Below are 124,506 nucleotides of genomic sequence, written 5' to 3' on the forward strand. Positions count from 1 at the left end.
AACTCTCAGCGTAATGTATTCATATTCAATAAAGGGTAAATCAACACTGCTTTAGTGGTCCATATCGTTTTGCTTGACTCGATCTATTTGCCAGAGGTGTGATTTTTTTAAATATTTACAACTAAGCTTGGTAATACAGAGAGATACATACAGAAAGAGAGAGAGAGAGAGAGAGAGAGAGAGAGAGAGAGGGCGAGAGAGAGATAGCTAGAGAGAGAGAGAGAGAGAGAGAGGGAGCGAGAGAGAGAGAGAGAGGAGAGAGAGAGAGAGAGAGAGAGAGAGAGAGAGAGAGAAGGAGAGAGATATGGAGAGAGAGAGAGAGAGAGAGAGAGAGAGAGAGAGAGAGAGAGAGAGAGAGAGAGAGAGAGAGAGAGAGAGAGATTGAAATTATCACTGGCGGTCGGTCAATAGAGCGAAGTTGTTTTGTGCCGCCCTATATTTTCCGTAGATTAGCATGTCAACCAAACAAAAAACTTCAATTTTAAAATGTTGATAAAATTAAAAATTTAGCACATACTGCTTTTTGTTTTGAATTTAATATTTGATTACTCGTGCGTCGCTCCGCGAAGGTGGCGTCAAATCGACACGTTTCATCTTTCCCCCGTTGCCTGCGCGGGGTGACAATGAGCGGAGCGTGTTGTGTGGTAGGGACGTTTTTTTTTGTTTGTTTATATGAGCCCGTCTTCGTTTGGCCGTCCTTTCCTTATCCTATACTCTGTTGTACTTTGAAGAAAGTTAGTGTTACCACTCCCAAATCTCCCTCCCAACTATTGTCTTTCACTGCTAAAATAATTAGGCCAAGACGGCCAATCTAGCGATGCACGCCCTGAGGACCTACTTGGGATAAATTAAAACCATATCAGTTTGATCACTGAAAGAAGAGGCTTTGCTTCACTATGATATACGGATGAAGAGAATGGCAATAAATATATATTTTATCATTGTTGGTTTTGCTTAAATATATATTAAATATCAAAAAGAACAGTAAACAAAGTATGCATCGAGAAGAGCCCCATGGTACTATAAATAAAAATCCCTGACCCCACGGAGTCCTTCATCCCGCACACTCCCAACGATCCCTACTCAACTTGTATTGTGTGCATTGTCTAATAATAGTATAATTATAAAGATGTCGCTGATTGTGTGTGAAGTTAACAAGTGCTTTGCGTTTGGAATTTAATGTGGATTTTTAAATTCAATTATTCTAAAGTTGTGTGTCATACGTTAGTATTCAGAGAAAATGTCTTATCGCTGTTGTCATTGTTTATGAAACCTACCTGTTTTTATCTTTGGAAAGATTTCTTGAATCATTTTATTTTTAAAAGTTATTTCTGTAATTTGTAACCAATCATGAATCATTTTGATTTTTTAAATTATTCCGACACTTATCCCCTCAAGAGAAAATAGTGGTAGAAGATTTAGGTCCGCACAAACCAGTGAATTTTAATTTAGTTTCTAACACACCGAGGAGACAGCGCCGATTTAATAATGATTATTTTAAAACTGTTGAATGGCTTACTGCCGTAAAACGCTTCATTGTTTTTATTGCTTGATTTTTTGGTGATGTATGCTGTACGGACAACAGGAGCATTCAGTGATATTGCGCACATCTCTCAGGCACTGAAGAAACCTTCTGAATCAAATAGCCATGTCACAGATGCTGTTAAATATAAACTTTTCGACGTTGTAGATATAGGAAATCAGTTGGAAACAGGACATGCTGCGTCTGTTAGTCGTTATAATGAACAGGTGAAAGTTAACAGACAAGTTTTGTCCAAGATAATTGATGCTCTTTTGTGAGTACGTCTCGTTAATATTCTAACACACACACACACACACACATACACGCACACACAAATACACGCACATATGCAAACATATGCACACATAAAGACAAACAATTGCAATACCCCCCTCCACACACACACACACACACACACACACACACACTCATACAAAGTAGGTCAAATTTAGTTAGATTAACTAGACCAATAAAATTTGATTCTGTAGTTCGGATTTGTGCCGCCTTAAATACAATGTGACCAACCGCCCCTGGAAATTATGTGTGTGCTGTGTTTGTGTTCCTTTTTTTTTTCTTTCCTTTTTTATGAGCTGTAACCTAATAATATTGCCTCCAGGAAAAATTATTATTATTATTATTATTATTATATTATTATTATTATTATTATTATTATTATTATTATTATTATTATTATTATTATTATTATTATTATTATTATTATTATTATTATTAATATTATTGTTGTTGTTATTATTATTATTATTATTATTATTATTATTATTATTATTATTATTATTATCATCATCATCATCATCATTACCGTTATTATTAGCATTATTACTATTATTATTATTGTTATTATTAGTATTATTATTATTATTATTATTATTATTATTATTACTATTATTATTATTATTATTATTATTATTATTATTATTATTATTATTATTATTATTATCATCATCATCATCATTATTATTAGCATTTATACTACTATTATTGTTATTATTATTATTATTATTATTATTATTATTATTATTATTATTAATATTATTGTTATTATATTATTATTATTATTATTATTATTATTATTATTATTATTATTATTATTATTATTATTATTATTATTATTATTATTATTATTATTATTATCATTAACAATTGAACAATTGAAATTGTAACGAAATGCTTCCGTGTAGGCGTCAGTTTACGACAGGATGTACGTCGTCGTAGTATTAGTTGTTGTTGTTATTGTAATCCCTCCGGAACAACCCTTCTTTTGTTGATACAGGTCGTATCAGATCATGCACCTATGGCCCGGAAGTTTGAATTAAACTACGTAGTGTGGGTGTTATTGTGAGAAAGGCATCAATCTTGTTTTCTCCGTAAACTTATAAGCAAAGTAGGATCCCTGTATTCTACGGGAGTGACTTTGTTATGGTATGGCTTGATTGATATCTCGTAACTATGGGGCTGACGAATTTATTTATCCTTGATATGAGGATGTCCGGTATCAGGATGGGTTGTTGTTGTCCATGATTATGGAATCTGGGGGAGTTTTAAGGAATTTCAGATGTTTACGGATATGACTAACATCCGTTTGTGTGGGTAGAATTTTGCTTCGTTTGCTTGATTTTTGCCTATAAATGCCAGAGTTTTGAGCAGTTTCTTCAGACCACTCAGCGGAGTCTTTTAGGCTCATTGTCTCAAAAGAGACCAGACAGCGGAGTCTTTTAGGCTCATAGTCTCTAAGCGATAACCACAGCGGAGTCTTTTAGGCTCATTTGTTTAACTCTTGTGTAGAGTTGGATTAAAGTCTTGTGTAGACTTTGTAGTGCTCAAAGTTCGAGCTGAAACACGTTTTGTGTTAACTCTTGTGTAGAGTGTGATTTAAGTCTTGTGTAGACTTTGTGGTGCTCAAAGTTTGAGCTGAATCAAGTTGTGTTATAACTCTTGTGTAGAGTTTGATTAAAGTCTTGTGTAGACTTAATTTGTGATTTCAATAATCTGTTCGGCTCTGGTGAGATTTTGAATAATATGTTGTGATTACAATTATGATTGTGTTTTGATATCAATATCATAATATCACTTTAAATTTTGATTCTCAATTAATTAATCAGATAATGAAATTAATTGTGTAATATATTCTTGTTGTAAAGAAAATAAGCGTTTCTTGCTATAAAGCAATATTATTTCATATCTACAAAGTAAAGCAATATTAATCAACATTAATAAATTGATTTGTTAAAGTAAAATAATATTTACTCATTTAAAGTAAACATATTGAGTGAGTTCGAATATAGATAGAGTTATATTCGTATGATTATCATATTATAACAAAATCATTTTCTTTCTTTAAAGTGAATGAGCCGTTGGAGGCTGGGCTTTAACAAGCCAACTTTAGGCTATGCACTCATAGCTTGACACTAATAGAAACTGAACATTTGCCTGTATTATAAGTTACCTGTGAAGAACCATTTGCTTATTTTAATATCAGAACATTGAGAAACAATTGATCTGTTTATGAATACTGTGAAACCAGAACAATTTCAAGAAGAGACTAATTAACAATATTAGAACAACCTTACGGTTTTTGTTGAATATCAAGAACACTCTTTTGACTTTCTTCCACACGTCTGGATTGTGTTTAGTTAGCTAGTTAATTATTAGTTGCCTGTATGACTGTGATGGTTGCAACCTATCTGTGAGATTGTCTGATGTGGTAGCGGTTTGGTAAAGTATTGATAATTAATTGATTTAATTATATATTTTCATATCGCTTTCATATCATATTCATCATTACACATCTCCATCAATTTGTCATCCATCTATTTGATTTCATACTTATTACATCTATCATTTCATCTTCATATCTCATAATATCTTTGTTATATTGTAATAAAATATATCTTCATTTAGCTTCAAAACCTTTATCAACGTATTGTGTTTGGTTATTGATCGGTGTCGTAGCTTGAATATAGCACACATAAACAAGGTTGCAAACTGCGCTACATAAGCATACGGTTTACGTGCGCACTTTGTGACAGAAATGAGTTTGAGTTTGTTATTACGCCGAAAAGATCAAAGAAATTCGGCAATATGAGAGAACTGGTATGTCTGTCACTATCAATTCGTAACGTCAATTAAAATATGTTAAGTCCACATGAAGTTATTATAATCAACTACTCTTCGTCAAATTATATCGTGAATAAAACATGCACACACTAACACACAGAGACAGATACACACACACACACACACACACACACACACACACACAAATACACATCGTGGGTTGATTTGATTATGTGTGCAATATCCTTCTACACCAACGTGATTCCCGTGTGTTTTTCAACAATAGGTGATGTCCTTTCAAACGGGAAAAGAATCGTTCAAAGATAGTGAATCGAACTATGTATGTAAAAGTTATTATTAATTGGGTGATTTAAAAATTAATGAGGTGGGTGGGGTTGACATCATTTATGTGTGACAGTATTATGTGCACTTTTGCCCGGACGGAAAGTTATCACACGAGTCAATGGACCGTACTTCGCATGGGACAAAGTCAAAAAGATAAAAAGAAAGGAGAAAATCCAAGAAATTTATGAAAGTCAGCCCTTACTTGGCCGGTGTTAGGAGCTGATTGTCATTAGAGCAGGTCCAACTATTACAATAGTAAAGAAGCACATAGCTAAATATTTTCAAAAATGATCGTTCAGAACCATGAGGTTTACAAATCATCGGCTTACCCCTTTTTCTATAGCGTCATACGGGCAGGATCAATTTATGTCTACCTGTTTCACAGTCTATTGCAATATATTTTCGACCAGGTCTAATAAAGTCAGCTGCCCAATCACAGACAGTATGTCAAAAAGAATTCGAAATGTTATAACAGTGGAGCTATTATGACCTCCACATATTATCATCCTCCTAAGTTATTACAAGAGCAATGTTACTAAAAAAACTTCACCACATGTCAAAATGCTAATGTTTAGTTGGTACTCATTACATATTTTCGTATTCTTTTCACTTGTCTACGAAATGGAAATGAAAGTACGATAAAAGAGCAATACCATGTCTATGTCCAGCATAAATGATGAGGATCCAATTTCGTTTATTGAATTGGATTTCATGAGCTTAGCTGAGTTGGCACATCACGTGCGTGCGTCACTTGAATTCTCGAATTTCAATGAATATTTATACGTTTCCTGTCAGTGAATTTCAACACCAAATCGACACGAGCTATAGGCCTGTCATGATCAAATAATATAGCCATATCGCGTATCAATCGTTCTTGAATGTTTGCAAGTGTGCCTGGACGGAGGTCAATATAGTGCTTGTTTTATAATAATCTCACAATTATTATTTTGTTTATTCTGTATCTGTATCTGTATGGTTGGCGCTGAAGAAACCAATGGTCTGGTTGTATTTCAGCGGCGTCCTCGTTGGGCGCGGGCCCATGTCAGTCGGGCCTTGAAATCGTTTAGGTGTGGTGCTATGATGACCAGTTCATCCAGCCCATTCCACTCCGAGATAGTTCTAATGAAGAAAGAATTTCTGTAGTTTTGTGTTCTTGTCTGTGGGATTTTGAAGCAGTTCGAATTGTTTGTGGCATATCTCTCAATGGGGGTTTCGGTTGTATGGTTGGCAAAAGTGAGTGCTCGGATTTTTCTTTTGTTTGGTCGTGGCGTGAAAAAGGAGTCTGCCTTTATTGATGGTATTTGATCTGTTATAATCTTGAACATGAATTACAGACGGGTTACTTTTCTTCTTTGTTGGGGGCTGATGAGGATTCTTTCTTCTAACATTTGTGTCATGCATCCTGGGGTCCTGCTCTTATAGTTCCCAGTTATGAACCGGGCGCCTTGTCTCTGGACTCTCTCAAGTTTTTGAATATCATCTTTCATGTAGGGGTCCCAAGCAACTGCTCCGTATTCCAATTGTGATCTCACAAGTGCGAGGGAGGCGTTTTGTTTGCATGACGTTGGGGCGTGGCTAAGATTTCGGCGGAGAAAGGCGAGGGTGGAGCTTGCCTTTTGGGTTATTTTGTTAATGTGTTTCACCCATTTCAAGTCCTTTGAGAAGGTGATGCCAAGGTATGGGTTATCGTCGACTTGTTTCAGGACGTTGTTGTTTAACGTGTAGGTCTCATTGTACTTTTTAGCTGTGTGATGTGTTGTAATGATTTTTTTTTTTTTTGGTAGTTTTGTATTTGGTTGAAGCGTTCATTATTTAAAGACAATTGTTTCATGATGGGACTTTGAAATACATGTTACCCTTTCCAAAGATGCAGTTTAGGATTTAGCACTGGGCAAAAATATAGGAGATAAATAAATAGATGAATAAATAGATAAATAGATAAATAAATGAAATTATGATTAGTAGGTGAAATCACCTGAATTAACCTTGCTGTTTTACTACGATGTTGAGTGAATAGTTGTTTGTGCGTGTTGAGGGGAGAGGGGCGTATATGTATGTGCGCGCATGTGTGTATGTATGTATGTATGTATGTATGTTTGTATGTATTTATGTAGAGACTGCCTATAAAGAAAAATGTCAACGAAACAATATAAACATTAGTGACACACCCTGGTCCGATGATGTCACTATCCCCCCTCCCGCATGGACACCATCAACAAGTGAGTTTACCATCGACGAACTCACAAGCTGTGTTAAAACATTACCTAATGAAAAGTCACCCGGGGCAGACGGTGTCACCTATAAATATATAAAACAAAATATAAACAAACTGGCACCATCACCGCCATGGCCACCACTGTTGTTGTCAGCATCGTCGACATCATCATCATCATTGTCATCATCATCATCGTCATCATCATCATCATCATCATCATCATCATCATCGTCATCATCATCATTATCATCGTCATCAACACTAATATCATTATTACCTCTGAGACATTCTGTGGCAGAGTCTGAAACTTCACTGTTCAAATTAATACTCCAGCTCTATACATTGTACATTATTTTAGGAAATGGTATTATGTCAATGAATATGTTACCCTTGTTACATTATCATGTATATTTCCTGAAATAAACAATTTTGATATGTATGTATGTATGGATGGATGGATGTATATGTATGTATGTGTGTGTGCGCGCGGGTGTGTGTGTGTGTGTGTGTGTGTGTGTGTGTGTGTGATTCTCTCCATGTCCTGTCCCAAATCTGTAACATATAGAATTTAGAGAAACCTACCGCACCTATTGGGACGGGACAAAACAGTCCCGTTGTGAAAAGCTACAAAATCAACGGGACAGGACTGTCCCAGTCCCGTGTTCATATCGTTCGTGATAGTAGAAAAATATAGTTATATTTATAGTTAGACGCTGAAGCGGCCCGAACGAACAACTGAACGGACACGTGATCAATTTTTTCTCGCGTCCTCTCGTATAATCTCTTCACTCCGAAATAGAAAGAGGAGGCGGAGCTTATATGATATAACGCAATGAAAGTTTTGTCCGATGACGGGTGGGGGGATATCACATCTCCAAAGCTTACCTTATTATGCGAGATCTTTAGATTCTTATCCAATCATCGATTGCTCGTTTGACAGTTCGCTTGTGAACAGTTAGGAGATCATCTCTTGATTTATGGGCAGGCGACTTTGCGTAAAGGCGGTGAGTGTTGTATACATCAAAGAGTACCGCTGACCGATGGGTAAATAGTGGTTGTGTAACCCAAAAGCCCTGCCGACTCGACTGCAAGGTCTTGTATGTAATAATTGCGTCACCACCTCAACGCTCAGGAATTAATTAGTGAGACAGGACTCTCAGTATATATATATATTTTTTAAAAAACAACGCAATTAGTGTTTTAAACGTTTTTGAATCACACGAGATACATCAGTGTGCTCGTCGCATTGAGAATTGAAAAATGAGATATAAATCAAGAAAATCGACCGGAAAATAAAGAAAGTATCATTAAATTAAAAAAATTGAGCAGTATTTTTTTCAAAATCAATCTATTAGAAAAAAAAATTATTTCTAAACCTATTTTTGTGAATCAAAGATAAATGTTCTCCTTTTTGCAAGGTGATTCAAATAATGTGGTTTTCAAATTTATCGTATACGTAATCATTTGGAAGCTACAGAGAAAGGTGTTTTTGTGTAATCCCTTTCACACACACGCGCGCGCACACACACACGCACACACACAAACATATACAAACAATACACATCCCTGGTCATCTATTGCCTATATTATTAATGTTAATGTATACATCCCATGCTGATTGTCACTACCCCCTACTCCCAACCATTTCCACCATCCAAGTACCAGCGGCCTTTTCTCTTTGATTTCGTATCATGGTCTGCCCGGAGCCCAACACCTCGGTCGTTTGTGGGTCAACCCCCCCCCCCCCCCCACCTTCCCCCGTAATCAATTTATAATTTTCTCTCCGTATCTAGGCTAGAGCGCCACAAACACAATTATATACTATTGAATGACACTGACCTTGCCCTCCCCTAACACATGGTAGGGGGAGGCCTAAGGTAGTTTCCATTATTTCCTTCTTCACTATCCAGATCTCGTTCATGGTCACGTGAGAAGGCTATATCCGTTCGAGTTCGGCGTTCGGCGTCTCGTTCGGCCCGATTTCGTTAAAAGCCTAAAAGGCTCCATACACGCCCGGTTTTGATCCTGGTTCGTACCCCGATCAGGCAAACCAGGGTGAAAACGCAATGTGTGTGGCCAAATACCTGGCCGATAAACAGAGGTACGGTCGATCGCTCGCAAAGCCCGCCTTGCTTAATATTTTTCGAGGCGATCGGCGATCGGGGGCGTGGCAGTATAAAAAATTGGACAATTTTTTTCGGATTTTCGCTGTTTTGACGTCAGATTCGTGATCAGCGTCGAATTTACAATAGGTTTGATACCAAGAACTATGTTTTTACTCCAAAAATTGATGAAATTAGAAATAAAATTTAATTAATGTTGAGGCTATGTGGCCGACAGAACAGTGCCCCTCCCTGTTTTGTGGTATGACTCTCGCTTCCAGATCGGAAGGTTCAGGTTTCGAGACCCGCTCTGCGTGGTGCAGAGTTGAGTCCTTGGAAAATGCTCTTTACTCACATTTTCTCACCGTACTCAGGTGTAAAATGGGTACATGGCCGTTCGTTGTCTTTGTTGGGAAAAAATATCATATCGCCTGACAGGCGTCATGTCTCGTCTTTCAAGTTTAATATTGCTGTTGCCTTGGGACCCCTTGTAAAGCGCTTTGAGCACGTGGATATTGCGCTAAATAAATGCTGTGTTATTATTTTTTTTTAAATAATATTTTTATAAATGTTGCGCCAGGAAAAGGTAGATGGCAAAAGTTTCATTCTTGATCATCGTAAAATTTATAAAGGATTTCATACAAAATAAAAAATAGTTTCCATAATTTTCAATGTAATGATATAATAATATGCCAGTTCTCTTTTTTTTTCCTCCTCACCCGTTGACGCGACATGACGGTCGACCTTGACACAGACATTTGGGATTGGCAGATGCCAAAAAGCCTTGACTACGTATAATTGTCCTTGATATATATATATATATATATATATATATATATATATATATATATATATATATATATATATATATATATATATATATATATATATATATATATATATATATATTTATAGGATTGCCAATTGATGAGCAAACTCGGGACCTATTTTCAAGGTCAAGTTGAGTTCGATGCGAGCCCTGTACACTTCCTAAAATAAATAAGTAATGAGATAAATAAGAAATGCGATCGCAGCACGGGCTGAAATTATTGTGATAGCAGGGATTATGGTTCTAAAATAGTCATAATAAATATAATAATAATAATGATAATAATAATAATAATAATAATAATAATAACAATAATAATAATAATAATAATAATAATAATAATAATTTAAAAAAAACAAAACAAAAAAAAAAAACAAAAAAAAAAAAAAACAAAGGTCGTTGATTCCGATTCCGCCTGTCGATTGTGCATATAGATAAGTGTATCTAGTTGTGCATTCACATGTATTTGTGATGTCTTTCCTTTTTTTTTTTTTTTTCTTTTTTTTTTTTTTCTTTTTTATTATTATTATTATTATAAAAGCGGATGCCAACAAATTGAACGACATTGTAATATCAGATATAACGTCTCCATGTTCATCACAGGGTTTTTTATTTTTTTAAATTTTTTGGGTTTTTTTTTTTTTGTTTTGTTTTTTTGTTTTTAATAAGATAAGATTGGTTTATTGCTTTAACGTAACTGATAGCTTTTTCATAACTATGTGTGTATACAAATTGTATAATCAATATACCCACCTTCAGAAACACAGGTCCAAGTAATTAATTATAGTAATAATAATAACAATAATAGCAACAGTAACAACAATAACACTAATAACAACAAAACCAGCAACAATAATAATAATAATAACAACAACAACAATAGAAATAATAATAATGATAGAGCATATAAACTTAGTGATAAAACTACTAAAAAGTATTATAACAGCCACGTTAGCAAAAACAGGAACCATTATATCTACAACTACGATAATAACAACTACAAAAACAGTAATAATATTTTATTTTATTTTATTTTATTTTATTTTATTTTATTTTATTTTATTTTATTTTATTTTATTTTCTGATCCTCATATCGGTCCTTAATATCGCTAATGGATATTTTTTTGGTCCATATTTGATTTTCGAGATAACCATTATTCCAACGAGAATCAAATGATTTATCCACATACGATCCGATTAATTGATTCCGGGATAATCAATCAATCCCACCATTACTTTTTGCAAATCTATATGTATTTGTTTCCCTATCTTACTGTTAATTATGCTTTCTATCTCCCGCCATACAGATTTTACTGATTTACAATAAAAAAAGAAATGCTCCGAATAGTCTATTTCATCACAATATTGACATTTATTTGAACTTGCAACTTTCATTTTATAAAGCAATATATTGGTAGAGTAAATATTATGCATAATCTTCCATTGTAAAATCCTTAATCTTGATTCTTTTGTACAAACATAAGGTAAAATCCAATGTTTTGCTTGTAACTCTACGCTTTTTTCCCCCCAAAAGCCCTTAACATGTTCTATTGATCCTTCTCCTCTAACATTTTGGTACAAATCTTTTCTGGAAATATTTTGAATAATATTCTTTTTTTGAAATTTTATTAAATCTTTTGATTTCGAAACTTTTAGGCGTGACAAAGCGCTTTTGACTACACTATAATCAAGATCTATTCCATTATAATTCCCATATATCTTTGAATTCCCCAATTGACATGATACGTCTTGAATTGATGTAGATTTGCTTAACGTAAAACACTTTTTTGCGATTAGATTAGTTGAAAACAGTACTTTACCTTTGAATTTAATTTTATTATTGTTAAAAATTGGTTCATCTGGATGAATTTCCATATTTTGATCTTCATTAGGAAAGTTAAGATACTCTATTAAAACATTTTTCCAAAATATGTTTTTCACCAATTTTAACCCTTTGAATTGCTCACTGTTTATATTTGCTTCCAATGCTTCCCCCCCCCCCCCTCCCCAATGCGTCTAAAAAAGTAATTAGATACTACTTTCCAATCGCAACTTTCATCTGAATAAAACTTTTTTTCCCCAATTAATCAGAAATGATTTTTGTAAAGAAATTATGTCAATCATGTTCAGGCCTCCATTACTTCTATCGTTACACATGGTCTTTCTTTTTACTTTCTCAAAAGCTCTCCTTTGATGTTTTCTTTTGCCACAAAAATTTAAAGAACAGTCTATTTATTTCCTCTAATACAGTCAACGGGATTGAAATACTCTGCATAATATAAATTAACATAGAAATACCAAAGGTTTTGATTATGTTTATTTTTCCTATCAAAGAAAGGTCCCTTTTTTTCCCATAACTTTAGCATTTTCTTTATGCTTTCAATTTTATGTATCCAATTATTTTTATTTTCCGTAGCTGTCATTTTGATACTGAATATTACTCCTAAATTTTTTAGATCATCAACAATTGGAATGTTGAACAATGAATCTTTCCCAAGGATTTGATTTTTTTTCAGTTGCATAATTTTAGATTTACTCTTATTCAAAGTAAGTCCAGAGAATATCGAAAACTCATTAATTTTCTGTAACACATGTTTTAAGTCTTTTTGATCTTTTAGAAAAAAAGTTGTATCGTCAGCATATTGTTTAATAATAAACCTTGTGTTATCTATTATTATTCCTTGAATGTTTTTCTCCTGTCTTACTTTAGATGCCATTATTTCTACTCCTAGAATAAAAATTAAAGGAGATATTGGACAACCTTGTATAACGCCTCTTTGCATATCAAAATCCCCCAATATATGTCCCCCATTTTTGACACAAACCCTCCTATTATTGAGAATGGTGATAATACAACCTTTGAAATAATTTCCGAAACCAAAGTAATCAAAAGTTTTTAATAGAAATGTTGTTGATATAGTGTCGAAAGCCTTTTTATAATCAATTGATAACATTAACGAGGATAAGTTTATTTCTTTTTCATATTCTATTAAATCATCAATTTCCCTCAAAATTTCTGCAATGTTTCTCCCACGAATAAATCTTTTTTGGTCCTTACTAATTATATTACTTATAACTGTTTTAAGTCTGGTTGCCAAGGTTTTTGCCAGTATTTTATAATCAGCATTTGTTAATGTTATAGGCCTCCAATTCCCTAAATCTTCCCTATCGATAAATTGATTTTTTTGGTATTAACGCTATTACCCCCCTCCTTTGACTGTAACTAAGCATATTTTAAAAAATACTAAACTCAAAACAGTTGAACATCGCCGTTTTGATCTCATCCCAAAAAACTTTGTAAAATTCTACTGGAATTCCATCTGGCCCTGGGGAGGATCCATTTTTCATTTTTTCCATAGCACTCCTAATTTCATCTAACGTAATAAATCTGTCACAGAATTCTTTCTCTTCGTTTTTTATTTTAGGTATAGTGATATTTTTCTACATATTCATCACTCAACATTTCTATTGTTTCGTCTTCTTTCAATTCGGTGTAAAGTTCTGAATAATATTTACTAATAGTTTCTAGAATTTCCAATTCATTAGTAACATAATTATTTTCAACACTTTTCAATTTATAAATTGTATGGTTTACAGCCCTGGTCTTTTCTAATGATAGAAAGAATCGTTTACATTTCTCTCCCTCTTCTATCCACTTGATGCCTGCTCTTACTCTGGCCCCCATTGTTTCTTCTATTTGTTTTATTTCAATTCTTTTCCGCAATTCCAATATTCGTGATAAAATATCTTTGTCGTTAGGGTAATATACTAATTGTTTTTCTAATTCATTAAGGGCTCTTATTTCTTCATTATAAGTATCTGATTTCTTACGACATTTATATTTGCAGTAGTCTTGTGTAAATTCCTTGATGTCTATTTTAACACATTCCCACCTAAGGTGAGGATCCAACCTTTTGTTTTCTTCTAAGCAACTTTGGATTTTTTCTTTCATTAATGTTATATATTTTAAGTCACTAAATATTGATACATTCATTTTAAATAAGGAGGGTCCTTTTTTTAAGGGGATGTGAAATTAAATTTTGATATAACTGCTCTATGATCAGTAAAGGCAATGCCTTTAATTTCTGCTTCTTGTAAAAAAGGTATAAGCATGTTATTTATAAAGATATAATCTAGACGTCTAGCTATCAAAGGAGTTCCTCTACTCCATGTAAAACTTTTTTCTTTTTTATGTTTTATTCTCCATGTATCTGTAAAGGCTAATCTATTGATAAAATCATTAAAATTTTCAACATTTTCTTTATCATGTGGATTGCCAGATATTATGTCCAACTCATTATTTACCACAGTGTTAAAGTCCCCTAAACAAATCATTGGTAAATCTAGATTTAACTCCGATTTTGATATTAAAATCTTTCCTAAATGAGAAAAGAAATAATTTTTCTCCTGTGTAATACATGGAGCGTAAATATTAGCTATTAAAATACCTCTATCTTTGTTATTGTATGTATTTAATTTTATCAATAATATTCTGGAGTCTTTGTACAATGTATTAATTTCTACTTTATCGTTTAATTGTTTGGAAATAAGAAATAATTGTCCTTTACTTTTGGATGTCCCCGGAGATAAGATAATTTTCCCACCCCATTCTTTTTCAACTAAATTTAAATCCTCTTCCAATAAATGTGTTTCCTGTAATCCTACTATGTCTATTTTATTTTGCTTGATATTTTAAAAAATTGCATTCCTTTTTTTCCTGTTTCTTAATCCACAAACATTTAGTGAAAGGAAACTTAAATTCTAAACCCCCCTCTGAGAAAACCGTGCTAAAATTGTTTGGATTCATCTTAATTGAAGCATTTTGAAATTAATAATATTTTATGTTTTAGCATTATTACTTTTACTACAATCTCTTTTTAACACCATTTTTACTCAGATAGTTTTGGGCGACCTCTTTTTCCCTCCTCTTCTGGTGACCCTACTCTCTTTCTACCAGAAGATCTTGTCATAACATAATCCTCCATTGTTTTAAACTTTTTTTTTGCCTCCCTAACAACTTGTCATGAATACTGACAAATGCAAAACAGATGCCATCATAAAAATCAATGGAGAAGAAATAGAAAGAGTAAAGAATTTTGAATATCTTGGAGCCAGGATTGAGTACAACGGGAAATCGGCCCCAGAGATCAGGAGGAGACTAGCAATGGCAAGATCAAAGCTAGAAAAGATGAATAATATCTGGAAAGGGCAGTGCATTCAAACAAAAATCAAAATCCTCAAAAGTGTTGTTTTCCCAACTGCAACATATGGATGCGAAGCATGGACTATCAGCAAAGCAGAGAGCACAAAGATCACAGCTTTTGAAATGGCATGCTACAGAAAAATACTCAGAATATCATGGACTGAAAAACAAACAAACAAAGAAGTCCTGAGAAGGATCGGAATAAAATCACCAATTCTTCTTCAAACTGTAAAGAAATTGAAACTAAACTATTTTGGCCACACGACTCGCCACGAATCATTAGAAAAGCACATTCTGCAGACAAGGGTAGACGGCAAGAGAGGAAGAGGTAGACCAACAAGAAGCTGGGAACAAGATATATGTGAATGGCTGGGAATGACAGCAACTCAAGCAAGTAGACTGGCGGAAAACCGTAATCTGTTTCGCAAGAAAGTTCGGGAAGCAACGTCCTACGCAGGATCAGCTGACTAGATGATGATGAACAACTTGTCTCCCCCTCTCTCTTTTTTCTTCTCTTTCTCTTTCTGTCTCTATCTTTTCTTTTTCTTTCCGACATTTCCTTTCTTTTTCCTTATCCTCTTCCATGAATTCATTTGATATTCCTTTTCCACCAATCTCACCTTCTCGCATCTCTCTTACCTGTTCATCGTTACCTCGCTTCTTCTTTCCATTTCCTTCTTTTACCATTTCCATATCTTTTCTTACTTCCTCTCCTCCCCGTCTATTAATTCTATGATGTGGGTTTGTTTTTTGTTTTTTGTCCTTATCTCCCACCTCCCGATTCTCTCCACTTTTCATCTCCTTTCTTCTCTCTCCCTTTCTCTCCTCTACTTCTTCCTCATCCTCCACCTCCTTCTCTCCCTCCTCCTCCGTCTCCTCTCTCTCCCCCTCCATTTCTTCTTCCGACTCCTTTTCCGACTCCGACTCCCTCTCAAAGTTTTCAACTCTATCCTCCTCTGTGTCCACTTCTTTTTCTTCCAGATGCATTGGACAATCGACTTCCCTATGTCCCCCCTGTTTTGCTTCTCCTGCAGACGACTTATTTTCTACATGCTGTGGCACTATGGCCTTGCTCCATGCAATTCCTGCATCTATTGTCATGCATTTCCTTGTAGTAAAGGAACCCTTTAAATATGCCTACGTCTATTATTCTTGGTGTTGGGGCAGTAAGGATACAAATCCAAACCATTCTTCTTCCAGTCAACCAAGTCATCATCTTGCCCTGCGGGTCCCTTACCCGCTCCATGACCATTCTACTCGTCGTTTTAAGTCCAAGCATCTTGACCTTTTTTTCGATCTCTTCATTTGAGAATGATATTGGGATGCCACCGATAAACAATTTAGTGACCGCTATCACTTTCCCCTCTTCATCCACGAGAATAAATGGGTTTCTCCCATTCAGATCAAGTTTTCTCCCTCTAAGGACGATCCCTCTGGCCAGCATTCTTACCCTGGCCTCGTTATTGGAGGGATAAATCCTCCACAGCCGCCCTATTCTTTGGGCCCCTATGAGGGATCCATCCCCTCCCGCCTTTTCCGCCGCAAAACATATCTCGTATGTAGTGAAGCGGCTGTCCTCCTCTACCTTTAAAAATAGGCGAATAAACAAAAGTTTAAAAAATATCAATAGACAGAAGGAATTTTTAAAATATTGGGGAAAAAAAAAATAGTTATCCCTGCCGGGATTTGAACTCTCGAACCTTAAGCTCAGAGTCAAACAGCTTATATCCACCAAGCCATGGTGTCACTGAACTTTTAGTGACATTTAATCATGTCTATTTAGACATTTAAAAATGTATTTGAATGCCACTCTTACTTTGATATTTTGAACTATGTTTATTGCACAATAGCAGAAATTTAAAAATTAAGATCAAAATATTTTTACAACTTTGAATCGGGCTGTCAGTTACTGCACGTGTTCAATCTGGAAGTAGGTCAGCAGTTTATTTACATTCAACCGAGATTGTCGCACTTTTCACTCTCTCTTTAAAAAAGAGTTCCTTGTGGATACTGTGGAAAAGCACTATTCAGTATCTGATACTGAATAACCACTTCGTTAAAAATACAGGCAAGACTGCAGACATATTCATTAATTATATATAAATTAAATTACTCAATATCCACTAATGTGAGACTTTTTGCAAATGATTGTGTATATAGGTGTGTACGTGTGTGTGTGTGTACGTGTGTATGTGTGTGTGCTTAAAAAAACAAAGACAGAGAGGGGGGGGGGGATAGAGAGAGAGAGAGAGAGAGAGAGAGAGAGAGAGAGATAAAGAGAAAGAAAAAGGGAGATAGAAAGTGTGTATGTGTGTGTGTGTGTGTTCGTGTGTAATTGTTTCGGCCTGTATACGTCAACATAACTTTATTATTACCTTATTTATTTTAATACAACTCACTAACAACAACAACAAAAAAAAAAAAAACAAAAAAAAAAAGGGAGAGAGGCAGAGAGGAGAGTGGGGGGGGGGGGGGTTTCCGAACCCTCCCAGCGTTAAGAGAAACGACTCAAATATAAAGAAATGCAGCGCTTGGAGCCCCCGGAAGGTCTCCCAAAGAATGTAGGAGAAGATAAGGGAAAATGGAGAGCAATTTATCCCCTAATAATATTCTACTTTAACCCACTACACATTATATATCCTTACCAAAACAAATCAAAAATAGTAGTAATAATAATAATAATAATATATAATATGTGAGGGAAGAGAGTCAAATAGCTAAGAAGAAAACAATAGTGAAACTATCCCCTATCGAAGATAGGGAAAGTTGTAACTGAGAGAAGGAAAGCCACCCAACTATGTAGGCTTACCGCAATTTAATCTAACTTACTTAACACCAATTATAATGATAACGTTAACCGAAACTAATGGATACAGCATTATTACTTTTACTACAATCTCTTTTTAACACCATTTTTACTCAGATAGTTTTGGGCGACCTCTTTTTCCTTCCTCTTCTGGTGACCCTACTCTCTTTCTACTAAAAGATCTTGTCATAACATAATCCTCCATTGTTTTAAACTTTTTTTTGCCTCCCTCACAACTTGTCTCCCCCTCTCTCTTTTTTCTTCTCTTTCTCTTTCTGTCTCTATCTTTTCTTTTTCTTTCCGACCTTTCCTTTCTTTTTCCTTATCCTCTTCCATGAATTCATTTCATTTTCCTTTTCCACCAATCTCACCTTCTCGCATCTCTCTTACCTGTTCATCGTTACCTCGCTTCTTCTTTCCATTTCCTTCTTTTACCATTTCCATATCTTTTCTTACTTCCTCTCCTCCCCGTCTATTAATTCTATGATGTGGGTTTGTTTTTTTTTGTCCTTATCTCCCACCTCCCGATTCTCTCCACTTTTCATCTCCTTTCTTCTCTCTCCCTTTCTCTCCTCTACTTCTTCCTCATCCTCCATCTCCTTCTCTCCCTCCTCCTCCGTCTCCTCTCTCTCCCCTCCATTTCTTCTTCCGACTCCTTTTCCGACTCCTCCTCTTTCTCCTCCTCCCCCTCAAAGTTTTCAACTCTATCCTCCTCTATGTCCACTTCTTTTTCCTCCAGATGCATTGGACAATCGACTTCCCTATGTCCCCCTGTTTTGCATCTCCTGCAGACGACTTGTTTTCTACATGCTGTGGCACTATGGCCTTGCTCCATGCAATTCCTGCATCTATTGTCATGCATTTCCTTTTAGTAAAGGAACCCTTTAAAGATGCCTACGTCTATTATTCTTGGTGTTGGGGCAGTAGGGATACAAATCCAAACCATCCTTCTTCCAGTCGACCAAGTCATCATCTTGCCCTGCGGGTCCCTTACCCGCTCCATGACCATTCTACTCGTCGTTTTAAGTCCAAGCATCTTGACCTTTTTTTCGATCTCTTCATTGGAGAATGATATTGGGATGCCACCGATAAACAATTTTGTGACCGCTATCTCCTTCCCCTCTTCATCCACGAGAATAAATGGGTTTCTCCCATTCAGATCAAGTTTTCTCCCTCTAAGGACGATCCCTCTGGCCAGCATTCTTACCCTGGCCTCGTTATTGGAGGGATAAATCCTCCACAGCCGCCCTATTCTTTGGGCCCCTATGAGGGATCCATCCCCTCCCGACTTTTCCGCCGCAAAACATATCTCGTATGTAGTGAAGCGGCTGTCCTCCTCCACCTTTAAAAATACAGGCAAGACTGCAGACATATTCATTAATTATATATAAATTAAATTACCCAATATCCACTAATGTGAGACTGTTTGCAAAATGATTGTGTATAATATAGGTGTGTACGTGTGTGTGTGTGTGTGTGTGTGTGTTCGTGTGTATGTGTGTGTGCTAAAAAAAAACCAAAAAAAAAATCAGAGAAAGACAGAGAGGGGGGGGGGGATAGAGAGAGAGAGAGATAGATAGATAGATAGATAGAGAGATAAAGAAAAAGAAAAAGGGAGATAGAAGTATGTATGTGTGTGTGTGTGTGTGTGTGTGTGTGTTCGTGTGTAATTGTTTCGGCCTGTATACGTGAATATAACTTTATTATTACCTTATTTATTTCAATACAACTCACTAAAAAAAAAAAAAAAAAAAGGGAGAGAGACAGAGAGGAAGGGGGGGGGGGGGGGAGAAGGGGGAGGTTTTCCGAACCCTCCCAGCGTTAAGAGAAACGACTCAGATATAAAGAAATGCAGCGCTTGGAGCCCCCGGAGCAATTTATCCCCTAATAATATTCTACTTTAAATTCTACTTTAACCCACTACACATTATATATCCTGACCAAAACAAATCAAAAATAGTAGTAATAATAATAATAATAATAATAATAATAATAATAATAATAATAATAATAATAATAATAATAATAATAATAATAATAATAATAATAATGCTGAAAACTTATATAGCGCTATAACTCCGAGACACCAGACTCTAAGCGCTTAAATTACAAATTACTTTGGCTGAAACATACTCATTCACACACACAAGCACACACACACACACACATACACACACACAACACAACACACAACACAAACCAAACCTATCTTGCTTCTCATACCATCTACTAAAATCGAAACAAATATGTTTTAAGCGAACGTTTAAAAATAGACAAAGATTCTTTTTCACGAATGCTCTGCGGTAAGGCGTTCCAAATAGAGGGTCCGAAATGAGAAAAGGATCTCATTCCAGCATTTTTCCGAATTCGGGGGACAACTAGTTTTGTGGAATCACTGGCCGAACGTAAGGGGCGGGGTTTTGAATATCTTTCAATTAGTTCTGAAAGGTAGGAAGGGGCAGTACCTTCAAGACAACGATACACTAAAACACAAGCTTTGAATTTAATTCTTTTCTCAACAGGCAGCCAATGCAGGTCATGAAGTAGAGGTCCGGCAGAGTCGCACCTACGCTTCATAAATACTAGTCTGGCAGCGCTGTTTTGGACAATCTGAAGACGTTTCAGATTGTATTGCGAAACGCCAAACAACAGAGCATTACAATAATCCAATTTCGATAGTACGAGGGACACAACCAGGTGCTTGGTCACATCCTCAGATATGAACCGTCTAATGGAAGCAATCTTTTTTAGTTGGAAAAAGAGAGATCTAACCAAATTATTAACCTGATGCTCCATCGACAGTCCAGAGTCTAAGAATGTGCCAAGGTTTTTCACTTTGTCAACAATTTGAATAGAGGCATCCCCCAACTTCAAATCTGTTTCACTTTTCCACTTCCTGTTCCCCACATACAGCACCTCCGTCTTATCATCATTCAGTTTCAGTCTGTTCTCATTCATCCATTTCTTAACACTTTGGATACAATTTTTACTATTGGCTGATACTTCTGGTAAATTTCTCATATTGGAAACGCAGTATAATTGCGTATCATCAGCGTATTGATGGTAAGACAGACCAAAACTTCTGATGATTTTAGACAGAGGGCCAACGTACAAAACAAAAAGAACGGGTCCAAGTACTGAACCCTGGGGAACCCCACAATCAAGAAAGATTTCCTCCGATCTATATTCATCCACCGTAATAATCTGTTTACGATTAAACAAATATGACCTAAACCAATCAAGCGCTGCACCAGACACGCCATAAGTAATTTCAAGACGTTTGAGAAGAAGATTGTGATCAATAGTATCAAAAGCAGACGATAGGTCAAGCAAATTCAGCAAAGAACATGAACCATTGTCTATAACAGAGAGGAGATCATTAACAACCCTAACAAGTGCGGTTTCCGTCGAATGATGTTGCTTATAAGCAGACTGAAATTTTTCTTCAAGACAATTATTTTTAAGATGAGACAGTAATTGTTTCAAAACAAGCTTTTCTAAGATCTTAGAGAGAAAAGGAAGATTAGAGACAGGGCGATAGTTTTTTAAGTTCTCTTTATCGAGATCAGGTTTTTTCAAAAGGGGTTTGACATGAGCAACTTTGTAAATGTCTGGTACAGCACCTGACTGCAACGAATTATTAACAATACATGTAAATGGTGTTAAAATTACATCAATGCATTTTTTTAAAATGGCAGTATTTAAGGGGTCTAAATCACAACTTTTAGTTGGAGACGACATAATGCAATCACGTAAGTCAGCTTCAGTAATCTTTGAAAAATGTGTTAACGAATCACCATGAAACTTGTCAAATGTTGTAGGGATCGATTCAGACGAGAGTTCCTTCCTGATGGTATCCGTTTTTTCTTTAAAATATTGTCCAAAGCGAGTTGGTAGATCTGCACGATCGATTAAAGATGGGAGAGCTGGTTGCGTCTGTTGTCCCAGCAGTTCCTTGGTCAAGGCAAATAATTGTCTCGAACGTCCCACGTTTTTGAGGCTTTCTTCATAGAATTACTTTTTGGCCCTGAAATTGACGGCTTTTGCATCATTTCTAGCCGCGATGTATCGCTTCTTATCGACAGCATCTCTGGACTTGAGCCATTTTCTTTCTGCCCGCCTCCTGGCTAATCCATTCAATTTTATTTCGGTATTATACCAGGGTGCTTGACGTCTCACTTTTACTGCTCTAGTTGTTAAGGGAGCATGCTTGTCCACCGTACCAACAATTGACTCGTGGAGACCATTCGCATCATGTTTATTTTTAACGTTATGGTCAAGGTCTTGTTTAAAAATGTTCATGTTTATATTCTTCAAATTACGAGATGTTATCATCTTTTTTACTTCGTGCTTCATTGGAAATAAAACGCAAAACACAATTAAATGATGGTCAGAGATTAATTTATCAATATTTGAGACAGGTGAAGAGAGAGAATGTTCAATGTCTGTAATGACCTGATCTATTGTGTGGCCATGGTTGTTTGTAGGACCGCTTACAAGTTGAATATAGTTGTTTGTGTCAATAATCTCCCGAAATACTTTCGATTCATTTTTGTTTCCGAAATAATCAATGTTAAAATCACCCATAAAAATATTATGCTTTTTGTTAATGGATTGCATAGACATAAATTCTCCGAACTCAGATAAAAAATCAATTGTTGATATTTTGTTTTGTTGGCTTGGTGGTGGGCGGTAGACACAGTGAAACGACTTTTTAAAATTATTTTCATGAATGGCAAATCCAGCGTATTCAAAACTTCTAAAATTATCATGGTGAAATGATATCTTGTCAAAGAGTGACAAGTTGTAAATAATTGCAATACCACCTCCTTTCCTCCCAATGCGTGGAAATGATTTAATACAAAAGCCTTCGGGTGTAATTGCTTTCATAATTGGATCATCATATGAATGATTAAACCATATATTATAATAATAATAATATATAATATGTGAGGGAAGAGAGTCAAATAGCTAAGAAGAAAACAAGAAAACAATAGTGAAACTATCCCCTATCGAAGATAGGGAAGGTTGTAACTGAGAGAAGGAAAGCCACTCCCTAAACTTACCGCAATTTAATCTAACTTTTACTTAACACCAATTATAATAATAACGTTAACCGAAACTAATAAGAAAGGATACACTAAAAATTATGAAAGTCACATAAAGAAAACAAAAATAACAAAATTAGTTGCCTACCTTTCTTCTTTATCTAACATTTATATCTAAAAAAATAAAAAAATAAAAAATAAAAAAAAAAAAAAAAATAACATTTATATCTATTTTTAATGTTTCCTAGTCCGTTAGAATTTTTATGATTATCAAAACCGATGAGTTTTCCAAGGAGATCAGAGTTTTAGTATTGTTTGCCCAAGTAAGGTTCTATTTGGTCACTTTTCACATCGATCACTGGCCTCGAGCACGCCTGTGTACTCCCTTGGCAAAAAATTCTTAATTTTCAAGTTCAACACGTTGACGCCATTCCTGGTGACTCGAGAAGTTTGATCGAGAAGTTTGATCGACCTTTATTTTTATTTTTTTTAATTATTTACTTTTACTCACTTTTAAGATTTTTAATTTTAATTTAGAACACAATGAGACGTCAAAATGTATTGCCTTGTGTATTTATTGTACGTAGCAATATGAATCAGGAGAAAAACGAAACAAAAGTGAACAAACAAAACACAACCAACCAAAATAAATTTGTAAAAAAATAAAAGAAAAAGAGAGAACAACTTTATAGTAATAGGGTCTTGGATGGAGCTTTTTTATTTTTTTATTTTTTAATTTATTTATTATTTATTACAACAAATGAAATGAAACTGAAGTAAGAAACAAGGATAATTAACTACAATGAAAAAAAAAAAATAATAAATAAAATAAAAGTACCTGAGATTCCTTTAAAAGATAAGAACTAATATAATATAGTCTTAATCTGTTGATTCCAACAGTGGGGGGGGGGAGCTTTTTAATTTTTTAATTTTTTAATTTATTAACTATTTATTACAACAAATGAAATGAAACTGAAGTAAGAAACAAGGATAATTAACTACAATGAAAAAAAAACAAATAATAAAAGTACCTGAGATTCCTTTAAAGATAAGAACTAATATAATATAGTCTTAATCTGTTGATTCCAACAGTGGGGGGGGGGAGCTTTTTAATTTTTTAATTTTTTAATTTATTAACTATTTATTACAACAAATGAAACAAAACTAAAGTAAGAAACAAGGATAATTAACAACAATGAAAAACAAAACAAAAACAAAAATAAATAAATAAATAAAATAAAAATATCCGAGATTCCTTTAAAAGATAAGAACTAATATAATAGTCTTAATCTGTTGATTTCAAAATTTAATCAAATGTGTGTTAACCAAGGACACCTACAGGTGTCTTTGGTGTTAACAAATAAAAAAATCAATGTAATTGAAAAATAAAATCTTTTGAAAAAATGTCATGTAAATGTAAATGTGTAAATAAAATTGTATTATTTCCAATTTCCAATTTTTGTTCAAAAATATTAAAACCGCCAAAAATTATCACCTCAGTTCAGTTTCCATTTGTTGAAGCGGGTACCCGTTACCCGCCCCTTTTACCCGAGTACCCGGTTTAACTTTATTACCCGTGGGTACCCGCCAGGCCCTATTGAGGTTATTTTAGGGCTAGTAGAAAGGAAAAAATGGGATACCAGTAAAAAAAAAAAAAGTTTTACAAGACATGATAGACGATGAACAATAGACCAGCCCTACAATTCAAAAGACAAGGAATGATTTTGAAAGAAAAGGATCTTGGAAGCATACCATACAAGCTGAATCTTACGAATTTTTCGTAATTTTACGAATGTTAGACAAATTTCATGGCCAAATACGAAATTTTATGGAAAACTAGTAAAAAGCCCGCAATTTCGTGGGGAAAGAACTATTTTCATTCGATACTGTACTCACCATCATTTAATGAGGGCAGATTGGTAAACAACGTTGTCTGTGTAATTTGGTATATCTTCGGTTGATTTTTCTGTGTGGCCCAACATGAAGTGTAAGCCACTATAGCCTCTGACCCGTGGCACAGCAACATACAGTTGTCCGTGTGTGAATACCGGTTGTGGTAAGAAAATCCCCACCTTGCTTAATGTCTGCCCCTGAGACTTGTTAATTGTCATTGTATATGACAATTTTACCGGAAACTGTCTTCTATTTAGAATAAATGGTAAGCCTGAATCCTTTGTTGTCGTCAGATTGATTCTAGGGATAAACACTATGTCGCCAGCTCTACTACCGGTAATTATCTTGGCTTCTAATACTTTTGAACCTAATTTAATTATTAACAAACGGGTGCCATTTAGGAGGCCTGATTTAGGATTTATATTTCTAAGCAGCATAACTGACGTGTTGGTTTTCAAATGTAATGCATGTGGAGGAAGTCCGGGAGGTGTAAGTTCGTTCAAGAATTCAATCGGGTATAAGTTGATGTCAGAGTCACTTTGAATGGAATCAGCACTGCGGTAAATTTGTTCAGTTGATGAGGTCAACCTAGACAGAACGGCTGCATTTATTTTGTCAACATTTTCATGGGTTGTAGTCAAAATTGCTCTCTCTCTCTCTCTCTGATAGATAACGTTCATCCGCAAAGTTCAGATTCAAATCATTGTATACAGCATTTATCAAGCATTCTGGGTCATTTTCAGGAAGGCATAGCGCTGTAGGTAATTTAACAGAATACTTTCCTATTTCGCTGAAAACCGGCTCTGTACCATTTCCGATGCGGAGAAGCCAATTTGCAAAACAGTTATTGTCATCAGTAACCCTCATGTTCTTGTTCAGGTGAAAAATGGTGACAAAATTCCAAATAATTGACTTGTTAAGTGTGACACTTAATATATCGGCTTCACTTCCTTTGTTAACAACAGGTAGAATTTGCCGAAAATCCCCTCCAAGTACAACCACTTTGCCCCCAAAAGGTTTTGAACTGCCTGTTATGTCACAAAATGTCCTGCTCACACATTCAAACACACGCCTGTCCATCATAGGTGCTTCATCCCAAATTATGAGAGAACTACTCTTCAGTAACTTAGCTGTGTCTGATTGGCGACTGATGCTACAGGTGCTGTTATCCGTTATTGGAATTGGAATTTTGAACGTGGAATGTGCTGTTCTACCACCGTGCAATAATTCTGCAGCAATTCCAGATGATGCAACAGGTGTAGCTGAAAGTCCTCGACCTCTGATTTCTGCAAGCAGCGTGTTATATACATAGGTTTTGCCAGTTCCACCAGGGCCATCGATGAAGAAGACATTATTCACCCGGTCTTGTTCAAGTACGTCAATTGCTTCCAAAATGGCAGTAAATGCTAACTGTTGGTCATGATTCATCTTCATTTTTCGACTGTGAGCAATTTGTCGTTGCTCATTTGGATCCCATACTTGACAGGCAGTTGCGTATGATTCTGTAGGCTCAGGCAGTTGATAATCTTTTAATGATCTATTGTGAATCATAAGAAGCCTGTTAACGTCTTCAAGTGTCTTACTAACGCAAGCTTCAGCAGTCATACTTTCAACATGAGAATAATCTTCAGCTAGCTGGTCTTGAAAAGTATTCCATAAGGAAAAAGGATCTGTGGGGTTGCAAAAGATCAAAATCGTGACAAAAAGCTGTCGGAGTTGACTTGCTGAGGCAACAAATGCTGATTCTGCCATGCAGTTTATCCACTCATCATCGTCCTCCAATAAACCCATAGCAGACGCGGCCTGTCGAAAAGTATGGTGTGATGTTCCTACTTCTGATCTCTTTAGGTCTTCAAATGATTTTGCTCCCCTTACATGCTGCAGCAATAATCTAAGAAAGAAGCGCCCCCCTTCTGCTGGATGGGCGCTGTACATTTTACCGATTGCCAGGCGGTTTCTCTGTCTCTTCTTCCAAATGCACGTTCTACTATCCCACGTGTAATGTTCCGGCATATCAGTATACAGTAGAGTATTAGTCTCACGGTTTATTGCATTCTCCTTAAACCATGCTGCTAGTGTGGTGTCTTTCAGTCTCCTTACAGCTTTTTTCCGCATGCCCTTCTCTGTAAGTTACAGACTGCTGGTTTTCCAAGTGCAAAGCTAAACGTTGGACTGCCGGGTATCGGTGTTGCATGTCAAATTGGAATAATCTCCAGCAAGATTCACTTGCTGAAACATAACGTGCATCAACAAATCTCCTAATTTCATCATCTTGTTCCCCTTGGAATTCTACCATGACTCTATCATGTCCTTTGTACACATACTCATACATGTATTTCACCGCTTTTATGCTGTTGCACACCTCAAGATTGATATGTGCCATATATCTGCTGAGGAGATACGGGTTATATGGGACAACCCATCTATTTTCAAGGGCAATTCCTCTTTTGAAGATTGATTTTCCATCATTACGTCTCTGATACAGGGGATAAGTGGAGTCTCACTGAATGATTTTGGAAATCTCTTTGAACACTTGCCATCTTTCATGCATGGACTGTTGGGATTGGCCAGGCCACAGGGACCATGCATCATGTGTTTTGAAACTAAATTTTGTAATGTTTTGTTTTGTGGAATTTCTGCACACACCAACCTATCAATATCTTGAGTAGTTATGGGTTTGGCACTGCGATCAAGGATAATCAGGATGTGAGAATGTGGCAGGCCTCTCTTTTGAAATTCAATGACCTTCCCATATGCTAAGACTTTGCCAAAAGTTCTTTTTAATTATCTCTTCCATCAATGCCCCTAATTTCATTTTAAAGACCCTTGCGACTAAATCTGGTCGGTCTGCAGCTGTTTGTTGTGAATGCAGTTCATTTGTTATCTCTGGCCAACATGGATTACAGGTCACAGTAAGGAATAAGTCTGGTTTACCATATCTGCGAACAATTGACATTGCATCTTGGTATAATTGGAGCATGTTTCTTGGACCCCCTGTGAATGAAGATGGTAAAACAATTTTGGTCCCTACTGTAGCTCCATGTGCGTCACCTCGATACACTGCATCCACCAGTCCTTGATACAATTCTGCTCGTAATGACTGTTGATTAAATCGAATGTATTGCAGGCGTTGCTCTTCAACTTTAGCATACTGATCAACACAATATTGTTGCAGGAGACGACCTCCGTACAAGATTACATTAAAACTATCTCTCTCCATAAGTCGATAAGCATAAAATAATGATGGACTGACCTGACCGGTTCGCTTTCTGTTGAATTTAATGTTGGGCACCCAACCTTCTTCTCCTTTTGGAAAGAAGAGCACATAATGCAACGGATCAAAGTGAGGATGTGTTTCACTGATACGCATAATTGACTGTTGGTTTGGATGGTCATCTGATTTGCGGTATAATACAATATCCCTCCGGTTACAACAGTTGATAGGGTTATATTTGGGAGTAAAACAGCAACTTCTGAAGCAGTCGGTAAATTATATCTACGGGGATCTTTTGATGAATCTGCTCGCAGCACCATTCTAATATCCTTCCCTTGATCTCCAGCATCTTCAATAGCTGCAGCGGCATGCTTATATAATTCAACAAAGAGACTAACAGTAGCCATGATGGTAGCTATAGTTGTCAAAATATCAGTATTACGACTTCTATGCCAAAAAAGCCTATTTTGAATTTCGTGTTCAGTGTTATAAATGTAAAGTTGGGCAAATTTTGGTCTATCATTATCACTGTTGGGTTGAATATGACCTATTCTATGGTAGACGGTACCACTAACTCGGAAACAATATATCCCAGGAGGCAAGAAATCTTCGTGTACATCCAAGGAGGCGAATGCAAACATAGAATTGTAAGCACGGATGTGTTCTCGAAACTGCCTAGAATTTGTGTCGTTACCCGTGTAAAGACTCTTTATATTATCCGGAAGGGGTTGTAAGGGTGCCAGTGATACTTCCCCGTTGGCACAGCATAGCGAGGTTGATTCACCGTGCCATAGTTTTGCTGAACAAAAACGACAAACTTTGTTCATGCGTCCTGTGTTGTGTGGTGAAATAAGAGGTATTGTAGTTGTATCCTGTTCTTGATCTGCAGCTGATGTAATTTCCACTGTTTGAGCTACATTTTGTTGAGGAGCAGTTTCTGTATTATTAGTATTAGTAGTAGAAATAGCGGAAGTAGTAGTCGTAGTAGTATTAGTAGATCTAGTTCTGGTTCGAGTTTGAAGTGGAGATAAGACATGAGTTTCTTCCTCTTGACCTGGAATGTGAACTACTTCTACGTCAATGCTGTGTGGTTCTTCAGCTTGGCGTACACATCGGCCTGAATCATTTTCTTGATTAGCTTGATTACGATTAGATGCATATTTTAATATACGTGCTTGTCGTCGCTGCCATGCTTTATTCGGCATGATTTTGGTTTATCAGTCAGTAGATATCTATATCAATACGTCCCAAGTCTTTACCACGCTTTACTTGGGAGGCCTTCCGAAAGCCCCTACAAAGGGAAACAACTTTAATAATATATTCCCTCAACTAACCCAAAGAAAAAATTCAACCTAGTACCTTTAATTAACCCCAATAGGAAAAACAAACACCCTAGTACTTTAATAAGACTTATGACTAACCCTTATATGAAAAAAAGATCCTCCGATCTCGAGCTAACCCTTATAGAAAAAATGATGACAAATTGAATAAATAAACGCCTGACAAAAGATCAAAGGTGAAAATACAAATTTAAAGAATACTGGGGATGTAGGAGCTTTCGGAATGTCTCCCCTTTACTTAACTTATGGAAAAACAAACACCCTAGCACCTTTAATAACACTTATGACTAACCTCTCGAGCTAACCCTAATAGAAAAAAACAACTCTCGGACTGCTTTGCACCACCTTTCAATACTTAACAAATCACAATGGCGGCCGAAAATCAAAACAATGGTCAAATTAGGAAATTTTAAACTTTCACAAATCTATCAAGGTTTGTTCTAGAGTTTTTAAAATGCCTGACAAAATATCAACAGTGAAAATACAAATTTAAAGAATACTGGGGATGTAGGAGCTTTCGGAATGTCTCCCCTTTACTTAACTTATGAAAAAAAAAACCACCCTAGCACCTTTAATAACACTTATGACTAACCTCTCGAGCTAACCCTAATAGTAAAAAAAAAAAGAATCAAAATGGCGACTGAAATACCTTCATGTGATCAAGTGAATAATATCACTATGAATGCCACGGTTTGCTGAAAAATGCCAACACACACACACACACACACACACAAGTATACACCACACACAACACACACACAAACATACACACATACACACACAAACATACACGCAATTAGAACAAAACTGATCACCGCTAAATCAACAACACAACGGAAGTAATAATAATACTTGATGTCATAAATAGATGACGCAAACTGACAACTTTTTACAGTGACGAAATTGGTTGATTTTGGGACTGTTTAGTGTCGTCGGTACGTATTTTATGATATCTTGTGACTCAGCGAACATTCAAACTGACTTTAAATTATAAAAGGAAATCAAGTTATCTGTTTATCTATCTGTAAAAAATACATTTCTAATTTTCAAATCTTTCAGTAGAGTTGTGCACCTTATCAATTTTTTTATTGACTCAAATAAGCACAATGTTCTCCACAATGCTAATTTTTTAAAAGAAAGGATTACGAAATTGTAATTCTTATTAATACTTAAATGATGATGATGATGATGATGATGATGATGATGATGATGATGATGATGATGATGATGATGATGATGATGATATATAATAATAATAATAATAATAAGAAGAAGAAGAAGAAGAAAGAAAGAAGAAGAAGAAGAAAGAAAAAACAACAACAACAACAACTACTACTACTACTACTACTACTACTACTACTACTACTACGACTACGACTACTACTATAATAATAATAATAATAATAATAATAATAATAATAATAATAATAATAATAATAATAATAATAATAATAATGATAAGAAGAAGAAGAAGAAGAAGAAGAAGAAGAAGAAGAAGAAGAAGAAGAAGAAGAAGAAGAAAGAAGAAGAAGAAGAAGAAGAAGAAAGAAGAAAAACAACAACAACAACACTACTACTACTACTATACTACTACTACTACTACTACTAACTACTACTACTACTACTACTACTACTACCACTACTACGACTACGACTACTACTATATATAATAATAATAAAATAATAATAATAATAATAATAATAATAATAATAATAAATAATAATATAATAATAATAATAATAATAATAATATTGTGGTTGTTTATACACAATTAAACTTACTTAATTTGAAGTTTTCAATTTGGCAAGTCTGTGGAAGAAGACAAAGTTAAGACTGCCCGGGGTGGAAAGGGGGGGGGGGGGGGGGGGGGGGGGGAGGCCTCGTCGAAGCACAGCCGTACTCGAGGCCAGTGATCGATGTGAAAAGTGACAAAATAGAACCTCACTTGGGCAAGCAATACTAAAACTCTGATCTCCTTGGAAAATTCATCGGTTTTGATAATCACAAAAAATTCTAAAGGACAAGGAAAAATTAAAAATAGATATAAATGTTAATTTTAAATTAATTGTAGAAACATTATTCTCGGTGTGGCCAATTTTGACCAAATTGGCCAGGCCAATGGCTATTTCACAGCCACGGTAAGAATCTCGTCAATGTTTGATAAATCGGTTTCGAGAATTGAGATCTATTTCAGGCACCCGGTTTCGAACAACTCTCAATCAAGATTTTCCGACAGTAAGTAAAACACTGTAAATGATATTATTAAGCCGTTGAATTGCTATAAATTTTATGCCTGCCCATTTCTGATGATGCCGATAATAGGCTCGGTATCGAAGTCGTCACTATCGATTAAGGTAAGTATAGATAGAATGCGCTTGGCCAAGGAGTTCACAACATTGCCATCCGGAAGTATAACGGACCAACACACAAACTCTGTGTAACCATGAACTTTTATAGTCTGGTTAATACAGTTTAGTGAGAATAACTCACAAACGCGGATGGCAAAAACCATAACAAAGGCCTGAGTGACGTCATCTGCATACTATCTATAGACGATAATTGGTCCTTTTAAAATATTTTTATTTCCGGTGGACTGAATACACAGTTCCTTATCCTTTACCTCGAAAGAATATTGCGAAAACATTTTTCACGAGGATTCATGAGGGGAAGTAACTAGTCTCTCCAAAACAAATGTCAAATGAGTAACAACCAACAACATGGACATGATGTAAACACACTGACACAAGATAAACAACGCCGAAAGGGATTTTTTTATATTGCTATTTGGACTGTCAAAGTCAAACAAATTAAACAGTAGGTGTTAACTTTCCTCACCTTTTTGTATATATAAAACGTAAGATCCCGGAAAATGCTTTCATTTTGATAAGAGGAAGCCGCTATTTTCACCGTACGGTGAAAATAGGGAGTTAAATAGAAATTCTAAATGTACCTCACACACTTGAAACCAATGTCATATGAAAGAGCCGGCAATACAGATTACAAAACAGTTTGAATTTTGTTTCTATCTTGATTAGAAATGTAGTTACGGCAGTTCAAAGTCTGAAATTCCAGACCGATTTTTACCCCAAAATTACCATTGCAAAGTTGTGACCGAAATCGCGTGATGTTAATAAAAAATGGTTAAAACAGTCAATATGGAGTTCTTATCATATATTGTATACCAAAATGTTCGTCTTATCGAAGACAATGCATTTACATTAATAAAGAGGAAGATAAACATTTCAAATTAACACCTACATACTATGACGCAAATGTTACACAATTAAAAACTCGGCTAGACGTGAGAAACAATTTGCTATATCACTTCTGGATTTATCTCCAATATCTCACTGAAACAATTGCAAATAATTACCCTCTTTTAATTAATACATAGAGAATAAAAAAGGGTTTGAGAGTATTTAAATGAAAAGATATAAACATGTTGTGTAATGACATAATGAGTTTTTTTTTTACCTATGACTATGGCAATTTAATTGCATATAAATAAAATGGTAGATTGAAAAAGTTCAAATAAATTGAAACAGATTCCCTATTATAATTAGAAGGAAAGTTCTGGCTTTTAATACTTTAAAAAATTCTGCTAAACACTTTGGGTTTATTGCTATTACATCATTTGAACTGACAATTAATATAATTTTATCCCCCCCCCCCTTCTCTCTCAATGTATAGGGGTGTCAAAACTAATAGAACTTCTTACCATAATAATGATTAAGGCTAAGGCCTTTAGAATATGGATACAAATGATAAACATATCTAAACATATGGGAAAGAAACTTGATGTCTTGATGGCAAAGTAAAATTAAATTAAATTAATGCAATTGGTATTTTTAAAATATCGATATTTTTAATATCGGATTTCACAAAGAGAAGAAATATACAAACTTTTAAAACAAAAACTATAAAATGCCTATAAATAAAGTTGGAAAGTATGTATTCAAAATAAAAATATAGTAAATAATAGTACTGAAAATATTATGGACTAAATTAAAAATAATAAATAGCTAAATTTAAAATATCGATATGAATATCGATATCGCCCGGCAGCCATGATGAGAAGATAATGTAAACAAGGCATTTCGGCGCAGAGTTAAAAGGTGTCTGCCCATCGATATAGAGCCCTGAAATTTGGCATGAATAAAGTTTAGATGTTATTCTAATAACAAGCGTTTAAATTTTAAAAACACACGCGGTAAATAAAAAAATAAAAGCTAGCGATGCCTAAATGAGCCAATAAAATGGAGATAAAAAATATAAAGTGAGTAGATGTGACTCATATATAAGGGAACAACACAAAACAAACAACGTTTCGGCCCTTGGCCTTCGTCAGGAGACAGTAAACAAAAAACACAAACAAATATGTAAATTTACAAAATATCACATTTTGTCAAATGTGGAAATAAAGTTAATGTGAGGAAAGGGCGTCGAGTGTTGATGCAAGAAGTGGCGCGAGATAAGGAGAGAAAGGGGGGGGGGGAAGAGAGAGAAAGAATGAGAGAGAGAGAATGGAGAGGATGTGTATGTGTATATGTTTGTGTATGTGTGTCCGTGTGCGTATGTCTGTGTATGTGTATATATAGTAAAAGTAACTGCAAAAAGGTCTTTAAAATGGGGATGGGGGTGAGAGAGCGATTGATTGGGTAGTTAGTATATTATGCCAAATATATATCAATGAACAAAATGAGAGGAGGAGAGATAGGTAGATAGAAGGAGATAGAGAGAGAGAGATATGGATAGATAGAGAGAAAGGGAGAGAGGATGTAAGTTTCCGTGAGTGGTCGATCTAAGACTGGTAGAAGGAGTTAGTGTGTAGGTAGATATGTATTAAGGTAGAAATGAAGGCGGAGGAAAAGGTAAGAAAGAATAGTTGTAATTTTAACGTAATTTGGAGAGACTTAATATCGGGGGGAAAAAAAAAAAAAATTTTTTATTTATTTTTTTTTTTGGGGGGGGGGAGGGGGGGGGGTCTTTTTATTAGAAGAAAATGAAAGAGGTGAGAAAGGGAAAAGAAGTAAATTTGAAAATGAAACTTATTGAATGGATGATGATGGAATCGTTGATCCGCAGGATTGGAGAAAGAAATAAACACAAATAGAATGGGCTTATGCAACCCGAATGAAGAAATTAAAACTGGTAGAGTTGGAGATGGTCAAGTGGGGATGGGACGGTGAGAGGGAGAGGGCACTGAGTGCGAAGGACGAGTGAGCAAGTAAAATGGGCGTCCAGGCGAGTCCTAGATTCTAGTGGTGGATGGAGAGATGGATAGAAGGATGGGGATGGGGGAATGGAGGAAGGAAGAGTGAATGAGTGAAAGGAGGGATATGAAGAGAGGAGGAGTAAGGTGGAGGATTTTAAGAGTGTATAGGAGAGGGTGACTCAGACTAGCAGTGGTTGACTATAGATTAAAATAAATACATAAATAAATAAATAGATAAATGAATAATGATAGTACTGATGGTGATAATGAAAAACCGGTAATAATAAATTATATAGATTAAAAGGTCATTATTGCTGTGACCACCTTGAACAATACTCTTTATTGATAATGATCCTAATATTAGTAATAATAATAATAATAATAACAATAATAATAATAATAATAATAATAATAATAATAGAATAATAATAAAACTAATAATAGTAATAGAAATAATAATAGGAATAATAATAGAATAATAATAAAACTAATAATAGTAATAGAAATAATAATAGCAATAATAATAATGATGAATATGATAATAATAATGATAACGATCATAATAATAATAATAATGATAATAATAATAATAATAATAATAATAATAATAATAATATAATGAGAATAATAATGCATATATATATATAAAATAGTATTGATAATAATAACGATAATAATGCTAATAATAATCATAACAATAATAATAATAATAATAATAATAATGACAATAACAAAAATAATAATAATAATGATAATAATAATAATAATCATAATAATAATACTAATAATAATACTTGTAACGAAACTAAATAGAAACTGGAATGATTTTTCAATATGTTACGTTTATGAGTGACCACTGAGCTGTAAGAATTATTCAAGTGAAGGAGGCAGTAGCAGGAAGGCGAGGCATTGGGAGAGAGAGAGAGATTTTTTTTTTTTTTTAAAGGGGGGGAGGGGGCGTCGGGTTGTGGAGTTTGAGAGAGAGGGAGAGAGTGAGATAAATTAGATATAGTGTGGGGCTAGATTGTTTGTATATTATGATAAATTATGGTGGAATGCCGCACTGGACTGCACCCGAGTCCAGATGGAAAGGAGCAGAGGAAGTGGCAGAGGTGAATAAGGGCAGTATTTGTACCAAACACTCTATGTGAATTGCTTGGTTGTATAAGACCGGGGATGGGCGGATCGAGGGCGGAAGTAGATGAGATGTTGGCATCATAGGGTCATAAGTCAACTTCATAATTTGATTGAGGAAAGATGTTTATGGATGCTGGGATATTGAAATATGGGTCAAGAGTCGTGAGCATGTGTCCGTTCATGTTTGGAGGACCTTGAAACCGGAAGAAACTGACAGGAAAAGTGGGGAGTAGGAGAGGGATAGGGAGGGCATACGCATATGCACACGCAAATACACACACACAGACACACACACACACACACGCAAATACACACACACAAAGAAGCAGAGAGAGAGAGAGGGGGGGGGGGAGAGAGAGAGAGAGAGAGAGATTGAATTAGAGGGAGAGAAATGAATAGGCAGATAGCTATGTGGATAGATAGATAGTAATAATGGTATTTGGATAGATGGATGGATAGATAGTTATATAGCTAAATAGATAGATAGATAGGTAGACAGATAGATAGATAGGTAGATAGATAGATAGATCGATAGATATGTGGATAGATGCATGGATAGATAGATAGAAAGATAGATAGAGAGAGAGAGAGAGGTAGATAGATGGAGGTGAGTGGTTCAATGGAAGGTGGGTGGGGGTACTGATAAAGGGTATCGGCGGGGAGGATGGGGAAGGGGTCCAGAGTTAGATCCTAAATGTGGAGGCTAATGTTGATCCCCCGTGGTTTTAGAGTGCCCAAGTCAACGATGAGTTTCCTCTCCATAATATTGCGAGTATGAGTATCTGAGCAGTGTCGGAGTGCAAAGACTGACATGTCAGATTGACTGTGCCCAGTAGAGTTGAAATGGTCAGAAACAGGTACGTGTTTCTGTTGAGATGTATCTCTCAGATGTTCCCTAAATCTATCAGCCAAGCGTCTACCCGTTTGGCCAATATAGAACATATTACAGTTCCTACAGTGTATGGCATAGATGATGTTCCTAGAGATGCAGGTGAAGGAGCCGCGACTGGTCCATTCACGTAAGTGGAAATGGAAATTTGTTGTTCTAGTAATATAGGGGCAAGTTAGGCAATTCCTACTACAGGGAGACGTGCCCAAGGAGGTTGGGGGGGACTGTCTAAAGCGGCTGTGTATTAGTCGGTCTCTAATGTTACGATCTCGGCGATAGACAATAAGGGGAGGGTGAGGGAAAGCGTGTCTTGTAAGTGGGTCCTGTTGTAGAATATTGAATTGGGCTTTTATGCTATTGGCTAGTTGTTGGTTATGGGGATGGTAGGTAAGGATGAGTTTGGGACGATCTGTGGTTTTGTCTTTGTTATTTCTTGTGGTGGGATTAAGGGCCCGGGATCTGGAGATGGTGTTGACTTTGTTGAGCGCTGTGCGAAGGATATGATCGGGGTAGTTCCGGGCTCTGAAAAAATCAATGAGTTCTGTCGCTTTTACTTTGAATGTTTAGTCCTGGGTGCACAGGCGTCTGAGTCGGAGGAGTTGCGAAAAAGGAATAGAGTTTTTACAGGGTATGGGGTGAGAACTTGAATAGCGCAGGTAACAGTGGCTGTCAGTGTCCTTGTAGTGGACAGAAGTACTGAGGCAAAAGGGGGTTGCATATATATGAATGTCTAAAAAGGTGACACAGTGCTGGTGAATTTAATTTGGGGATGAAAGTTGTTGGAAAAATCAAAGAAGTTGGTTAGTTCTGATTCTGACAACACAGTGATGCCAACAATGTCGTCGATGTACCTCAAAAACACCTCAGGTTTGGGACCAGGGAACGAATCCATAATTTGTTTTTCCAAATACCCCATGAATAGGCAAGCATAACTAGGTCCCATTTTTGTGCCCATGGCCACGCCGCTTACTTGTTGGTAAAACTTGCCATTAAATTCAAAACTGTTGAGGTTCAGGACAAGAGATGTTAACCTAAGTACTGTGTCAACCTCAATATCTGTAGGAGGATTTTTGTCGAGGAAAAATTTGACTGCTTTAAGGCCATCAGAGTGGGGAATAGAAGTATATAGGGATGAGACGTCCATAGTGAACAAGAGGCGGGGCTGGGAGTCCGAAATGGTATACTCTTTAAAAATATTGAGGGCATGGTTGGTGTCCTTGACATAAGTGGGAAGTTTTTGCACTAATGGTTGGAATATCAAGTCAAGTAGATCAGAAATTCTTTCTGTAGGACATGAGCATGCAGAAACAATGGGCCTACCAGGAGGAATGTCTGTTGGGGTTGTCATTTTATGTATTTTGGGTAACAAGTAAAAAGTGGGGGCACCAAGATCGCTGGTAGGGATGACAAGATTATGCACTTTGGGTGGTAGGAGTCGAGTGTTTATTAAATCTTTGATAGTCTTTTGGACATTGTATTTCACTGTACGATTAATATCAAAATTCGGAGGCGGCGATGTTTTTCTTGTCTCACTTTCTTACTTTTGCTCCTTCTTTGAGTGTACTAGGGTCATATATCTTTTGCATTATTATTCTTATTGATTACTTTTTTTATATTTACCCAATATGCGATTGTAGCACTGTGAAACATTTGCGGTGATGGGTCTTATGGCGATTATAATTTTTACTATTCAATCACATATCCTTGCCTCTTCATTTATTTACTCTTATTCTTATCTATTCGTATTTATTTATTTATTTCCTTTATCTATTGCCCATTTATTTATTCTTTTATTTATTATATATTATTATCATTATCATTATTATCATGATTATATGATTATTATTAATATCATCATTATTATCATTATTTTTATTTTTATTATTATTGTCATTATCATACATATATATATATATATATATATATATATATATATATATATATATATATATATATATATATATATATATATATATATATATATATATATATATTAAATTATTATTATTATTATTATTATTATTATTATTATTATTATTATTATTATTATTATTATTATTATTATTATTATTATTATTATTATATTATTATTATTATTATTATTATTATATTATTATTATTATTACTAATATTAGGATCATTATCAAAAAAGAGTATTGTTCAAGGTGGTCACAGCAATAATGACCTTTTAATCTATATAATTTATTATTACCGGTTTTTCATTATCACCATCAGTATGATCATTATTCATTTATCTATTTATTTATTTATGTATTTATTTTAATCTATAGTCAACCACTGCTAGTCTGGGTCACCCTCTCCTATACACTCTTAAAATCCTCCACCTTACTCCTCCTCTCTTCATATCCCTCCTTTCACTCATTCACTCTTCCTTCCTCCATTCCCCCATCCCCATCCTTCTATCCATCTCTCCATCCACCACTAGAATCTAGGACTCGCCTGGACGCCCATTTTACTTGCTCATTCGTCCTTCGCACTCAGTGCCCTCTCCCTCTCACCGTCCCATCCCCACTTGACCATCTCCAACTCTACCAGTTTTAATTTCTTCATTCGGGTTGCATAAGCCCATTCTATTTGTGTTTATTTCTTTCTCCAATCCTGCGGATCAACGATTCCATCATCATCCATTCGATAGGTTTCATTTTCATATTTACTTCTTTTCCCTTTCTCACCTCTTTCATTTTCTTCTAATAAAAAGACCCCCCCCCCCCCCCCCCAAAAAAAAAAAAAAAAAAAATCCCCCCCCCCCCCCCCGATATTAAGTCTCTCCAAATTACGTTAAAATTACAACTATTCTTTCTTACCTTTTCCTCCGCCATCATCTCTACCTTAATACATATCTACCTACACACTAACTCCTTCTACCATCTTAGACCGACCACTCACGGAAACTTACATCCTCTCTCCCTTTCTCTCTATCTATCTATCTATCTATCTATCTATCTTATCTATCTATCCTATCTATCTATCTATCTATCTATCTATCATCTATCTATCTCTCATCTCTCTCTCTCTCTCTCTCTCTCTCTCTCTCTCTCTCTTTTCTTCTCTATCTTCTTATCTTCTATCATCATCTTTCTATCTCCTTCTATCTACCTATCTCTCCTCCTCTCATTTTGTTCATTGATATATATTTGGCATAATATACTAACTACCCAATCAATCGCTCTCTCATCCCCATCCCCATAAAGACCTTTTTGCAGTTACTTTTACTATATATACACATACACAGACATACGCACACGGACACACATACACAAACATATACACATACACATCCTCTCCATTCTCTCTCTCCTCTCTCCTCTCTCCTCTCTCTCTCTCTCTCTCTCTCTTCTCTCTCTCTCTCTCCTCTCTCTCTCCCTCCCTCATTCTTTCTCTCTCTTCCCCCCCCCCCCTCTCTCTCTCTCTCCTTATCTCGCGCCACTTCTTGCATCAACACTCGACGCCCTTTCCTTACATTAACTTTATTTCCACATTTGACAAAATGTGATATTTTGTAAATTTACATATTTGTTTGTGTTTTTGTTTACTGTCTCCTGACGAAGGCCAAGGGCCGAAACGTTGTTTGTTTTGTGTTGTTCCCTTATATATGAGTCACATCTACTCACTTTATATTTTTTATCTCCAAATAAAAAAATAAATGCATTTGAAAATTGCCAAATTTTAACTTCATATAACTTTTGGAATTATTAATGGATTTTTCCTTAATTGGCACCATTTAAAAGGAAATTGAAAGACGAAAATAATGATACCAAAATGTCTGCGATTTTCCCCCAAAACGCGAACGGCAATTTCCAGTCACAACTTTCCTATGGGCGAGTTGGGTCAAAATTTGACTGCCACTGCTGCTGCTCACTAAACTGCCTAGTGAAAATAGTCTGTCATGCTATTTTCACCGTACGGTGATAATAGCCTGACCGTGTGTAGGAGGCTATTTTCACCGTACGGTAATATCTTGGTGAACGATTGATGATGATAGTGTGGGAGACTTTTTTCACCGTCCCGTAATATTATGGTGGACGATTTTCAGTGTACGGTGATAATAGAATGGGAGACTTTGTTCATCGCACCGTAATATCTTGGTGGCCGATTTTCACCGTACGGTGATAATAGTGTGGGAGACTTTTTTCACCGTCCCGTAATATTTTGGTGGACGATTTTCACTGTACGGTGATAATAATGTGGGAGACTTTTTTCACCGTACTTGACTTACTTGACTTAGATGCCTTTCGCGTCTCGACCGAAAGATCGGGTCGCCTTGGCTGTTTCCAGTATTTCCTGTGTGAGGTGTCTCCAATATTGCCGGTCCTCTGCTAGGGTTCTCAGATTTTCAAGGTCCCCTGCCGTTATGAGACTAATGCTTTGTCCAAGTGTTGTGAGGTTTTTGTTTAGGATCACAGGGAGTGTTGTGATCGGTCTTCCTCTGAAAAGGTTCCCGTGTTTTTGGAAGTATCCCGACATGGCTTGGTTTGCTGGTATGTTTTTGTCCCTGCGTAGTATGTGACCGAAAAGTTGCCATCGTTGTTGTAAAATGTCAAGGGAGATTGGTCTTTCTTTTGTGATCTTATAGAGTGATTCATTTGAGATCTTTTTGGGGTATTTGATGTCCAGTACCCTTCTTAGCTGTGTGCGATGGAAGGCATCCAGATGTTCTTCTTCGGATTTTGTCAACGCCCAAGTGCCGCAGTTATACAGAAGTACCGGTTTTACAAGAGCATGGTACAGTTTCAGTTTGGTTTTTCTCTTTATTTTGTCACCTCTAATCCATACATTGGTGAGTTTACTGAGTGCGGTGTTTGATAGCTGTTTTCTTCTTTGTACATCCTCGGTGTCTCCAATTAGTGAGCCGACTTTCTTTGTTCTTTTCCATTCCTCTTTGTTCCTCGATATTGTTGTAAATTTGGTTTTATTGGCATTGACTTGGAGGTTATATTTCATGAGGGTATTTTGTATGATGTCTATATTTGCTGGTGTTGATCCAATAAAATCGACATCATCTGCATAGGCGATTTCTCTAGGGATTGCATTCTCAATATGAGTCGTTGGTTTTGGAATGACTTTTCGAACTTCTTTCAGAGCGTGTTCTAAGTATATTGTGAACAGAATCGGGCTCAGACTATCTCCTTGGGGGGTCCCGATGTTACTTTCGAACTGCGTCTGTTTTGTGGCCCCGTATATCCTTGGTTGTATCTTTGTGTTGCTGAGGAGAAATCGGATTATTCGGAGCTCGTCTTCGTCTACTATTTCTGTTAATATCTCCAAAAGTTTTCCTCTGTCGATCGTATCAAAGGCTGCGGACATATCGATTCCTGTTATTGTTATGGATATGTTTTCTTTGAGTGCCTTTGCTGCCAACCATTTATGTGTCCATACAACGTCCGATGTGCTTCGGTCTTGGCGAAACCCGCTTTGGCTATGTGATAGATATTTTTCTATTTTCGGTCTAATTCTGTTGAGGACAATAGTTGACAGTGTTTTTCTTATGGTATTCAGTAATGTTATTGGGCGCAGGTTGTTTACGGGTCCTTTCGTTTTTCCTGGTTTTTGTATTGTAATTAGGACACCGCTGTTTATGTCCCAGTCTTTGTGTGTTGAGAATGTTTTGTTCATTATGTTTGCAATGCTCAGATCCAGGGAGAGGGTACCGCATTTCAGCAATTCAGCGGGAATTTCATCTTCGCCTGGGGATCTGTTATTGTTTAGGCACTTTATGCTATTTCTAACTTCAGTTGTTGTGATGCGGTTGTTTAGGTCTCTAGGGTTTCCTGAGAAGGGCGATATTTGTGAGACTTGTTTGTGAAATTTCTGCTGGAAGTGGTCAGTTATAATGTCAAGGATATCGTTGGGATTTGTTGTCTGTTTGCCAAATTTATCCTGTAGTTTTGGGTTCTCGAATGGTTTTCGGTTCAGAGATTTCGTCGCTTTGAACATAGACGATGCGTTATTTTTGGACTTTTCTATGTCTTCCACTTTTTTGTCTAATTCCTCGTTTCTGTGTTTTATTGTAAGTGATCGAATTGAATGCAGTATTTTGTTTCGTTCCGTTTTCAGGTTTATTATTTCTTCCGAGTCTTTCGTGTTTTGTATCCTGATCCTAAGTTCTTTTTGTTGCCGCGATAGATCGTTAATAGCGATGTTAGGCGTTCGATTTGGTTTGTTCTTAGTTGTATTAATAGAGCCTGCACTTTCTTCCCCCGCATATTTCATTGCCGCTTGCGTCTCTTTCCATTCATTGTTTGGATTGCTGTTTTGCTTTATTTTAAATAGACTTGAGTTAAGTTCATATTGGTAATGAATGCGACATTCTCGCTCATTTACTATTTTTGCCGTGTTTATTTTGACTGCCGTTTTACCTTTCTGTCTTCGTTGTCTGTACACATTTATGTTGAAATTCGTTTTTACAAGTTTGTGATCGGATGTTAGCAGTGTACCACCGTATGATCGCGAGTTGGTTGAGTAGTGTTTATGGCGGTCACGACATATGATATAGTCTATTTGGTTGTGTATTGTTATCATTTTGTCTTGGGTTTGGTCTTTCCTTTGTCCTACCCATGTTGTTTGGTGTCTTGATGGGTGGTTGAAAGCACTGTTTGTTATGAAAAGTTTTCTCTGTTCACAGAACTGGACTAATTTTTCTCCGTTATCGTTACGTTTTCCTTTTGAGTATGATCCTAAACATAGTGTGTCACTGTCGAGACGTTTTCCTACTTTGGCATTAAAATCTCCAGCAATTATTAATATTGATTTGTTTCCTATTTTGTTCAGTGTATCGTCTAGGTCTTTGTAAAATTTATCAGTTTCCTCTGGGTATTGTTTTGCGCGTTGACTTGTTGGTGCGTAAACATTTACGATTGAGATAGTGAACGTCTTCTTATCATGATCGTCTTTATTATCGTTATTCTGGTTCCTTGAATTGATCTTACACTTAAGCTCAAGAACACATATTCTGTCCGAAACATTCCATTCGTCACTAGTCAAATCCCTGCAGTTTTTATTTATGAGAAATCCACATCCATAGTGAGGTGAACTGGAAGCAAAGCACAGCAGTCTGTGACCATTTATTGTTTGGTCGACGCCATCTTGGATCTTCGTCTCTTGTAAAACAACACATCGATTTTATAACTTTCTAAATCTTGACACAGTTGTTCCTTTCGAATGTTACTTTTAATAGATCTTAAGTTAAAAGTTCCAATATTAAGATTAGTCCACATCAGGTAAAAATTAAAGATTCCACACAGTGAATAAATGGAAACATAAGACTATCCACTGAGCCGAAGCTCAATGTCAACAGGTGTCAGCCATGTTTCCGGTATTTCACCGTACGAATAATAAATATCTTTGTGAACGATTTTCACCGTACGGTGATAATAGTGTGGTAGTGGTAGACTTTTCACCGTCCCGTAATATTTTGGTGGACGATTTTCAGCGTACGGTGATAATAGTGTGGGAGACTTTTATCACCGTATGGTACTAATATTTTGGTGGACCTTTTTCACCGTACGGTGATAATAGTGCAGGAGACTTTTTTCACAGTACGGTGATAATAGTGCGAGAGACTACATATGTGACCCTTCGCCTCAAAACGGTATAAGTCGGGTTGGTTAAGATGTTGAAAATTGAATTTATGACCAGAAATATCAGACTTGTGTTGAGTTTATACGATTTATTGAGGAGAATGGATACTATATTTTGGGGTTATAATGCCAACAGTTTATATTTTTGACCAGTTTAACATTTAATTCGGTTTTTAAGCATCTGGTTTGTTCCGACATAATACCGTTTTGAGACGATGGGTCACATATATTCATTATAATGGTGTGGAAAGCTATATTCATCATACAGTGATAATAGTGTGGGAGACGATTTTCATCTTACGGTGAAAATAGCCTGACACACTATTTTCACCGTACGGTGATAATGGTGTGGAAGGCTATATTCAGTGTACGGTGATAAAATAGTGTGGGAGACGATTTTCATATTACGGTGAAAATAGCCTGTCACACTATTCACCGTATGGTGATAATGGTGTGGAAGGCTATATTCAGTGAACGGTGATAATAGTGTGGGAGACTATATTCACTATAACGGTGTGGCAGGCTATATTCACTGTACGGTGTTAATAGTGTGGGAGACTATTTTCACCGTACGGTAATATCTTGGTGGACAATTTTCACCGTACAGTGATAATGGTGTGGAATGCTATATTCAGTGTACGATGATAATAGTGCGGGAGACTACATATATTCATTATAATGGTGTGGAAAGCTATATTCATCGTACGGTGATAATAGTGTGGGAGACGATTTTCATCTTGCGGTGAAAATCGCCTGACACACTATTTTCACCGTACGGTAATAATGGTGTGGAAGGCTATATTATTCACTGTACGGTGATAATAGTGGGGCCGACTATTTTCACCGTACGGTAATATCTTGGTGATAATAGTGTGGGAGACTATTTTCACCGTACGGTCATATCTTGGTGGACGATTTTCACCGTACGGTGATATATGTGGGAGACTTTTTTTCACCATCCCGTAATATTTTGGTGGACGATTTTCACCGTACGGACGGTGATAATAGTGTGGGAGACCTTTTTCACCATCCCGTAATAATTTGGTGGACGATTATCAGCATACGGTGATAATAGTGTGGGTGACTTTTATCACCGTATGGTAATATTTGGTGGACGATTTTTACCGTACGGTGATAATAGTGTAGGAGGCTTTTTTCACCGTACGGTAATATCTTGGTGGACGATTTTCACCGTACGGTAGCAGCTTCTTATGGTTCACACTATTATGTTATGACGATCGACCCAATCAGCAAAGTCCGGTCCGCATTCGTGCACCGTCGCGAACCCGCCTGGTAGCATCGTCACAACACACCTTTCGACTAGATGCTCTGACGTTTCGGGTTCTTGCCCACAGCGTGGACACATTGGACAGGAAGTTAGACCCCACTGATGTAACGTACCGGCCGTTAGGCAGCTCCTCGACTGAAGCCGATTCGCAGCTACCCAGTGTCTCCTCTTACTGGTATCAAAGCCTGGCAACTTCTCACCAAGCTTAGAGGAGTGTAGGTCCCCGCCCCCACGAGGGATTGAATTTGTCCAAACCGACTTCCATCTCGTATGTGCAGCTCTGTCCGTAGTCAGGGATTCTGCGTACAAGGGTTGCCGGGACTTAATTCGGCTCGAAACGGGGGCACCGTTCATTATGCGCATGAGAGGGGTATCCCATTCCCTCTCTCTTTGATCTTACTTTGCCAGTTTCCCGTAATGGTCTCCCTCCGGACATCGGGGGGCTGGATCGCCGCCATTATCGGGCCCCATTCTCTAGGGGTTGTTGCTAGCGTTCCCGACACTATGTGCATCGACTTGCGAAGTTTTACATCCACCTTCTCAACGTTTCGGCTTCTACCCCACACTGGAGCGCAATACTCCGCGGTGGAATAGCATAGTGCCAGGGCGGATGTTCTCAGGAGCGCTTGGCTAGCGCCCCAAGTCGATCCCGCCAGCTTCCTCAGAAGACTATTCCGCTTCTCTATCTTCCGGGCAACCCCTTCGAGATGAACCCGATAGGTAAGACTGCGATCCAACGTCACCCCTAAATATTTTGGACGCGGCTCATATGGGAGTGGCTGGTCCCCGACTAGGACATTCAGTTTACGGGTGTGCCAACCACTGCATAAGTGAAATGCAGTGGCCACGGTTTTTGAAGTGTTCATCTTCAGGTACCACTTGTCAAAGTAGGATTTGAGTCTGGTGACGTCCTCGCTGAGTACGCTCTCGAGACGGGTCCACACTTTACTCTGAGTAACGATTGCCCAGTCGTCTGCGTATCCCAGCCTCAGGGAGGAAGTGTTCGGCATATCGCTAATGTAAACGTTAATCAACATTGGCGCAAGTACCGACCCCTGAGGGACCCCATTCTTCAATTTCCTTACTTTGCTCGTGACGTCTCCCAGCGCGACGTGGAATTGCCTTTCCCCTAAGATCGAAGAGAACAACTTCAAGGTCTTTTTGCACCTTATGATTTTTGCAAGTTTGAGCATTAACCCATCGCACCAGACCGTATCGTACGCCGCTGATAGGTCTATAAACACAGCACCTGTTTGCTGTTTTCTCTCGAACCCGTGCTCAATATGCTCTGTAAGGGCAATGACCTGCTCCGTGGTGCACCTCCCTTCCCTGAAGCCTGCCTGCTCGGGTGGCAGGGCAGCGTCTAGGACCGGCCCCCATCGGTTTAATAGAACACGCTCCAACAATTTGTAAAGACAGCTCAGCAGCAATATGGGTCTGTAACTGTCTGCCTCCTTCGCCGGCTTCCCTGGCTTCAGGATGGCAACTATCTTCGCATGCTTCCACACTTGTGGAAGCTTTCCTTTTGCAAGGATGTCAGACATTGCCTCTGCTAGCCAGGCCCGTGCCCTGGGGCCCAGATGCGTCACCATATCGGGATATACACCATCTATCCCTGCTGCTTTGCCGTTCTTCACTTCGCTAATGGCTGCACCCACTTCTCGGGGACTGAACGGGGCCGTCCAGTCCGACTCCTCCGCAGGTAGCGAGTCCAAAATCGTACGGTACGCCTTGCGGACACCGCGCTCAAAAGCCTGATTAGGGACCCGCTTACTACGGTTCTTAATGTTCTTGGCAATTGTGTCTGCCTCGCATTCCGGTGCAGCCTTCGCGAAATTCCGATCTGGGTCCAATTTCTTTATCAAACGCCAAGCGTGGCGGCTGGAGTGTGTAAAGTCGAGACTTTCCACGGTCTCCTGCCACCGTTGCTTCCTTCCCTCTGCCAGAGACTGAAGTAGTCTATCGGCTGCGTCCTGGGACTGGGTCTGCTGGTACTCTCGGTACAGCTCTTCCGACTCTGCTGTCCAGCAAGGGGTGTAGAATTTCCGTTTGCCCCGTGGAATAGAGCGTTGAGCGCTTTTAACCAGTAGCCTACTGTATCTGGTTATATTCTTGGACTTGGGAGGAATGGCAGGGCAGACCTGCTCGATATAGGAACTGAATTCCTCCCAGTCAGCCTTCCTGAAATTCCATCTGCAAAGTGGGAGAGACTGCACCCTCGGTATTGTCACCCCAGCTGTGACAAGAACCGGCCTGTGCTGGCTATGCGGAAAGTCCCCGAGGACTGTCCGTTTCACCTGCAGCGGTTCAGCGTTCGCGCCTTTCGTTACGAGGGTGAGGTCTGGAGTATACTCCTTCTTATGGCGGGTACCCCGGAAGGTACCCTTGGCTGTAGGATCGTACACTAGGTGTAGATCATTACAGTCCATCCATGAGCGGAGTTGTCTTCCTGCCTCGTTGCAGTCTCGGTAGCCCCATTCGTGATGGTGGCTATTAAAGTCTCCCAGACAGATGGAAGGATGGCTGACCACCGGAACCGGTGGTGTAGTCCAAGTCGCTCTAGGTGGTTTGTAAATATTATGCAAACACAGTCCACCTACTTTCACGGAAATTCGGTTCACCCCATTGCTGTCCGTTACGCTCTCAATGACCCTTACCTTCGATGGCTCTTTAGCGTAAACGCTAACCCCTCCTTTGAGCCTCGAAGTGTCCTCGCGTTGGACCACCGTATAGCCTGGGATCTGGAATCGGGAAGATTGTGCGCCTGAATAAAGGTGGGTCTCCTGTAACAGGAGGATATCTACGCAATGAACGGCCAATAGCTTTGATAAAAGCTCATTTTTTGCCATACTCTGGCTCTCGACGTTCAGGGACAATATACGCATCAGTTCGCCATCCCCGCCGTCGCATTTTCCGATCGGCAGGCCGCGAATCGATTGATGCATGGGACGTTTGCTTTTTTCTCGGACGTGCCGACGACCCTGGCGACATGAACGCGGTATTATTTGGCTAGGCGGCAGACCGCTTCGCCATTGACGGGACTGATTGGGACTCGACATAAGGATAATAGTGTGGCGCCCGGGATAGTGGGCTGCTATTCGGGCACCGGGTTTGGATCAAATTTAGTCACACACCGGGGCGAGCAGCTCATGTGGCTCGTTGGCTCGATACCCGGGATGGTCTCGTGACGGTCGACGGGGATTTACACCTTTGCCCTCCCGTGTGCCTCAAGCCCCCTCACCAACTGCAAGGTAAAGATCCACGAGGGGGACCGTACGGTGAAAATAGCCTGACACACTATTTTCACCGTACGGTGATAATGGTGTGGAAGGCTATATATTCAGTGTGTGGTGATAATTGTGTGGGAGACGATTTTCATCTTACGGTGAAAATAGCCTGACACACTATTTACCATATGGTGATAATAGTGTGGGAGACTATATTCACTATAACAGTGTGGCAGGCTATATTCACTGTACGGTGATAATAGTGTAGGAGACAAATTTTTACCGTAAGGTAATATCTTGGTGGACGATTTTCACGGTATGGTGAAAATAGCCTAACATTTTCACCGTACGGTGATAATGGTATCTTGGTAGTTAACAAACTTCGCGGCGTTTGTCTGTGTTGAACCCATGACTTCAAGAAGTCGGGGGTAGCGGCTCAAGATAGACATAGAGATTGAAATCACTATTTCTCGAGTTGTGAATAGCTCATACTCATACAGTAGAGCCACACCCTCCCCGGCCAGGGGTTGTTGTTGTACCAGAAAGGTCGCGGTTTCGAGACCCCATCGCCGCCACGAAATTGGAAAGCTTCATCGGTAACTGTAACCAATTCTGAATCCGCCATCCCGCCTGTATTATTATAGCTTTGGGAGGCCTTCCAAAAGCTCATCATGCCGAATATTCGCTCCTAAGAAAAAATACAACCTAGTACCTTTAACTACCCCTAATAGAAAAAAAAAAAAACAAAAAAAAACAACCCTAGGACTGCTTTGCACTGCCTTTCAATACCTCACAAATCAGAATGGCGGCCGAGAATCAAAACAATGGTCAAATTAGGAAATTTAAACTTTCACAAATCTATCAAGGTTTGTTCTATATGATGACAAATTGAATAAATAAACGTCTGACAAAAGGTCCAAAGTGAAAATACAAATTGAAAAAAATGCTATAACGAGGAGCTTTCGGGAGGCCTCCCTTGTTCTCAGCAATCTTTTTCTTTTCTTTTTTTAACTGGTCTGCACGCAAGAAGAAATGATGTCGGGTCGAATTCTAATGGTCTGGATGCAGAGGCACATACGTCACAGTTAGTATCCTGGCTTCTGATTGGCTAATACATACGGTGAAATTAGTCTGTCATGCTATTATCACCGTACGGTGAAAATAGCCTAAAACACTATTTTCACCGTACGGTGAAAATAGTCAGTCCGTTTTGATAATTGTGACTGTGATGTGATTGACCGACGTGCACCGAAAAAAAAAAACAACGTTTCCACCATAACAGCAGTAAGAATATTGATAAAAGCTCTTTGAGCACGTTGGGTAGATATTGCGCTATATAAAAGTTCAGGTTTTAAAATTGTATTACTGTTGTTTGTCTTTTGACTTTTGATGAAAACGGTACCGGTAAGATTTATTTTAATTTTATTTTAGGTCCAAGTCCAAGTAAGATTGAAATTCGCCTTTGAAATTGAAAGGTTAGATTAGTTTTTTAAAAAAAATTTTTACATTTTTTTTTCAAATGTGGCTACGCTGTTTCTTTCCTTTTTTTCTAACTGGCAAGCTATGGGAAGCTCTCCGAAAGCTCCTACTCCTACATCCCCAGTTTTCTTTGTTTTTTATAATATTCTAGTAGGGGATTTGGGAGGGGGAGAACTTTTATATATAGAGAGCCTCGCCTTTGGCTTACCAACCTCCGTTGAATGTCCAATTCGCCTTGAGCACGCATTCACGTAAAAGAAATACATTTTTTTTAAACCTACCTCTGTTTCAAAAACTAGCATCTTTCAACTTTCTAAGAAACCCTTTGATTTTTCAGAACTTTAGTTCGTTAAAAAAATACCGGCCAATCTGACCCGCTGAGTCGAATGAAAACGAAATTTTGTTGTTTACACGGTTTAAAGGAAATGCCGTAAATAAGCTTTCATTGACTTCCTGTGTTGTTTTTACTGTGTCACATGACCATTTTGAGAAATTTGTCGTCTGCTACAAAGAATTAGACCGGTGGGGAGTAGATATTTTCGTTGGAGCAGAAAAAAAAGTATTATTTCTTGTACTTTTATAGAGGACTAGGGTCCACAACGGCAGTCAAGTTGATTGAATGAAAGGAAAAGGGCCTTTTTTATCCGCCGCCACCACCACCACCACCGTGAGAGTGGGGGGGGGGGGGGGGGGGGAGGAGGGCATGAAGACTAAAGGGAGACGTGTCGCTTGGTGACGTAGCCGTAGAGCATGTCAAGAAAGCTCGCTGGTGTTCTTAACCCCTTAACGGCGAAGCTAATTTTTTGCTTTCAGATAATAGTTTGCTTTTATCTTTATTGTTGTTAACGGAGAATACAGCGTTTCCACTAAGAGTATCGCAACTCGGACTTCAATTATCTATAATCATTTTGCCGTTACTTGTCTTTTGATGAAAGAAGATGTGGTGTTAGGTCAAAGATCGAATTTCGCCCCTAAAAGGTTGCATTGCTACTGGGTTTGCTCTCTCCCTCTGCCTCCCCACCCCCCCCCCTTTTTTGTTTTTTTTTTTTCTTCTTGTTTTTCCAACTTAGTATCGTTGATTGCTATTTCTTTTTTTATGATTAGCAAGTGCGGTAGTAACCTCACAGGATGCTGGAGTACTGCAATTAACCCTTTGCAAGTGACACTGATTTTATGTTTTCAAATAATAGTCTCATGTATATTATTTTTTAACTCAGAGAAAAAAAAACGTTTCCACCATAAGAGCAGTAAGAATATTGATAAAAAGCGCTTTGAGCATGTTGGGTGGATATTGCCCCTATATAAAAGCTCACGTTTTAAAATTGTATTTCTGTTTTTTGTCTTTTGATGAAAACGGTAAGATTTTATTTTTGGCCCAAGTAAGATTGAAATTCGCCTTTAAAAGGTTAAGTTGTTTTTGTTTTTTTTCAGGTTTTTTTTCTTTTCAAATGGCGATACGCTGCTTCTTCCATTTTTTCCCCCAACTGGCAAGCTATCGCTGTACTTACCCGCATGTGCACACACAAAGGATACATCTAGGTCACAAAACGATACATCCAGGTCACAAAATGAGACAACTAGGTCACAAATCAAGACATCTCTGTTTCGTTTGTGCCAAGATAGCAAAACAAACCGGGCGTCTTGGAGTTCGAAAAACCTTTCTATAAAAGATTTGGTATTTGCAAGACCCTCAGAAACCAATTCCCGATACAGCTCTTGTGCACGGTAACTTATGACCTTGATTTCTTTTGTTCCCACCCCCACAATCCCACTTATTGTGTGTTATAGACAGAACATAAATAGCTGGGCTGCCACATGCGTGACTAAATTGGCCAAAGAGAGAATCCATAGTTTGGCATTAGACACCCATTACCCGAAGTCTTGGTTTTTAATCCTAGCCTTGTGAGAGAGAGAAACAAATCAATTATACATGTATTTGCAAACAGCAGAACATTTTCATATTACAATGAGATGGGACGGGGAAGGGATAACACTATGACAAGAGAGAGAGAGAGATGGGGGGGGGGGGGATGAGAGGATGGTAAGGGGGAGTGGGAAAAGATGAAAGAAACAATGGGTTGCCTGATGATGTAGATCAAAGGAGTGTTACAGTTACAGAGGTGCTTCACGGTGCGTACTTTGTGAAATTTTAACCTCTTACAGTGACACTGATTTTTTTCCCCTCCAGATTGCTTATGCAGAATAAATCGTTTCCACAAATAGAACAGTACAAGCATAGAGACTCACTCTCTCTCTCTCACACACACACATGAGCGCGCGCGGCCAAGACAGCGAGGACCATCCATTGCTTGTTTTGCAACGGTAAACCAGTGTACGTAGAGATCCTGAGGCTAGATGCCCCGTTACCGTGTACGTAGGCACTCCCCAGAAAAAAAAGAGAGAGACACACACACACACACACACACACACACACACACACACACAGAGTCTCGCATCCGCTACAAACTAATTTTGAGCACCAATTTTTACTGCACTTATGCACCAAATTGCATACCTATCTAGGGACACTTTTTTCCGTATCTTTTTCTCAATAAACTTTTTTTTAAACCTTTGTTTTGTTTTTGTTTTTTTTGCGACGGCACCTTGTAAACAGATGTAAGCCTCCACGATTTCGCGAGGAATGAATCATGAAAAAAATTTACGATATAATTTCAAACACAACTTTTGAAATTCATCAAGGATTGTCTAGTATTGAATGTTTTTTTAATAGAAAACAAATGCATCTTCAAATCTAAACTGCTTTTGACGGTAAGCGTTAAGTTCTTTTTTTTTATTTTTCTGTCCAAACGAATGATTGTAAAGACTAAAGAAGCTAAGTATTGGTAACACCGGCGCAGCTCTCTATACTTTTTTTTTCTTTTAAAGTTTCCCCCCTCCCCAACCCCCTACTAAAACATAAAAAAACAAAAAATACTGGGGATGTAGGAGCTTTTGGAAAGCCTCCCCAAGCTATCGCTGTACTTACCCGCATGGCTTGCACACACAAAAGGATACATCCATGAGACTCTAGGTCACAAATCAAGACATCTCAGTTTTGTTTGTGCCAAGATAGCAAAACAAACCGAGCATCTTGGAGTTCGAAAGACTTTTCCATAAAAGACTTGGTATTTGCAAGACCCTCAGAAACCAATTTCCACCACGAGAGCAGTAAGAGTATTTTTCAACTGGCTTCAATTAAACTATAATCGCAAAGCTTGTCTTTTAATGATAGTATTAAGACTAAGATCTGGAGTTTGGGTAGTGTAAGATTGAATCTCGCCATTAATGGTTAAAATTGTTTTGATTTTTTAAAAAATAACACACGAGCGCACGCTCACGACAGCAAGGACCATCCATTGCTTGTACTTGTATTGCAACAGTAAACCAGTTAACGTTTACGTAGATCCTGAGACTAGATGCCCCATTACCGTGTATGTAGGCACTCTCAAAAAAGAAAAAAAAGAGAGAGAGGAACACACATAAATAAACTTTTTAGAAAACCTTTTGGTGGCGCAGACATGGGAACTGACCTAACCCCCGAGGATTTTGCGAGGAGCAATTTTTCTTCTACTGGGCCGGGAAAAATAAGAAAGGATAACAGAGAGGACTCACGTCTCATCTTTTGATTGGTCTATACGGTCCCTGTCCACATTGATACACTCAAAAGGCAATTGAACTGGAATCAATCAAGGCACGTCTTTCTCTCCATCAAAAGAAAGAATTACACCCTATTTTATCCACAATCAAAAGATATACTAAATTGGCATTGACTTAAAAATAAACAACACCAAACGATAGAGTAATTCCTCCTGAAGAAAATAAGACATAAATCATCTCAAAAGTCAAAAAAATCGGGTCACAGCCACTAGGCCATTTATCAGCTCTCTGCTGGAGTGCCAAATGGACGTTTACCAAAGTACCTACTACTACAACAACCTCCACATCATTATCAAAACTATAGCAACCACCCCTACCTTTACATCATCATCCTCCTCCTCATCATCATCTCCACCACTGCCACTACTACATTCCACCATTGTCTCTAAAATTCAGATTTTCAAAAATGATGATACCGATAATGATCAGAAGAAATAAATGGGGGGGGGGGGGGGGGGGGGGGGCTAGGATTTTAAAAAGTGGATTTTCTTATAATAATGATGATGATAATAATAATAATAATAATAATAATAATAATAATAATAATAATAATAATAATGTAGTTTATTTATATTTTGCGCCCAATCCTCTCTACGATAAAGCTCTAGGTTTGTAGGCTACTACTGCAAATACAGAACGAACCTGAACAAAGCATTTGCCCTACTACTGCAAATAACTGAAATGAATGCTATGTACTATATTTGCAGTACTGATTTGCAGTACTACTGTGAATAATGAAAACAAACACTGTCTGTCACAGTAAAGGTTGTTCACAATTATCTTATTAAATTTTATTTTATTAAGAACTGAATTCATCTCGCTCCAGTTATATTTCGGTAGGCTTAGATAAACTTTGCCTTCTAATATTAGATCGTCTTTCCTTTTATGGCCTTCCCTCGAATTAATTTTTAATTAGTGAATACTTTTCGTTCTACATTCTGTCACGTAGCCACTTATTATAAAAGCTGATAGGTCTAACATTCTACACTCACTGCTGATAGGTCTAACATTCTACACTCACTTCTCTCTACAATCTATGCCTGACGGCCAGCCGCTCCATTCCTCATATATATTTGAAGATTTTTATCTTTTGGTACTTTGTGGATATTTTATCTCCACCATCAAGACGCCGGAGCTTTTACCTTTGACTGTGTAATCCTCAACGCATTAAGGATCAAACCTGAGCCCGCTGTCGAAGAAAGATATAAATAACCCCTTCCCAACTGCCTGGAAGTGGAACATTACAAGCCTGAGCCCGTTGTCGGAGGAATATTTAATCCACGCCTTTCAACTGCCTGGAAACGTAACCTTACGAACCTGACATTATATCATCATAAGTTACGTAATATATTCACATTTCTATTTGTAAATGCCACAATCGCTATTTATCTCATTTAATTAAATTTCATCTTTCTTTTTATTTCATCTTAAACAAATCGTTAATTGTTTTTCATTTATAGTAACTAGTAAATTATGGGGCCTTATTCTACATATCTTTATGCATAGTCGAGTAGCTCTTTACTCACTTGAGACCATGACAATTTGGAGGGGTCACATATAAAGAATTGAATTTATTTAGTTACATATATCTATTTCATCTAACTTTAAAGTTTAAATTGTAAAACTCTTAATTGCCCCACTTGATCATATTTTAATTGAACTCCCTATTTACAGGATTAATTAAATTATTTTTTTTTTTTTTCATTTCTTTATTTAAATGGAATAGCAATTTATCCATTCATTCTTTCATTTAAATTGAATAGCATTTTATTGATTCATTCCATCATTCATTTATTCATTTATAAATTATTCATTCATTCATTTATTCATTCATTCATTCGTTTATTCACTCATTCATCCAATCATTCATACATTTATTCCTCCATTCATTCGTTCATTCATACATTATATATTCATTCATTCATCTATTCGCTCAGTTATTCATTCATTCATTCATTCATTCATTCATTCCTTGTCCACTTTGTTATTATATCACTCATTTCATTCTGTTGTTTGCCTCATTCATGAATTGTTTTCAATATGTTTACATTCCATAACGATTCATTCACCTATCATCCAATCACTCAGTGTTGTGAACACGTTTTGTAACTATTGTAAAGCTTACCGATTTTTTATTGTTTTGTATTTCAGACATCACTGTTAAACACTCTTCAATGCCTAATTACAATTGTTGAACAACCATTGAACAAGAGAGAGGTCCCAGCCACGAACTGAGTTGGTAAATATATCCTTCATTATTCTCTTTTACATGAGTTGGGCATCACATAGTAACTATAGACATCGTGATTTGTTTTGCATAGTGATTTGTTTTAAATACATTTTTGACATATTACTGTTACCGAAACCACTTATATATTATGTTCTGAAAAGTTTAGAGTACACGTGGTTGATACATTGTTATCGACACAAGTCATACTAACTCCGCATTGTATTGATACATTGCTTTATAAGATATAATGATAAAAGTCATCAAATTCAACATACATAATAAGTTGAAATAAGAGAGAGAGAGAGAGATTTCTAATAATAGAACAGTTCATTCCAGTAAGTGTTAATAAATAAAACAGTCAGTAACAGTATCCTGTCAATATAATATATATAAAATATCGTATCTAATTTATTGCAACATGGAAGCATATAAAAGATACTTAAGTCTCGCAAAGGACTTGGAAGTACCCCAGGAAAGAATATTTTCATGGTGCGAAGAGAAAATAAAAGAAGAAAAAGAAGAAAGAATTCATAGAGAAGAAAATGAAGACAGAATTCGAAGAGAAGAAAACGAAGAAAGAATACGTAGAGAAGAACGAGAAGAAAGAGCCCAAGAAAGGGAACTAAAAAGACAGATAGCTTTAGCAGAAGAAGAAACCAAAAGGACCCAAATGATGCTGGAAATTGAAAAAAACAAAAACCGGTCATGAAATAAAACATAATAATGGTGATGAGTTCCTCATGAAACTTCCCCGCATGCCAACCTACGATGAACGCTCAGACTGTCTAGAATCATTCCTACACCGATTCGAAGTTCAGGCTAAAGGTTATCGTTGGCCGGAAAGCAAATGGGCCACAGCCTTGATTAACTGCTTATCTGGAGAACCGCTGGAAGTTTTCTATACCTTAACAACTGAAGATGCAGATGACTATGGCAAAATTAAAGACGCTCTACTAAAAAGATGTAGATTAACGGAAGATGGTTACCAGGAAAGGTTTCACACTGCAAAACCTGAAAGTGGAGAAGACTTTAATACATTCGTGAACCGAATTACTCAATTTTTAAATTGATGGCTTAGTTGGCAAACGTAAAACAAGACGACTTTGCAGGCCTTTACTATCTAACGCTGAAGAATCGAATCTATCAAGCTTGCAACCCAGATTTAGTCGCATTCTTTAAAGAAAGAAAGCCAGAAAACTTGGACAGATTAAAAATCTACGCAGAAAACTTTAACAGCGCACATCCCTTGACACCCCTTTGCAGAACATTAAAGGAACCATACTACGCTGCCGCTGCTCAGAGTCCATGTACACCTAAAGTTCAGTACTCAAATAGAACGAGCTGATCAATCACTCGGAACACGCAAGTGAAACAAGATGATCATAGTAACAAACCATGGAACAAACAGTTCAATAGAGACCATAGCCGATCCTATCAAAACAAAGCAAGAAATAGCACTGACAATAATATCGAGTATAAGAAAAACAACAAACCTATAATTAAATGCCAATATTGTGGATTGAAAGGCCACACAGCAGACAAATGTTACAAAATCGTGGGATATCCAAAAGAAACTGCAAATGCATCACTCCAAACTAGTGCAAATAATCAGACACAAGTAATGTCAGGAGAAAATATAAATGTGTATTGCGTGAAAGGTATGTCACTTTTAACACAAACTCACAAGTCAGGATCGCTATTTTTTGTGACGGCAGAGCTAATGGAACTGATTGCAAAATTTTGAGAGACACAGGATGCAGTACAGTAGGAATAAAAGCATCTTTGATCAACGACGAAGACAAAACTGGAAAAACAGTACAATGCATCACATTCAGTGGCACAGTCGAAACCTTTGAAACAGCTAATGTGTACATAGAAACCCCATACTATACAGGAATAGTGGAATGCTGTATACTTCCCAATCCCGTCGCTGATGTTATTGTTGGCAATATAAAAGGTCTTAAACAAAACCCAACAGGTGTGAAAGAATGGTCATTAACTCAAGAAACAAGAAATATGACTAAGACAACAGAGAAGCCAATGACCATTTCTCTTGAACCACAACAATTTGACAGGAACACGTTCATTGAAGAACAGAAAAAGGACCCGTCTTTAACATCATATTTCAATATCGCAAACAAAGGGACGAAATCAAAAGTTGAATACATTATTGAAAAAGATATTCTGTTCAGGTTACATAGGAAAAGAAACAAAATAGCTAAACAACTGGTCACGCCGAGTATTTACAGAAACAAAATCCTTGGAATAGTGCATGATTCAATAACTTCTGGACATCTTGGAAGCTCTTTCACATTGACGAGAATATCCGAGAATTTCACATGGCCTGGAATTACTAAAGACGTCCGAGAATATGTGAAATCGTGTGACACATGCCAAAGAAGAGTCGCAAAAGGCAGAATACTGAGATTGCCATTAGAGACAACCCCAGTTATTGAAAAAGTTTTTCAAAAAGTTGCAATTGACATTATAGGCCCTTTAACAAAATCAGATAGAAACCATACGCACATACTAACACAAGTCGATTACGCAACCAGGTGGCCAGAAGCGATAGCACTGAAATCAACTACATTGGATCACATAACTGAAGCATTGATGACAATTTTTACTAGAATAGGCATACCAAATGAGATACTGTCGGACAATGGACCCCGATTTACATCACATATGATGCATGAAACCATGAAACTCATGGGAATCCAGCACTCATTCACAACTCCCTACCACCCCCAAGAAAATGGTCTTTGTGAAAGATTTAATGGCACTCTGAAGAATATGTTAAGAAAAGTGTCAGCAGAAAAACCAGATGATTGGGACAGATACTTACCAGCAATCCTATTTGCATTTAGAGAAATACCCCAAGAATCGACAGGCTACTCCCCATTTGAGTTGATGTATGGACGATCACCTCGCGGCCCGATCAACGTAGTAGCCGATATTTGTAAAGGGAATGAGGAGGACAGTAATGAAATTATGTTTGCTTACGAATATGTAAGAAACCTTAAAGACAGAATAGAGGACACGTGTAAGCTAGCACAGGAATCCGTCAGTAAAAAAGCAGAGAAATACAAAGAATACTCTGATCGCAAAAGCAAATCAAGAAAATTTGAGATTGGTGACAAAGTTTTAATACTCTTACCAGATGACTCGAGTAAACTCTTAGCTACATGGAAAGGACCATTCAAAATAATAGCAGTAAAATCTAATGTTAATTACGAGATTAAAATTAACAACACAACAAAGACATTCCATGCAAATATGCTAAAAAAATATTTTGATAGAGACACAGTGTCGCAACCTATGTTTACTAATATCGAAGCTATAAATGCAGGATTAATCATACCGTTGGTCATGGGACACAGACACCCGAGACAAAAAAAAAAAAAAAAAAAAATCGCACAATTGCAACCACCTAAGACAAAAAAAGAAGTACGCAAAGTACTTGGGCTCCTAAATTTTTACAGGAAATACATTTACAACTTCGCGCACATCGCAACAACAAATCTGACAAGGAAAGGGTCACCGAACAAAATTGTTTGGACAGAAGCGTGTCAGAATAGCTTTAATCAATTAAAGGCATTACTCTGTTCAGAACCAATTCTTAAATTACCCGACATGTCAAAAGAATTTGTTGTAAGAACTGACGCGTCTGATAAGGGCATCGCAGGCGTACTATTACAGGAGCATGAGGGAATTCTAATGCCTTGCTTATATGCAAGCAGAAAAATATTGGACAGAGAATCACGGTACTCTGTAATAGAGCGTGAAGGACTGGCCATCGTCTTTGCTTTAAAGACATTCAGCAGATATCTACTGCTAAAAGAGTTTGTGGTCGAAACGGACCATAAACCACTCACGTACGAGGGCTCTTTCAGAAATAACTGAAAAATGCCCATTGCTCAGCAATCAGTGGAGATGTTTTAATTCTGTAAACGACATGATATTCCTTATTTCCTTACAGATATTCCCAAAAATTATGAAGTGCATCATTTTGCACAATGAATTTCTAGACGATTTTAAATATGGCGGCCCACCTTGAAACTTGGTCAAAGGAGGAAATCAGAGCTGTCATACGTTTTTTCAACGCCAAAAGTCTGAATCCTACCGAAATTCATAAAGAACTTCAGAGTGTATATGGTGAGCCTGTTATAAGCCGTACACAAGTCTATCACTGGTGTAATTTGTTTGAAGCCGGCCATTCCGACTTGACACACAGGGAAGGGAGAGGGCGTTCGATAACTGCGACGTCAGAAGACAATGTGAAGCGAGTTGATGAGCTTATTCGTCAAGACAGGCGGTTGAAACTTCATGAAATCGCAAGCAGTCTTGAAATTTCGGAAACTTCTGCCCATAGAATTGTATTTGATGAACTTGGCTACAGAAAAGTCAGCGCAAGATGGGTTCCTAAGCAATTGACAATCATAAAGAACAAAGATTGGACATCTTCAGGGAACTTTTGAGAAGAAGCAAGAGCTCACGCAGGGTTCACGGGCATACTGCCAACGCCGGCGGAGACTTTCTAGGGTACGACATGACTTTTCTTGACAGCATAGTCACCGGTGATGAGACTTGGTTGCACCATTACACCCCAGAAACAAAGCAAGATTCGATGACATGGAAATATCCATCCTCACCTGTCGCGAAGAAATTCAAAGTCATGCGGTCAGCAAAGAAAATAATGGGAACTGTTTTCTGGGACAGTCGTGGTGTTATTCTGTTCGAAACCTTACAACCTGGAGAAACAATCATTGCTGCAAGGTACTGCCAAACTCTTGACAAGCTTAGGGAGGCCATTCGCAGAAAGCGCCCAGGGCAGTTGACCAACGGGGTCATTTTGCAACACGACAACGCTACACCCCACAAAGCACGAGTGACGCAAGGTTGGCTAGAGAAATATGGATGGGAGATTTTGCCACACCCACCACACAGTCCAGACCTCGCACCATCTGATTATCACCTCTTTGGGCCACTGAAACGTGAGCTGGCAGGAAAGCGCTTTGATGTCGATGAAGAGCTTGTTGACCATGTGCGGAAATGGCTACAAAACCTTGACGGAAATTTCTTCAGAGAGGGTATCTATTCCATGGTGCGGCGTTGGCAGAAGTGTGTCGACAGACTTGGCTGTTACGTAGAGAAATGAAGGACGAGTCAAGGTATGAACACGTGCAAGAATTTTGTTGATAGCATAAAAAACGCGGATTTTACAGGCATTTTTCGGTTAATTATGAAAGAGCCCTCGTACATAAGAAATAACAAAATGAATAACAGTAGAGTACTAAGATGGAGTTTGTTTTTGCAAAATTACACTTTCAGTATCTCTCACATACCAGTCTGTGAAAATATCCACGCCGACCTACTTTCTCGATTAGTGTAAACACATGAGAAGGGTATAACTTAACCCAACTACCTCTTATGCATACTGTTAGTTACCTCGCAAATTATGCCAAATCAGAACGCACAATTTCGATAATTTTATTTGTAAACATGATGACCCAACTTAATGTAACATTGAGTATTATTTGGATATATATGCCATACCCATTCATGATTTGGGAAATCTTCTCTTTATCTATTATTGTTATGAATTTTCACTCATTATTGATTAATAATAGAAATGTCAATATTTCATTTACATTTTCATTCATTTCATTCAGTAAATTACCTTCATATCATCGACTTAAATCATGCTTCATTGCCATCACTATTGTTTATCACAATGATTTGTAATCACATTGCCATCATGTTGTTCATCACAATGATTTGTAATCACAATCTTTCATTGTTATTGTCACCCATTCATATACCTACGTTAGTATAAACATTTCCATGTCTAGTTAATAAATAGGTAATTTAATTGTAGCACAAATCATAACAATGGATTAACGCTAGAGTATCATGATAGTAAATTTACTTCCGTTTGTAAAATCTATCTTTCCAATAATGGTTAAAGAGTATATTTTAAACGTGGGTGGGGGGTGTCCAGTAAAGGTTGTTCACAATTATCTTATTAAATTTTATTTTATTAAGAACTGAATTCATCTCACTCCAGTTAAATTTCGGTAGGCTTAGATAAACTTTACCTTCTAATATTAGATCGTCTTCCCTTTTATAGCCTTCCCTCGAATTAATTTCTAATTAGTGAATACTTTTCGTTCTATATTCTGTCATGTAGCCACTTATTATAAAAGCTGATATGTCTAACATTCTACACTCACTTCTCTCTACAATCTATGCCGGACGGCCAGCCGCTCCATTCCTCATATATATTTGAAGATTTTTATCTTTTGGTACTTTGTGGATATTTTATCTCCACCATCAAGACTTTTACCTTTGACTGTGTAATTCTCAACGCATTAAGGGTCAAACCTGAGCCAGCTGTCGAAGAAAAATATAAATAACCCCTTCTCAACTGCCTGGAAGTGGTAAGCCTGAGCCCGTTGTCGGAGGAATATTTAATCCACGCCTTTCAACTGCCTGGAAACGTAACCTTACGAACCTGACATTATATCATCATAAGTTACGTAATATATTCACATTTCTATTTGTAACTGCCACAATCACTATTTATCTCATTTAATTAAATTTCATCTTTCTTTTTATTTCATCTTAAACAAATCGTTAATTGTTTTTCATTTATAGTAACTAGTAAATTATGGGGCCTTATTCTACATATCTTTATGCATAGTCGAGTAGCTCTTTTTTTACTCACTTGAGACCATGACACTGTCTACTATTCGCAGTATTACTGTTACTGCTGCACTGTCTCTATGGACACTTTCTGTGAATGTGTGTGTTCCTTGTAAAGCGCTTTGAGCACGCTATATAAAAGCTCAATTAAGAGTGTGTCAGTCTGTTTCTAGTATCCAGTTAGTAATTTGTTTCCATAATTCTAAATCTAAAAGAGAGAGAGAGAAAGATTTAAAAGAAAAAAAGGGGTGGGGCATTTATCATTTACAACACTCTGTGAATGACGGCAAAAAAAAAAAAAAAGTGGCAGTGCTAGGATTTTAACCCATAGCATTGATTTTGGCAAGCCAACTATGACAGATGTCTTACCCATTTGGTCATGCCATCCACATGAATGAAGACACAAATTGTCTATTTATATAATAATCTGCTATCCCTCGACTGATTTGTCAGTTTGGCAATTTTATACTCTTATTGGTATTTTATTAACTTTACTTATTTCAATGTTCATTGTGAAAGTTTTCATATTCTCAAAAGTGAATAAATGTTAAAAAGAGTGGAGTTTCAAAAAAGCATCTCTGTATAGGTATAATCAAAGATGATTATAGACAGACACTGTCGGGTTTCACTCGCCCATCATTATTGACAGTCAAGTCTGTGTATAATCATAGCATTAGTGATAGTGTTCATGTTGTTACAGACCTGCCAACCAGTACGATTAATCGTATTTTAGTACGATTTTTGGACCCTGAATACGCGGATACGATTTTAGTGGATTTAATACGATTTTCTTAAAGATGTGTGATGTGAATGATCTTGATAATACATTTGATGCATTGATACACATTTGTCGTACACCAACTGTTTTTTTTTGTTTTTTTTGTTAAAGGATGAAATAAGATTGAAATATTAATGTTGCCTAACGCGTTCATGGAGGGTGGGGGGTTAATTGGGCAGTTGGTCAGTTAGAGGATATATTGGGTTGGTGGGTTGTAATAAATTTTGTTACTTTTTTAGATGATTTAAATTAACAATTAAATACCTGATCATGGTTGGATGTGGAGAGTAGATAAAATGTGTCGTTGTGATTGGTGGATGACAGAGATCCTGTACCAATCGGTTTATTGATGATTCAGGGCTGTTTGTAATGTTGTTTAGATAAAATGTCTGGGACTGGTAGAGGTTTAGTAGGGGGGGGGGGGGGTGTTGGATTCTGAGGGTTTTGATTGGTGGTAGTTGGAAGGCTGCAGCCTATCAGCTGATCGGAATTTTCGAACTTCTGTATTATGGGGTTATTGTGGAAATGAGGTTAGGTTTAGGTTTTAGGTCGGATGGGGGTGGGGGGGGGGGGGGGGGAGGTTTCTGAATTGCTTCTGTTGTTGGGATGTTGAATACACGGGCCAATCGTCTTGTGGGTTTATTAATTGTTGTGGTCGGTTGTTGTTCTTGGGCTATTGCTAAATTATGGGAGTAGATTGGAACTGGTGATGAAGGTGGTTATGCTTTTAAAAGGAAACTTTTGATTAATTTGTTAGTAACCTATTCCCTTGCTCCCTAAGGAGTCCAAGGATGGCCACCCACTTTCCCGCTCTCTAGCCGAGCGTCATTCGCTGCTTTAACTACTGTGCACGTGGTCTTTTCCTATGCAGCATTGGTTATTTTATTATTCTATGAATATGGTTAAGTTTTCGTTTAAGTTAGAATCATGACCATACCTTTGCTTTACAAAATTATATTTCAAAAACCTACCTCAATTATAAAAACTTACATGTTTCGAAATTCTTTGCAACATCTTGATTTTTCACAACTTTTGTTCACTTAAAAACATTTTTTTAGCTCATTTTTTTTATTATTCAGGTCTGTCAGACATTTCTTGTTGATGTGTTACAAGATCAGTTCTGAAATTAAGCTGTTCTGACATTCCTAAACGACTTTGATGATTATTCGATAATTTGACTTGCTATAAAATTTAAAAAGAAAGTTGAAAGTTGTAAGTTTTTGAAATTGAGGTTGTTTTTTGGCAAAAAGATTTCTCTTTTAAAGTGAACTCATGCTTAACTCCATGACTGCCAAGGTTCTCAGAATTGTAAAGCCGCTGACTGCTGAGGTTTATGCATGTTTTTGTTTTTTTTAATTCACCATGTTCACAATTTTATGATATTAAAACAGTTTAAGAAGCAAACAAACCTGCTTGTATTGTTCTTTCTAATGATACCATTTGTATTGTTGCATTTTGTTCTGGATTGCACAGTAATATTTTGAAAAGGAGGCAGTTTTGTGCCCAAAAAAAAAAAAGATTGAATTGGACCACTGTTCTAACTAAAAACTGGAAAAATTAATGTTCTTTTAACAGAAAACAATTACAAACATAATCAGAATAATAACTAAAACAAAAACAAGTAGTTCCATAATGATTTTCACTCGAGAATTACAAATAATTGATTTCATTTCTCAATTATGTTGGAAAACTAAAAGAAAAAATACCAGGTTATCTATTACTTTGGTCTGCTAGAAAGAATGTCAAGATTAAAAAGTACTCCATCATGTTTGGTATGAAATGAGGGATAAGAAAATGAACTACGTCGTCATCAAACTGCCACAATTCAGTCAAAAGTAGAAAAAATAGCAAAGTATGAAACCGAGGGGATTCGACCATGGCAGTCAAAGGTCAAATATTTTTTTAAAACATGTATTGGCCGTGGCAGTCAGTGAGTTAAAACGAATTGCCCTAAATGAGTGGATTGTATTTTGAGAGACCTCTCTTTAGCTTTTTACTCTACAGGATTGATCTGCAGTTTTTTAAGTAAATCCATAGCATAATCTATGGCTCATAATAAAGATTACAGCTTATTGTCCCTCATGTTAGCGTCGGCCATTATGATGTGATACTTGTCTTTACTCTTTTCATATATTACTCTAGCACCTTACAAGATTCAAATTTCTTTTCGATTTATATATAAAAGTTATAGTCCTTATGAGCCATCAGTCCATGAAGCAGTTTGTCCTAGTCTCTGTAGTGTTAAACTGATGGTTGTAATTACTTACTTACTTACGTATCCGAACCAGCGACCACCTGAGCTCTAGCCCTTCGGTCTTGTGCCATGACGTAGGTTGTAATTACTAGTTTCCTTCTGCATAAGACACTAAGGTAAAGTATTGCGTGGGTGGGGGTGAATAAGAATCTGCACCAGGGATTGATACTGTTCTACTACAGAGCTGTCAGGACTTTCTTCCTTTACTTGTTTTAATTCATCTCGATTGATGTTATTTTTTGCCCATTAACATTGAGTCAAGGAGGTGAATTTTTCACCAGTTTCTCTTTGTAGTATGTATCGTGTCTTTTGTTATTTATATTATGTATGAATCAGACAATTTAATCTTCAATTTAAGTAATGTATGTGTCATATTATTAGTAATGTTTCAACTATATGTTCATTTGGAAAAACCCAGATAAAGGAATTGTTGGGGTTTTTTTCTTCTCAGACTAAGCACAGAAGTATAGTTCTTCTATCTTTTACTTCTGTATTCCCGTTCATCAAGCTTCTCATCTTTCCTCATACTGAAATGATCCATGTTTGTTGCAAACACGGTTAAACTTTTCAAAAAGTTAAGCAAGCAATACTGGAAATTAGCCTCTAATAAACTTTCAATGTTTGTTTTTTCCTCCAGAATATGGATGATGAAGGCATTAAGCCAAAAAAAAAGAGTGGCTTCCAGTTTTGGAGAGAAGCACTGAAGTCTGCTAAATATGTTGTTGCCCCCATGGTTGACCAGAGTGAGCTTGCCTGGAGAATGTTGAGTAGGCGATATGGGGCTGATCTTTGTTACACACCGATGCTTCATTCGTGTGTATTTGCAAAAGATGCTAATTACAGAAAAGAATCTCTCCAAACTTGCGCTACTGACAGACCATTGATAATACAGGTGTGATTTCTTCCATTGCTTCCTCACTCATAATATTAATGTTTATTATTTACAATTTTTCTGGGTGCTATTAGTCATCAGCCATTACCAATTCCAATAATTTATCATATATTATCTTCTCCTTCTTCAGTTTGTCATCAAAGGTGTTCACATCAGATCAAGTTTGTTTTAGTATATTTATATATAATTCAGTTGAACATTTCACTCCCCGCACTTGTTTTAGTATATTTATATATAATTCAGTTGAACATTTCACTCCCCGTACTAAATGTATTTTGCTTTTGGTGAATGAATACTTTTTTATTGATTAATACGATTCAAAGAATTATATTTATTTTGTCTAAAATTTAAGACTCGTGAAATACTAACATAATTATGATGAAATTTTACTTTAAAATAAGTTATGATCTGATCAGAACTGAGAATATAAGTTTTATAAATTTGTTTAACTTCAGTTTATCTAGTGATTTTGATGGAAGTGTTACTAAGCAGCTGAAACAGATTCAAAAATAAAAAAGAATTTATTGCCATCTTCTCTATTTAAAAAACAAACAAATGACATGCTTTGAGGTTCAGCAACAAATAGGGACAGTCTCTTACAATATTTTAAAACTTTAATTATTTTAAAATAAATTTTTGTTGTATTTTTAAATTTTGTTAATAACTACCATTAGAAATGGATTTATATTATTTGCAAATATAATTAAAAACATGTTTTCAATGGGTTTTGGAATATGTAAGAATAGCTTAAAACATCATGGTTTGTACTTTTGTAAAGTACAGTACATTACTAATAATATTAAGAAGAGGCACTCATATAGCTCTTGATCAGTAGTATATGATTTATTGAGATGTGGTAACGACCCTCAATTTACTCTCTTGATATTTGTTAAAAGTCTTTGATATATCAAACCTTGTCTCTTCTACATTCTTTTTATCTCATTGCTTCAACTTTAAACATTTATAAGCAAATACTTTTAATCATTTGGTTCGGTTACGTTTCTTTTCTTTTTTTCTTTTCTGTGTGTGTGAATGGTCTTTACTATTAGTGTGAACCTTTTTCCATAGATGCATTTATTAATCATATATCTTTACTTTTTAAAAAAAAAAAACCCAAAAAAACAGCCCTTGCCAAATAAATTATTCTGTCGATCATTACCAGTTTTGTGCCAATGACCCTCAAATATTGCTAAAGGCTGCTCAGCTTGCCATTGATGAGTGTGAATGTGATGGCATTGATCTCAATCTAGGATGTCCACAAGTAATAGCCAAACGTGGTCATTATGGGGCATTCCTGCAGGATGAATGGGAGCTGTTAGAGAAAATGGGTGAGAACAGAAATTTTTATCGATCGAATTGTTTCAGTTATTAATCCTCACTTTTAGCAACATATCTTTTTCATATTTGCATCAAAGGATTCAATTGATGGTTTACAAACTTGTTTCAAATGAAGAAGGAAGTAATAGTTTGAGATATTAAAGTCATAAAGAAGTATTACATTTCTATTCAACTACCACGCTAAATAAAATTCAATGATGGAATATATAGTTAATTTGTTATGGATTATTTCAATGTAATTCTGGAGTCATCGATGTCATTTTTGAAATTGTGCAGGCAATGATTAGTAGATGGACAACTTTGTTTTGTTTTCTTGGGGGGGTTTTTACCAGTTAATCTAAATTATATATTCTGTAAAGTGGGATGGTCATTTTAATGGGTTTTCAAAATATCTTCATCATTCTCAACCAATACTAGCTTCTTAATGTTTTAAAAAGCCTAACTGGCACCACATTAACATTGTTCCCATATTTTATCTCAAATTGTATTTTTTAGTGAAATTGTGTCATGAAAACTTGAAAGTGAACATAACATGTAAGATACGAATCTTGGATACTGTAGAGAGGACTGTTCAGTATGCCAAAATGCTGGAAGCTGCTGGATGTCAGGTATCTCTTTCTATATTATTATTAATGTCACATGTCACACTATATGATGTACACTATTATTTCTATTTGAAGTGCTGTATGACAATAGAAAAAGCATCATCATGCATTGTTGATATTTATTTTCGAATTTGATGCTGAATAATTCTTTTGATCAGGATGAGCAGGTAGCTGCTTTGTGGTCTTATGGTGTAAAACTCAGGCTGCAAGGTCCCTAAATCGAGTCTCGCTCTGGGTGGCGCAAAATTGAGTCCTTTCAAGACTCTTTATTCACATTCTGTCACTGCACTTAGGTGTACAATGTAGCAATGACTATGAAAAATGTTTTTTTCTCTTTTTGATGGAAATTTTTGTCTAAAATCAAAGCCCTATCTCCACTGAGTTAAAATGTTTTTGAATTTTGAAAATCCATTCATAAATAAACAAGTTATGCAGTTTCAAAGGTGTCATTTATTTGGATGACCCGCAAAGAGGAAAAAAAGTGAAAATATGGGACGCTTTTTCTGCATTTTTTTCGACTTATGGCTGTATCTTGCTTAATATTGCGTACATAAATGAAAGAAATATAGAAGGAAAAGAGAAATTGGACAAGGGGACAAAGGTTACTGGTGGAACGTGACTTGGAACACAATAATTAAAGCCATGCTGAGATTGTAGATTGTATTGCAATCGAAAAGTTTTAAATCATAATTTCTTAAATTCATGTGAATTAATCAGTCAAATTATCAGCTATTTATTGAACCCAAACACAATGTCGGACGATAAACACCCCTCTGTCTGGGAAACCGCGCAGACATTTTGACTAGTCATGAACTTTAAAACGAGGTCAACCAATCAGAAAGCGCTCAGTTTGGTGCCAAATCGTTTTGAACTCGTATTGTGATTCGGGCTGTAGGGGGGCAAAATGGCTTCCTGTCTTTTACGAATGAAGTGCAGATTAGGATGGTGTTTTGTAAAATACGGGAAAAGTACTCGTCATATTCAAATAAAATTTTACAACTAAAAGAAGAAATGTTCATGTATTACCTTGTCAGCGACAAAACCTCCACGTCCGGTAATTTCAGAAATATTTCACTCGAAATCACAAAAACGTATTTTTATTAAATTTCTAGTGACCGCATGACTTTTGTCTTTTGACACGACGTTAAGTAACCTCTTCACTTGTCATCTGCCAAATTTCAATGACGTAATTAATTTTTTTAAATAGCATATACGAAACGGCTTCGTCCCATATTTAGTCGCGAATTTGGGCACTTCGTGAGCGAAAAAGAGGCCCCAAGATTTGTGCGGGATAGTCATTGCTATACAATGAATGCCTAGCCGGTAACAGAGTTATCTGTCAGTAAAGGAAAATCTATAATAGGACATCAATGTGTAGAGCATTGTTATGAATGTCAAGTGTTGCTATTGGCTTGGGACCTCTTGTAAACCACAATTGATCTTATTTAGTGGATAATGCGTCATTTTAAAGCTTTTTTTTTTGGTACCATCTTTTAATCATGAAAGTCTTATATTGATGAAGTCACGTCACGGAAAAAGGTGCCAAAAATGAACATTTAACTAATTACTTAAGATAAAGCAGACTTGCCAAATTGAAAACTTCAAATTTAGTAATTTTAATGTCAATTTTTAGTAATTTGACAAGGAAATTCGTAATTTCTGAAATTGTGTATGAACAACCACAATATTATTATTATCATTATTGTAGTAGTAGTAGTAGTTATTGTTGTTGTTGTTCTTCTTCTTATTATTATTATTATTTTTATTATCATTTAAGTATTACTAAGAATTAAAAATTCGTAATTTTCCATAAAATTTCGTATTTGGCCATGAAATTTGTCTAAAATTACGAAAAATTCGTAAGATTCGGCATATATGGATAAAGTTCTCACGGAGTAATTAATTCCTGCCGGAGGTGACTGGGTAAGGGGAGATTACTCTCTAAGAAATAACATGCATGAACATGCATCATAAACTTTTTATGTTACTTAAATATCAAGTTAAAGGCCTGATTTTTCTTCAATTTGATGCTGTATTTCTCTTTCTTTTCTTTTTTATCACTTTTTAAATGAAGAAATTTCATCCAGAAAAAAATTATTTGGATGCGATTTTAAAAAGCAACTGAGATTTTTTTCATACTCTAAATGCACTCAATAAAAATTGAAAGCATTAGTATGTCTCTGTACAGATTCAATTTCTTGACTTTATTTGATGGATACAGTTCACTCCACTTAATCACACACTCTACTTATACGCTAGATATTCCAGACAAACTGAATTATGTCCATATAATCGCTCCGCTTAATCGCTACACCTTGATTCCATCTTGATTGGAGAAAAATATCAAAAGATACACAAATAGGTATTGAAAATGTGTTTATCATTGAACCATTTCCGCACGTTAATTTCGTATCACTCAACAAAGCTTTCATGTCAACGCAATTCCACTGTCCCTCTGACCCTGACTAGGTCAGACTCGCAATACCTGTTAACTGACATCAAAGTATGGACAGGCTAATTGACTCAGCACTCGCTGTCTGAATCACAAGTTGTGAAATGTGATCGCAGTCCACCAAATCCCGTGTGTTTACAATTCTCTACCTGTGCATTGTTTTACTCTACTGGGCCGTGAACAATAAGAAAGAATTGCAGAGAGGACTCGGGTCTCATCTTTTGATTGATCTTCACGGTCCATGTCCACATTGAAATACTCAAAAGACAACAAACTGGCATATACTCAAGGCACATCTTTCTTCCCATCAGAATGTTGGCTTTCGAGATGGAAAGGTCAACAGAATGTCAGGTTTTTTTTAAAAAACATCTCGACAAACACGATGATGATGCCTTTTCTGCCAGCCAATGGAGTGATGAAGTTTTGAAACAACTTCTTCAGCAGTATGACTCTAATGACATTTACAACGCAGACGAGACAGGTCTTTACTTCTGTTGATTCCCCGATAAAGGCCTTTTCTTCAAGCAAGATGAGCTCAGTCGCGGAAACTAGGTGAAAGAATGAATCGCATGAATAAGAAAAGAATTTTTTTTTAAAATGAAAAAGAAACAAAGAAAAATACCCTTCTAATGAGTTTAATGTCTTGAACATGACAGTCCCAAGCCCGTAGAAAACTCAGAGAGGAAGGTCCTACATGAATGGCAAATGAAAGCTGGTGCTATACTGTTATTTTTAGCTTCTCCGTTTAATCGCTCACTCCACTTGAACGACACACTAGCCTGAACTCCCGAGGGTGTGCGATTAAATGGAGTCAACTATAATATGTTCTATTTTATTATGGTGAAAATAGAATTGTTTCGATTAAAAACGGTTATTGAGTTACAGTCATTTGAAGTAAAATCATCAAAATTACCTGCAAGAATGTAATGTAGCCAGCGACCACCTGAGCTCTAGCCCTTCGGTCTTGTGCCATGACCTAGAAGTTAGACGTCTTTTGTAGTTGATCCAGGTGACTATAAAGTGTGTTACTGATGCTTGGATTTGGTGGGAGGAATGTGCATCTCAGGTCTTCAAAAGGTTGACATTCAAGCAAGTGGTGTGTTACTGTTTCATTGGGGTGTTGACATAGGGGGCAGGAAGGGGATGTGTCTTTTGTAATTTTGCTTAAATGGTTGTTGAGCGGTATGTATTGTGTTCTTAGTTGAAAGATGATGCTTTGCTAGTGTCTTCTGAGCTTATTTAGGCAATCAGTCTTTACAGGAGTGGTCATATGGAAAACATACATCTACCCATCTACCGTGGTGCTCATTGCCCAACTGTTCATCCATTCTTCTCTCTTATTTGTTTTGATTATTTGTTTTGCTGTGTCTAAGGATACTGGAATTGATGGTTGTAAAAGTGTTGATCCGAGTCTGGCTAGTCTGTCTGCATTTTCATTTCCTGGTATATTTGAATGTCCCGGTATCCACTGGAGAGATAAGTCTACTCTGTGTGTTGTAAGGAATTCATCTAGTTGAGATCTTAAACTGTTGAACGTTGAGGAGAGTTTATCTAAATCAAGAGCTTGGAGAACCGATTTGGAGTCTGTGAAGATGACAGTGTTTTGAAGTTTTGAAGGGTTTAGCTGGAAAACAGAAGAGAGGTGTCGCAGTGAGGCTTCTATTGCAACTGCCTCTGCCTCGTAGTTTGAGCAGGAGCTTCCGCAAGAATTGTGGATTTATCCCAGGTTTTATCTGAGTATTCTACTACAAATCCATACCCAGCATTTTTAGTTCCTTTGTGGGCAGATCCATCTGTGTAAACATGTATCCAGTTGTCTGGGTATTCTTGTATTGTCTTCATTGCTTATGTCTGTATATCTGATTTGTTTTTATTTCTTGTTGTTTCTTCTACAAGGTTAGTCTTTATTTTTTGAAGTTTTAGTTCGGCATATGGAGGTTTTTGACTGATTAAAATAGATTTTTCTCTGTTTTCTGGGAGTCTGTGTCTTTCATTCAAGTTGTTAGCAATGTGTAGCAGGGATTTTTGTTTTAATCTTGTTCTTGGTTTCCATTTCTCTGCCAGAATTCTGTTTGGATGGTTTTCCTCTTTTCGTTTGTATCTTTCAACCATTTCATGCTGATTCTCTGCGAAGTCCAAGTGGTTCCACATTAGTATGTATTTCACATGCTGCTGTGGGTGTCGATCTCAGGGAACCGGAGCGAAGGGCTTGGTTTTGTACGCTGTCCAAGGTTTTGTGTGTGTTTTTACTACCTACATTTTGGAGGGCTAAATTGTAGTCCATGACAGAACGCACATAGCCTAAATAGAGTTGTCGAAGCGAGTTTGTGTCGGCTCCCCAATTAGTACTGGCTAGTCGTTTTAGTAACTGGAGTCTCTTTGTGGCTTTGATTTTTACATTCTGAGTGTGTTTGTTCAGAGATAGTTGTCTGTCTAACTGTATGCCCAAATATGTGGGGTTTTCTTCTTTCGCGAGTCGATGGCCTTGGATGGAGAGTGTTATTTCTTTCTTGGAAATAGGATGGCTCTTAGTAAATATAGAGTAGACTGTTTTATTGCAATTTACTTTTAACTTCCATTTATCACAGAAGGTGTTTAAGCTTTCTTAATCTTCATTTATTCTATTGGAGGCTATTGGTGGGTGCTTCGTAGTATACCATATAACTAAATCGTCAACATATAGGGCCTTTTGTGTCTGTAATACTTCTGGTAGATCATTTATAAAAATAAGAAAGAGAACAGCTGAGGCAGGATCCTTGTGGGAGACCTTCCTCTAATACTTCTCTGTTTGACAGTCCGTCATTAATTTTTGTTTGGATTGTTCTGTTACTGAGAAATTGTTTAATCCAGAAGTAGAGATTTCCATCAATTCCGTAGTCCATCATTTTTGATAACAACCCTTTCCTCCATACTTTGTCATAGGCTTGTTGGAGATCAACAAAAACCACGACTGTATGTTTTCCATCTTGAAAGCCATCAATTATTTTTTGACTTAATCTAAACAATTGATCTTCTGTTCATTGCCCTATCCTAAAGCCTGCCTGATATTTATTTAGTAGGCCACATGTCTCCAGCCACCAGTATAATCGGTTATTTACCATTCTCTCAGCAATCTTTCCAACACATGAGGTGAGAGATATTGGTCGTAACTTTTCGTTTTCGAATTATAATAGCATTTTTCCATCCCCTTGGTACTATTCCTGTCTCCCATGTTAGATTTATAAGTTTGAGAAGCATCTGTTTACCTCTCACACTAAGATGCAAGAGCATTTCATTGTGTATCTTATCTGGTCCATGGGATTTCCTTAACTTGAGTTTTTTCATAGCTCTATGAAGTTCTGACATGGTAAAGCCCTCTTTGAACAGATATCTTGATGTTTAAGGTTTTTAATCAATTTTTTGTCCTTTTCACTTCTTTTTGATGCCTTGTTTACTGAAGCAAAATGTTTGTTGGAGATTATGGCTTTTTTTTGGTCATCTACGATTGTTCCTTCTGTAGTTTTCATGGGCTTTGGGTTGGTTTTCGGGGTTCCATTGTTAAGATTATTAAGTAAGGCCCATGCTTTTTTCCCATTTTGATTGAGGTCAATATTAGCACATGTGTCTGCCCATTTCTTTCTTTTAGCGTTGTTAATAGTTCTTTTGACAATTGCAGATGCTTTATTGTACTCAATCTTGTTTTTAATGGTTTTGTTTTCCCCTAAGTTTTTCCTTGTTTCCTTTCTTGTATTTACTGCTTTTTCAATTTCTTTGCTCCAGAAGGGTTTGTAATTTTGTCGACTACCTCTTGGAATTCCTGCTTTTGCAGTTGCAAGAATGGCTTTGGTGAGGGCTTCGTTTAAATGTTCTACACTTGATGTATCTGTAATTTTTGGAAGCTGGTCATCTAATGTTGCTGGGAAAACATATCAGTTTGCTTTCTTGAAATTCCATTTGGATTTCTGCTCAAATGTTTTCTTCTGTGTTTGAACTGTTATTTGTGTTAAAATTGGTTTATGGTCACTGCCTATTTCATCCAGGACTTAAATGTGACAAGAATTCAGAAGGTCAGAGGAGATGATGGTTAGATCGGGATGACTCAGGGACATATGAGCTCTGTGAAGAAGGATGGGGACTGAGTCTGCATTTTGTAAAATGGTGAGGTTGGTTGTATTGCAAAGCTTTTCTAGTTCTTTTCCTGTGTTGTTTAAATTTTTGTATCCCATAGTGGAGAGTGGCCATTGAAGTCACCAGCAATTATTGTGTTGTTGTATTGGGAACTGTTTAGATCTGTTAGGTTTATAGTACACCGTGGAGGGTTGTAAATATTGTAAATGGTAAATTTCTTATTTAGGTGCCATAAGGTGACTTTCTGTACATCGGTTGAGTTCTGTGATGGTTTAGAAGTAACATCTCCCGTGATGTCATTTCTTATATAAGTAATAATACCACGGCAGTCGTCACATTTATAGTATGTATAACCAGCAATATATGGATCGCTATTTTTATACAGGGTTTCCTGAAGTAAGGCAATGTGAACTTCCTTTTCATTTAATAATTTCTTCAGCTCTGTCTTTTTATTCCTGATTCCACAAATGTTAATTTGTAAAATATTCAAATGTTTGTGGAATTTCTTTGTCCCAGTAGCTGACTTTTTGCGCAGATCAGCCTGGGTACTCACTGTCTGGCGCAGACCTTTTTCGAGGCGATGTCCGAGCTCGTATGATTTCCTTTTGTTTGTCATGGCATGCTGGGGAGTCTCTGGTCTGTCTTCCCACCCTAACCTGTATTCCTTGTCAGCTGCATAACATCAGGAGTTGAGCTGCAGATGCATGTTCCTCATATAATTAATTTTTATAGGGTTTAGCCAAGTAGCCTTCATTCTGTCTTTCCCACAGTCTCTTTCATGATTGACGGTCGCCCATTCCCCACCACCTACTGTTTCCTGGCTTGCAGTTATCTATTTCAGTTATTCTTTCTGCTTAAAGGGCCATATTTCATAAACAGAGGATCGTCACGTCCTGGGTCATTTGTGCCGATGAGAGATTCTGTGGGCCTTAAACAAAGGGATACCAGCCCTTTCCCCTAAAAATCTCAATTTTTTAAGAAGGATACATGATTACAATCAATCACAGATAGTCATACAGAAGACATGGGCCACAGGCCGACCAAAGAGGGAGTATAGAAGTGTTAAAGTTACAGCACTAGGAAACAAGTATGAGCTATTGGGGTAGATTAAGAAAAGTAAGGACATACAGAGGACACCACACTACAGAATGAGTGTGAGGTGGGTGGGTGAGGAGCAGAGCGTGTACCACTTACCAGTGGGTTCTGTCTCCTGCACTTTAAGAGGAAGGGGTCCCACATACTCCCTCGCCCGGTTATACCGCCGGGGACTCGGTCGCGCCCATAATAAACTCAGTAGAAACGGGGAACACCACGGGAAGGTGCTGTTATGGACACAATAATACATGAGAGGCCATATGCAGTAATCTCTGTCAGACAGGATTACGCGGCGATCAATGCACCTGGAAATGAGAGGTGTTGAGTTCGAAATGCACATCAATTTCCTTTCATCAAGTGGGACGGACCTTACAGCTCCCCACCCTCTGGAGTTCAGGTTAGTGTGTCGATTAAGTAGAGAAGCTAAAAATAACATCTAAGCACCAGCTTTCATGTGCCATTCATGTATGACCTTCACTTCTGAGTTTTCTACGGGCTTGGGACCGTCATGTTCTAGTTATTTCTTCATTAGAATGTTTTGTTTTTTTAAAGCTTTCTTCTCGGGTTAAGTGGAATAGTTTGTCTACCATGTCAAGTTTTTCAGTGTCTGTAGACCTGTAAATTCTCAATCAATTAACTGAAATTAGTCAATTCATCAAATTCAAATATTTTAAAAAAGGAAAGAAAGTAAGAATTCATGAATTGTAGTTGAATGACCGTAAAGTAATTAGGAATGTTCCACAGCGCTACGCATACCTCATGGGACATTTATATTTACGATGGATATATTGCCAAGGCTAAGTGACGCTTTTTAGAATTGCTGTGTCTGAACACATCCAGTGTATTTTCACACAGCCTCCGTGAAATTATTTTTTCACTTTCCAAACCTGTCGTGATCCCAATGGTAGCCAATTTTAACTGAGCCGCTGAGTGATAAATTTCACTGTTTCATCTAAGCCAAAATTGACCACATTTACCTGGTGGAAAGTAACAGTGTGAAAAAGTAAAATATGACCACCGGAAGTGCATTATGTAGACACCTTCAAATCGTAAGTTATATGGTTGCTACAAGCACATCTGGATTGCCTCACATTGTAAACAAACTGGTTGACCATTTCTTCACTGATTGGGTACCTTATTATAAGGAACGAGGGTTAGTACCCTAATTAATTCCCACGCAAATTAGTTTTCTGCCATTGTTTTCTCAAGCAAGCTTGCTGTTTACTATTCATTTCGATTCTTTGGATTTTTCCGCTAAGAAGAGTTTCAGTCAATTTTTATAGAGCTAGAGGTCTATGTTTGTAAAGGATCGTGTGTCACATTCCAATGAGTCATCCTCATCTTCATTATCTAGGCATTTTCTTTGCGTGGCTGAGCGGAGTCCAGTGGTTCCTGAGATGTCAGTTCACCGCTGATGGGTATATTGTTGTCCATTGTTATGATTGATCAAATGCGTTGGCCGAATAGTTGTGTGGAAAATGAACAGCATAATTGTTTTCATATGGCTGTTGGTTGTCACTCCAATCAAGGTGTAGCGATTAAGCGGAGATGGTGGGTGATTAAGCGGAGCGATTATATTTTTTAAAACGTGTAGCGTATAAGCGGAGTGTATGATTAACCGATGTGCGATTAAGCGGAGTGAACTGTACTTTGAATTATGTCTGTTTTAATTGTTGCTTGTTATCCATAAAAGTGTTTCAGAAAATGAATAACTGAAAGTCAATGTTTATCCTGGTTTGGTATCGTTAAAAGGACACCAACAACTGCTTGCTAACCATTGAATAGGACAAATTTGCATCTTAAGCAATATTGCAGTAATAGAACTTGCTACCATATTGCTACTGATTGGACAAAAGGATCAGAAAAAAAAAGAACAAATTTTACTGAACCCGAGACCAATATTGGTAAGCTTTTGTTTTGCTTAAGCTAAATGCACTACCTTTTGAGCTATCTGACATGGTCAAGTTAAAAATAAGGTCCCACAAAGAATCCCACAAAGACATTCTTATTCGTCATAATGTTGATGCCTTTGTACATATTTATTAATATGAAATATATGGAAAGAGATTGTCAACTGTAAAAAGCTTTCAAAAACAAGTGTTGTATCATAATGGTCAGCACTATAATATGGGAATGGGAACAATGAGAAGAGAAAATGAAATAAAAAATAATGATATCTAGTCATAATGTTTCTTATATGCCATGGGTTTTGTAATATGCTTTAGGAACAGTGCATCGGTACCATTTTTTAAACATTGGAGAATTTTCATCACAGCTGACAATATTGCCAGCAGTGGAAGCCATTGAGTCAGTCATATCTCTAGGATTTGCGTTGTGTTGACTTTAAAAGAAGTGAAACTATTTTGGATTAAATGATTATTTATTTTATCCTGCTATGTTCAGCTCCACTTGTACTTTCATGATGAATGGATAGTATTCAACTTAACAAGCTTCAACTTGGCTTTGGTGACTTATTTTTGGATAAATGAATTGTTCTATGATCTGCATTATTTTAAGCCAAGATGTATTTGGTATACAGTGACATTATTTAAGCACTTTACTTCATAAAAGATAACTTAATTATAGTCCTTTCATAGTTTTTTTTCCCCGACGCTTTAGTGGTAATTGGTGATAATGTGTGCTTTGTTTTTGGTATTGATTTATAATTAGATTTGATCTCGTCATGTTCACACCATAGACTAATCTGCAATACAAAGTGATTTTAAAGTGTGCTTAATTAAATTCACCAATAAAATTGGCACATCATTGATTAAAAATTGTCAGTATAAGGTACCTATACATGTATCATGATGGCTTATTCAAGGGTCATCAACCTATGTATTGTAAGCTGAATATTCATTCTTACTGTGGTGTGATTTGATCAATACGAGGGGTGCCTGCGCAAAGGCCGTAACGTCAAAAAATTCGATTTTTCGTTTTTTACATAAATCAACTTGGGTTGGAGTAAGGTTTATTTCTACAAAAAAATATATGCAAAAATATTAATTAATTAATTTTTATTAATTAAAACACGAACACCGTAACGTTTTTAGACAGATAATGTGACTGCCCAAAAGCCGTAGCGTGTAATACAGACTTAAGACGCTCTAAACAGTGCCTATCAGCCACTGCACAAAAGCCTTAACAGTAACTACCGTTTTACCGCCTGACGAAAAGGTGGAAATGCAAAGGTAAAGTTGACTGCCCAAAAACCGTATCTAGCAATAAGGCGTTTGGGCAGGCATAAAATTATGCCACCGTGGTTACAATGGCGAGCTCAATGGCCTTGACTGAATTTACGGTCTTAGAGCAGTGAAAAATATGGGGTTGGAAATGAGAGTTAGATCAACTGAAAGACCGTAATGTGACATTGTATGAGATTCTACAATGGCTTTGATGCAATATTGTGTTACAATCTTGTAAAATTCGACTTTTAACGTTCAAGATTGATGGTGAAAGACAATTGGGTAACATTTATTCCAAGTCTCGAAATTCCCTACCTGCCAGTATCAATTACAGGATAAGACATCACAACGTAAGGGATGGGTCAAGCTCTGGATTATGAGACGGTTTTTTTTTCTTTGCCCACCAATGAACTTGATAAGTCTAACTATTACTTGATTGAATCTGCGTTTTGATGATTAAGGAAAGCAATCCTGATCTTTTTTTAAAAAATGTAATTTTCACCTCGTATGCATAGATCTCATCGTAGGGAAAGAGAGAGAGAGTGAGTGTGTGTGTCTGTGTCTGTGTGAGAGAGAGAGAGAGAGAGAGAGAGAGAGAGAGAGAGAGAGAGAGAGAGGGAGAGAGATGCAGACAAACAAACAGACAGGCACAGAGAGAGAAAGAGAAAGTTTTTGTGTGTGTGATAGAGAAAGAGAGACTGGCAGTTAGAGAGAGAGAGAGAGAGAGGGAGAGAGAGAGAATGAAAGAGGAGGCAGAGAGAAAGAGAGGGAGATTTAGAGAGGAGAAAAAGAGAGAGAAGAGAAAGAGTGAGGGAGATTTAGTGAGAGAGGAGAACGTGAGAGTGAGAGATAGAGAGTTAGTGAGAGAGAAGAGAGAGAGAGAGAGAGTTGGTTGAGAGAGAGGAAGGGAGAGAGAGATTTGGTTAGACAGGGGAGAGAGAGTTAGTGAGAGAGGAGCGAGAGAGAGAGAGAGAGAGGGGAGAGAGAGTTAGCGAGAGAGGAGCGAGAGAGAGAGAGAGAGGGGAGTAGTGGTAGTGCATGGCTGCAACTCCAAATTCATTTCATCAACCCAGCTTGGGAAGTCTTCCTCTGCCCTAAGAACTTTTTCATAGCCACCTACAGTTCTCGTTACTGGACAGCGGAGGACGCTGTGATTGCTGGTCTCTGGAGCTGCCCGACACTTTCACAGGCATCACTGTTCCCACGATTCCATCTGCACATATTTGATGCAGTTTTGCCATGTCCTGTTAAGGCGATTTGAGGAAACCCAGTATTTCCTGGCATTTTGGAATGCAGGCATTCTTTTGGTGGGATCTTTTATGATGTTTCCTCCTTTTGGTGTTTCCCTGCTCCACATTAGCTCCAGTTCTCTTTCACTCTGAAGTCTACCATTTTTGTTAGGTGGAAAGGTCTTCTCGATTTGAGCCTTGTTGTTGAAGATGCTCCCTTTATGATTATTTTTATAGGAGTGTTATCCGTGGCTTCATCAATTCTTGCATGTATCCTTTGATTAGCGTCTTGTCTAAGACTAGGTGATGCAATGCCTCTGTGTTGGGAGCCACTGAGTTGGAGTTGACTTGAGACATCCTGTTATTATTCTCATTGATTCTCTCCATCAGATGTCAATGCTGCTTACATGTCGGCTCCTCATCCAAAAAGCATTCTCACACATAGTAGCACTGTGCCAAAGCAGACATTCTCAGTACCTGTGGTGAGGCTCCCCAGGTGGTACTTGTGAGTTTTCTCAGCAGGCTGTTTCTTCTTGCGATTCTCTTTGCAGTTCCCTCAATGTTTTGGTAATTAGCTGTCTGTCAAATGTGAGGTATTTAGGATTGGGGTTTGAAGGTAGTATTGAGTTACCACCTATGATTTTCAATTCCTTTGTTGCTTCTCGATTATTCAGGTGGAAAATTGTGGATACTGATTGGGTGATGTTCATTTTTATTTACTACCTATCCAAGTATTGTTTCAGGCGGGAGGTGTCTTTGAGTAAAACTTCTTCAATCTCTTTCCAGTTTTTCGATCGATAGGCTAAGGCCCAGTCGTCAAGGCATCCAAGTTTGAGTGCTTGGAAGTTTGGCATTTCAGAGATATAAATATTGAAGAAAGTTGGTGTTAAAACTGAACCTTGTATTGTCTTGTCCAGTCATGGTAGACAGCAGTTTAAGCGTCTGTCAACAGGGAATCGTTTTTTAAAGCTTTAACATCGTCCGCCTATCCAAACAGATTCGTGAGCTACAGTTAAGTCTATTAGGACTGCACCAGTTTTCTGGGGGTTTTTTTTCTCTCAAAGCCTGCTTCAATGCATGAGGTCAGTGCAAGGACCTGTTCACGTCTGATTCTTTGTAGTCTAAAGCCCGCTTGTTATGGCAGTACGCAGGGATTTACAAATGGGTTGATTCACTCTAATACAATTATTTCCAGGAGCTTGTATAAGCAACAAAGTAAAGATATTGGTCTGTAGCTGGATGGTTCAGTCATTGGTTTGTCTGGATTTAATATGGCTATGTTTCTAAATTTGTGGGTATGTGCCCTTGTCCATGATGTCTGTCATAGTATTTGCCAGCCAGTTTATTGTTTCTGGTCCAAAGTTAGTAATCATGTCGGGGTATAACTCATCAATGCCAACAGTTTTGCCATTTTTCAGAGAGAGAAAGAGAGAGAGAGAGAGAGAGAGAGAGAGAGAGGGAGAGATGAGAAAGAGAGGGAGAGAGCGGAGGAGGAGACAGAGAGAGGGAGTTAGTGAGAGAGGAGAAAGAGAGAGATCTTGTGATAAGGAGGGAGAGAGAGAGAGAGAGAGAGTTCGTGAGAGAGAAGAAAGAAAGAAAGAGAGAGAGAGTCAGTGAGAGAGAAGAAAGAGAGAGAGAGAGTTAATGAGAGAAGAGAAAGAGAGAGTCAGTTAGAGGAGAGAGAGAGAGAGTTTGAGAGAGGAGAAAGAGAGATAGAGAGAAAGAGAGAGAGTTTGAGAGAGGAGAAAGAGAGATATTGTTTGTGGAAGAGGAGAGAGAGAGAGAGAGAGAGAGAGAGAGAGAGAGAGAGAGGTGGAGTTGTTGAGTCCCTCTTTGGACGAATTACGATTATTTGCATCAGAATGAATGTTTACCATAATTTTTAAAGTCAAAAATGTGTTTAGAGCTCTGTTATTTTCTTTATTATCTCAGTGTTACGGTGTCATTTCGTACTCTTTAAACAAAGTACATCAGTCATTCACTCCTGCCCAAACACCGTATCGCAAGTTACTGTGTTATGGCAGGCCAGAATTACGCTTAGTTGTGGTTTTTATTGCACCGTATCACTAGTTACAGCTTTTGAGCAGAATGTATTCAGGGTAATTTCTCTTGACAGCTCTGTCTTATTCCCGGTTACGGCTTTTGGGCTGCCAAACCTCCACCTAAGAACGGGATAGGCGGCATGCACTATGCAAGTAACATGATATACGGTAAAGGGGCAGAGCGATACTGTGACATTTTTCAAAAAATGTCCCTGCACAAAAGCCGTAATGAAAATAGCTACGTAAAATGCGTCGTTTTATTAAAAATGACAATCTAAAAGTGACCAGGGTCCTGACAATCAAGCAGACTATATAATCACGGTTGTATTGGTATAAAAATCATCACGATAGTCTTTGGTTAACATTTAAATTCCATCCGCAAAGTTTTGATTTGCTCTCCTGAAAAATCAACGAAATCATCGTTACGGCTTTTGCGCAGGCACCCCTCGAATATACATTTTGACATCAAATCTCACTCTTTTGATTAAATGTCCTGAATTAAATGGAAAAGTAATATGATTATAATATGAGGTCAAAGTATGTTTTTAAATATTTTAATTGCTTGGTAAATTCAATTTTCTTCCAAGAATTCCCATTCAGTAATGTGAAATTGAATTGAAGCTTCAATTTAATTACAAAAACTGATCAAATGAACGTTTCAGGTTTCCCCTTTATCAACAAAACATGATGAATGAAACACTACAGATGAATGAGATAATGTGGTAGCGGCGTTGTTAAGTGGATTCAGTAGTCTGTAATTCAATTATATATTTTTTTTTTAATTTATGTTTTTGTTTTCGGCTTCTTCAATTCTTTAGGGTTATGTTGATTTTATAAATATTATTGGATGTTTCTTTCAGCTCTTGACGGTTCATGGTCGCACACGGGAGCAGAAAGGTAAAAATACTGGTTTAGCAGATTGGTCTTACATCAAAGCTGTAAGGTAAGAGTGAAATTAATTAAATGAATAGCTACCACTACCAGAATTCAGCTTTTAACACCCAATCTTACTTCTCTGGAATTTAATGAATTTTACACTTTATGAAAGGGATAAATAACTATTTAGCCATGCATCACAGAGATGATATCTATACTAGACTCAGTGACGATAATCCTCCGCTTGTAATCTATTGGCAAAGCTTAAGCTTTGACTCAGAAATCATGGGACCAGATCACACACAAGAAAAAATTACAGGAGAATGCACTAGATGGAGAAAAGAATGAGTTCAAACTGCAATTGAGTAATAGATTCCAACCTCTAGCTGATCTGGAGGAGGACATAGATGTAGAGTCACATTGGACAAAGATCAAGGAAGTCTTTATAACAACTTGTCAGGAGGTATTGGGGGGTATCAGAACGTAAAGAATGGATAAGTCCAATCACATTGGACCTTGTTGAAAAGAGGAGAACAAGGAAGGAACAAGTGAATGCAAGTCAAGCAAGGGCTTCAAGTCTGGATGCACAAGAGCAGTATTGAGCCACAGCTAAGGAAGTCAAAAGATTTGTGAAGAAAGACAAGGAAATATTCATGAACAGACTTGCATAGAAAGCAGAACAGTCTATAGAATGGAACTCTCCTCTTATTGTCAACTTTCTGGATTACGAGAAAACTTTCGACAGTATTGACAGAGCAACATTATGGAAAATTCTGGCACATTATGGACTCCCTGAGATGTTAGTAAACCTCATTAAGGAAATGTATGAAGGATCAAGTTGCAGGGGTTTACATGAAGATCAGCTGACAGCTTTGAAATTAAGACTGGTCTCAAGCAAGGATGCTTGCTCTCACCATTCTTGGTCATCCTTGTCAGTGATTGGCTAATGAAGGAAACCTCCAAAGGGTGAAGAACTGAGATTTAGTGGTCCCCGAACACAGTTGGACGATCTGGATTTTGCAGATGATCTTGCTCTTCTGTCCCACACCCAGGACCAGATGCAAGCAAAAACCACGATTATAAACATCCTCTGGGAATCAATTGGTCTCAGAATTCACCGCTGCAAAGGCAAAGGTGTTAAGGATAGGTTAGCATCAAAGGGAGCAGATCTAAGTAAAAGATCAGGAACTTGAAGATATAATCGACACTTTCTGCTATCTTGGGAGTGTAATTGACAAGGATGGAGGCACGAAGCAGAGGTGAAAGCATGGATAGGAAAGTCACAGGCTGCATTCACATCTTTGAACAGAGTTTGGAGAACTAAAGATATCTCCCTTCAACTAAAGCTAAGACTTTTCAACTCAAATGTGAAGCCTGTCCTACTTTATGGATGTGAAACTTGGAATGCATCGCAAGCATGTATAAGGAAAATACAAATTTTCGTTAACAGGTGCATGTGTAAGCTACTCAGAATAAAATGGATGGATAGAATTAAGAATGAAGAAGTATGGAAAAGAACACAGCAGAAACCAGTGGGAGAGGAAATAGGAAGAAGCTGATGGAGGTGGATTGGACACGCCCTTAGAAAGAATGACTCCACTATAACAAAGAAAGTTAAGAATGACTCCACTATAACAAAGAAAGTATTTGACTGGAACCCTCAGGGCAGAAGATCAAGGGGAAGGCCACGGGGAACATGGAGAACAATTAAAGAAGCTGATGATAAGACATGGAACAAGATAAGAACGTTAGCTCAGGATAGAGAAGGATGGAAACTGTATGTCTGTGGCCTCTACCCTGACACAGGGTGAAAAAGGCGATGGTGATAATTATGTTAAAATCTTTATCTTATACCAGTGCCTGCTCCCTGGTTTCTTAATTTGATATTTTTTAAAAATAATAATAAAGAAACTCAAATATCAGAGTCCTCTCGTGTTCAATGTTTGTGTTGTATGATGCAAGCGAAGGTTGACAGCATAAAATGTGTACTCTTGTAAAAAATATAGGTATTAAAATTGTCCCAGTTATCTGCCTCTGTGGGGTAATAGTAGCACGTCTGACTGGTAATTTGAAGGTCTGAGGTTCGATCTCCAATCGAAGTAGACTGTTTTTTTGGAAAGTTTTTTTTCTTTTTGTATTTTTCTTTCTTGCCAGTGCCTATCATACACACTTGTGCAGATCTTTATCTTATACCAGTGCCTGCTTCCTAGTTTCTTAATCTCTACTATTAAGAATAGATGTACACTAGAAGTAGTAATGTGATATAGGAAACTGTGATATTTCATGTTACGATTTTGTTTGAGTTTGACAGATGGACCAATACATATTTCTCCTTTTTACAAATTGCCATTATCATCACTGTTGATTATCCTGACTTTCACAGCTTACATTGCATTGTCAGATAGCAATAAGTAGTTTGATGGGGGGAAAAATGTCTGAAAGAAAGAAAAAAACACCAGGTTTTGATCTTATCGATATTAATTGATTTGCAACTTCATTTTCTTAACTGATTCGACCCTAAGCGGTCACAGCCAGTTCCTTACCCAATCCTGAGCCATTTTTTAGTGCTAGTAAATTCAGGGGAAAAAAGCATTACAAGAGAACGAATGGATGGATTTTGATTTTTTTTTTTTTTTTTTTTTTTTTTTTTTTTTTTTTTTTTTTTTTTTTTTTTTTCAAATCATTCTCGAATAAATTGTTAATAATAATGCATTAGATTGAAAGTTGAAACAACGTTTATTTTTTTTACCACTTGTTTGATTTGAAGAAAGATGAAAAATGACTGAAAAAAATTCATAAGACCACACATTTGATCTCTACCAATAAACAAATATAATAAAATGATAGTTAATTAGTATTAGATATTAGCAACATATTGATAATAAAGTTTTATGCATCAGTTAAAATAATCTTTATGAAAATTATAGAGACAAATCCCGCCTTCCCTCAACCCCAAAATAAAACAAAATGAAAAAACAAAACTCAATACTGAAACAAAGGCCCATTTAAGAGACGCCAAACAAAGTGGCAAACCAGTTGATTCAAAAATGGAAAGCCAAGACACAAAACGCGAGGCCACGTGAAAGAAACAAAACAAGAGTTAACCAAAATTGCTGAGGACAGCGAGAATCAAATAGAGCCATTCACCATTGAAGTCATCCACGTACCTTTTAGAGCCAGGAACAACAGCCGGGCTTGACAATTTCAGCACAGAAATCATTAATACTTTGGTACAGAGACACCAAAATGGTTACTAGCCCTAATAAACAACTGCGCTCCATCATGCACAATCCCAACACTGTGGAAGTTACCATCCAGTTTCTCTCCTTAGCATCCTGTTGAACAAACGAATAATACTGGCTCAAATCACCACCACATTAGACCAACAGCTATCACTTGATCAAGTTGGATTTTGACCAGGAAGATCTTGCTACAACCAACTACTCAACTTGACCCATTCATCGAAGATGAGTTTGAAAACAAAGAATTCACTGGCATGGTATTAGTAGATCTGACAGCAGTATCAACCTTATGATCAACCATAGAAAGCTCCTCAATGTGACAAGAATAACACACAATATGAAGATTGTAAAGAATATCAAATCCCTCTTGACCAACAGAAGATTCTTTGTAGAAATGGATAGGAGAAAAAGCAGATTTCACTTTCAGAAGAATGGCCTCCAACAAGGATCTGTTCTGGCTTCAACCATATTTAACATCTATACAAATGACCAGCCTGAGTATAAAAATATAAGGAGATTTCTGTACACAGATGACTTGTGCCTGGCAACCCAGTCCGGAAACTTCAAAACCATTAAAGACAGACTTTCTGCATCGCTGATTACGTGACAACAAACTTTTTAAACATTAGTATTAGGCCAACTTAAGACATATTTATGGAATCATTTAAGTGAATAATTACTGTTGACATAAACAACTAAAGCGAGCAAAGGATTTAAAAGTAATTTTGTAGTATATATAAAATATTTAGATTGATGTTTGGTGTTGATTGATATGTTTTGTGTTGGTTCACTTATAAATCAGTATTGCCTGAGAAATCCAAAGACCTATGTTGCAATTCTTTATTTATTTTAGTGTGACACTCATTGGGAAACCCGATCAGTCTGCTGATAGAGGTCTTGAAATTTTTTTTCAAGATTTGACCGGGGACCCTGTAACAGGAATACTAAAACCAATACCCAGTTTATAGGCTTTCAGGAATAGCACCACCACATATCAGGAAGGACACATACACTAAAATACAAGGATACAAACAAGAAAGTGACACCAGACACCCTCTCTATGACCATACCATCCAAATCAAAAGACTAAAATCAAGGAGTTGTTTTATGTTATCTGAGTCTGAGAGTATTCATCCCGACCATTCAGCCATGTTCAGAGTCCATACGTGGAGAGAATGGGACATCTACAATAATGACACCATCCACAGCCCAACAGGAAACCCCTATGTGGAACAAAAGTATCCAGAAGAAAAAGGGTGACACTCTATTAGGCAAGAACTAAAAGGGGAAAATCTGGCAGAACTTTTTGAAGTTGTGATTTTCGACGGACAGTCAATGTATATGCAGACACCCAATTCAGTCTACGGGACACATTTTCAGGAATGTAACTTGGAACCGATATTTACTGACACTGACTTAAGAACCTGCAGCCCAGAGGCTATGAAATGGATCCAGCATTGGTGTAAAACGATATGATGATGCAGATTAAAACAATCGTCCATCGCCAAATTCTGCATTATTTTCACCACCAGTATAACTGCCATTATGATCAGTATCATCATCATTACTGCACTCACCACCATTGCCATTAAAAAGGGCATCGCAATAATTGGCTACCAAATTAAGCAGGCATCAACATCATCTTTTGTGTTGTAGTGCATAATAGTATGCATGATATCGGTATAACATTTGAAATAAATTACACCCCCCCCTGCAAGGTTGGAAGGGCTGGTCAGAATTTACATGAGGAATATAATATGATACCAAAGCATCTCATAATGTCAATTTTCTGACCTTAGATAATTATTTTTTTTCACCTTATTATATACTATTAGTATTGGCAATCTGCTTTAAACAATTACTCTTTCAGTTCTGAATCGAGTCAGGTAATGTATCTGGGGGTCAGAAAAATTTATATTTAATTTTAGATTTGAATGGCAAAAACACTATTGAAATGTGCTAATATATACTCATCACTCATTTATTTATTGATGGTATTTATTTCAGGGAAGCATTGAGTATTCCTGTATTTGCCAATGGTAATATTCAGTATCTCCCGGATGTTGCCAGATGCATGGAAGAAACTGGTGTGCAAGGAGTCATGACTGCTGGTAAAGTTTGGTGTGATACACTTTTAAACATGGTGTCTCTTGGGACTAATCCAGATGGGGATGAGGTCAAGTAGTCAAGCATTGCACTGACTCCAAATGAGACAGGATATTGCCTTGCTTTTGGCTTGAAACTTGACTCCTATTCCCTCTCTTTGCAATGTTGCTAATCTTTGGGTTATTTCAGTTGTGAAAATTTGTTTTCATTTTATTATTACTCTTTATTTTGTTCACCTTTCAATTAGCATTAAGATGAATTTGAAAGTTTATTTGTTCAAATGATGATGTATCCCACTTATAATGATAATTAGTTTTTTAAAAGCAATTCATTGGTCAAGTTTGTTTTGCTCAATTATCTAGTTGGAGAAACGGCAAAGTTATATGAACATTTATTGGGCATATTTCCAATATATTATATTTTATTAATCTTTCTTTTTGAGAAGATGTTTTAATGTACTATTTACAAATTTCTTTTCTTTTGAATGCCTTATCTCAGTTTCATGTGATTGTAAAATGTAAAATGTTTTTATAAGTATTTAGTTGGGTTTTACTTTTTTCTTCTGTTGCTTTCTTCTTATCTCTGTTGCCTTTCCTGTGCTTCCTAATGAAGAGGGCAACCTTCACAACCCTGCACTTTTCCACGGAAAGCAGCCTTTGATTTGGGATATAGCTCTGGAATATCTGGATTTTGCAGACAAATATCCATGTAACTTGTCCTTTGTCAGAGGACACATGTTTAAGATGCTTCACCATGCGTAAGTGTATATATTTTAAAGACATTTTTCAATTAAATTTCAAAGACATATCACAATGGGTGATGGGTATCAAAGATGCACTAAATACAGGCCTGTAAATCTTCCGTCTATTGTCGGATTCCGACAGTACGATTTTGCTCTTAAGTGCTAATATTTTTTTTAAAAATAGTAGTAAAAATAAAATTCGTAACGTCAAAGAACAGAACCAATAAAAAAAAAAAAATAAGAGTTTTATTTCGTTCCTTGAAAAAAATAGATTTTATTCTGTTTCAAATGCCGACTTAAAAAAAAAAATAAATAAATAAAAAAAACAACTTTTCATTTGTCTTATCAAAGACCAAACAAAATTTGCCGTTTATCAGTTAGCTATAATATTATCAAGCCACCTACACACTCCGCTAGACGTGTATGTATGTGGCTACTGTGCCACAGCCAGCGAGAGTGGGTTGCGAAGTTCGCGCGAATCGTCTTCACACACATACACACCTAGTCAGTAAATAACGCACACACAGAAGTGTGTCGAACCGGACCGGAAGGTTTCTCTCTATTTTGCTACCGACACACATGCATATCTCCGGTTCTTATTTCTCAGTCTCTATATTTCTTTGGTTCCATCCGGATGTGAGACGGAAAAAAAATAATGCGAAATAATAATTTTTTTTCGAAATATATATTCTTCTTCGAAAGCTCTCACACCACTGCACCACCTCCTCTTCTTCTTCTTCGTCGTCTTCTTCTTCTTCTTCTTCTTCTTCTTCTTCTTCTTCTTCTTCTTCTTCTTCTTCTTCTTCTTCTTCTTCTTCTTCTTCTTCTTCTTCTTCTTCTTCTTCTTCTTCTATAAGAATTAATCCAAATAACCGAAAGAATCAGCGTAAACATTTAACACAAACAGGAGCGAAGATACGCAGATTCCTGTGTTAAATACGAGATACACATCCTTCAAAAGGGTAGGAATGGTTCTCTTCCTTTCATTTTACAACTAACTCAGACCTGGGCCCTCAAATAATTGGTATTTGTTTTGGTACCATAAAATAAGGACCTCGTTATAAATAAGTAGGGAAAAGTGACCTGATTTGACTAGTCAATTGACGTGTCATATCTGTGTTGTGTCCATATTTTTGTCCTGTTGTGTCTATTTTCGCACAATTTTTTCACCAACCATTTACAGGCCTGTAAATATTGTTTTCACCTTTCACAATTCATAATATTAAGGCTTGTTTGTCAACATAAAAATGGGCATTTATCACTACTTACACTTTCATATGTTTGCATACTTAGTTGTAATAGATTACAGAATGTCAATAAAATCCCAATTTGATCAACGAAAGAAGAGGTATAATAAAGATGTTTTTATGTGGACTGAATGTGTAATTTAACAGTTAATTTCTTTTTTTCTTTTTTGTTTGTTTCTTTGTTTTTGTTTTTTTTTAAAGGATTGCAGTAACTTTTTATTTAATGAATCTCAAACTAGACGTCTAGCATTAAACATGAAAAATATTTATCGGCATTAGGTTATATTATATTAATCACAATAATCTGTCATTTCACCTTTTATTATGCATTAGAGCATTTCCTTTTTTTTTTAAAAATTACTAGCATTATTGAAACTTTAATTGAATTACAATGCTTCTGAACATATTAAAATTTTAAATGGTTGCATCAAGACGATGATAGCTTTAAAGAATAAATAGGAATTTGCTAATTTTTCAAATTAAGAATTATAATTCTGATTCATACTTAAATGGTCACATGCAAACCATCGTTCTAGAGTTTTGTATATATTTTCAGAATGGTTTTTGATTCACAAAAGAGTATTTTTATTTTTATTTGTCCATGCATTTGCTATTACTATATTTGTCAATAAAGTAAAGTGTTTTGACTGTATCTATTTGATATATGAAATGTTTTTCTGACCATTGTAAAATAAAGTATACAAATTAATAATTGATACTTTGGTTACGAGTCACAATAACCAGTGTCTTTTGACCCCTGTCAAGATCACTTTTGCTGTCTTGTCTATTCCCCTATCCACTGTCCTTTATATGGTTTCTTTCTGTCTTTGAATGAGAGTATTTGTTTCTGCCTAAACCCTGCCTGAGGTCTTTGGTTGGAAAGGAGGCAGTCAGGTGTTTTTTGTTTGTTTTGATGATATAATTATTGTTTTGCTAATCTTCTCTCTGTGTACATGTGATAATAATGATAATAATGAAAATATTGATAAAAACTATAAAAATAATATAATATTTTGGTCTCTATTTTAAGCACGATCTGGTTATAAGCATGCTCAGGGATGGAAACAAAATCTTTTATATCATAAACTTTCCCCATTACATGCATACTCACCCAAATGGTCTCCGCTTATGAGAATGCTTATTTTTCTAACCATTTAAAAGAAATTAGCAATGATGATCTCACACAAATCTTTGGGCCTCAATTTCGTTCGTGAAGTGCCAAAATTTGTCGCAAAATATGGGAGGCTGCCGTTTCGTATATGCTATTTTAAAAAATTCATTACGACTCTTTTTATCAATAAATATGTCTGAAATTTGGCACACAATTAGTAAAGAGGTCATTTTAGATTATGTCAAGTGGCAAAACTCGTGCGATTACTAAAAACTGTTAAAAACAGATGTTTGCCCCTTTTGAGTGAAATATTTTAAAAAACTATCAAGAGCAGAGATTATGCCGTTAATTAGGTTATATTTGCACATTTCATCTATTTAAGTTTCAAATTTCATCGGAATATGTTTAGTACTTTTCAACACAAAACATCAACCCAATTTGCGATTCTTTCCCCCCCCCCCCCCCCCATTCGCTTGGACACCTGACCAAATTTTATTTTAAAAGTGGCTAAATAGAAACTCGCATGGTTTTCACTACTAAGACTGACCCCCCCTTTTAAAAAAATAATTGAATTTGACAAACAAAAAATTGAATAGACTAGGATAAATGTCACTGAGACAAAAATAAATAACTAAAATTTAATAAAAGAAATAAAATTCTATATTTGGCCAATTTTGGTCATACGCGTGACCATCTGGCACCTCTGCTGTGAAAGTCTGAAGACCCACCTCTCTCGCATTTTTTGGCATTGTTTAATTGTTTACGTCATAGGGCTCTAGCATTTTGTCTTACTAATCAGTTGGTAATTCGACTTTTTAACAATCTTTGTCCCCTGTTCAATTTCTCTTTTCCTCACAGTAAATTAACACACACATGCGTGCTCTCTCCCTCCCTCCCTCCCTGAAATAACATGTCATGGTCTCACAGACTATTTTGATTGATAATAATTTAGCAGGCATTTTTCATATCATTTGTATGGGTTGTTAACACAAAATTACATTGTTCCAAATGATCAATATTATGTATATTTTTTAACAAAATTATGGTTGACCCTAGCCATACAGCTCTAAAATTATACAAGTTAGAGCTCTTCTGATGTCTTCATCATATTTTCTGAGAAATTTTCCGTAAAATTGTCAAGTTTCAATGTCATATTCCATGTATTAAGTGAGATACAGCCACGAAAGCGTCCCGTATTTTCCATATTTTTTTTCTCTTTGTGAGTCATCCAAATAATTGACACCTTTGAAATGGTATAACTTTTTTATTTATGAATGGATTTTCAAAATTAAAAAAAGATATTTACTCAGTGGAGATAGGGCTTTGATATAAACGTTGTATTTCCCCACAAAAATAGAAAAAAGAATTTTCATAGTCATTGCTAAAGAAATAATCAAAAATAAAAGGAAAAATATACCCGTTAACATGGTTTACAAAGACAGCCAATGCTCTGTGGATGTGTTACTTCACACATTACTATTTTGTATTTGTTTTCTTATAATGTAATGATATTTGATCATAGCTAATTGATACTATTTATTGTTGTTTCTTTAAAGATTAAATATTCACAGAGATGTTAGAGAAATTGTGGCCAATGGTAAATCTACCAAAGATTTTAGAGATGCAGCTCTCATGTTGAAAGAAGTGTGTCAGGTATGCCAGCTTTTCATATATTATACTTCGTATATTTCTTAATGACGTTTTTCAGTTTTTCATAATGCTTGGTCAGTATAACGTTCCTACTTTATGGTCAATATTTCTAATTAATTATTAATTTCTTTTTAATTTTGTGCATGTCTGTCATTTGTGATTTTCTATCTAAACCAGATACATCCTGGATGAAACCAAAACTCAATTATTTTGTGTTTCTTAAAGGAATCGTATCCACTATTTTACATCCATTACTTTGTCAAACCCGATCAACATTTCATCAGCCCTTGGTATTTTATATGTGCTAAATGGAACACTTTCATTTTCAGATAAAATGCATTTAGAGATTTTGTGAGGAGACCAACCCCCCCCCCCCCCCCCCCCCCCCCCCACTCTCGGCAAATTGATAAATGTTTAAATGCTAAAACGTTTTTTAATTCTCGGGAAATGTTCTTGAATTTAAGTAAATACAACCTCTTTTTTGAGCTTTTATGTAGTTTCACAAGAATTCTGTTTAGATGAGTGGCATCACTAGATTTCCGTTTTTGATGATACAAGGCAGATAGAAATATTTGGTTCCTTTTTATTAATATTAGCCACAATAGTTTTAATTAATATGGAACATTAGATTCAAAGGGAGTGGGCCTTGCCCTTAGTCATCGTCATCACAAATTTTCTTTATCTTCTCAAACTGAATTGAAGCCTTCAAAGGTGGTCTTTTGCTTTTTGTTATTAAAACCAGTTTATCCTTAAATTAAGGATTGGTGATTTAATAAATATCCACAATTTTCTGAAATGAGGAATCAGAATGAACATCAACACCAACAGGGTGTCCAGGCAAGTCGGTTTTTAGTCAGATGGCCGCTGGTTGTTCGGATAAGTCGGATTTTGGTCGGATAACGGATCTGTAGGTCAGATAAATCAAAATTTGGTCAGTAAAATTGATGCAGGTTGTGCAGTTGCAAATTTTAGATCAGAGCAAATATCAGAGCCTATAAGCCTGTTAACATTGAAAATGCTCGCTTTGCCTGGTAAAACAATTGTGAGTAAGACTTCAACTATCATACTAGCTATTCCTATAACACAAAAACCTCAACAGATATTGATGCCTCTATCTATGAGTCTGTTCGGTTTAGAGGCACATGTATTGGTTTGCATTATTGCAGGGATAAGGGATGAAGGGGTCGGCATGTGAAGATGAAACAAACAATGACATAGTACATGGGAGTGTCACCTGGATGCTGGTGCTTGTCGTGCAGGTGTTTTTTAAATCCTTAACAGCGACGCCGATTTTATTTTTTCATTTATATTATTTTTAATGGAGAATAAACAGGTTTTACCAAGAGAGCAGTAAGAATATTGCGACTTGAACTTCAATTATCTATAGTTGCATTGCAGTTACTTGTCTTTTGATGAAAACGGTGATCTGGTGTTGGGTCAAAGTAAGATCAAATTACGCCTTTAAAGGGGTACATTGTTTATTTGTATTACTCTTCTTTTTCTTTTCTTTTTATATGATGGTGCGTGTTGGTGCAATTAATCCTTTACCAGTGACACTGATTTTTTGTTTTCAAATAATAGTTTCCCTTTATATTATTTTTAATTCAGAGTAAATCGTTTATACCATGAGAGCAGTTTGAATATCGCGACTCAGGCTTCATTCAAAGTATAATTGCATTGTCGTTACTGTCATTTGATGAAAATGGTTAGATCAAAGTAAGATTGAAATTTGCCTTTGAATGGTTAAGGTGTTGAGGTTCTTTCAAGTTTCAAAACATTTGATCCAAATATTTTAATTTACAATCATGTGTCAATCATGTCCAAATCCAAGGGTAAATATTAGTCATTGTACCTGTCTGAATTGATTAGTTTCTTTCTTTGTTTTTTTTTTTGTTTGTTTGTTGTTTTTTGTTTTGTTTTCATTGGTATATGTTGATATATGTGTGTCTACCTGGAAAAAGCTTGGTTAAGCCGAAACTGGAGATCCACGCCACAGCAAAAATGGCAATTTGGAGGTCCCATGCCAAAATTGAGATACTTGAAATCTGCAAAAAGTGCCTGCCTTGAATCAGCATATTCAAAAATGATCATCTCCCTGAAAAGTGAATTTTCCTTCGAATCAGTGCTTTTCCAAGGCAGGTACATATATGCTTTAAAGAAATACATTGCATCTATTCTTTTATAATATTATTAGTGTAAGATGGCATAAAGGTCAGAGAATGGTATTTTAAAGAGAAGTATAATCTAAGGTACATGTCAATATTTTCACCATTTGAGTGTAACTTTCCTGGCTGAACTCCTTTGTTTGTTTTAACCCCCGATCCTCGACCGTTGTATAAACGTAACACACCATTCCGACCCCAATACCGAGGCGGTGAATTTAATGTAACACACCTTTTCAGAGTCACACGCGTGTCAGTTGTAAAAACGTAACACAGACCCGACCTTGATTCAGTAAAAATTCCATTGTGTTCTTTATGAAATAAAAGCGGAAGTTTGGTTGGTTGATACTATTAGTGTCATCCAATCAGCAAACAGTTAATTTAACCTGTTAGCATTGGACTGGTGTGAATGGGAATTTCAACAAAGCAGTGATTGACCAAGGTGTATGCAGAACTTATAAAAGTGGCCAATACGTTGGTATGTCTGTGCACTAAAGCTAAATTTGTTGCTCAGAAATTTTCCTTTAAAATGATATAAAACACGCACCCTTTAAGTTGCCTGTGAAAATTGAAAAGGGAAAATGGTTTTGATAAATTATGTGTGATTGTGTAACTTTTTTCGTTTTAAATTATTTTAAGTAACACACACATCAAGAAATGAAAAAGTAGTAGTCTTTCAAATGTATTAGGCGCATGGAGCTGGAGTTTATCCCGGTTTCTATATCGTAAAACAGACAATAACAATTGCTTGCTACCCTTTAGAGAGGATCCTAGTCTTTTGCAAAGTTCTTTCTGCCAAGTGTAACAGACACAGCTACCCAATCACTGTTGGCGGGAGGTGGGGGGTCAGAAAACTTCACCCAGGATCAATCGGCTATCAGGATGCCAGAGAAATGAAGAAACCATCACATAAGTCCCAAAACCGCTTTTATCATCCATTTCTTAAAAGTACCTCCAGCAGCATGTGGACATTTCCCCAGAGTGCCACACATTTATATCTTTTAGAAACTGATTTTTTATTCCCCCCAGGAGCCAATGAAGAAATACGAAACAGAGCCAGAGCTATACACAACAAAACTCAAGCTTCCCCTCCCATACTGGATCTGTCAACCTTATGTCAGGCCGAGGTAGGATCATTCCTTTCTTTTTTTTTTAATGTTAGGATTTAAGAATGATAAAATAATATGTAGGTATTAGCAATTGATGAATTTTGTGATTAGATTTGCTATGATTTTAACCAAGACAAGGGAACAATTTTTTTTAACATCGTATTATTTTTCAAACATAAGAATTATCATTATGCCCCTACAGGTTGACATATTTATTCTTTCAAAGGCTACCCAGTATCTTCTATTGTCAGAGAACTTCTCACCCATATTGGGGATCACTCTTCCATCCTATGGGTTGTTTGCAATCTATTTAGATTTTCCAGGTATTATTAGCAGGTGTCTTGGTTAAAATCATAGCAAATCTAATCACAAAATTGATCAATTGCTTAGGGACACGTAGAATGTACACTCAATACTTCAGTGTAAAGAGTGGACCTCATATACAATGCACCTGGGTTACATCAAAGGTGACAGGACTTGAGGTCAATTTTAATTAAAAGCAAGGTTTTATTGAATCTGGTGTACAGTCCAGTCCAGATAATTCGAAATCTGATTAACCGAATTTCTTTTAAATCGAAGAAAATACGATGTAATGAATTATTTTCTTCTTTTTCTATATAAAATATTCATGGTTAATTTGAATTCGAACAGTCGTTATTCTCTTTATTCGAAGTGCAAGTGCTTGCCCATCACTAAAAAAAAAAACTCTGGAAGGTCATAACGAACTGCCTGTTCTCCGTATCCACCCTCCCACCCGTTTTAATGACTGAGCTGACTAATAATAATAATAACTAGACCCCTGAGGCATGTAATGGCGTGTTGTTCCCTCTCCGTCCCACCCGCCCTCTCTCTTCTTTCTCCAAATTGACCAGCTGTCTCGCTTCATCCCTCTCTCCTTCTCGCGCTCTCATCACTAAGACTAACTTGTGGTCTGCTGGCCGCTGGCTAACAAAGGGGGTTGGTTATAAATAGATCTAACACACAGTGATAACCACAAGCTGACCAATACACGGCACGAACAATCATAGGCCACACCCCACTCCACGCGTTTCTCTTTCTCTTCTGTGCTGTCTTTCTTTATTGATCGATGGATCGAGATCTAGAAGTAGAGGGCCTACACAGCATGCAGTGTTAACTACTACTCTGTGCTATTGTGTAGCTTGTAAGTGTAAGGGCCAGGGCACGGCTTGGCCAGGGCCAAAGCATACGTGTACAACAAGGGTACAACAATGTGTAGTCTTTCTTTCTTTGTTGTACAACTTGGCTTTCTACTCAAGCAGTCTAGGCCTACTTTAGACTGAACGTGAAAGCCACGCTAAACCCTACGCATTCTCATTCTGCGTAGAGTTGGGATTCGCTTGCTCTTTTTTTATTCGAAAGCGCGAGCGCTCGCTAGGTTTGCGCTTTCAAACGCTCGCTGCTCGTTAAATGAATAAAATAAGAGGTTTTGATTGGCTGTGCCTGTGTGTGTGTGTGTGTGTCTGTGTGATCATACACACCACGTCGCGTTGTGTCTCGAACACACACGTGTGTGTATACATAACCAAGGGTGGGTGGCGACGAGTGATCTAATCAGTGTACGCGAAACCCCCTTTTGTCAGGGGAGGTAAATGAGTAATATTACCCTGATACCTGGAGTCAGGTTTAGTTATTTCCCTTGTTTGGAGACAAATCGAATTCTGATAAATAGAAGTCATTTGCTTTTCCCACCCAATTCGAATTATCAGGACTGCACTGTATTACATATGACATTAATATCTGAGATATAACTTTAAAGTTGATAAAATGAATGGATTAATCCTTTGCCACATTTCCCCGTTTCACACCCATGCCTACCCGTATACCTTGATTATTAGTGCATTATGATATGAAAGTGGTCTGCCAGACAAATCAAATGTGTAATAAATCTCACTGAGTTCAGAAAGCAATGAAAGATTTATTATTTTTATGCCAGTCTTGTCTCCACTCTTTGAAGTTTTGATTACTGTAGCCAAGGTTTGTAGTTGTAAACCATGTTGAATGCAAGAAGGATTTAGAAGTGTCAAATAGAGAAAACAATGGGGATTTTTAAATGTTTTATTAATTTAGGGTTTTGTTGGATTGGAGGTTGCTGTATCCGAGGTTCACCTCATCTGACTTGAGAGTGGATGACATGTCTTGAAGAGATATTTTCAGGCTTCAAAGACAAAAATGAGATTACTTTATTGACTACTTACCATCTAGATAATTTAAGTATTGCGCAGCAGCTGATTTGCATAAGTTTTAATTATGGCTGTCACTCAAGAAGTGTGGTGAAGTCCCACTGCATGCTACGGAGCTGTTGAAATTCTGCTTAATCCCGAAACTCTGACTGACTTTGCAAACAATCTCAATTTTTTGAAGGGGTTGACTGAAATATATGAACCACTACCTTGGTGGCTCAGCAGAAAGATGTCTCATTATATCACAAAAGTCAAGCAATGTTGAGCATGATGGTCAGGGGCTGGTTGGGTGACATTGATTGTGGAAAATTCTGGTATTGATGTTGGGTCCTTGGGTGAGGCTATTAACACACATTAACCCCCATTGACTCAGGTGTGAAGAGTACTGACGGATATTGAAAATGGATGTCTAACAGGTGACTGGTAATGTATGAAATTGGAATATGCTAGGGGAATAAATGAAACATTATGAAGTGCATTGAGCATAGTAAATCTGTGGAAATGTTCTATATAAATGTTCATATTTATTTTATTTTATTTATTTTTAATCTCAATAGGAGAACCAGATGGATTCAATTTCAGAAATTTCATTCATTTTCCCTAATAAAGCATAATAATTTCAATCGAAGTTTCTTCATTAGTGCTGTATTTGTATTCATCAATTGTTAAGATTTTCACTGAAATTTGTGCATTGTTTTCTCTACATTAGACATCTTTTCACTGTTTTACATTACCCGAGGCATTCATGAAAACCATGCAGTAGTGAAATTAAATATCATCTTTTTATTTTGTTTGATTGTTTTGTTTTTATTTTGTTTTGTTTTTTTATTTATTGCTGATAGTTGGGCTCTCTACTGATTTGATTTAGGGTTTTTCCATTTCAGTTAAGTTAGTGTCTGTTTATGGTTCAAAATAATAGTAGTTAAGCTGTTATCAAATACATTATTGAAGATTTTCTTCTTTTCCTTTCTTCAGTGTGGATGAGGAACAAAATCCAGATCAGAAAGGCTTCCGCCTTGAGCTCAATCGTAAACGGGCTGAGGATATGCAGAAGATTGGCAGAGGGGACACAGGTCTTTCTAACAACAAGCTGAAAAAAATGCTCAGGAATCCTCATAAAAATTTTAACAGAGATCTGAAGTGTGTGTTTGAAAAGTGTCAATCATGTCCAAATCCAAGGGTAAATATTAGTCATTGTACCTGTCTGAATTGATTAGTTTCTTTCTTTGTTTTTTTTTTTGTTTGTTTGTTGTTTTTTGTTTTGTTTTCATTGGTATATGTTGATATATGTGTGTCTACCTGGAAAAAGCTTGGTTAAGCCGAAACTGGAGATCCACGCCACAGCAAAAATGGCAATTTGGAGGTCCCATGCCAAAAATTGAGATACTTGAAATCTGCAAAAAGTGCCTGCCTTGAATCAGCATATTCAAAAATGATCATCTCCCTGAAAAGTGAATTTTCCTTCGAATCAGTGCTTTTCCAAGGCAGGTACATATATGCTTTAAAGAAATACATTGCATCTATTCTTTTATAATATTATTAGTGTAAGATGGCATAAAGGTCAGAGAATGGTATTTTAAAGAGAAGTATAATCTAAGGTACATGTCAATATTTTCACCATTTGAGTGTAACTTTCCTGGCTGAACTCCTTTGTTTGTTTTAACCCCCGATCCTCGACCGTTGTATAAACGTAACACACCATTCCGACCCCAATACCGAGGCGGTGAATTTAATGTAACACACCTTTTCAGAGTCACACGCGTGTCAGTTGTAAAAACGTAACACAGACCCGACCTTGATTCAGTAAAAGTTCCATTGTGTTCTTTATGAAATAAAAGCGGAAGTTTGGTTGGTTGATACTATTAGTGTCATCCAATCAGCAAACAGTTTATTTAACCTGTTTGGGTTGAGTATGAAGCTAGTTATTGACGTATGAAATGACGCGATCAAACCCGAGTGACGCTATATCTTAGCTACGTCATTCAAACTTGCTAGGCAAGTACTGGGAACCGGTCGTTATTTCCGGTTGACCCCAATGCTGTAGAAGGGTTAAGAAGGGGACTTTTTGTCAGTTTCAAATCTGTGGCAAGTATTACTTACAGAATTTTTATTCCCTGTTTGTGTCAAAAATGCGAAAAGGTGTTTATAAAATAGTGACAGACAAGCAGAAAGATAGATGCAAGGAAAAACTCACAAAAAATCTGCCGGCCTTGACTCAGACCTCCTGACTACCTACTACATTACACTTCAGAGATTACCTGATAGCGGGGACTTATTTTCACTGCTCCCTAATTTGTCCTCCAGTTTGTATCATAGTCACTCTGCCCCTTACAGTCCGCCTAAGGCTTATGACAGACGCCAACACAAAATATGTTTTCCTACACCGAAAATAAAACCAATGTCACAAAATAATGACATCATTTCCAGACCTGTCTATTGTTACGAAAAATTCGTAATGTTACGAATTTTCCATGAAAATTGGCCCCTGTTATGAATTTACAAATTTTTATCAGTTTGTTACGAATTTACCGTGATTTGCGAAATAATAATTTCATGAAAAAATGTGATTTGAAAAAAGTACGATTTACTACACTAGGTCCTTGCAAAAGGGCAGTGTAGAGGGACAATAGATTTCTGGATTTGTGTACATAGTGTAAATAGTATATTAATTTGATGTGTGTAGTAGCCTATATAAGCAATATAAACAATAACCCTTCTAAACACCTCCTTGTCCCCACCGTCAACTTGTGCATTGTTGATTCTACCTACGCTTCTATAGCCGACATTGTTGCGGTAAGTTCCGTTTTTAGTACGTTTCGGGGTGTTACTAATTTTTTTCAATATGTTACTGAAAATTACAAAATTATGGCCCTCTTTTTACGAATTTTGGAAATTTCAGGTAGGCAGGTCTGCATTTGTGCTAGATGAAGCTCACAAGAGACCAGTTTGCCAACTTGTACAATCTAAAAGAATATTGAATTGACATCAATTTCTCTCTGACAGGTGTTTACCCCATACCAACCTTTCGAAACCGATTCTGTCCCAAACCGACCGATTGTAGCGTGTACCGACAGCCTCATTGAACTGACCATCACTTTTGGCGCCCATTTTTAAAATTGATGGAAGAATTGAAAGCAGGACGGTACACACTTGTGATTCGAATGTGAAAAAAAATAAAAACAACTGAAGGGTGGAATGATTACAAAATGCAAGGTTTCAGCATTTGAAATTTTTATCTAAAAAGGAGTCTTCTATTCAAAAAAGACGGAGGCAGAGAAGAAAAAAAAAAGAGGGGGGGGGGGGCATGGTGAACTTCCATAATCCATTTTGGCATAGAACAAAAATCACAGACAAACTGAAACTCACTCATACCTTGAACCCTTTCTTTCTGTTCACTCTTATGCCCCTTGTGGAACCATCTTGCACACATCCATCCATCCCGGTCTTTGTCATCCCCACACGTAAAACATACACTTTCATTCACCCCCATATCCATCCCCTGAACTTTCATCCATGTACTGAATTTTGTGAGAATTTTCTGAATCTGTTGCTTCCTTTTCAGATTTTGTCCTTTTCACTGCTTTCATGTCTCTTCTTTCCTAGTCCTAGCTTTACTTTTTGCCTCACTCTCCTTCTTCTTTCTCTCTTTTTCTGCTTTTTCTGCTGCTTCCTTTTCCTCCCTCATTTTTGCCCTTTCTGCCTTTTTCCTCTCCTGCACCATCTTCTTGTCTCTGACTCCTTGGCCTCTTCTTGTGGTAGTCACTGTCATGGTCTCAAGTGAGTAAAGAGCTACTCGACTATGCATAAAGATATGTAGAATGAGGCCCCAGAATTTACTAGTTACTATAAATGAAAAACAATTAACGATTTGTTTAAGATGAAATAAAAAGAAAGATGAAATTTTATTAAAAGAGATAAATAGTGATTGTGGCAGTTACAAATAGAAATGTGAATATATTACGTAACTTATGATGATATAATGTCAAGTTCGTAAGGTTACGTTTCCAGGCAGTTGACAGGCGTGGGTTCTATATTCCTCCGATAACGGGCTCAGGCTCGTAAAGTTCCACTTCCAGGCAGTTCGGAAGGGGTTATTCAGGTATTTCTTCAACAGCGGGCTCAGGTTTGATCCTTAAAATGTTTAGGATTACACCGTCAAAGGTAAAAGCTCCCGTGTCTTGATGGTGGAGATAAAATATCCACAAAGTACCAAAAGATAAAAATCTTCAAATATATATGAGGAATGGAGCGGCTGGCCGTCCGGCATAGATTGTAGAGAGAAGTGAGTGTAGAATGTTAGACCTATCAACTTTTATAATAAGTGACAGAATGTAGAATGAAAAGTATACACTTATTAGAAATTAATTCGAGGGAAGGCTATAAAAGGAAAGACGATCTAATATTAGAAGGTAAAGTTTATCTAAGCCTACCGAAATATAACTGGAGTGAGATGAATTCAGTTCTTAATAAAATAAAATTTAATAAGATAATTGTGAACAACCTTTACTGTGACAGTCACCAGTGATGCCAAAACTCCAGTTTCACCGGAATAATTCCGGTCTGGAGCCAAAAATTCCGGGCTCCGGGCAACTTCCGTCAAGTCAAATTCCGGTGAGGTCAATTTGTTCCAAGGATACCCCCCCTCCCTTTCCAACCACCACATCATCATCACTGCCACTAGTATTACAACCATCATCACTACCACTACTACTGCAACCACCACCACCACATCATCATCACAACCACTACTACTACAACCACCACCACCACCACATCATCATCAGTACCACAACTACTACTACAATCACCACATCATCATCACTACCACAACTACCATCACTATTACAACCACCACCACCACATCATCATCACTACCACTACTACTATAACCACCACCACCATATCATCATCACTAGCACTACTACTACAACCACCACCACCACATCATCATCACTACCACTACTACTGCAACCACCACCACCACATCATCATCACTGCAAATACCACAACTACTACAGCCACCACAATCACATCGTCATCACTACCACTACTACTGCAACCACCACCACCATATCATCATCACTGCAACTACCACAACTACTACAACCACCACTACCACATCATCATCAATACCACTACTACTACAACTACCAGCATCACATCATCTTTACAGCTACTACTACAACCACCACTACCATCATCACGACCTCTACTACTACAACCACCACCACCACCACATCATCACTACCACTACTACTACAACCACCACCACCACATCATCACTACCACTACTACTACAACCACCACCACCACATCATCACTACAACTATCACTACTACTACAACCACCACCACCACATCATCACTACCACTACTACTACAACCACCACCACCACATCATCACTACAACTATCACTACTACTACAACCACCACCACCACATCATCATCACTGCAACTACCACTACTACTACAACCACCACTACCACATCATCATCACTACCACTACTACTACAACCACCACCACCACCACATCATCACTACCACTACTACTATAACCACCACCGTCATCACTACCATAGACCTGTAAATTTTCAGTCAATTAACTGAAATCAGTCAATTCGTCAAATTCAAATATTTTAAAAAAGGGAAGAAAGAATTGAATAAAGAGAGAATTCATGAATCGTAGTCGAATGACTGTAAAGTTAATAAGGAACGTTCCACAGCGCTACGCATAGCTCATGGGCCGTTTATATTAACGTTGGATGTATTGCCAAGGCTAAGCAACGCTTTTTAGAATTGCCGTGTCTGAACACACCCCAGTGTATTTTCACACAGCCTTCGTGAAATTATTTTTTCACTTTCCAAACCTGTCGTAGCCAATTTTAACTGAGCCGCCGAGCGATATATTTCACTGTTTCGTCTAAGCCAAAATTGACCACATTTACTTGAAGGACAGGAAAAGTATGAAAAAGAAAAATTCGAACACCGGAAGTTCGGAAGTTCGTTATGTAGACACCTTCAAATCGAAAGTTATATGATTGCTACAAGCACATTTCGATTGCCTCATGTTGTAAACAAACTGGTTGACCGTTTCTAAGTTTCTTCAATGATTGGATACCTAATTATAAGGAACAATGGTAATTAGCCTAATTAATTCCCGCACAAATTAGTTTTCTGCCATTGCTTTTCTCAAGTGAGCTTGCTGTTTACCTTTCATTTTGATTCTTTGGATTTTACCGCTACGACGAATTACGAAGAAGAGTTTCAGTTTCAGTCAATTTTTATAGAGCTCATTTACAGGTCTACTACCACTACTACTACTATAACCACCACCACCACATCATCACTACCACTACTACAACCACCACCACCACTACATCATCATTACCACTACTACTACAACCACCACCACCACATCATCACCACCACTACTACTACAACCACCACCACCACATCATCAACCACTACAACTACAACCACCACCACCACATCATCATTACCACTACTACTACAACCACCACCACATCATCACTACTGCTACTACAACCATCACCACCACATCATGATTACCACTACTACTACAACCACCACTACCAGTTCATCATAACTACCACCACTACTACAACCACCACCACACCATCATCACTAACATTTGTACTACAACCATCATTACCATATCATCATCACTACCACCACTACTACAACCACCACCACATCATTATCACTACCACTACTACTGCAAGCACCACCACCACCTCATCCTCATCACTACCACCACTGCTACTACTACAACTACCACCACCACCGCCACATCGTCATCACTACCACTGCTACTACAACCACCACCACCACATCATCATCACTACCACTACTACTACTACTACAACCACCACTACAACATTATTCATCACTGCTACTACTACAACCACCACCACCACCACATCATCATCACTACCACCACTACTACTACTACAACCACCACTACAACATCATCATCATCATCACTATCACTACTACTACAACCACCAGCACCACATCATCATCACGACCACTACTACTACAACCACCACCACCACATCATCACTACTACTACTACTACTACAACCACCACCTACACATCATTATCACTACCACTACTACTACAACCACCACTACCACATTATCATCACTACCATTTGTACTACAACCACCATCACCACCACATCAACATCACTACCATCACTACTATAACCACCACTACATCATTATCATCACGACCACAACTACTACAACCACTATACCACCACCACATCATCATCACTACAACTACTACTACAACAACAACCACTATCACATCTTCATCATTACTACCACTACTACAATAACCACCAACAGTCTGCAGTGAATGAGACAAATCATCGAAAGTGTCTGGAGTTGTACAATCCAACTGTGCCTCCAGTTACTTTCAATAATTTGGCAATACCAAACACTACCACCAGTATTAGTGCAGCTTGTCCACTGAAATGAAAAAAGGAGACAGAAAAATGTCTTTTGTCACACTGAAAACGTAACATGAAGATATGGCTACAAACAACTCACACTATGTAAGCTTACCTGGCTGCTGGTAGGTTTATTTCAGACGTGGACAGAGAGGCAGACTGTATGAGTGAGGCTAAAAGCGACAGATCGCTATGCCCCTTACTGACCTTCCCAGTCAAATCGCCTCATGTGTTCCAATGTGGGAACAACCACTATATCATACTTTTTAGACTACTACCTAATGCTAATAAACCAGTCATGACTTTGTTTTGCAGAAAAGAGCTCGCCTTTCTGCTTATGTGATTGGCCAGGTGATAATCTGGCTGGCGATAAGGAAAGTAAAGGTCACTTAAATATGTGAATTAAGGTGTCAGATCTTGAAAAACAAAAGCTTTTATTGGCTGTGCACTGATCGAGATGAAGACAAAACAAAGGGGATTGCACATGACTAAGCCTCATTGTTGTAATTAACGCAGGGTTTGAGAAATCGCTTATTTTGTGACGCAACTTGCACAGTGGTCGGTATGACTTGAGTGACAGTAAAGGGCAGAGTGACTCTACTTTTTTTCAATGCTTGTAAATTCAGATCTCCCCTTATCATTTTCTTTCTTCCTGAAACAAAAATGTTTCAAGCTCTTACAATAAAGCAAACAATGAATTAGTCATTTTATTGAAAAGTGAAAAAGGATAAATTCAATTTACCTCTTTGGATGGGGACTTTTGACTGCTCTTTGTCTTTGTTCTGAATTGCGATTGCTGAGTTGTTTTTTTCTCCTGGATCTTGTAGGGATCATCAAATGTGGGGAGACAGTCAAATGTATAGTATCTTTTTTTAGAGATATTTTTTTCCTTGTAAATAATCCCTCTGTTTTGTACTATTGTATATATTTGTTTTGAATGTATTATACTTTTTACATATTTGGGTGTGCCCTTCGTATCGAGATTCTTTGCTTATGTCTGGATGGGACTTTTAGGTAATCTCAAAATAAGGCACATCATTGGATGACATGTGAAATTTTCTGTTCCCTTTTCGAATCAGTCTCCTTTGCCTTGATTTTTTTATGGTGTACCAAACAATGTGTAATGAATTAATCAATTTGTTGTTTTGTTGTTTTTTTCAGGGCATGAAATGTGAGCAACGGTTATGTAAAAATTGTTGTAGGCAGAAAGCAAATGATGAAATTTTTGACTGTAAAGGTAAGTAAATAAATCAACCAAAAATCAATGTAGTGGGCAATGGATAACTTGATGTCAATGAGACCTTAATAAAAAAGAATCAAGTTATCTCTCCACGCTCCAAACGTGCTTCCTGTGATGTCTCTAAATGCAGTCATTCTATGTGGCTCTGAAAAAGTGTTCATTTTCTTCCATTTTATTTATGATTTCACCAAGATAACATCAATCATTAGATTAAGCATCCAGGTTTTTAAATTAGTGATATATAGAGTGATGGGGATGGACTGACATGAAAATCAACTTATGTGTCATCAAGTAATACCTGGATGAGATTTTACTTTTTTCTTTTTCTTGTTCTTTTCTTTTTATCAAAATTTTATTTATATTTATATAAATGGCATTTTGTTCACAACAGCCCATGTTCAGATGTTATTTTGATTTTTAAAACAAAAACAAAGGATTTTAAACTTTTTAAAATATGGCCTGTTAAGATTTGTTTTGATATTTTGGAATATGAAATTATTTTTCAAATACAGAAGGGCTGATATTTTGATATTTAGACAATGCTTTAGAGCTGGCACTATAAGAGATTTAGCAGGAATTGATTTTCCAGCATGTTTCTTTCGTTTTTATATTTAAAAAGTTGTTTCATAGATCAATGGCCCAGAGCAAATCAACTTGTTGCTACCACAGTACTACCACAGTAAACCTGGGATAACTGAAAATGGCTCAAACAAAATCTAAAAGCCGTTTATTATTATTATTTTTTAAAATCCTTGTTAAAACTACAAATTATCACTTGTCTGATCAGAATTGTTATAAGTCAACAGCATTTTTGATTGTTGGTGTTTCTAATTCAGCAGCTTTTGAGGGTGCTCTCAGTCCAATGTCAGAAACTAGTAAATGGCTATCATTTTCACTTGTTCGATTATTATTAATATACTTTTTTCAATTGTTTACAGCGCACAGCATTAAAAGAAAAACAATAGCAGACAGGGATCAGTTGAAACAAGAAAACAATGGTGCCTTGCCTACAGTTGAGAATGTTCACTGCAGAAGTGAAATCAGCCCAACAGATGCCTGCACTGAATTCACTGTGAAACACCTAAAATATGAAACTAAATCAGATGAAGTAACTGAAAGTGGTCAATGTAGCAATAAAATTGCAAAATTTGATAATGGTAAAAACATTTGCGATGTTAAAATGCGACAGAGTGAAGATAAAGTCTCTTGATAATTAAGGATAAGTTGAATATGGAATTATAGAATATATATATATATTTTTTAAATTCTCTACAATGCAATAATCAACTTCATTCAAACAATGAGTATTCTGCTGAAAGGATAAAAAATTGTAAATTTGAAATTATTAAAAAATAATAAATGAAGTGCAAATTACAGACTTTTTGGACTCAAACCTTTTTTCAGCAAATAAGTGAAACGTTTTATAAAATAAAATGTCTGAAGAAATATATGATAATGAATCTGCACTGGCTTAAAATAATTGTTAAGCTTTCCATTGCTCTATCCTGGAATGGTTCATTCATGAATCATCTCACATTTGACATTTGAATGTGTTTTGAAATGTATGATCTTGATGACAAATTATAATTATCAATTACAGTTGGTCTCCTTTTATAAGCACCTATAGTGTCAGGTTCATTCTCCTCTGGTACTCAAATCCCATAGTCCTGCTTTAATTTCCACAGGTATCCATTTCCCATAGCCCCAGGTTCATTTCCCTCTTAGTCCCAGGTTCACTTCCCACTGGTGTCCCCTCCCCCGAGTCCCTGTTTCACTCCCCACTGCTGCCCACTTCAGTTTCAGTGGGTTTCATAAAAAATAAACACCCTCGGGTTTTACTTTTTTTTTACAAAACCCAGAGTCCCAGATTCAATTCCTCTGGTGTGCACTCCCTGAGTCCCTGGTTCACTCCTCACTGCTGCCCACTTCCCATAACTGTGGTCGGTTTCAGCAGGTTTTGTAAAAAAGAAACATTCTCGGGTATTACTTTTTCATGAAACCCTCTGAAACCCACAGTCCCAGGTTCACTCCACACAGGTGTGCACTTCCTTGAGTCTCTGGTTCACGTCCCACTGCTGCCTACTTCCTATAACTTTGTCAGTTTTTGGCGGGTTTAGTAAAAAAGAAACTACAGTATAGAGAGGGGAATGGAGAAAGGAGAGAGAAAGAAAAGATGGTATAAGAAAAAACTAGTAGATGTTTGACCAATCAAAATATGGGATTAGTGACATGCCCCCTCCGCTCCCCCCCCCCCCCCCCCCCCCCAGCTCACTGAGACAAACAGGAACAAAACTGAATGTTGTATACAAAGAAGCTCTGTAGATTCCTGTATTTGTTTTACTTTTTTTATTTTCACTGTTTACTAACCAGCACAAATGGGTTTTTTCATTTGTTGATACATGGCTTATTGCTTTCTTTGAGATATTTCTGTATTTATTTACGTGTATGTTTCTTTAAGGGGTTTTTATGCATATCAGTGTGAGTATGGGTAGATAATAACATGTACATATGTCAGTGATAAGTTTTACATCAAAGATGTAATGGGGTTGCTAGAAATAATGATAATTAACTGCATTTATCGGGAAGATTTTCAATATAATTCAATGCATGCATACATGCATACATACATACATACATACATACATACATACATACATACATACATACATACATACATACATACATACATACATACATACATACATACATACTGGGTGGGGTTCCTGACCTCCCATAGCGGGCAGGGAGGTACATACTATGTCTTCTATCCCCCTATGTCTGTTTTCCAACATGCTTTCTGTCTTTGCCTCGGAATGAGATTACTTGGTTTTGTCCTGGCCCTGGCCGGATACCCTAGCTGGGAGGGAAACAGTCAAATGTATAGTTAGTTTTGGGAGATGATATTTTTTTCCTTGTAAATCATCTTTATGCACTCTATTATGTTTTATTTATGTATTATATATGATTAGTAAACATTTGAGTGTATTCCTCTTAGTGGGGACCTGTGCTTGTGTCTGGATGAGACTTTTAGGTGATCTCAATTAAGTACACTGATAGTGTGCTCTTGGAATCTACACCTACATACATACATACATACATACATACATACATACATACATACATACATACATACATAAATACATAAATACATACATACATACATACATACGTACATACGTACGTACGTACATACATACATACGTACGTACATACGTACGTACGTACATACATACATGATACATAATAATAATAATAATAATAATAACGATGATGATGATGATGATAATAATAATAGTAATAATAATAATAATGATAACAACAATAGTATTGTAAGATTAAATAGATAATCCAATAAATTCACAAATTGAAATATTTAGAATAATTGACAAATAGATGGATTCATAAATAGATAATGGAATACATAAATAGACAAATAACTACATTATTAAATATGTAGTGCTAATAATGATGATGAATTTTACATCTTTGTCTCCAAACTTTGTAAGAGTCAATGATGGCACTGTTGCTTATATATTTTGAAAGGACTTTTGCTTCTTTGCTTTTAATTTTAATGCCCAGAATCTTTAAGCCATTTACAAATATGCCATGGACATAGCCGAGGCTACCTACAGAAAGAACTATAACCTCGGACCAAGTATCTAAGAGCATTTATTTCCATCCAAAAAGGAAAGTACTTTTCAAATTTGGTTTTGAATGACTTATTGATATGAGCACCATATGGGACAGAGATTTCAACAATTTGGTCCGTTTTCATTTCTTTGTTGATTTTTAAAATGTCCGATCTATTACTGTTACTATTAAATGAGGATTTGTCACTGTCGAAAAAACTTGGTCTGATGAATTTGTCTTTAAAATTTTTAGTTCTGTCATTTTTAGGTATTTTGTCAAAAATAATGTCAACAATTCTGTTGTGTCGTTTTTGATATAGTAATTTGAATTTTGTACATTCATTTACAACGCGAGATATGGTATCTGATGGATGGTTACAGATCTTGAAGCTTTTGGAGTATGACAATGGGTAATATGTATGAAGTAGGCTATCGCACTCGGGAAGCTGCAAGCGACATTTTAAAGCAAACGTTCTAATTTCATCAGGAAACTTGTGACGACTGAATATGAAACTGGAGGAGAGAGTGTGGTTTGCCCCAGTGACTTCTCTAACAAGTCTTCCTTGAGACGTCAGTTCATTAAAATGGGTAGCTATCTCATCCTAGTCTCACACTCTCAAGGAAGTTTTGAAAACGTTTTGGGGGACATACATACCTACCTACGCCTACATACATACATTTATACATATAATATAATAATAATAAATTTACACGTATATAGACACATATCCGTATAAACTTTGTACATACATATATACACACATACGTCGTACAAATGCACATATAGAGTATACATATACATATATATCAGGTGATCACAAAAATATGTGCCGCTGTTTATTTCTTTCTATTTCTATTGTAAAGAGTTATAAGGATACAGTGCAACCCGTGGATAACGACAGTGCCGGGACCAGAAAATTATGTTGTTATCCAGGGGTTTTCAAGTTGGCGGGAAAAGGGGGCATGGTAAGACCCGTGAATACATAACATTGCGATGTGCGGTCCAGTGCCTGTGACGTCCAAAAACGTTAGAATGAGTATTTCTCCTGTTTACAAAGGGTATATATGCTATGCGCTTGGTTAAGAAACTCACAACATTGCCATCTGGAAATATAATGGACTAACACTCATAACTATGTGTAACCTTGAACGTTTATAGTCTGGTTAATACAATTTAGTGGGAATTACTCATAATCATAGATGGCAAAAACAATAACGAAGACCTAAGTGACATCAACTTCGTTCCATCTTTACCAGTTTCGATTTCACTTTCAAATGTTTATTGTCTTTGTTTTGATCGTAAGTAGTGCTTGAACGCCATTTACCAAAACTAAGAATAAAGCAAGAAAATCAATTACCAATATGATAACACCGCACAAGAACATAGATGTACACATTTATTTAGATTTTATTTTAATTAAAATTAAATCCATACGATACTGCTGATGATATTTGAATACTGAGATTCTTTTTTAAGTGCACCAAAATTTACAAGCACTTAAAAATTAGTAGACCTAAATCTTTCGATATTAAAACAAACCCCCCCCCCCCCCATGCCCAAATAAATAAAATAAGATAAAAAACAAACAAAAACTACGTATTAATCACAATAAGATCAAATGTGGACTGATGTTTAGCGGAAAAGCTGATTTTTCAAATGAAAAGAATAAAGTGAAAGAGGCTGTGACTGCTTTCCCGGCTATTACATGTTACGTATAAGTATAAGAAGACCATAAATATCCTTAATTGCCTCCATTGGACACGGCATTGTCTGACATCAGTTAACCTCAACTGACCTCAGACAGGTAGCTATCATGGACAGTTAATGGACCCTTGAGAGTACACTGTACCATCCACTGATAAACTTCTTTTGCTGTGACTGTGAGCAAGCGTTGATTCCACGCAGTGTAGTAAACGTGTTCTGATTGGTCAGTAACAAAGCAATCTCATTGGGAGGGGGGAAAGGGATTAGAGTACGAGATGACGATGCTTGGGTATTAATCATCGGCATCAACTGCCGATTATTGTTATAACGATGTCGCTAAACAGGGTTTTACTAAAATGCATGTCGTTATTTGGGTTTTTTATTACTAATGACTTATAGCAAAGAATTCGGGACCAGAGGTCGATGTCGCTATCCAGGGGTTATCATTATTCAGGGGTGTCGTTATCCAGAGGTTGCACTGCATCTATGCCAAATTTTCACGACTATTAGATCTACGTATTCTTTGTTACCTATTAGAATTGCAAAGTTTCAAAATAATTGGATATGTGTTTTTGAATAATATTAGGTTTCCCAAACTGCCGCTGTTAATATTAATAGGTTAATGTTTCTTCACAAATTATAAAAAATGAGGTCTCTTTGAACAGTCTCACTTTCTCTTGAATTTAAGTTATTAGTGAAAAATGTATACCATTAAAATCAGCAGCCTTTGAAGATTATAATATTAATATCTCCAAATTGGGCCTGCTAGTTTGTTTCAACGCATAGCGCCTTCCCCATCTACACAAAGCCTGTTTTTTTTTTGTCTTCCCCTTTACAAGATTTATGTTTTTTTCACAAATATTTTTTTTAATGGGGCCTATTTGAACAGTTTCTCTTTGTCTTGAACTTTACCCCACTCTCACCTCATTGTCGCACGTCATCTCGCCTCCCGTCGGCAACAAGAAAAAAGAGAGCCGTCTGTGATGACCCACAACCTTTGTACAGTAGATACCTAGGTGGTGGTGGTAAAGGAATCTTAATTACTTTTTTTTTTTCATCAAGAGTTCTCTAAACTGAGCCATCGGGACCCCCAGCTGGTGGTGGTAAAGGAATCTTAATTCTTTTTTTTTTTTGTCATCAAGAGTTCTCTAGTTCAGTTTATAGTACCATGATTTGAAATTTGTAGTACCATGATTTGAAATTTGAACATAACTACGTGGCACAGCGATGTAGTCTTGCTTTGTACCCCCAAAAGTACCGATTTGGACTACACTGTGAGGCCTTGATTAAATCACATCGCTCTAATTCACTTTGTGGCGTTGGACACTCAAGACATTTACATATAAATTTCCATTTTGAGGAATGCCATTTAATCTTAAAACCTTATTCCTTCGTCATCCTTTTATCTCGGAGCAATCAGATCTAACAGAGGTCAGTGTGTCTTCAATCCAATTAACTCCCTCATCAACCATATTAATTCTCATTTCTCATTGGTTTGACTTATTGAACACATGACACAATTACTTTCTATGGCATCAGATGAGAAGGATGGGGGTAAAACTTTGGACATTGCCTCGGTCTCTAATGAATACTTTAAGCTCCACCCTCTGCTGTCTATTATTATTATATCACAATGTTATTGTCTAACATCCTATCTTTCGGCGTGGAAAAGACAAATTAAAATGAAAAGGGGTTCGTATCGTCCAAAAATAAACACAAAATACTTCAAATGTAATTATATTGAAAAGGATCAAATATTTAAATAATAATAATAATAATAATAATAAATCTTCTTTTATTGTCTTTTTCAGGCAATTCACATAATGTTACCAATAGTCATGTCTTATTAAACACAAACTAAATAAATTTCAGTATAATTTTCAAAATATACGTCGTCGTCACCACCCCCCCCCCCCCCCCCCCCCCCCCCCCTTCCCCTCTCATTGCTGGAATCACCTTGAAAAAAAGAACATATGTATTTGTCTCATAAAAATCGGCTTATAAATAACCAGTTTTGTTGTAGTAGATTTGATTTTGGAAAAATGATTTCTCCAATTTTAGAATTTTATGATAATGATAATTTCTTTATTTTCTAGTCGATTTTCTTGATTTATATATTATTTTTCATTTCTCAAAAAGACTAGCCGAGCGCACTGATGTGTCTCGTATGATTCAAAAGCGTTTAAAACACAAATTACGTTTTTTGATCGAAGTGATTATTAGTATTAACCCTCTTCCGCACTAGGACAGGACTGTCCTGGGACAGTCCTGTCCCGAATCTGTAACATATAGAATTTAGAGAAATCTTCCGCACCTATTGGGACGGGACAAAACAGTCCCGTTGTGTCCCAAGCCGTTGTGAAAGACTCCTTCCGCACTAGGACAAAACTGTCCCAGGACAAATTTGTCCTGTCCCGCTGGAGAAAACTTCTATTCAAAAGGGGTTCCGCACTAGGACAGGACTGTCCCGGGACACACCTGCGCGAATGCATTTTTTTTTTTTTTTTTTTTTTTTTTTTTACAAGATTCAAAAGTTTATTTGTAGGCAATTGTCAATATAACTCATACAAGAATATAATATTTTCATCAACAAATCAAGTAAATAAAATCAATAATAAAGCAAGGCAAACAATGATAGTAATAATGATAGTAATAATAATAATAATAATAATAATAATAATTATAATTATAATGGTGATAATAATAATGTAAAATCTTCTAATTAATAGATTAGTTATTTAATAGTTTGAATTATAAATTAATAAGTTAAAAAAGAAGTCCTTGGTACAACTCTAATAATTCACATTTTATGAATCAACATAAGATACGACATGACGATAATGATTTTTTACACTGAACAATGGGATTTGTTTACATAAGATTTATATAATCATGAAATATTCTTATAGCAAGAGTAATATTATTGCTGCTGCTACTACTACTACAACAACTACAACTACTACTACCACTACCACTACTACTACTACTACTACTACTACTACTACTACTACTACCACTACTACTAATACTACTACTACTACAACTACTACTACTACTACTACTACCACTACTTCTACTATTACGACTACTACATCTACAACAACAACAACTACTACTACTGGGTGGGGATCCTGACCTCCCATTGCGGGCAGGGAGGTACATACTGTGTCTTCTATCTCCTTATATCTGTTTTCCAACATGCTTTCTGTCTTTGTCTTGGAATGAGGTTACTTGGTTTTGTCCTGGCCCTTTCCGGAGTCCTGGCTGGGAGGGAAACAGTCAAATGCATAGTTATTGTTTTGGGAGATGATATTTTTTTCCTTGTAAATCATCTCTCTGTTATGCACTGTATTATGTTTAGTTTGCATATTATATTATATGATTGGTAAACATTTGAGTGTATTCCTCTTAGTTGGGGCCTGTGCTTGTGTCTGGATGAGACTTTTAGGTGATCTCAAATTAAGTACATTGGTGGTATGCTCTTGGAATCTACATCTGATCCCTATTTGTTCCCAGTTCCCCTTTGTCTTACTTTCTCTTGGGTGCTTTAATTGTAATTCTAGAACTTTTTACTATCCCATTTTCTTCCTTTTTACTGGCGCTGATATAACCTTAATGTGTTGCAAGCGCCGTAAAACCCTTAAAAACAAACAAACAACTACTACTACTACTACTACTACTACTACTACTGCCACCACCACTACAACTACCACCTCTTCTCCACTACTTCTACTACTACTTCTACTACTACTACTACTACTACTACTACTACTACTACTACTACTACTACTACTACTACTAGTAGTAGTAGTAGTAGTAGTAGTAGTAGTAGTAGTAATGGATGAAATAGAGGTTGCATATTTCTGTGCTTTACTACGTGGAAAAAAAAAGACAAATTGAAAGAGAAAACAATATTGGGTGCATCCTTTAATGACCCAAAGATTGCTCAAGGGTCAATTCCGTAGACTCTATGGTGATCTCCGATCTTATCTTAAAATGACTTTCTTGGAATCACCTCATTTTACCCAGGTGCAAATGAGTACCGGTTCGCTGATGAAAGTAATCTTTGACGGACTAGTATCATTCAAGAGGATAATAGAAAGTCAGCATAGCTCGGTTGTACGGTCTTTGCTTCGTACCCGAAAGGCATCAGTTCGATCACCCGCTGATGCGCTGTGTTGCCTTGAGTAAGTCACCTCGCCTAGCTCAATTTGCGGCGCTGCACTACGGATAACGCCTGGGTTATACCTCGCCCTAGCTCAATTTGCGGCGCTGCATTGCGGCTGACGCCTGAGTTATTCCAGTCTTACCTTGGAATAGACCCTCGAGAAAAATTTCCCCTATGGGATGAAAAAGGGAATTTTATTTTTTTTAATTTTAAACTTATCTGTCTGCTTAACGCTACAGCAACATGGATAAGTTCCGGATTTATAAGCTTAGGAGGCAAGATGGCCCATGGTTAGCGAGTTGTACTCTGCACTCAGAGGTTCTGTGTTCGATTCCGACCGAAGCCAATTTGTACTTTCTAGAGCAAGAAAATTTACTCCAATCACTCACTCCATTCAGGTGTAAAAGGGTACCTGTCAAGCTGGGATAGTAATCTGCGATAGACTAGCGTCCTGTTCAAAGGTTTTCAAACAAATACGTTAATTGTCCGCTTCACGCTATTGAAACCGGGATAACTCCTGTACAATTGGCTACAAGGCTCTAAAGGAGTTAATTTGTCTTACAATGAGTCCAAGTGGCTCAGAAGGACTTACTTAAAAATATTTTCATTGAAAATTCCCGAAATAAATAACGATAAAGATAATTGATCCCACAAGGTACCGAATAGATGTGCGACCGGTTTTAGACACGTTACTACTGTGTCACAAAGTGTGACACTTCTTAAATTATATTTATAAACATACGTTTTTAAATTGCCGAAAATGTTTATGTTGCTATGCCTTCTGTACGTGGTTTCATCACATAGAATTATTTTTTGAATTGTTCTTGCTTTTTTATATTCAGAATTGAAATAAATAAATAAATCATAACTGTGAAATTGAATGTAAGCTTCAGTTTACTATACGAAAACAGATAAAATGGACGTTTCGGGTTTTCCCTTCATCAACAACACATGATGAATTAAAAACTACAGGCGAATGAGATAATGTGGTAGTGGCGTTGTTAAGATGCATAAACACAAACATTGATGGGCAGGAAATTGTATGCTACTTTGTGAGGAAGCGCGAATTAAAACAGAGCAATAGAAATTTATAAAAGGTGCGTACTTAATTATGTTAAAAGAGGGGAGTATAGACGACAGTGAACTAAAATAAAGTGTGGACTATTGTTGGAAAATAAATACAATGGAATTGGAAATAGTAAATACAAATTGTAAGGGATGTAGGTATTAATATATTAGTGGCATTAGCAGCAGCAGAAGCAACAGTAGAAATAGTAGTAGTAGTAGTAGTAGTAGTAGTAGTAGTAGCAGTAGTAGTAGGGATGCAGAAAATAAAGACAGGCATTTCAATTTTGACACGGCGCCGCCAAGTCTGGGACTTTTTTGTCCTAGTGCGGAAGTCTGCTATATTTTTCTACTATCACAAACGATATGAACACGGGACTGGGACAGTCCTGTCCGTTGATTTTGTAGCATTTCACAACGGCTTGGGACACAACGGGACTGTTTTGTCCCGTCCCAATAGGTGCGGAAGATTCCTCTAAATTCTATATGTTACAGATTTGGGACAGGACTGTCCCAGGACAGTCCTGTCCTAGTGCGGAAGAGGGTAAATGCTACAAAATCAACGGGACAGGACTGTCCCAGTCCCGTGTTCATATCGTTTGTGATAGTAGAAAAATATAGCAGACTTCCGCACTAGGACAAAAAAGTCCCAGACTTGGCGGCGCCGTGTCAAAATTGAAATGCCTGTCTTTATTTTCTGCATCCCTACTACTACTACTACTACTACTACTACTACGCGACTAATGCCACTAATATATTAATACCTACATCCCTTATATTTTGTATTTATTTCCAATTCCATTGTATTTATTTTCCAACAATAGTCCACACTTTATTTTTGTTCACTTTATATACTGCATTACACAGTTCCTCCCCACCTCCCCTCTTTTGACTTAATTAATTACGCACCTTTTATAAATTTCTATTGCTCTGTTTTAATTCGCGCTTCCTCACAAAGTAGCATACAATTTCCTGCCCATCAATGTTTTTGTTTATGCATCTTAACAACGCCACTACCACATTATCTCATTCGTCTGTAGTTTTTTAATTCATCATGTGTTGTTGATGAAGGGGAAACCCGAAACGTCCATTTTATCTGTTTTCGTATATTAAACGGAAGCTTACATTCAATTTCACAGTTATAATTTATTTATTTATTTCAATTCTGAATATTAAAAAAGCAAGAACAATTCAAAAAATAATTCTATGTGATGAAACCACGTACAGAATGCATAGCAACAAACATTTTCGGCAATTTAATAACGTATGTTTATAAATATAATTTAGGAAGTGTCACAATTTGTGACACAACAGTAACGTGTCTAACACCGGTCGCACATCTATTCGGTAACTTGTGGGATCAATTATCTTTATCGTTATTTATTTCGGGAATTCTCAATGAAAATATTTTTAAGTAAGTCCTTCTGAGCCACTTGGGCTCATTGTAAGACAAATTAAGTCCTTTAGAGCCTTGTAGCCAATGGTGCAGGAGTTATCCCGGTTTCAATAGCGTGAGCGGACAATTAACGTATTTGTTTGAAAACCTTTGAACAGGACCCTTTTACACCTGAATGGAGTGAGTGATTAGAGTAAATTTTCTTGCTCTAGAAAGTACAAATTGGCTTCGGTCGGAATCGAACACAGAACCTCTGAGTCCAGAGTACAACGCGCTAACCATGGGCCATCTTGCCTCCTAAGCTTTATAAATCCGGAACCTATCCATGTTGCTGTAGCGTTGAGCAGACAGATAACAGTTTAAACTTTAAAAAAATAAAATTCCCTTTTTCATCCCATAGGGGAAATTTTTCTCGAGGGTCTATTCCAAGGGAAGACTGCAATAACCCAGGCGTCAGCCGCAATGCAGCGCCGAAAATTTAGCTAGGACAGATAACAGTTTAAACTTTAAAAAAATAAAATTCCCTTTTTCATCCCATAGGGGAAATTTTTCTCGAGGGTCTATTCCAAGGGAAGACTGGAATAACCCAGGCGTCAGCCGCAATGCAGCGCCGAAAATTTAGCTAGGACGAGGTATAACCCAGGCGTCAACCGCAGTGCAGCGCCGCAAATTGAGCTAGGCGAGGTGACTTACTCAACTGATGCCTTTCGGGTACGAAGCATGCTGACTTTCTATTATCCTCTTGAATGATGCTAGTCCGTCAAAGATTACTTTCATGAGCGAACTGGTACTCATTTGCACCTGGGTAAAATGAGGTGATTCCAAGAAAGTCGTTTTAAGATAAGATCGGAGATCACCATAGAGTCTACGGAATTGACTTGTCTTTTTTTTCCACGTAGTAAAGCACAGAAATATGCAACCTCTATTTCATTCATCACTAGAGTAGCAGTAGTAGTAGTAGTAGTAATAGTAGCAGTAGCAATAATATTACTCTTGCTATAAGAATATTTCATGATTATATAAATCTTATGTAAACAAATCCCATTGTACAGTGTAAAAAATCATTATTGTCATGTCGTATCTTATGTTGGTTCATAAAATGTGAATTATTAGAGTTGCAATTGCCTACAAATAAACTTTTGAATCTTGTAAAAAAAAAAAAAAATAATGCATTCGCGCAGGTGTGTCCTGGGACAGTCCTGTCCTAGTGCGGAACCCCTTTTGAATAGAAGTTTTCTCCAGTGGGACAGGACAAATTTGTCCCGGGACAGTTTTGTCCTAGTGCGGAAGGAGTCTTAGACCGTACGGTCCGATAATAGAGACTTTGCGCAAACGGGAACGATTAGAGACTAGACGACGATTGTGATTGTTTGGAAGCTTTAACTCTGCCCACTTGTCATTATGACATCCAAATTGCTGTTGTCGTCTACATCTGCTAGAATAGAAAGAGAGGGTGGAGCCTGCCATGATATAACACTTTACGGAGCCCTAATTTCATCATAAAAGTTCTGTCCACTGACAGTTGGGTGGATATCGCTTTCCAGAACGCATGTCTTTATATGAGATCCTGAGATTTTTGGCCAATCAACGATTGCTCTTTTGATAGCTCGCTTGTCAACATGTGTCAGCTCAGCCCAAGGACTACTAGGAGCAGAGCAGACAACAGCCACTTTTTAGTGGCTAATCGCCTCCATCGTGTTCAGATTCTTTAGGGGGGAGTAGATAATGAGTTCCCTATATGGCCATGTTAATCATGTAGACATCCTTTGATGATATAAGCCTACCCTTTGATGTCTGCAGTCGCCTTTTCGTTTTCTGCGGTCACTCATGGCTAAACTCCGCCCAGAAGCGATTTCATAGGTCCGTCCATCACCACATTTCAAACTTTTGTTCTCGTGAGTTCTTAAGTTTTTTGATCGAAGAACGATTGGCTATTGAGAATCTTGACCCTTCATTGATTGGTCGTTCTGACAGCTCACTTGTCAACAGCCGTCAACAATAAACTGAATCATCGTTGAAACACTGGAAGACGCTCATGGCATAGTTGCGTCACAATCACCACGTTGCTGAATATAGTATCCAGGCACGGTTGATAGGTAAAAAAGCCAAATTATGTTCTAGTTACATTTGAAACAAACAAAGTATATCACTGATCTCGTCTCATTGAGATATAAAGAATGATATAAAAATCAAGAAAATCGGCCGATAAATAAAAAAGTTGCTAAAAAAATCTAAAATAAACAAAAGCAATTTTTAAAATCAAATTTATTCGTAAAACAGTTGGTTTTCAACCGAATTTTCTGAAATAAGGACCAATGTTCTTCTTTTTTCAAGCTGATTTCAACAATGTGACTTTCAAATTCCTCAGAATTATATTTTTTTACTTTTAGATTTTAGCTTTTAGGCCTACTCAAAAAGGTGTTATATTCCTTGCGTAACAATAGCGTAATACATCGACGGTGAGAATCGTCTTTGTTTCGGCCAAGCGGGTGGTTGGATGGGAGCATCACCCTTGAATCATATACCTATGATGTTCGCATGGGTTTACGATCCGAGAGTGATGTCGTTTCTTCTTCTCTTTACTAGCCTATCCTGCTTCTTTGGTTTGTGATTGTATTTTTGACAGGGGATATTTTTTTTCTGTAAATCTTCTGCCTGTTTATTCTTATTATTTATAATTTAGCTTATGATATCTTTAGGTTATGATTTTGATTTTCATTTGTACTATTTTTGTTAGATTGCTTGTTTTTTTTTTGTTTCAGCGGTCTCTCATATAACCTCAATTGTGTTGGAAGAGACCTAAAGCAACAAACAAACAAACAAAAAAATAAAAATAAAAAGTTTCGGCCAACTGGATAGATAGCCTGTGATTGGTCGAAGACTTTGAGACGCTTGATTCAGAATTCTACACGAATGGACGGTGGCGGTAGATCAAAGAGGTGTACCAAATTTATTTACCAACTACTTTTCTTAGTGCTAAAATTACAAAGTAATAATTTCGCATCAGAAAAAATAACTCTGAAGTTCCTATCTCTTTATTACAATAAAATTGATACCACGAATGACAAAATCGCCCCACAGATAAGGGAGTTATAAATTATTCATGTCAACAAGTCCCTCTCTCTCTTTTGTCTATTTGTCGATGTATGTTTGATTTCTATTGCTACCATTGTTATTAATATAATATAAACCCGATCAATGGAGCCAAGTCTAAAATGTACAAGTAAAAGTGTAGTTTAATATGTCTAATTTGGTTTATCATCATAAACCTGGCCTTTTTTTTCTATTTTCGGTCCACAAATCAAGGTTAATCGAGCTCAGTCAAAGTCATTCAAATAGAGCTAAAATCGCACAGCGTCCCTGGTTGCATAAAAAAGAAAATGGCGGCGCTCGACCTCTCACTAGCCACTTTTGATGACGTTTTCCTACCTGTTGTCGTATCTAGTCCTGTGTTATCTATGGCTCAGCCCTAGATTTATGTACATGCATCACAGGCGGTATATATGTTGTGTAACTTCAAAGACCACGGTTGACCGAAAGCGATGAATGGAAGCCCTACTGTGGCGTGGAGAACGAGGTCTTGTATGTATAGTTACGTCACTATCTCAACGCTCATGAATTTCTTAGTAAGGCTGGGCTCGCAATCAAAAAACGAAATCCGTGTTTTAAACTCTTGAATCAAACGAGGTACATCAGCGCGTTCGTCTCAACCACCACATCATCACTGTCACTACTACTACAACCACCATCATCACTACCACTACCACAACTAATACAACCACCACCACTCCATCGTCATCACTAACACTACTACTAAAACCATCACTACCACCACTATTACAACCACCACCACCACATCATCATCATCACGACCACTACAACTGCAACAACCACCACCACATCATCATCACTACTTCTACTACTACAACCACCACCACCACATCATCATTACGACCACTACTACTACAATCACCACCACCACATCATCATCACAACCACTACTACTACAACCACCACCACCATTTTAATTTAAATATATTTATGTAATATATCTTTTCATCATTACTTCATGTATTTATTTATATTTATATATTAATTTATTTATTTAATATTTTATTATATTTTTATTTATCCATTATGTATTTATTTATTTATTTATTTATTTATTTATTTACGTATTTACTAATTATTATTATTATTATTTTATTTTTTTTCTCATTCTATTATTTTTACACATACATGCCAAATAATATACTTCTAATGACGAGGCTTGTGGCCCGTGCGATGACCCTTTTCCAGAGGCAACGGCCCAGTAGATAGTGTCAGCCATCTTTCCCTTTTAATGAGTATACTGGGCTTTTAAGTCTTTTTATTTCTATTATGT

At 36.9% G+C, this 124,506-nt stretch overlaps 3 protein-coding genes and 1 pseudogene across 5 annotated transcripts; 1 reads left to right on the forward strand and 3 right to left on the reverse strand.

The window, feature by feature from the left end:
* Positions 1-27,775: 27,775 nt before the first annotated feature.
* LOC144973902 (uncharacterized) lies at positions 27,776-29,411 on the reverse strand. Its single transcript, XM_078916788.1, has 3 exons — positions 29,329-29,411; positions 28,539-28,927; positions 27,776-28,344 (listed from the first exon to the last, which is right to left on the reverse strand). Exons 1-3 carry the CDS (start codon positions 29,409-29,411, stop codon positions 27,776-27,778), a joined length of 1,041 nt encoding a protein of 346 aa, XP_078772914.1.
* A 2,835-nt stretch (positions 29,412-32,246) lies between these two features.
* On the forward strand, positions 32,247-112,007 carry LOC144972646 (tRNA-dihydrouridine(16/17) synthase [NAD(P)(+)]-like). Of its 3 annotated transcripts, XM_078914124.1 has the most exons (13): positions 32,272-32,407; positions 50,379-50,422; positions 66,688-66,942; positions 68,105-68,270; positions 68,776-68,888; positions 83,856-83,938; positions 89,121-89,224; positions 89,832-89,976; positions 93,876-93,972; positions 97,161-97,258; positions 100,417-100,621; positions 108,081-108,156; positions 109,098-112,007. In XM_078914124.1, exons 3-13 carry the CDS (start codon positions 66,691-66,693, stop codon positions 109,367-109,369), a joined length of 1,611 nt encoding a protein of 536 aa, XP_078770250.1. In that variant the 5' UTR covers positions 32,272-32,407; positions 50,379-50,422; positions 66,688-66,690; the 3' UTR covers positions 109,370-112,007. The 3 variants fall into 3 exon arrangements, with proteins under 3 accessions (XP_078770249.1, XP_078770250.1, XP_078770251.1); XM_078914123.1 differs by lacking the exon at positions 50,379-50,422 and having other exon boundaries at positions 32,247-32,407; XM_078914125.1 differs by lacking the exons at positions 32,272-32,407; positions 50,379-50,422 and adding an exon at positions 53,000-53,195.
* LOC144973903 (uncharacterized) lies at positions 37,565-38,182 on the reverse strand. Its single transcript, XM_078916789.1, has one exon. It carries the CDS (start codon positions 38,180-38,182, stop codon positions 37,565-37,567), a length of 618 nt encoding a protein of 205 aa, XP_078772915.1.
* LOC144973798 (uncharacterized) lies at positions 75,246-76,279 on the reverse strand (annotated as a pseudogene).
* Positions 112,008-124,506: the final 12,499 nt, after the last annotated feature.

The sequence above is a fragment of the Berghia stephanieae genome, chromosome 5 (assembly GCF_034508935.2).
Source record: "Berghia stephanieae isolate SIO BIC M18660-M18661 chromosome 5, UCSD_Bste_1.3, whole genome shotgun sequence".
In the NCBI taxonomy this organism is placed as follows: Eukaryota; Metazoa; Mollusca; class Gastropoda; order Nudibranchia; family Aeolidiidae; genus Berghia; species Berghia stephanieae.

Coding starts and splice junctions, on each gene's coding strand:
- LOC144973902 (XM_078916788.1), bottom strand. CDS start 29,411: ATGCATCTAATCGTAATCAAGCTAATCAAGAAAATGATTCAGGCCGAT. Junction 28,928..29,328: donor AAGAACCACACAGCATTGAC/GTAGAAGTAGTT, acceptor CACAAATTCTAG/GCAGTTTCGAGAACACATCC. Junction 28,345..28,538: donor AGATTCATCAAAAGATCCCC/GTAGATATAATT, acceptor TCTTTCCAAAAG/GAGAAGAAGGTTGGGTGCCC.
- LOC144973903 (XM_078916789.1), bottom strand. CDS start 38,182: ATGACAACCCCAACAGACATTCCTCCTGGTAGGCCCATTGTTTCTGCA.
- LOC144972646 (XM_078914123.1), top strand. CDS start 66,691: ATGGATGATGAAGGCATTAAGCCAAAAAAAAAGAGTGGCTTCCAGTTT. Junction 89,225..89,831: donor GCAAGGAGTCATGACTGCTG/GTAAAGTTTGGT, acceptor TTCCTAATGAAG/AGGGCAACCTTCACAACCCT. Junction 89,977..93,875: donor TTTAAGATGCTTCACCATGC/GTAAGTGTATAT, acceptor GTTTCTTTAAAG/ATTAAATATTCACAGAGATG.